Source organism: Hyla sarda, chromosome 8, assembly GCF_029499605.1.
Source record: "Hyla sarda isolate aHylSar1 chromosome 8, aHylSar1.hap1, whole genome shotgun sequence".
NCBI lineage: Eukaryota > Metazoa > Chordata > Amphibia > Anura > Hylidae > Hyla > Hyla sarda.
In genome coordinates, this window is record NC_079196.1 from 224,464,388 (window position 1) to 224,608,566 (window position 144,179).

A 144,179-nucleotide genomic window follows, 5' to 3' on the forward strand; every position below is an offset into this window, starting at 1 on the left:
GGAAGGGGAGATCTGAGTCCTGTAACATGGAGGGATGTGAGTGTTAGCTCCTGGGCCCAGCCTGTTATAGTAAATGGGGGTCATATAGTCGTTTTTCAAGAAAATAACTTTTTTTAAAAATGGCGCATTACACAGTGATTCACAAAGGATGGCGCAAGAGGAAAGGCCTAGAGTTAATGAGAGCGGTGAATGGTCAGTGACTGAAAATCAAAGGTAAACCCATAGCAACCAATCACAGCACAGCCCATAGCAACCAATCACAGCACATCCCATAGCAACCAATCACAGCACAGCCCATAGCAACCAATCACAGCACAGCCCATAGCAACTAATCACAGCACATCCCATAGCAACCAATCACAGCACATCCCATAGCAACTAATCACAGCACATCCCATAGCAACCAATCACAGCACATCCCATAGTAACCAATCACAGCACATCCCATAGCAACCAATCACAGCACATCCCATAGCAACCAATCACAGCACAGCCCATAGCAACCAATCACAGCACAGCCCATAGCAACTAATCACAGCACATCCCATAGCAACCAATCACAGCACATCCCATAGCAACCAATCACAGCACAGCCCATAGCAACCAATCACAGCACATCCCATAGCAACCAATCACAGCACAGCCCATAGCAACCAATCACTGCACATCCCATAGCAACCAATCACAGCACAGCCCATAGCAACTAATCACAGCACATCCCATAGCAACCAATCACAGCACATCCCATTGCAACCAATCACAGCACAGCCCATAGCAACTAATCACAGCACATCCCATAGCAACCAATCACAGCACATCCCATAGCAACCAATCACAGCACAGCCCATAGCAACCAATCACAGCACATCCCATAGTAACCAATCACAGCACAGCCCATAGTAACCAATCACAGCACAACCCATAGTAACCAATCACAGCACAGCCCATAGTAACCAATCACAGCACATCCCATATTAACAATTTATAGCACACCCCATAGGAACCAGTTACAGCACATCCCATAGCAACCAATCACAGCACAGCCCATAGCAACCAATCACAGCACAGCCCATAGTAACCAATCACAGCACATCCCATAGCAACCAATCACAGCACAGCCCATAGTAACCAATCACAGCACAGCCCATAGCAACCAATCACAGCACAGCCCATAGTAACCAATCACAGCACATCCCATTTTAACAATTTATAGCACACCCCATAGGAACCAGTTACAGCACATCCCATAGCAACAGATGATACCACACATCCCATAATAACCCATCACAGCTCCGCCATAGCAACCAGTCACAGAACAACCTATAGCAACCAATCACAGCCCATAGCAACCAATCACAGCCCATAGCAACCAATCACAGCCCATAGCAACCAATCACAGCCCATAGCAACCGATGATACCACAAATCCCATAATAACCCATCAGAGCACAGCCCATAGCAACCAGTCATAGCACAGACCATGGCAACCAGTCACAGCACAGACCATGGCAACCAATCACAGCACCGCCATAGCAACCAGTCACAGAACAACTCCTAGCAACCAGTCACACAGCAACCGAGGATAACACATCCCATAATAATCCATCACAGCACAGGTCATAGGAATTGCTCATAGCACAGCCCATAGCAACCAATCACAGAACAACCTATAGAAACCAATCACAGCACAGCCCATAGCAACCAATCACAGCACAGGCCATAGCAGCCAATCACAGCACAGTCCGTAGGAATCAATCATAGCACAGCCTATAGCAACCAATTACAGCACAGCCCATAGCAACCAAACACAGCACAGCCCACAGCAACCGAGGATAACACATCCCATAATAACCCATCACAGCACAGCCCATAGCAACCAATCATAAGAAAGCCCATTAGCACAGCTCAGTAAACCACAGTATGGCGCATCTTACTATAACGTCTTCTATGTAAACCGTACAGATCACATCTTCAGACGACAAACCGGAACGCTGACTTTCACATTGACATGCAGGACCCATCGGAAGAGGATGAATTTGCGGACAGGCCGGTGTTTAGACAACAGGCGACCTTTCACCTCAGTTGCAAGGTCAACCACCACAACTTTAGAATTTGGGCTCAGAAGAACCATTCGTCCTTGTCAACCACACGAGGGACCCACCCAAAGTAACGTCTACGGCCCAAGGACCCTGTCACTGACCGCTCTTACCTGCACATATTATAGGAATGTGGAAAGATCTGCAGAAAGTATCTACCAGCAGGATGGTCACCAACACCTGAATGAAACCCTGCCGGAACGTTGGATCGGCCGCGCAAAAAACAAGTCACCAATGCCGCGTCGGTCTCCTATGACTGCCCCCCCAGCACAGAACCTGACCGACCGCTTCACTGACATGGTGGAATCCATGTCTGAGGATATGCTGGAGCCCATCTGGACCACCACCAAGACGTCTGCCGTGTCACCAATGGAGATCACAGGGAACATTCGTATTTGGTTGTTTTATGGTAATAACTCAATGTTCTCTCAATATATTTTGCGCCATCCATTCTGAATCGCGCGGTATGACTGTAAAGTGTGAATATGCTCATAGAGAAGGCTGCGCGCCACATACCCGCCCCTCCATGATGGAGACCATCCTCTGAGGAGTGAGCGCAGACCGCTGGGACGGGTCTGACAAACAACCGGACAGAACCTTCTGATGACATCAACACAAGAGAAGGAAGAGTTAGTAGAGGATCGGGTGGATATATATATATATATATATATATATATATATATATATATATATATGACCATGTATGATACGACGCTCGCACTCACGCACAGATCAGCGCTCATCAGGGCGGTGATTTTCAGCTGCATCATAGGGCGGTCGCCTCCAGCCGAGGAGAGGTCCACGCATTTCAGCATTATCTCCTCATTCAGCTCGTACCAACGCTCCCTGCAAAACATACCAGAAGACCCCCAAAGATCACGTATGATCCTGACACAGTGCAGTACCGCCTATGGACTGAAGATGGCAGCATCTAAATCAGTGGTCTTCAAACTGTGGAGCGTATCTTAAAGGAGAAATCCAGTGGTGAACAACACTTATCCCCTATCCTAAGGATAGGGGATAAGGTGCAGATTGCGGGGGGTCCAACCGCTGGGACCCCCCGCGATCTCAAAGGGGATACGTTTTTCACCACTGGACTACCCCTTTAATCGGTGGTCTTCAAACCATAGACATCCAGATGTTGCAAAACTACAACTCCCAGCATGCCCGGACAGCCAACGGCCTTCCGGGCATGCTGGGAGTTGTAGTTTTGCAGCATCTGGAGGTCTACCAATTGGAGAACACTGGTCTAAATCAGTAAGAATATCATCAGTGACATCTGCTGGCAGCAAGCAGTAATGCAACTAAAAATAATATTCCAAATATGTAATTGACAGGGCCCCCCTGTCTTATACTCATATGACCCCGGGCCCATGTGCACCCCCTAAGTTACATCAGCATTTCCACTAGCAAGAACGGCGAATCTGCTATATTCACTGAAGCGAGCTTGAAACGGCTCCCCCTACTGGGCAAGTTATTGTAAAAAAAAAAACAAAATACTGCAAGATATAGTATCGAGGCTCCCTGCTCACCCGCTTTTGCTTTCACCCAGGTCCTCCTCAATAGGCACCGCTAACATGGGCCGAATGCCCAGCCTGGCAAGCCGCTCCATACAGTCCTGTATCTCCGGGAGAGTCTCTCCGGCAACAAACTGGCCGTACACCGAGGCCCTCATGCCCCATTCGAAGAGTCTGCGGCCCAGAAGCCGGTGGGAGAGGGAAAGCAGCTGCGGGGAGAGAGAAAGAGTCATCGATGATCAAACGGGAGCAGGTCAGGAGGGGTTTGGTACAATTTACCCAGTCTAGGAAATCTGACTGAGCTTCAGGCTAATACAATGTATCGGTGTAGTTAGAGTGAATCCAGTCTAGACAATCCTCTGTGAGCTGCATAGATTGAACTCCAGACTAATACAGCATATCAGTATAGCTAGAATGTGTCCAGTCCAGACAATACCCTGTGAGCTGCATAGATTGAACGGCAGACTAATACAGCATATCAGTATAGCTAGAATGTATTCAATCCGGACAATCCTCTGTGAGCTGCATAGATTGAACTCCAGGCTAATACAGCATATCAGTATGGCTAGAATGTATCTAGTCTGGACAATCCTCTGTGAGCTGCATAGATTGAACTCCTGGCTAATACAGCATATCAGTAAAGCTAGAATGTATCTAGTCCGGACAATCCTCTGTGAGCTGAAAGGTGTTAGTCCCAGACTAATACAATGTATTAATGCTCCAATGAATCCTGTCTAGACAATCCCCTGTGAGATGAATAGATTTAACTGCATACTGATACAATATATCAATGTAGATAGAATGTATCCAGTCCATACAATCCTCTGTGAGCTGCATAGATTGAACTCCAGACTAATACAGCATATCAGTATAGCTAGAATGTATCCAGTCCGTACAATCCTCTGTGAGCTGAAATATTTGAACTCCAGACTAATGCAATGCATCAGTGCAGTTAGAATTAATCCAGTCTGGACAATCCCCTGTGAGCTGAAAGGTTGGAACTTCAGACTAATACAACATATTATTGTAACTAGAATTTATCCCGTCTGGACAATCCTCTGTGAACTAAAAGGTTTGAGCGCCAGACTATTAAAATGTATCAATGCAGTTCAAACTCATACAGTCTAGGCAATCCCCTGTGAGCTGAATAGATTGAACTTTATATTGATAAAACATCAGTGTTCTTAATATGCATCCGATCTGAACAATCCTCTGTGAGCTTAAAGGTTTAAGCTCCATACTAATACAATGTATCAGTGCAGTTCAAACCAGTCTAGACAATCCCCTATAAGCTGAATAGATTTAACTCCATAATGATACAACACATATCAGTGTAGATGGAATGCATCCAATCTGGACAATCCTCTGTGAGTTCAAAGGTCTGAACTCCAGACTAAAATAATGTAACAATGCAGTTAGATCATTTCCAGCCTGGACAATCCTCTGTAAGCTTAACCGTTGACCACCAGACTGTTACATTGTATCAATGCAATTGGAACATATTCAGGCTAGACAATCCTGAAAGCTTCAGTCAAATACATTGTATCATTTCAGTTCTAAGATTCCAGTCTAAACAACCCTCTGTATCAAGCTAGAGTTCAAACATTTTAGCTCACAGAGGATTGTACAGACTGGATTTGTTGTAACTGAAATAATAGATTGTATTAGTCTGGAGTTCAAATTGTTCAGCTCACAGATGATTGTCTAGATTGGATACATTGTATCAACTGTTCACACCATTGAGCTCACAGAGGATTATCAAAACTGGATACATTCTAACTGCACTGATACATCGTATTCGACTGAAAGTCAAACCGTTCCGCTCACAGCATTGCCTAGACTGGATATGTTCCAATTCCATTGATAAAATGTAACAGTCTGATGGTCAACCTGTTAGGCTTACAGAGGATTATCTAGGCTGGATACATTTTATCTATCTAGAGTTCAAACCTTTCAGCTTACAATGTATCAGTGCAAACAGAATGTATCCAGTCTGGACAATCCTCTGTGAGCTGAAAGGTTTGAACTCTAGATTGATATAATGTATCAGAGCAGATAGAATGTATCCAGTCTGGAGAATCCCCTGTGAGCGTAAAGGTTTGAGAGCTCTACATTGATACGTTTCAAGTCTGGAAAATCCTCTGTGAGCTGAAAGGTTTGAGTTCTAGATTGATACAATGTATCCGAGCAGATAGAATGTATCCCGTCTGGACAATCCTCTTTGAGCTGAAATGTTTGAGAGCTCTAGAGTGATACAATGTTTCAAGTCTGGACAATCCTCTGCGAGCTGAAAGGTTTGAGCTCTAGATTGATACAATGTTTTAGAGCAGATAGAATGTACCCAGTCTGGACAATCCTCTGTAAGCTGAGCTCTAGCTTGATACAATGTATCCAAGCAGATAGAATGTATACCAGTGGTTTCCAAACTGTGGACACCCAGTTGTTTGCGAAACTACAACTCCCAGCATGCCCGGACAGCCAACGGCTGTCCGGGCATGCTGGGAGTTGTAGTTTCGCAACGACTGTAGGTCCACAAGTTTGGACACCATTGATGTATCCAGTCTAGACAATCCTCCGTGAGCTGAACTCCAGACTGTTACACTATCAACGCAGGTTGTTAACCTTACGGAGGATTGTCTAGACTGGATACATTGCACCAAAACTTCAGCTGTTAGATGAGGAAGAGTTGGATATTCGGCCATTTTTACACCCCACGTTGCCATTTTCTTCACTCACCTTCTCGGAGTTCCTCACCAGACTGGGCACGGAGCACATCCTGAATATGAGGAGACCCCGCACCACCTCCCACCCGCTCTTCAGCCTGAACACCTTCCCATCAGAAAAACTGAGCGCCGATTCCGGCCCGTGTGCAAACGCCCTCTGTACCAGGCCCACAGTCCAGATTGTGGGGGGCGAGAGCGAAGCCCCAGAACGGAGGCAGCGGGTGAAGCTCCACATGTTCAGTGCAGGTCGGTCCTCACAACATCTGACGGAGCAGTGAGCAGAGGTAAAAAGGGGGGGGGGGGGGTCAGCGACCAATGACGGGACATCAGACAGGGAAGGTGTCAGCTGCTGCCTGTGTACATACGCCTGACCTCAGTCATCCATCAAAATCAATAGACAGCAACAGCGCAAGGGGTTAATACACATCTGTATTAACGAAGGGGGGGAAAAAAAGGTGCAATGCTCTGCAGGGACTTGGTAACTCATTGCCGAGCTGTGCGTCCAGGTTTAACATTTGACCAGGCGCCAGGTATGGGGGCAGGGGACACTACATACTGAAGTGCGCCAATGTCCTGGGATGACAGTGCAATGTCCACCACCCACCATCGGGGGCAGCAGAGGTGAAATAATTCTCAAGTACTTTAGTCTATGCACAAAAATCATGTGAATAATCTCATAGCAGGTAATCAGCAAGGTGCAAAACTACAACTCCCAGCATGGCCGGACAACCTTAGGCATTCGCCTCAACTAGCGAAGATTATACCGGCGTCAAAAGGTGCAAATACGCAGCAGTTTTAAGTTGAAAACGGATAATTCCTGTATACACGTGACCCTGTATCATTGCTTATATGAAGTGATTTTCACTTTATATTGTTTGATCGTAGGTCATGTGTAACCTGCGCCAAATTTAACAAAATCTGAGTAAGTTTTAATATGTGCTCTGGAGGGAGGTTGCGGGAAAAATATTTTTTTTCCCAAACAGCATGGATAATGCGCTGTGAAAGCTGGAGAAAAAAAATTATACACACTAATTATATATAATTGGTGTGTATAATTTTTTATTTTAGTATTATAATTTATGTAATACGATATAATTTTTTCAGCTTTTACAGCGCATTATGCATGCTGTCTGGCAATTTTTATTTTATCGTTGTTATATCTTTATTTTTCTATTATATTAATTAAATGATATTTAATTATATAATATATATATTATATAATTAAATATAATTAATATAATTCAATTAATATATAATATAATTTTATTAATATAATATATATGAATATATTTTATCTGATATATATATATTTTATGTATGAAAAATAAAGATATAATAAATAACGATAAAATAAAAAATATAAATAATAATAAAAAAAACTTTGAGACTGCATGCATAATATCCTGTGAAAGCTGAAAAAATTATATATTGTATTATATACATTATAATACAAAAAAATATATATAAAAAAAAAAATTGCTTAATGTTTTAGGCATGTCCCGCCCCCTTGCAAACCGGGGTATGATGGGAGTTGTAGTATTGTAACAGCTGTAGGTTGGGGAATGCTGGGGTACATAGAAGTGCAGTTTTTCACTTTCACCACTAGAGGGCTCTGTCCTATGTGTCATTCTAAGAGCGCTGGTTTAAAATGAACACAATTTGCATAAATTTTAAAGAAGCAGTGAGAAGAAAGTTGATAACTCCCATCATGCACCGGGGTGAAATACTGAGGAATACCAAGGTTTAATGATTCCCTGGGAACCTTCTCATCTGTCCGAGCGGCAGCTGAGACTCTTCTCACACAATCAGTCGCTGACCGCCGCGCTGTACAGAGGTCACATGTGAAGGGGGGCAAATACTTTTATTCTACCCCGTTAGTGCTCACCTGTGCTCTAGGGGGCACCAGCGCAATGCAACCAATGTTTCCCAACCAGCAAGCCTCCAGCTGTTGCAAAACTACAACTCCCAGCATGCCCGGACAGCCATTGGCTGTCCGGGCATACTGGGAGTTGTAGTTTTGCAACAGCTGGAGGCACACCAGTTGGGAAATGCAGCTTTAAGGCAATAAACACACTGGGAGCCACATTCACTCCAATATCTTTATTAAGAGAGACAATGGGGAAAATAACAATAAAAATAAAAGTAAAGGGAGTGGGCGTGGCCTCCGGGATCGGGATGCGATCAGTAGTTGTTCTGGTTCTGCTGGTCTCGCCGGTATCCGCGCCGCATGTAGCCGCCCTCCTTCCTCTGGTAAGAGTCTTTTTGGTCTGGATAATTAGAAAAGTAAATGTCAGAATAGATGGAGGAGCGAGCGCTCAGTATCATCAATACAAAGTCTCCGCCCCAAAGACATTACAGGAAACTCAACTATGTACAGAGTATGGCGCCCCCCCGGAAGAGGAGGTCAGGGGAGAGAAGGATCAGGCAGCTTGGATTTCAACTGACTGATCCTTCAATTCATAGGAAGATATTCTGCTGCCAGTAATGTCTGAAGAGGACGGGGGAAGTGTCTGGAGGGAGGGGAAGGGGAGGAGAGAGAGTCTGGAGGGAGGGGAGGAGCTATCTTTAAAGCGTACCTATCACTAAATAAACTTTTTTAAACTTAAGCTATGTTCCCTAACTACACCTAACACCTTCCCTTAAAAAAGTAAGGAGGAGAGGCAGAGAGGGAGGAGTCTGGAGGGAGGGGAGGCAGAGAGGGAAGAGTCTGGAGGGAGGGGAGGCCGAGAGGAAGGAGTCTGGAGCGAGGGGAGGCAGAGAGGGAAGAGTCTGGAGGGAAAGGAGGCAGAGAGGGAAGAGTCTGGAGGGAAAGGAGGCAGAGAGGGAAGAGTCTGGAGGGAGGGGAGGCAGAGAGGGAAGAGTCAGGAGGGAGGGGAGGCAGAGAGGGAAGAGTCTGGAGGGAGGGGAGGCAGAGAGGAAGGAGTCTGGAGGGAGGGGAGGCAGAGAGGAAGGAGTCTGGAGGGAGGAGAGGCAGAGAGGAAGGAGTCTGGAGGGAGGGGAGGCAGAGAGGGAAGAGTCTGGAGGGAGGGGAGGCCAAGAGGGAAGAGTCTGGAGGGAGGGGAGGCCGAGAGGAAGGAGTCTGGAGGGAGGGGAGGCAGAGAGGGAAGAGTCTGGAGGGAGGGGAGGCCAAGAGGGAAGAGTCTGGAGGGAGGGGAGGCCGAGAGGAAGGAGTCTGGAGGGAAAGGAGGCAGAAAGGGAAGAGTCTGGAGGGAAAGGAGGCAGAGAGGGAAGAGTCTGGAGGGAAAGGAGGCAGAGAGGGAAGAGTCTGGAGGGAAAGGAGGCAGAGGGGGAGGAGTCTGGTGGGAGGGGAGGCAGAGGGGGGGTGAGTCAGGAGGGAGGCGTCTGGAGTGAAGGGAGGCAGAGGGGAAGGAGTCTGGAGTGAAGGGAGGGAGGATTCTGAAAAGCAGAGACAGAGCCGACTATAGAAAAGAGCGCAGAGTCTAATGGACAGAGGGGGGAGCCTGAGGGGGGGGGGGGGGGTAAAGAGTATGAAGCAGGGTCAGGAGGGGACAGAAGAGTCTGGCAATGGTTAATTTCCATCACACCCTTTATAGCACATGCACATTCAGTCAAGCCAAGTGTGCATGTGAATGGGAAGTATTGGCTGTTTCAACCTTAAATAGGGGTATTCTGGGACTTTTTGATTGCCGAGCTGCAGTTACCTAACATCACCAGTATACAATGTGCAGCACAGGGTCTTCTGCCCCATTCACTGTATAGTGGGGGGGGGGGGGCGCCGAAGAGCTGAGCAGTCAGGGTGCCAAGTGTCAGCACCAATCAGTGATTGATGGAAACCTCCTTTAGTTCTTCACCTTCCCCTATAGAGCTGCAAAGCCCAACCCACTTGACCCTTCAACTCCTGACACTTTGTTGCCCTCTTATATAGGTGGGGTGCCCTACAGATTCTTTTGGAAGAAAAGCTCGCTACAGGGACCCCTAGTGTTGGGAAAAGTGCATTACACATACAATACAGTGGGCGGGGGTAGGAGATTTGTCACCCTTATTAAAGCTCCCCCTAAAATGACAATTTACACATCACATGACAGGGTGCGAGCGGCTCCACAATGGATCACGTAAAACAAACAGGAAGTCAGGTGTGCACCGCCTCAATGCTTCCCCCACATCACCAGCAGTGGACGGCTCTCAGGATGATGAGGAGAAGATGTAGAAGATGAGATGTTACATGCAGAGAATCCCTTATACACCAGTCACCGCTGCGCCTCTCCAACTGCTGCACGACTGCTACTACCACCCCTCAGCATGCTCAGACCTGCCGGAGGTAACAGCGCCGCAGCGGGAGGAGAGAGCGCCCCCCAACCTTACGCTACAAGAGTGATGAGAGTGAAAGACGGAAGAGTTGACGTAGATGATGGTAAGAGATGATGAGCGGGAGCCTGAAACACATACAGCTGTCCTCACCGCGATTGAAGTATCCACCATAACTGCCCTGCTTGTGGTCAAATATGCGCTCGTTGTTCTCCACGAGGTTGCCCAGCTTCTCAGCCAGCTGCAGAGCAGTGTTCTGGAGCGAACTGGGCTCCGTCCCGTGCATCACCACTGTCTGTGTCGGCTGGTCTAAGGAAGCCTGCGGGGGAGAGGAGACATTGTTAATAAGGGGGTCATGGGAAACCATCACCAAAGGGGCTCATGGGAAACCACCACCACCAAAAGGGGCTCATGGGAAACCACCACCAAAAGGGGCTCATGGGAAACAGTCACCATAGGGGGGTCATGGGAAACCGTCCCCATAGGGGGGGGGTCGGGAGGGGTCATGGGAAACCGTCCCCATAGGGGGGGGGGTCATGGGAAACCGTCACCATAGGGGGGGGGGGGGTAGGGGTCATGGGAAACCGTCCTCATAGGGGGGGGGGGGGGGGTCATGGGAAACCGTCCCCATAGGGGGGGGGGGTCATGGCAAACCGTCACCATAGGGGGGGGGGGGGGGGTCATGGCAAACCGTCACCATAGGGGGGGGGGGGGGTCATGGCAAACCGTCACCATAGGGGGGGGGGGGTCATGGCAAACCGTCACCATAGGGGGGGGGGGGGGTCATGGCAAACCGTCACCATAGGGGGGGGGGGGGTCATGGCAAACCGTCACCATAGGGGGGGGGTCATGGCAAACCGTCACCATAGGGGGGGGGGGGGGGTCATGGCAAACCGTCACCATAGGGGGGGGTCATGGCAAACCGTCACCATAGGGGGGGTCATGGCAAACTGTCACCATAGGGGGGGGGGGGGGGGTCATGGCAAACTGTCACCATAGGGGGGTCATGGGAAACCGTCAGCAAGCTGGTAGACATAAACCTATATCTGATAAGAGTTTACAGCAGTGTTTTCCAAACAGAGTGCCTGCAGCTGTTGCAAAACTACAACTCCCAGCATGCCCAGAGAGCAGTTGGCTGTCCAGTCATGATGGGAATTGTAGTTTTGCAACAGCAGGAGGCACCCTGGTTGGGAAAACACTGTTCTATGGCAAGGGTGTCCAACCAGCAGCCCTCCAGCTGTTACAAAACTACAACTCCCGCCCGGACAGCCTTCGGCTGTCCGGGCATGCTGGTGAGTTGTAGTTTTGCAACAGCTGGACGCACACCAGTTGGGAAACCCTGGTAAAGACATCTCTTCCCATAATGCATTTCACCAGAGCTCTTGTGCAGACACTGAAGAGGCAGGGGATGCAGAGCGGTGGGCGGACAGCACTCACCATGAGCTCCTCGTTGATGATCATCTTGCTGATGATGCTGTGTACGGTGGGGATCTCCAGCTGGAACATGTCTCCCAGTATGCCCATCCTGAGGGGGAGACACAAAGCAGACCCCAAACATTAGGATGGGGAGCGACAAAGAAGGGAGCCCCCGGCAGTAAATAAAAATATATGGTATCTCCGCGTACGGAAATGTCTGAATTATAAAAATATATCATTAAACCGCACGGTCAATGGCGTACGCGCAAAAAAATTCCAAAGTCCAAAATAGTGCATTTTTGGTCACTTTTTATATCATGAAAAAATGAATAAAGCGCGATCAGTAAGTCCTATCAATGCAAAAATCGCTAAAAACTTCAGATCACGGTGCAAAAAATGAGCGCTCATACCGCCCCATACACGGAAAAATAAAAAAATTATAGGGGTCAGAAGATGACAATTTTAAACGTATAAATTTTCGTGCATGTAGTTATGATTTTTTCCAGAAGTGCGACAAAATCAAACCTATATAAGTAGGGGATCATTTTAACCGTATGGACCTACAGAATAATGATAAGGTGTTATTTTTACCGAAAAATGTACTACGTAGAAACGGAAGCCCCCAAAATTTACAATATGGAGTTTTTTTCTTCAATTTTGTCTCACAATGATTTTTTTTTCCGTTTCACCATAGATTTTTTGCCAAAATGACTGACGTCATTACAAAGTAGAATTGGTGGCGCAAAAAATAAGCCATAATATGGATTTTTAGGTGCAAAATTGAAAGAGTTATGATTTTTTAAAGGGAAGGAGCAAAAAACAAAAATACATAAACAAAAGGGGTTAAGGACGCAGGGTTTTTCTGTTTTTGCATTTTAATTTTTTCCTCATCACCTTCTAAAAATCCTAATGTTTTCAATTTTGCACCTAAAATTCCATATTATGGCTTATTTTTTTGCGCCACCAATTCTACTTTGCAGTGACAGTCATTTTACAAAAATATCCACAGCGACGCAGAAAAAAAAATTAATTGTGCGACAGAATTGAAGAAAAAAAAATGCCATTTAGTAACTTTTGGGGGCTTCCGTTTCTACGAAAATTACACCATATCTTTATTCTGTAGGTCCATACGATTAAAATGATCCCCTAATTATATAGGTTTGATTTTGTCGCACTTCTGGAAAAAATCATAACTACATGCAGGAAAATGTATACGGTTAAAATTCTCATCTTCTGACCCCTATAACTTTTATTTTTCCGCGTACGGGGCGGTATGAGAGCTGAAGTTTTTAGCGGTACCATTTTTGTACTGATCGGACTTTAATCGCTTTTTATTCATTTTTTCATGATATAAAAAGTTACCAAAAATGCACTATTTATACACTTTATAATACACTATAATACACTATTTTGGACATTGGAATTTTTTACGCAATTGACCGTGCGGTTTAATTAACGATATATTTTTATAATTCAAACATTTCTGCACGCGGCGATACAACATGTTTATTTTTATTTACAGTTTTTTTTTTTATGGGAAAAGGGGGGTGATTCTTTTATTAGGAAAGGGGTTAAATGATCTTTATTCACTTTTTTTGCAGTGTTATAGCCCCCTCTAGTGGCTCTTACATTGCACATACCGATCTCATACACAGATCATTGCCGTGAATTGATGCGGCAAAGATCAGCGTTATCGGCGGTCGATTGCTCGAGTCTGGATTTCAGGCTTGGAGCAATCAATTGCCGATCGGACGCGAAGGAGGCAGGTGAGGGGACCTCCGCTCGCATTCTAGCTGATCGAAACATCGCGATTTCACCGCGATGGTCCCAACCAGCCCGACTTAACTGCCGGGAAGCTTTTACTTTCATTTTAGATATGGCGATCAACTTTGAACGCCACATCTACAGGGTTAATAGCGCGCGGCACAACGATCAGTGCCACACGCTTTAAGCTCAGGGTCCAGGCTTTTAATAGCCGCCGGGAAAGACCTGCTATGACGCGGAGTCACAGGGTCATATACAGGGACTGGGCTTAGGGTGTACATGTACGCCCTGCGACCTTAAGAGGTTAAACACTTTTTTGTGGGGAAGATGAGGAAAAAAGGGCAATTGAAATTTTTATTGGGAAAGGGGCTTATTCACTTTTTTAGCCATTTATTTTAATTTTAATTTTTTTTTTATGTCCCTATAGGGGACTATCTATAGTGATCATTAGATTGCAGATACTGATCAGTGCTATGTAAACAGATAGCACTGATCAGTATTATCGGCGATCTTCTCTGGCGACACCATGATAGTGACAGGAGGTAGGCGAGGGGACCTCATCTGCCATCTTGGTTCATCAGATCTCCGCGAGGCACGGCTTTTTTGTGGTCAGTATTGGTCACGGCATCTGAGGGGGGTGGGGGGGGCCCCCAATGTGCTCTGGGGTCTCACCTTATGGAGTCGTAGACGCTGCTGTATGTGAACAGATACGTCCTCAGAGATTCTTCCTGTATCTTTCTGCAAGAGAAGATGAGAAGTGATGATGAAATCGCGGTATAAACGCGTCTATCGAGAGAGGCTCCTCCCACGGCGCGCTCCGTCCTCACCTGACCAGCAGGCTGCGCACACGATCCGCCTCCGGGAACAGGTCCCACACTTTGCCGTTCATCTTCTCGTTGATTATAAAGTTGCGGCAGGTTTTCCAGTCTCCCATCTTCATGGCCTTGGAGGCGGCCACCACGTGTTCCCTCATACTCTCTGGGGGGCCTGCGGAGCAGAGGACAGAAGGGTCAGACTAGACATGTCCTCACTAGGTTTCCCAACCAGGGTGCCTCCAGCTGTGCAAAACTACAACTCCCAGCATGCTGGGAATTGTAGTTTTGCAACAGCTGGAGGGATGAAGGTTGGGCACCTTTGCCATTGAACTGTGCTTTCCAGGCATTCTGGGAGTTGTAGTTTTACAACAGCTGGAGGACCGCAGGTTGGCCACCCTTGTCATAAAACAGTGTTTCCTAACCAGGGTGCGTCCAGATGTGCAAAACTACAACTCCCAGCATGTCTGGAAAGCCAACGGCTGTCCGGAAATGCTGGGAGTTGTAGTTTTGCAACAGTTGGAGGGCTGAAGGTTGGGCACCCTTGCCATAGAACTGTGTTTCCCAACCGGGGTGCTGTCCGGCCATTCTGGGAGTTGTAGTTTTGCAATAGTTGGAGGACCGCAGGTTGGCCACTCTTGTCATAGAAAGGCGTTTCCCAACCAGTGTGCACTCTGCTCTTTCAAAACTATCACTGCCAGCAAGCCTAGACAGCTGTTGGCTGTCCGGGCATTCTGGGAGTTGTAGTTTTGCAACCGCTGGAGGGCTGGAGGTTTGCCACCCTTGCCACAGAACAGTGTGTCCCAACTAGGGTGCCTCCAGCTGTTGCAAAACTACAATTCTCAGCCTTCGGATGTCTGAGCATGCTGGGAGTTGTAGTTTCGCAACAGGTTGGGCACCCTTGCCATACAACAGTGTTTCCCAACCCAGGTGCCTCCAGCTGTTGCAAAAATACAACTAGCATACGGGCAAGCTGGGAGTTGTAGTTTAGCAACAGCTGGAGAAACCCTGGTTGGAAAACTCCGCTATACACGTGGTCCCCACCCGATCTCACCCAGAAGAGGTTGTCGCTCGCCCACGCGCAGCTGGTGGTGAAACTGCTTGCTGATCATCCTCCTGCGGGCGTCGAACTCGTGCGCCGCCATGTATGGGATCTCCAGCAGCATGGCGGACACCAGGTAGACGCACTCCAGCAGCTCCAGGTTGATGTGCATGTGGAACGGGATCTGCCGGCGCTTCTCGATCTTCTCCTGCTCCTGGTTCCTCTCCTGCATGGTCCTCATGAGCAGACCCTGACCCAGCAGCTCCTTGGCCCGACCGCTGGACTGGATGTCTAGGAGAGCGTTGTGGGCGTCACGGATCATCCCCTGGCGGAAGGCGCAGATGCCCAGCTGGACCATGGTGCGGTTATACAGGATCTGGGAGGCAACAACAGGGAGAGCGGGTTATATGGCGGCATTAGCAGGTATGTTATTACAGCCGTAGTGCCCCCATCTTCTCACCTGCACAGGGGGGTCGGCGTGCTGGATGTTGTCCTGAAGGTGAGACATAAGCATGAGATCTCGGGCCTGGAACCAGCGGTTGTGCAGGGCGTGATGGTATATGTGGCACAGGATGGCGCAGGTGCGGATACGGTCCGTCCTGTCCTTGGCGTAGATGTACTTGCAGAGTCTGTCCATGAGGACGGCGCTGTCCTCCGCCTCGTTCTCTGCCTGGTCCTGTTCTGACTGCAACAGAAAAGACAGAACGTCAGAAGGATCATCACAAATTATAGAGGGAGGAACGATTAGATTTTATGGCGTTTACTGTTATATCAGGTCAGTACGCAATGTATCGTTTTTATTGTGTCTGAAGCCTTTTATATAAAAATAAATAAAATAGAGACTGGGGGAGGAAGAAAATTATTTAAATCGCCCTTTTTGATCACCTGCTTTATAAAATTTTATGGAACTCATTTATCAGGACTAATTTGGCTTAAATTGGACTAAAGGGGGCCCCATAAGTCTGCTGGAAGGGGGCGTGCCGTCCCCCGCATGGAGCGCCGGCCGACACGCCCCCTCCATGTATCCCATAGAGATTCATGGGGGGGGGGGGGGGGGGGCGTGTCAGCCAGCGGCTTCCTGTGGGGGTCGGAACAGCCACTTCCCGCAGACTGTCGGGGCCCCGTTCAGGAGATCTCATCGGACCCCCCGTGATCTATAACTTATCCCCTACCTATCCTTTAAATGATTATTCACTGCATTACTCCTTTAATAATCGTTCTACACATGGTGATTTTTTTTACTTTTTCCTAAAGAATAAATAAATAAAAAATAAATAAATAAAAAAAACGTATGAGGGGGCAATTAAAGTTTTTTCTTTGCTATGGAGGAATCAATTTATTTTTTTTATATTTAAGAACTTTTTCGACTTTATCCCCATAAGGGACATCTATAAGCAATCATTTGACTGCTTATCCAGTTCAATGCATTGGATTCCTCTGATCTGCTGAAGTCTGTACTAAGATCTGGCACAGCAGAAGGCCTAGGGCAACCATTAATATGGATTAGCTCCGCGCAATCGCAGAGAGCTGATCCGTCCCACTGACCCACCAATAATGTAGCGAACTTACCCTTTAAATGCCACTGCCATTTTTGACAGCGGCATCTAAACAGTTAAAATAGCTGGCACCAGAGCGGCGCCCCCCCCCCCCCCCAGCTGCTGAAAGCAACCGGGAGCAGCTGGGTATGGATAGGGGTCAAGATGTTTATAATCCCGCACGGTAAACAGCATAAAAAAAAAAAAAAAGGTTAAAAAATATACCAAAAAAAAAAATAATGATTTCTGGTCACATCAGAAATTTTGTTTTATCAGAATGTTATATATGAAGGCTTACATTGAGGGGGCGGAGCATGACGTGACAACGCTCTGGCCCCCGTGATCGCCAGTAAATAGACCCGGAGCGAACATGCTATGGGGACTGATTGTAACGGGGTGCGGCATGCAAGATCAGGCATCCCCTGCGATCAGGCATCTTATCCCTTATGCTTTGGATAGGGGATAAGATGTCTTAGCGCCGGAGTACCCCTTTAAGGGGATAAGATGTCTGATCTCTGCTGCGGCACCCCAGACATCCGGTGCAGAGAGCGAACTACGCTCCGTGCTGGATAACTGGCGATGCGGAGGCTTGTGATGTCACGGTCACGCCCCCTCAATGCAAAATTATGGGAGGGGGTGTGGCAGCCGACGCTGCGCCCGACGCTCTAAACGAAAGCTGGGTGCAGCAGGGAGATCGTGGGGGTCCCCAGCGGCAGGACCCCCACGATCAGACATCTTATCCCCTATGATTTGGATAGGGGATAAGATGTCTAGTGGTGGAGTGCCCCTTTAAGGGGTTAAGTATGGCGGCCATGACAGTGAGGGCTCAACACCCTTGCCCATCCCAAACCCCTCACCTTAGACTCCTGACCGGTGCTGAGCTGCCGCTGATGAGCTTTGTAGTCGAACTTGTAGTAGGTGTGCATGATCCTGCGGAGGTAGACGCGGCAGATCTCCTCCGTGCTGCCCTTCTCTTGCAGATACTTCTGCACCCGCTCGATCACCGCGCACACCTTCGCCTCGTCCTTCAGATTGTCCACGTATTCTGCAACCAGGCGACAAACTTCACTACAGCCCCAACTCCATACTTTCTAATAGATCAGGACAATGTTTTTTTCCAACCAATGCACCTCCATCTGTTACAAAACTACAACTCCCAGCATGCCCGGACAGCCGAAGGCTGTCCGGGCATGCTGGGAGTTGTAGTTTTGCAGCAGCTGGAGGACTGCAAGTTGGCCACCCATTGGCATAGAACAGTGTTTCCCAACCAGGTAGCCTTCTGCTGTTAAACTACAACTCCCAGCATGCCCAGACAGCCAATGGCTGTCCAGGCATGCTGGGTGTTGTAGTTTCTTTTTTAGGTCTTTTTAAGTCAACTGGTGCCAGAAAGTTAAACAGATTTGTAATTTACTTCTATTAAAAAAAATCTTAATCCTTCCAATACTTATTAGCAGCTATATACTACAGAGGAAATTATTTTCTTTTTGGATTTCTTTTCTGTTTGACCACAGTGCTCTCTGCTGACACCTCTGTCCGTGTCAGGAACTGTCCAGAGCAGGAGACAATCCCCATAGCAAACCTCTCCTGCTCTGGACAGTTCCTGAGACGGACAGAGGTGTCAGCAGAGAGCACTGTGGTCAGACAAAGCAAATTAAAAAAAAAAAGAATTTCCTCTGTAGTATACAGCTGCTAAGAACTACTGGAAGGATTAAGATTTTTTAATTGAAGTAATTTACAAATCTGTTAAACTTTCTGGTCCCAGTTCATTTAAAAAAAAAAATAATAATAATAATAATAATAATAATAATAATAATAATAATAATAATAATAATAATAATAATAATAATGTTTTCCACCGGAGTACCCCTTTAAGGGCTGCAGGTTGGCCACCCTTGGCATAAAGCAGTGTTTCCCAACCCTGGTGCCTCCAGCTGTTGCAAAAGTACAACTCCCAGCATGAGGCAAAGCCTATAGATTGTAACAAACCCTCAGCAGTGTAATACATGAGGTCAGGCTGGGTTTCAATCTCTGGATGTAGAAAAATAAAAAAGGGCCACTCAGTTCCTCATCCGCTTGCTGTCAGTGAATGAGAAACATTTTAAATTTTTTTTTTTTTTTTTTTTTTTTTTTTTTACACAGAGACTAAAAAAACCCCATCTCTTCTAAACCTTCTCACGGCTGATTTTTTGTTACAATTGTATCCAGTCTAGACATTCCAACAGGACGACAGACTGACACATTGTGACAAAATGTCAGCGCAGGAGAGGCAAAAAAAAAATAAAAATAAAAAAATCGAGCATATACATTGTAACAAACCCTCAGTTGTGCAATATAAAAGGGCAGGCTATGTCTCAGTTCCCACTGACTTTCAATTCCGCTTGCTGTCAGTGAACGAGACTTTTTTTTTTTTTTTTTTTTTTTTTTAACACAGAGGCTGACAACCTGTCCTAAATCGAGTCCTTCTCGCAGCAGAAGGTTTGCTACACTTGTTTCCAGTCTAGACAATCCAACATATTGAATAAATTAAAACTGCCTGAGCTAATACATTGTAACAAACCCTCAGCTGTGCAACACATTTGGTCAGATTGGGTTTCAGTCTGTGAAGCAGTGTTTCCCAACTAGGGTGCCTCCAGCTGTTGCAGAACTACAACTCCCAGCATGCCCGGACAGCCTTTGGCTGTCCGGGCATGCTGGGGGTTGTAGTTTTGCAACAGCTGGAGGCACCCTAGTTGGGAAACACTGACCTATACTATATACTACTATATAGTCCAACATGCTGGGGGTTGTAATTTTGCAACAGCTGGAGGCACCCCTGGTTGGGAAACACTGACCTATTCTATATACTACTATATAGTCCAACATGCTGGGGGTTGTAGTTTTGCAACAGCTGGAGGCACCCTAGTTGGGAAACACTGACCTATACTATATACTACTATATAGTCCAACATGCTGGGAGTTGTAGTTTTGCAACAGCTGGAGGCACCCTGGTTGGGAAAACACTACTTTGAAGCTTGCCCCTCACTATGTAGAGATCTTGAAAATGACGAGAAAACGGGTGCAGAATTTTTCATTATCTGCAGTGACCTCCCACCAGTTGTAACAGAACTACAACTCCCAGCATTCCTTGACAGCCTGTGGTCCTCCACCAGTGGCTCTCCAGCTGTTGGAAAGCTATAAAGCCCATCATGTTTTTTTGGTTGCCAGGGCATGTTGTAGTTTAGCATCAAGTGAAGATCCCAGGTGGAGGACCACAGCTGGAGGCCATCAGGGCATGCTGGGAGTTGTAGTTAATAAGATCCAGCAAGAGAGTAGCCACCCCCCGCCCCCTGCTGCGGCTCCTCGTACCTTGTGAGTGCGGGTCTGTGTTCTGCATGATCTTGGTGAACTCTTCGTCCATCCTCTCGATCAGGGTGAGGATACAGCCGCGTACACGGAGAGGCTGCAGGGCACAGACAACATGATAAACCGACAGCAAAACACCATATTTAAAGGGGTACTCCGGTGGAAAACTTTGTTTAAATCAACTGGTGCCAGAAAGTTAAACAGATTTGTAAATGACTTCTATTAAAAAAATCTTAATCCTTCCAGTACTTATTTGCTGCTGAATACTACAGAGAAAATTATTTTCTTTTTGGAACACAGTGCTCTCTGCTGACATCTCTGCCCATTTTAGGAACTGTCCAGAGCAGCATATGTTTTCTATGGGGATTTTCTCCTACTCTGGACAGTTTTTAAAATGGACAGAGATGTCAGCAGAGAGCAATGTGTTCCAAAAAGAAAATAATTTTCTCTGTAGTATTCAGCAGCTAATAAGTACTGGAAGGATTAAGATTTTCTAATAGAAGTATTTTACAAATCTGTTTAACTTTCTGGCACCAGTTGAATTAAATAAAGTTTTCCACCGGAGTACCCCTTTAAGAAAGTCTCAGACACCTTGTATGTCATACGGTCTGGTCTGCAGCTGCTGCGACACTACCGCTCCCAGCAAGTCCTGACAGCTAACAGTGAACCTGTCAGAGCATGCTGGAAGCTGTAGTTCTACAGAAGCTAGAGAGGGTCCCCGCAGCTGTACGGGGATTCACCTGGTCGGACACGATGAGGTTCTCGGAGTCCTCGGCGATGTTCTCCCCGATGAACATGTTGGGGTTGGCGAAGAGGATGTCCAGCAGTTCGTTGACGCACTCCAGGCATTTCTTCCACATGTCGGCCTGCAGAGAGGAGGAGAAGGGGTTAAAAGGTCACATGATCACATTTCCGGTGGGTAATCAAACACATCAGATGGGGTACGTCACCTTCATATACGCAGCCAGATTGGGGTTGTAGTCGTACAGAGAGGCCACAATGTTGAACTTGATCTTGACGGAGATTCCCTGCCCCAAGTTGTGCTCCTCGGAGATCCCGGCCAGCAAATGGAGGAGCTCGATCTGTGCCGCCCTGTGAGGAGGGGGACAATGGGGGTGAGAGGAGGGAGAGGGACAATGAGGGGACAACATGGGTGAGAGGGGGGGGACAACAGGGGTGAGAGGAGGGAGAGCGAGAGAGGGGGGGGGGGGACAATGAGGGGACAACATGGGTGAGACTCCCTGGGGAACCAAGACCCTGCCACCCAAATCACCTTCCCCCACTATACCGCTTATCTGTCTCCCCAGCCAGCTCCCCTATCCATGCCCTCACCATAACCATCCAGCCCATCAACATGTCCGTGCCGTCCCCTGCCAACCTATTCATGTACCCGCAATTATGCCCATCCCACTTACCCATCCATGCCCACGCCATCACTGCCATCCCTCGAACCTATCCATTACCCCCCACCACCTTCCAGCCCACATACCTGTTCGTGCCCCCCAACCACTACCCCAGCCGGCTTAACATCCATGCCCCCGCCATCACCCCCAGTCAGCTTCCCTGCCGTACCAAGCTGCCCCCGTCCCACTTGTCTATCCATGTCCCACCATCATAATGCAGCCCACATACCTGTTCATGCACCCCGCCATCACCCCCGTCCCTTTACATGTCTGTCACCCCGTCCCTTTACCTGTCTGTGCCCCCGACCCGTCTGTGCCCCCGACCCTTTACCTGTCTGTGCCCCCGCCATCGCCCCCGTCCCTTTACCTGTCTGTGCCCCCGCCATCGCCCCCGTCCCTTTACCTGTCTGTGCCCCCGCCATCGCCCCCGTCCCTTTACCTGTCTGTGCCCCCGTCCCTTTACCTGTCTGTGCCCCCGTCCCTTTACCTGTCTGTGCCCCCGTCCCTTTACCTGTCTGTGCCCCCGTCCCTTTACCTGTCTGTGCCCTTCTTTCCTCTGGCCTGCAGGATCTCGTTCAGTTTCTTCACCACTATAGGCGGGGTGATCTCTGTGCCTTTAGCGAACATCTTGGGCTTCTCCTGTAGGAAGTGAAAGGAATGAGAACACAGACCCCACAGATATCCAAAGAGAAAAGAATTTCCTCTGTAGCATACAGCTGCTAATAAGTACTGGAAGGATTAAGATTTTTTAATAGAAGTAATTTAGAAATATGTAACTCTCTGGCACCAGTTTATTTTTTCTTAAATCAAGTTTTCCACCAGAGTACCCCTTTAAAGTGACGGGTACATTATAAACGCCTCCGGCTCTCACCTTAACCATTGGAGCGCCCCCTTTGACCTTCTCCCATTCTCCTCCGGCCTCGTTCTCATCCTGTTCGCCTTCCATCGCTTCGTCGGCTTTAGTCTTGTCTTTGCGATGCTGCTTCTTCTTGGCCTTCTCCTCCTTCTTCTTCTCGGTTGCCTGCTGTTCTCCTGAAAGTCCGGTTCTGCAACGCAGCAAAGTGTCTGATCAGTCACATGACAAGAGGCCCCCCCCCCCCCCAATAACACCAAGGGCCCAGGGACTGTCATGGGCCATTGCTCACACCCCCTCCCCAGTCTATGGATGGCAGTGACCCTGCTCTGTCCCCTTCTACTCACTTCTTAAGGAACCTGGCGGCCAGGGTTGTGTATTTGCCTTCATCGTCTTCAGATTCGGAGTCTGAGTCCTCGGAGTCTGATTCCCAGATTTCGTCATCGGAGGATTCTTCATCATCCTCAGCGTCCTGGTGCAGAATACAGAATGAAGCCGACATTATACCAGGTGCCGGATCTGACCGCCTCAGCTGTGGTCTCCTACCCGTGACTCTACATCTGTTGTATAACTACAACTCCCAGCATGTCTTGACAGACTTAAGGCAGGGTTCAGAAGCTTATAGATTTCCAGCTGTTGCAAAACTACAGATCCCAGTGTGCCTTAACCCCTTAAGGACCGGAGGTTTTTCCGTTTTTGCATTTTCGTTTTTTGCTCCTTGCCTTTAAAAAATCATAACTCTTTCAAATTTACACCTAAAAATCCATATGATGGCTTATTTTTTGCGACACCAATTCTACTTTGTAATGACGTCAGTCATTTTGCCCAAAAATCTATGGTGAAGCGGGAAAAAAAATCATTGTGCGACAAAATTGAAAAAAAAAACGCTGTTTTGTAACTTTTGGGGGCTTCCGTTTCTACGTAGTACATTTTTCGGTAAAAATGACACCTGATATGTATTCTGTAGGTCCATACGATTAAAATGATACCCTACTTATATAGGTTTGATTTTGTCGGACTTCTGGAAAAAATCACAACTACATGCAGGAAAATTAATACGTTTAAAATTGTCATATTCTGACCCCTATAACTTTTTTATTTTTCCGTGTATGGGGCGGTATGAGGGCTCATTTTTTGCGCCGTGATCTGAAGTTTTTAACGGTACCATTTTTGCATTGATAGGACTTATTGATCAAAAAGTGACCAAAAATGCACTATTTTGGACTTTGGAATTTTTTTGCGCGCACGCCATTGACCGAGCGGTTTAATTAATGATATATTTTTATAATTCGGACATTTCCGCACGCGGTGATACCACATATGTTTATTTTTATTTACACTGTGTTTTTTTTTTTATTGGAAAAGGGGGGTGATTCAAACTTTTAATAGGGGAGGAGTTAAATGACCTTTATTCACTTTTTTTTTGCAGTGTTATAGGTCCCATAGGGACCTATAACACTGCACACACTGATCTTCTATGTTGATCACTGGTTTCTCATAAGAAACCAGTGATCAACGATTCTGCCGCATGACTGCTCATGCCTGGATCTCAGGCACTGAGCAGTCATTCGGCGATCGGACGGCGAGGAGGCTGTCCTGTCAGCTGTTCGGGATGCCGCGATTAGCCGCGGCTATCCCGAACAGCCCGACTGAGCTAGCCGGGAACTTTCACTTTCACTTTTAGCCGCGCGGCTCAGCTTTGAGCGCGCGGCTAAAGGGTTAATAGCGCGCGGCGCCGCGATCGGCGCTGCGCACTATTAGAGGCGGGTCCCGGCTTCACTATGACGCCGGGCCCGCCATGATATGACGCGGGGTTACCCCGCGTTATATCAGAAGAGCAGGACCAAGGACGTACCGGTACGTCCTTGGTCCTTAAGGGGTTAAGCTAAGTTGTGTATCTAAGCATATCATGTGATACTGACTCCTGAACTGTGTATCTAAACCTCTTGCATCATACTGTGTGCTGACCTATGTATCTAAGCCTTTCCTATGGGATATGGCCTTTTGAGCTGTGTATCTATGCCTCTCATGTGATACTGCCTCCTGAACTGTGTATCTAAGCCTCTTGCATGATACTGTGTGCTGACCTATGTATCTAAGCCCCTCATATGTGATACTGCTTCCTGATCTGTATCAAAACCTCTTGCGTCATACTGTGTGCTGACCTATGTATCTAAGCTTATCCTGTGGGATATGGTCTCTTGAGCAGTGTATCTAAACCTACCATGTGGATACTATCTACTAAGCCTAGTGTTTCCCAACCGGGGTGTCTCAAGCTGTTGCAAAACGACAACTCCCACAATGCCCAGACAGCCGTTGGCTGTCCAGGCATGCTGGGAGTTGTAGTTTTGCAATATTAGAGCAGACTCTGCTACACTCTATCATAGTCTGATGTCCCTTTGGAAGGTCTAGACTGGAAACAGTTGTAACAAACCTTCAGCTGTGAGAAGTAGAGATGAGCGAATTTACAGTAAATTCGATTTGTCACGAACTTCTCGGCTCGGCAGTTGATGACTTATCCTGCATAAATTAGTTCAGCTTTCAGGTGCTCCGATGGGCTGAAAAAGGTGGATACAGTCCTAGGAGACTCTTTCCTAGGAATGTATTCACCTTTTCCAGCCCACCGGAGCACCGGAAAGCTGAACTAATTTATGCAGGATAAGTCATCAACTGCCGAGCCGAGAAGTTCGTGACAAATCGAATTTACTGTAAATTCGCTCATCTCTAGTGAGAAGGATCGGGTCACAACTGGTTTTCAGTCCCCGTGTGACAACTAATGTTCTCATTCACTGACAGCAAGCGGATGTAGAGATTTACTAACAGCAAAGGCAGCTACCCAGAATCCTCCTCACCTCGGCTTTCTTCTGGAACTTGCGGGCATCGGGCGGGGCGGCCTCGACCTTCTTCAGGAACTTGCTGGCGCTGATGCCCTCTTCCTTCTCGTCATCGCTGGACTCAGAGTCTGAAGAGGTGGAAGTGACAGTCAGACCGTGCAAGGCAACAAAGATGGCCGCCAGCACGCCGTTACTCACCGTCAGAGTCGTCTTCATCCTCGTCCTTGTCTTGGTCTTCATCCGCCGACTCCTCGGGATTCTGGGAATATACAATATAAGACAGGGATGAAGCTTCAGCCTCGGTGGAGCGGCGGCCATGTTTGTTTCTTGAGGCTTCAGCCTCGGTGGAGCGGCGGACATGTTGGCTTTCTGCTCCGTCATCTCACCTGCTTGTAGGCAGCAATGGGCGCCTCGAAGTCTCGGTTGTACTTGCGCAGTTTCTGGCGCAGCGTGCTCAGGGCTTTGCCGTTGTTTTTGTTCATCTTCTTCCGGCCTTCCTTATCGTCCCAAAGCTGAAAAAATAAAAACGTATGAAGTGGGGCGAGTATCACAGCGACGTAGGCGATATAGAATCACCTGCGCAATAATGCAACCAATGGTGGCGACGAAAACGTTACGGGTCAGAAAAACATACAAAAAAAGACTACTGAATGCTTAAAGGGGTACTCCGGGGAAAAACTTATTTCATATCAACTGGTTCCAGAAAGTTAAACAGATTTGTAAATTACTATTACAATAAAAAAAAAAAAAAGTCTTAATCCTTCCAGTACTTATCAGCTGCTGAAGTTGAGTTATTTTCTGTCTGACCACAGTGCTCTATGCTGACACCTCTGTCCATGTCAGGAACTGTCCAGAGCAGGAGAGGTTTGCTATAGGGATTTTCTCCTGCTCTGGACAGTTCCTGACATGGACAGAGGTGTCAGCAGAGAGCACTGTGGTCAGACAGAAAAGAACAACTCAACTTTAGCAGCTGATAAGTACTGGATGGATTAAGATTTTTTTTTTTTATACTAATTTAGTAATAGTAATTTACAAATCAGTTTAATTTTCTGGAGCCAGTTGATATGAAAAAAAAAAATAATTGTTTTTCACCGGAGTACCCCTTTAATAAGTGGCGGTAATCTCATTAACAGCAGTGACCAGTGAGCGCCCCCTGCAGGCAGCCTGTTAATATGACAGGCGGAAGCTTTCTGAAGGCCTCTGGTCCCAAGCTAGCAGAGCGCGACATGACTGATCAATGCTATGCAATAGTATAAAACTGATCGATATATGCAATCCAATTTACTTAACCCCTTAATTACCCAGGGTGTACATGTAAGCCCTACGCCCGCTCCCCTTCTAGGACGAGCGCTTAGGAGCTGAGAGCTCATCATAGCGGGGTGATACCGACTGATCTCAGCCGCCGGGACCCATGTCTAATATCGGACATCACCGATCGCGGTGCTGCCTGGCATTAACCCCTTAGACGCCACAATCAAAGTTGTTGCATCTAAAATAAAAATAAAACACACTCCTGGCAGCTCAGCGGAGCTGATCGGTACCATCGCAGTGAAATGGTGATGTCCCAATCAGCTGAGAGGACGGAGGGAGCGCCCTTACCTGCCACCTCGCCGTCCGATCAGGCTGGAGCAGCAGAGCACCGATAACACTGATCAGGGTATGAAATCTAAGGATTGCATGTAATAGTCGTCTATGGGGACTAAAAAATTGTGTAAAAAAAAAAAATTTCAAAAAAATGTGTGTGTATATATATATATATATATATATATATATATATATAATAAAAATCTTAATGTAAATTAACCCCTTCCCTAATAAAAGTTTGAATCACCCCTTTTCCCCCATGTAAGAAAAAAAAAACAACAAAAAAAACGTGGTAACACGGTTTGCATAAGAGTCCGAACAATAAAACTAAAAACATTAAACCACATGCTCAATGGCGTACACAAAAAAAAAAAAAAAAATACCAAAGTTCAGAATTTAGTATTTTTTGGTCTTTTTGTATACCCCATTTAAAAAAAATTAAAAAATAAAAAATGAATAAAAAGCGATCAAAAAGTCCCATCAAAACAAAAAAGGTACTGATAAATACCACAGATCTTGGCTGTCTGGCCATGCTGGGATTTGTAGTTTTGCAACATCTGGAGGGCTGCAGGTTGGGCACCCTTGGCAAGGAACAGTATTTCTCAACCCTGGTGCTTTCTGCTCTGGCAAAACTACAACTCCCATCAAGCCCGGACAGCCAACAAATAGAGATTATGACCTAATAGTAGGTCATGGGACATTATGGGGTTCAAGGGGTATTCCAGGATAAAAAAAAAAATTATATCAACTGGCTTCAAAAAGTTAAAAAGATTTGTAAATTACTTCTATTCAAAAATCTTAATCCTTTTAATAATTATCAGCTGCTGAAGTTGAGTTGTTGTTTTCTGTCTGACAACAGTGCTCTCTACTGACATCTCTGCTTGTCTCGGGAACTGCACAGAGTAGAAGAGGTTTGCAATGGGGATTTGCTTCTACTCTGGACAGTTCCCGAGACAGGTGTCATCAGAGAGCACTTAGACAGAAAAGAACAACTCAACTTCAGCAGCTCATAAGTACTGAAAGGATTAAGACTTTTTAATAGAAGTAATTTACAAATCTGTTTAACTTTCTGGAGTCAGTTGATATATATAAAAAAAAAGGTTTTTCCTGGATAACCCCTTTAAGCAGCCCTGGCAGCGCCCTCACCTCGTTGACGTAGTCCTCCAGGTCGGACAGCAGGCGGATGTAGAATCGGGGGACACCTTCCTTGTCCACTATGTTCTTGGCCTTGATGTACGCCTTCCCCAGCTGCTCGAACTCCTCCAGGCACTTGGTCATGTCGCGGATCTTCATGGCGTTGCGGATGGTCTTGATGATGTTGGTCAGCTCCTCGAACCTGCACCGGGGGCGAATGCAAAAAACGGTTAACAGCACAACACGGGACAACGCAGGACAATACCGGGGGTCCATGTAGAGTCTCATCACCACCCACCTTTTGTCTTTGGCGCTGCGCACCACGCGCTTAGTGTCCTCCTCATCCTCGCTCAAGATAATCTGCCTAAGGAACAAAAGAAGAAATGTTCAGAATGTCCGTGACCCCTGACACCAGGTGACCCTTCGGGACGAGGAGACGGGACTCACTGTTTGCCGTAGGTGCCGCCCACTGGTTTGGGCAGGATCTCATCTCCGGACAGCGACTCCTCCGACTCACTGTCTGAGCCGGTGGCGAAAAAACGAGACATGGTGGCGACTGATGGAGCGCGTCACTGGATACTGGGGAGAGAAGAGAGGAGGCGGCCATTACTAGAGGTCACATGACTTATACCCACATCTAACCCTTTTTTCCCCCAACCTGCACCTCAGTGGTCTCCAATCTGTGACCCCCCCCCCCAGCAGTGGCTAAACTACAACTCCCATCATACCACGGTCTACCACCAACCCGTATGTCAGTATTTCCTAACCAACATGCCTCTAGCTCAGTGGTCTCCAACCTGCAGACCTCCAGATGTTGCAAAACTACAACAACCAGCATGCCCGGACAGCCGTTGGCTGTCCGGGCATGCTGGGAGTTGTAGTTTTGCAACATCTGGAGGCCCGCAGGTTGGAGACCACTGCTCGAGCTGTTACTAAACTACAACTCCCAGCACACCATGGTGTACTACTAATCTGTATGTCAGTGTTTTTCAACCAGGGGGCCTCCAGCTGTTTCTAAACTACAACTTCCATCATACCCCAGTGTCCTACCAGTCTGTATCTGTGTTTACCAACCAGGGGGCCTCCAGCTGTTGCTAAACTACAACTCCCAGCATGCCCTGGTGTCCTACCAACCTGTATCTGTGTTTAACAGCCAGGGCGCCTCCAGCTGTTGCAAAACTACAACTCCCAGCATGCCCAAGTGTTCATCATCCCAACCTTTGGCCCCTCAGAACTACAACCCCCATCCAGTGATCCCCAGCTGTTCCCCTCCTGCCACCATATTGCTCATAGGCGCCTCCCTGCGGCTGCTGCCGGCCTGGCCCTCACACGGCTCCTCCCGCGGGGCCCCCACACCCATTACGGGAGCTGTCCGGACCGGGGCCCCCAGTTTCTCGGCTCCCGGGGCCCTCTCCTCCCGCCCTCACCTCTGGGAGCCGCACACACGCGACAGGCCCTGCTGGTGAAGGCGCAGAAAGGCTGAGCAAGGAGTGCAGTGCGCATGCGCAGACCCGGCAAAACACGCGCCGGAAGTTACCCTCACTTCCTGTCTGCCGCTGGTACTGCGTTCCCCGGCGTCCTCGGCGGCTTCTGACGTTTTGGGCCGTGTTGTTGTAATTCGGGATGAGATGGGATTTACACGTGTAATAGGACCCAATGTGGATAGATTTGGGGGGGGCGGAAAGCGATCACAGAGATGATGTCAAAAGCTGCGGTGACCGCCATTTTATTGGAGACCATTCCGTGAGGCCACGGAAAGATGGCGGCGGTGATGCTGCTGACTGAGCAACTGATTGTTTCTATGGAAACCTTATCAGCAGAACACAGAGCAAGGCGGATCCATAAGGACAGAAGGATGGGGTGTCCAAAAAGCCATACAGAGACCACAGATACTGAGTGTTCCCTTACGTCCTAACCAGTGGCACATATAGGGTATTTCGCCCCCGTGGAACTGGTTAGGACCGGTGGAATTTTAATGACACATACCAAGTAATTACGTTTTTTAGACCCTCCCCCTCCCTCCATATAAGGAGGAGAAACCCAGCCCCAGTTGTGTTTTTTTTCTGTCCTCCTGGACAGTTAGGATCGGTGTTGGGTCCTGTAGGACCCTTCCCCTGCTCTTTTTTTTTTTTTTATCTAGTGGGGGTTATGTGCATACCTTTTCTCTCTTGCGCCGGTGTCCTCCTCTGTGCCCGGCACTTGCGGCGCATTCCGCCGCTCTCCTCTATGGCCGCATCCCCGGCTCTGTTTTCCTGCGCTGCCAGCGCTGTATGCTTGCCGGGGGCGGTTCAGCGGTTTTCCTATCTCCTGGCTAGCCCAGGATACTTATGGGAATTCTTTTTCCCATTATTGTTGCAAACTATAGTTTAGCTCCTGTACCTCCCTCTTGGGGGCGGAGTCTAAGGGTTTTGGCGCCCAGGAGACTGTTTAAACCTGGAGCGGTGCTGCAAGTTTCTTGTTGTCACTTACCTTGAGTCCTTAGTGCTATAGCCTCGCTATTTATATTATAGCAGCTTGTGTGCTATTTTTCCATACTATTGTTCGGTAAAAACCTTTTTTCAGGGAAATTTTTTTTAAAAATATTTTTCCGTTTCTTTCCCCCTCTGTCAACCATTCTTGCTCTTCTTTTCAGAGCATGTCTTCTGCGGACGGGTCTAGGGATGTTTCCTCTAGGAAAACTTCCTCTAAGAGGAAACATCTCCAGTGCCATGACTGCCTGGGGCTTCTGGAGGATGACTATCAATATTCCCGTTGCCCGTCCTGTCATGCTAGAAATCAAGCTCAGCAAGAGCTGACCATGCAGGATATGGTCGTCTGGGTGAAAGACTTTGTCTCATCCAACATGTCTTCCATGGGGGCCTCTATTGAAGAATTGAAACAGCTTCTGTCCTCTAAGCGTGCCAGACCATCGTCTCCACCTAGGTCCATGGAAGTGTCGGGGGAAGCTGCTCGGGAAGACTCCCAGTCTTCATCGTCTGATGAAGAGGATACATTTCAATATATGTTCTTTCCTGAAAAGACCCAGCGGCTACTTAGGTCCATCAAGTCGGGGGACCATGATGTTGACGGGGGTGAAGCCTCTACTTCTGCCTCTAAGGGGCCTAGGGCCTTTAAAGCAGACGATTCCCTCCTGTCTTTGATGAAGACAGAGTGGAAGAAACCAGAGAAAGTTCCCGTTTTAACCAAACGGTTTAAAAGTATGTTTCCCATTCAGGAGGACCAGATGTCTTCCTGGGGACCTATTCCTAAGATGGACTTGGCCATCTCTAAACTATCCAAACGGACCCTGGTACCATCTGATGGTTCGAGTCTCCAGGATCCAATGGACCACAAGGCCGACAGCGCCCTCAGGCACGCTTACTCTACTGCCACATCTGCTGCTTCGGTAGCCATTTCTTCTACTGAGCTAGATTTTTGAGAAACCGTTTTTCTCAAATTCAATCTGACTTGGACCAGGGGGTCTCAAGAGACGACATCCTTGCCTCCTGTAAGACCGCTAGTCTAGCAATTGATTTCCTTTGTGATGCTGCTCCCCAGCAACTAAAGCTTGCTGCCAAATCTATGGCTCTCTCTGTTGTGGGCCGTCGCCCTCTGTGACTTAAGCCTTGGAGGTCTGACACATCCTCTAAGCACACTCTATCTGCTATGACCTATGAGCCTGGCATTCTGTTTGGGACCGAACTCGACCGTATTATGGAAGGCCTGTCTGACAGGAAGGGGCAATCTCTTCCTCAGCAGTCCTTTCGTGGTCGAGGGAAGAGGTTCGGAGCCAGGTCTGGCTCCCAAAACCAAACCCAAAGAGATTGGGGGTCACAAAGACAAAGGGGCGCCAGACGCTCCAAGGGTTCCAAGGGCGGAAAGTCCTCAGCGCACTGACTACGGGCCTCCCCTAGGCTCTTGAATTGTTGCCAGTGCTTCTGTTCTGTCTCAACTCCCTTCCCCTTACATTCCTGTGGGCGGTCACCTTCAGCATTTCCTGTCTTCCTGGGAAGCTCATATTCAGGACCCTTTGGTCCTTCGGATAATTTCAGAAGGGTACAAGGTAGAGTTAGACAGCATTCCCCCAGACAAGTTTGTCAGGACCAGACTGTTACCTTACAACAAACAAGTAGTTTTGGAGGCTTAAATCCTAGAATATCTCCAAAAGGGGGCCCTAGAAGAGGTTCCTCTTCAGGAGCAGGGGCCAGGAATCTATTCTCCTGTGTTCTTGGGGATTTCCTGGCAACCTTGGACCTCAAGGATGCTTACCTTCATATTCCCATCCATCCTGGGTCCAGAAGATTCTTAAGGATCGCTGTCCAAATTCAGGGAGTATTAAAGCACATCAGTTTCTTGCCCTCCCATTTGGAATTTCTTTGGCCCCACACACCTTTACCAAAGTGGTGGTTTCTGTGGTGGCATCTTTAAAACTTCAGGGATTATGTATAGTCCCTTATCTAGACGATTGGCTTCTCAAAGCCTCCTCTCAAGCGATCCTGTCCCAACATATTCAAACGGCTATTTCCTTCCTCCATCAACTAGGATGGATATTCAATTGGAACAAGTCCAATCTTCAACCAGCCACCTCAGTGAGATTCCTGGGGTTCCTGATAGATTCGGTAGCCATGACGATTCATCTAACTCCCGAAAGGAAGCTGCGAGTTCAGGAAACAGCCCAATCTCTCTTAGTTCCCAGGAGGGTAACCCTCCGTTATCTAATGAGAATGTTGGGACTAATGTCGGCAACTGCGGAGGCAGTTCCTTGGGCATTATGGCACCTACGTCCGCTTCAAGTGGAAGTATTAGCCAAGTGGAATCACAGTTCGGAGGGAATAAATTCCGTGCACTCCCTGCCTCACCTAGTCCGGTCCTCTCTGAGATGGTGGAGTCATCTCCAGGACGGCAAATCGCTGATCCAACCCGATTGGATCATACTAACCACAGACGCATCCCTCGTAGGCTGGGGAGCGCACTTGTTGGACAAAACAGTCCAGGGGTCCTGGTCTCCCCAGGAGAAGATGTTGTCTTCAAATCTCCTAGAAATCAGTGCCATCAGGTTAGCCCTATTCCACTTTGCGCCTTACATCCAAGGAAAGGCGGTGAAGGTTCAATATGACAGCTGTTCTCTATATCAACTAGCAGGGAGGCACGAGGTCACAAAGTCTCCTGAGAGACAGAGGTGTGATTTTGGATTGGACAGAAATGAACCACACCCATTTGTTGGCCGTCCACATCCGGGGCACTCACAATGGGATTGCGGATTGCCTGAGCAGAGGTCTCCCTACCGGAGAGTGGTCTCTTCATCCAGACATCTTCAAGGAGATTTCGCTCTGGTGGGGCATGCCAGAGATCGATCTCATGGCAATGAGGTTCAACGCCAAGGTGCAAAGGTTTTGCTTTCTTTACAGGGAGGACAATCCTGTGGCGGTAGATGCACTGTCAATCCCTTGGAGGTTCAGGCTGGCCTACATCTTCCCTCCAATTTCCTTGATTCCGAGGGTATTGATGAAAATCAGGCAAGACCAAATCTCTGTCATAGCCATCATTCCATACTGGCCACAAAGAGCTTGGTTCACCCAGCTCATTCAGATGAGTCGGGGTCAATTCTGGAGGCTTCCCCAAGAGCAAGCACTAGTGTCGGGGGACACTCAAAGCTGCTCCAATCTCCAAATGTTCAACCTGACAGCCTGGAGGTTGGCCAGTCCCTTCCAAATGTAGAAGGGCTTTCAGGGGCTGTCTTGAGGACCTTATCGCACTCTAGATCTGAAGCTACGTCAAGATCCTATGAAAGAATATGGAATATATTCTAATCCTGGTGCCAGCTATGGCAACGGTCTGCCAAGAATTCTGCCACTTTTGCAGTCCTTCAGTTTCTACAAGGCGGACTAGACAAGGGGTTATCTCCTTCCACTCTAAGAGTGCAAGTGTCTGCCATCTCAGCTTTTCTCAACAGGTCTCTTTCTCAAGATCCACTGGTTAGAAAATTCCTCAAAGGAGCTTCTAGAATCAAGCCTACAATAATTCGACCTATCCCTGCATGGGATCTATCAGTTGTGCTCAGGGGGTTATCATCTCCACCCTTTGAGCCTTTGGAGGAGGTGGATCTTAAATATCTCACTTTGAAGGTTACCTTCTTGTTGGGCATTACCTCTGCAAAACGAGTCGGTGAACTCCAAGCTTTCTCAACATTTGAGCCCTACACACAGTTCGTCCCAGACCGGGTTCTTTTGAAGTTTTTGCCATCCTTCATTCCTAAGGTGACAACTTTTACTAATATCAACCAGGTTTTTTCTCTTCCTGTGTTAGCTCCACTCCCCTCCTCGGAAGAAAACAGAGGCCTTCACAACCTCGACCTATCGAGATGTCTTCGGATTTACCTGGTTCAATCCAAGGAGTTCCATAAGGATGAAAACCTTCTTATCCTTTTTTCTAGTAGCCGTAAGGGCCACAAAGCTTGCAAACCAACTATTATTTGCTGGAAGCTATTCAGGAGTCTCATGTTTCTCAGGGTCTGGAACCCCCTGAATTTGTTAAAGCTCGCTCTACTAGAGCAATAGCTACTTCTTTTGCAGAGAGAAGCTCGATTCCGTTGGAACTCATCTGTAAATCAGCTTCTTGGAGTTCTCACTCCACCTTTATCTCTCACTATAGAGTGGATTCCAGAATAGCTAGCTATTCCTCATTTTGGCGGACGGTTTTATCCTCCGCCAGGCATGAGTGCCCTCCCATGGGGGTATCTGCTTGCTAAATCCCCATATGTGCCACTGGTTAGGACGTAAGGGAATTGTTAATTTGTTTTCCCTTAGTCCTAACAGTGGCACAACAATCCCTCCCTATATATATTTTTTGTATGTTTTTTCTGTACTTGCTATAACACAACTGGGGGCTGGGTTTCTCGTCCTTATGTGGAGGGAGGGGGAGGGTCTAAAAAACATAATTACTTGGTATGTGTCATTAAAATTCCACCGGTCCTAACCAGTTCCACGGGGGCGAAATACCCCATATGTGCCACTGTTAGGACTAAGGGAAAACAAATTATCGTTAGAAATTAACGATTATACCTAGGGGAGGGCACAGAGGGTATACTGGGGGAAGTACCGGAGATTATACCAAGGGGAGCACAGAGATTATACTGGGGGGGGTTACAGTGGAGATTATACTGGGGGGGGGGGGGGGAACACCGAAGATTATACCGGGAGGAGGGGGGGGGGTTTACAGTGGAGATTATACTGGGGAGAAACACCGAAGATTATACCGGGAGGAGGTTACAGTGGAGATTATACTGGAGGGGAAACACCAAAGATTATACCGGGAGGAGGGGGGGGGGGTACCGTGGAGATTATACTGGGGGGGGGTTTACAGTGGAGATTATACTGGGGAGAAACACCGAAGATTATACCGGGAGAAGGGGGGGGGGGGTTATACCAAGGAGATTTGGAGATTATACTGGGGGGGGGGGGGTTATACCGAGGAGAGGGGAAACACCGAAGATTATACCGGGAGTAGAGGGGGGTTATACTGGGGGGGGGGGGGGGGGGGAACACCGAAGATTATACCAGGGAAGCACCAGAGATTATACTAGGGGGAAATTCTGGAGATTATGCTGAAGGAACACCAGTGTTAATACTGGAGGAACACTGGAGATTATACCAGGGGGAGAACCAGAGATTATACCAGAGAAACACCAGAGATAATACTGGGGGGCTGGAGATGCTACTGGGATGAGCGCCTAAAATACTACCGGAGAGAGCGGCCTGGGAATCATAGTGTGATGAGCACTGGACATAATACCAGGAGGAGAGCATGAAAATTATACTGGGGGAACTTCGGAGATTATACTGGAGGAACATAGGAGGATTTACTGGGGATCTCCAGAGATTATACAGGAGGAGGAAGCGGGGCACCAGAGATTATACTGAGGAGAAGCACTGGAGATTATACTGAGGACCGTATTGAAGATTATACATACTAAATGGAGCACTGAAGATTATACCGAGGAGAGTACTGGAGATTATATTGAGGAGAGTACTGGAGATTATACCGAGGAGAGCACTGGAGATTATACAGAGGAGAGTACTGGAGATTATACTGAGGAGAGTACTGGAGATTATACTGAGGAGAGTACTTGAGATTATACTGAGGGGAAGCACTGGAGATATTGAGGAGAGTACTGGAGATTATACATACTAAGAGGAGCACCGGAGATTATACTGAGGGGAAGCACTGGATATATTGAGGAGAGTACTGGAGATTATACATACTAAGGGGAGCACCAGAGATTATACCAAGGAGAGTATTGGAGATTATACTGAGGAGAGTACTGGAGATTATACTGAGGAGAGTACTGGGGATTATACATACTAAAGGGAGCACCGGAGATTATACTGAGGAGAGTACTGGAGATTATACTGAGGAGAGTACTGGAGATTATACTGAGGAGAGTACTGGGGATTATACTGAGGAGAGTACTGGGGATTATACATACTAAGGGGAGCACCAGAGATTATATTGAGGAGAGTACTGGAGATTATATAGAGGACAGTACTGAAGATTATACTGAGGAGAGTACTGAAGATTATACTGAGGAGAGTACTGGAGATTATACTGAGGAGAGTACTGGAGATTATACTGAGGAGAGTACTGGAGATTATACGGAGGACAGTACCGAAGATTATACTGAGGACAGTACTGAAGATTATACATACTAAATGAAGCACTGGAGATTATACTGAGAATAATACTGGGGATTATACAGAGGAGAGTACTGAAGATTATACTGAGGAGAGTACTGAAGATTATACATACTAAAGGGAGCACCAGAGATTATACTGAGGAGAGTACTGGAGATTATACATACTAAGGAGAGCACCAGAGATTATACCAAGGAGAGTATTGGAGATTATACTGAGGAGAGTACTGGGGATTATACATACTAAAGGGAGCACCGGAGATTATACTGAGGAGAGTACTGGAGATTATACTGAGGAGAGTACTGGGGATTATACATACTAAGGGGAGCACCAGAGATTATACTGAGGAGAGTACTGGAGATTATACAGAGGACAGTACTGAAGATTATACTGAGGACAGTACTGAAAATTATACATACTAAATGAAGCACTGGAGATTATACTGAAAAGAGTACTGGGGATTATACTGAGGAGAGTTCTGGGGATTATACTGAGGAGAGTACTGGAGATTATACATACTAAGGGGAGCACCGGAGATTATACTGAGGAGAGTACTGGAGATTATACTGAGGACAGTACTGAAGATTATACTGAGGAGAGTACTGGAGATTATACTGAGGAGAGTACTGGAGATTATACGGAGGACAGTACTGAAGATTATACTGAGGACAGTACTGAAGATTGTACATACTAAATGAAGCACTGGAGATTATACTGAGAAGAGTACTGGGGATTATACTGAGGAGAGTACTGAAGATTATACTGAGGAGAGTACTGAAGATTATACATACTAAAGGGAGCACCAGAGATTATACTGAGGAGAGTACTGGAGATTATACATACTAAGGGGAGCACCGGAGATTATACTGAGGAGAGTACTGGGGATTATACATACTAAGGGGAGCACTGGAGATTATACTGAGGAGAGTACAGGAGATTATACTGAGGACAGTATTGAAGATTATACTGAGGACAGTACTGAAGATTATACTGAGGACAGTACTGAAGATTATACTGAGGAGAGTACAGGAGATTATACTGAGGAGAGTACTGGAGATTATACTGAGAGTTCTGGAGATTATACTGAGAATAGTACTGGAGATTATACTGAGGAGAGTACTGGAGATTATACCGTGGAGAGTACTGGAGATTATACATACTAAGGGGAGCACCAGAGATTATACTGAAGGGAAGCACTGAAGACTATATCGAGGAGATTACTGGAGATTATACCGAGGAGATTACTGGAGATTATACTGAGGAGAGTACTGGAGATTATACGGAGGACAGTACTGAAGATTATACTGAGGAGAGTACTGAAGAGTATACATACTAAATGAAGCACTGGAGATTATACTGAGGAGAGTACTGGAGATTATACTGAGGAGAGTACTGGAGATTATACTGAGGAGAGTTCTGGAGATTATACTGAGGAGAGTACTGGAGATTATACTGAGGAGAGTTCTGGAGATTATACTGAGGAGAGTTCTGGAGATTATACTGAGGAGAGTACTGGAGATTATACTGAGGAGAGTTCTGGAGATTATACTGAGGAGAGTTCTGGAGATTATACTGAGGAGAGTTCTGGAGATTATACGGGGGACAGTACTGAAGATTATACTGAGGACAGTACTGAAGATTATACTGAGGAGAGTACTGAAGAGTATACATACTAAATGAAGCACTGGAGATTATACTGAGGAGAGTACTGGAGATTATACATACTAAGGAGAGCACCGGAGATTATACTGAGGAGAGTACTGGAGATTATACTGAGGAGAGTTCTGGAGATTATACTGAGAATAGTACTGAAGATTATACTGAGGAGAGTACTGAAGAGTATACATACTAAATGAAGCACTGGAGATTATACTGAGGAGAGTACTGGAGATTATACTGAGGAGAGTACTGGAGATTATACTGAGGAGAGTTCTGGAGATTATACTGAGAATAGTACTGGAGATTATACTGAGGAGAGTACTGGAGATTATACCGTGAAGAGTACTGGAGATTATACATACTAAGGGGAGCACCAGAGATTATACTGAGGGGAAGCACTGGAGACTATATCGAGGAGATTACACCGAGGAGAGTACTGGAGATTATGCATACTGAGGGGAGCATTGGAAAAGGAATATGTACCAGAGATTATACTGGGGAAGAACCGGAGATACTGGGGAAGGAGCAACAGATTCTATCGGGGGTAATCAGAGGAGATTATACCTGGGGTAGCAAATTATACTGGGGCTTGAAGCATTGAAGATTATACCAGTGGAAGCACCACAGATTATACCAGAAAAGGGGGGACACAGATTATATCTGGGGGATCATCAAAGAATATATTGGAAGGGAGCTGGTGCGGCTGCCCCTTCTCATCCAGCACGATCCCAGACCTGGCCCCAGAAGAGATTTACACCCTTACACCAATTGAATACACCAGAATATGTCGTGTTACTTTCTTTTAATATTTTGAAATCACATGTTTACCCCCAACAAAGAAAATACCCCTGGTTCATAAATTATAAGACAGCACAGCTATAATTCTCCCCAAAACAGTCACAATATTTACATTTGGAACAAGAACAGATTGTTAGAATTGAGCAAAAAGATGGAAAATATTGCAATAAAAGATGTGCAAAGTTTAACAAAAATAACTAATTCAACACTTGTAGTATGAGAATGGAATAAGACAAAATTCTACATATGGCAGAGAGGAGACTCGGTGAGGGTATTGGTATCTATGAGACGTGCAGGGCCGGCTCCACCTATAGGCAAAGTAGGCGGCCCCTAGATTGCCGTCTTGATGGGGGTGCTGTTCTGCCCTCCGCAAGAGAGTCATTTCTCCAGGCCTGACAGCTGCTCAACTGTCACCCCAGTAGTAAGGTGATTACACAGGGAGGAGGTTTGTTACAGTGTGTCACCCCAGTAGTAAGATGATTACATGAGGAGGGGTTATGTTACAGTGTGTCACCCCAGTAGTAAGGTGGGGCGTGTCAAGGGGGGTGGTAAAATTAGCTTTTTTCCTAGGGTGGCAAAAAATTATTGCACCAGTCTTGGAGATGTGACTGATTAATGTGGTACTTTGTACCCCTAGCTGTTGCAAAACTACAACTCACAGCATGCCTGGACAACCAACGGCTGTCCGGGCATGCTGGGAGTTGTATATTTCAACAGCTTGAGGTACACTGGTTGGGAAACACTGCTCTAAGGGCCATACTGCTGCAATACTGAGTGTGGCCTGCAGGAGGTGTGCTCACATTATTTGTATTCCACTAGGTAAGGCCCCTATACTATGGCGGAGTGTCTGCATTTGATTGGGCCTTCCATTGCTTTATGCATGAAACACAGATACAAAGAGCATCACTCGATGTATGGAAGTTGTACTCTGCAAGATCAAGTACATTCAACAGAGTCTGAGAAGTTGTACTGTGCAACATGGTAGTTATTCGGCCCCATCCTTCATGGCATGCCATGCTTTACATTGTAACACAGTTGTTGCGGCTTCGATATGCGAGACTCCATTAGTAGCGTTTGATGAAGATCCTCCATATTGAAACACCCTCTTTTTGGTCAGTACAAGTGCCACATATTTTTTAACCAGCCGTGGCCTTACGAGAGGCCACAGAAGTAGTTGTGAACAGGTATAGCGATGGCTCCAGACAGTGAAATCCCCAAGGTGTCTGAAATGCAGGCGACGGACATGGCGAATTCCTGATCTTCCGGATTACTCTGCGGGTGACGAGAAAAAAACATTTACAACAGGGGACAAAAAAAAACAGCTGCACAAATAGAACGTGGCCCTGCCAGTGGCGGCTGTTACCTCGATGGCGATGTTGTTGAAAGTGTTGACGTAGGCGGCGCCCCCGAGCAAACCCTCAAATACGATAATAAGGAAGATGCCTGGCAGCGTCAGACTCGGGAGGAATAACTCTGCCACCCCCACGAGAAGGAAAGTGGCAATTCCACACTATGGGAGCAAAACAGCAATGTTACTATAGACCCATAGAGGGACTCTGCATGCACCCCCCCCCCCCTCCAGATACATTACCTGAAGTAAAGAGAGAATCCAGATGTGTCTAATCCTGAAGCATCGGACTGAGGATCGAGACAAAAACACACCGGCCTGATACAGCATCTGGAACCTGAGATAGAGAATGGGAGTCAATATCACTTTTGTGATCTAACCCCCCCCCCCCCCCCCAAAACTAACTCAATAGGATAAGGGATAAGTGTCTGATCACCGTGGGTGGCCGACCACTCGGACCCCCTGCCTGACAGATTACTGTCAACATACCCCCCTCTATGCATCTCTTTGGAAGAGCCAGAGATACAGCATTTGTGTATATCCGGCTCTCCCCTATAGATACATGAAGGGAGGTGTTGGCCACCGCTTTGTGCCGTGGTCGACAGTAATCCATGCATGAGAAGAGCCAGGGTGCCAGGCAGGAAATCGCAGGGGTTCCAAAGGTTGGGCACCCCACAATCAGACACTTATCCCCTAACCTGTGGATAGGAGATAAGTTCTTATGTACCGGAGTTTCCCTTTAATCCGAAAAGCTACTAATCTTGGGAATGGTCATCGTCCACCTCTATTAAGGCACCAACTATCCACATATGCAGAATAAGGAAAGGCCTGAAGTTGGACCCCATTACGGTAACAGTAATTATTACATATTAAAGGAAAACGGTCACATGTTTTCTCCCGCACTATCCACAGGGACATGTTGGATACTGCAGGAGATGCTGATTCCTATGATTACTACCTTGCCGGATCCGCCTGGCTGTTCGTCTGCAATTGTAGTTTTATTATATGTTGAAATCTTGCCGTAACTGGCACAGGCGGGGCTTCTGTAGCTTAACTGGCACTGATGTCAGCGCGGCCCAGTCCGCAGCTCCGCCCCCCTTATGAATATTCATCCCCCTCCCTCCAGTTAGGAGCGGCGAAGAGAGGGATAGCTGGAGGGAGGGGGGATGAATATTGATAAGTGGGCTGCACTGACATCAGTGCCAGTTAAGCTACAGAAGCCCTGCCCGTGCCAGTTACAGCAAGATATACACATATAATAAAACTACGATAGCAGGCGAACGTACCTGTGGATAGTGTGGGAGAAAACGTGACAGTTTTCCTTTAAATCTTCAATGAAGGGGGTCAACATTCCACAAGTGTGAAGATGCCTTCAACCAACGGCAGACAATAAAAATAAGACATTATTTACCCATTTCTCCACTACAACCTAATCCAAGACTCCATATTCCTCCTAATGTTTGCTACGTACCATCGGTATTGTGTTGAGTGGCTCATCTTGATATTCGGAAAATAAATCAGCTCGTACTGCAAAGGACAAAAAAAATATCAGAATACAAGTATAAGAAAATCAGAATACTAATATAAGAAAATCAGGATACCAGTATAAGAAAATCAGGATACCAGTATAAGAAAATCAGGATACCAGTATAAGAAAATCAGAATACAAAAGATAAGAAAATCGGGATACCAGTATAAGAAAATCAGGATACCAGTATAAGAAAATCAGGATACCAGTATAAGAAAATCAGGATACCAGTATAAGAAAATCAGGATACCAGTATAAGAAAATCAGGATACCAGTATAAGAAAATCAGGATACCAGTATAAGAAAATCAGGATACCAGTATAAGAAAATCAGGATACCAGTATAAGAAAATTAGGATACCAGTATAAGAAAATCAGGATACCAGTATAAGAAAATCAGGATACCAGTATAAGAAAATCAGAATACTAAAGATAAGAAAATGGGGATACCAACATGAGACCACCCACACCGGCCTGTTCATAATGTTCTATCACAATCTTACTTCTCCACTTACCAAGCCCTGGTTTATGAAGTATTCAGCAAAGTAGACAATGGACAAGGGAAGCATATACTTCAAGAGAGACTGTGGGATATAAAATGACATATATGTAGAATATTGTGTGTAAAAGACAGCATGGTAGATGGTCAGGAACACACAGAAGAGACAGCACAGCAGATGATAGAGAAACACAGGAGACAGCACAGGAGAATACAGAGGAGATGACCAGGATAATACAGAGGAGACATCACAGGAGACATCACAGGAGAATACAGAGGAAACAACACAGGAGATGACCAGGAGAATACAGAGGAGACATCACAGGAGATGACCAGGAGAATACAGAGGAGACAGCACAGGAGAATACAGAGGAAACAACACAGGAGATGACCAGGAGAATACAGAGGAGATATCACAGGAGAAGACCAGGAGAATACAGAGGAGACAGCACAGGAGAATACAGAGGAGACAGCACAGGAGATGACCAGGAGAATACAGAGGAGACAGCACAGGAGATGACCAGGAGAATACAGAGGAGACATCACAGGAGAATACAGAGGAGACATCACAGGAGAATACAGAGGAGACATCACAGGAGAATACAGAGGAGACATCACAGGAGAATACAGAGGAGACATCACAGGAGAATACAGAGGAGACAGCACAGGAGATGACCAGGAGAATACAGAGGAGACATCACAGGAGAATACAGAGGAGACAGCACAGGAGAATACAGAGGAGATGACCAGGATAATACAGAGGAGACATCACAGGAGACATCACAGGAGAATACAGAGGAAACAACACAGGAGATGACCAGGAGAATACAGAGGAGACATCACAGGAGATGACCAGGAGAATACAGAGGAGACAGCACAGGAGAATACAGAGGAGATGACCAGGATAATACAGAGGAGACATCACAGGAGACATCACAGGAGAATACAGAGGAAACAACACAGGAGATGACCAGGAGAATACAGAGGAGACATCACAGGAGATGACCAGGAGAATACAGAGGAGACAGCACAGGAGAATACAGAGGAAACAACACAGGAGATGACCAGGAGAATACAGAGGAGACATCACAGGAGATGACCAGGAGAATACAGAGGAGACAGCACAGGAGAATACAGAGGAGACAGCACAGGAGAATACAGAGGAAACAACACAGGAGATGACCAGGAGAATACAGAGGAGATATCACAGGAGAAGACCAGGAGAATACAGAGGAGACAGCACAGGAGAATACAGAGGAGACAGCACAGGAGATGACCAGGAGAATACAGAGGAGACAGCACAGGAGATGACCAGGAGAATACAGAGGAGACATCACAGGAGAATACAGAGGAGACATGACAGGAGAATACAGAGGAGACATCACAGGAGAATACAGAGGAGACATCACAGGAGAATACAGAGGAGACATCACAGGAGAATACAGAGGAGACAGCACAGGAGATGACCAGGAGAATACAGAGGAGACATCACAGGAGAATACAGAGGAGACAGCACAGGAGAATACAGAGGAGACAGCACAGGAGATGACCAGGAGAATACAGAGGAGACATCACAGGAGAATACAGAGGAGACAGCACAGGAGAATACAGAGGAGACAGCACAGGAGAATACAGAGGAGACAGCACAGGAGAATACAGAGGAGACATCACAGGAGATGACCAGGAGAATACAGAGGAGACAGCACAGGAGAATACAGAGGGAGGAGACAGCACAGGAGAATACAGAGGAGACAGCACAGGAAAATACAGAGGAGACATCACAGGAGAATACAGAGGAAACAACACAGGAGATGACCAGGAGAATACAGAGGAGACAGCACAGGAGAATACAGAGGAGACAGCACAGGAGAATACAGAGGAGACAGCACAGGAGAATACAGAGGAGACAGCACAGGAGAATACAGAGGAGACAGCACAGGAGATGACCAGGAGAATACAGAGGAGACATCACAGGAGAATACAGAGGAGACAGCACAGGAGATGACCAGGAGAATACAGAGGAGACATCACAGGAGAATACAGAGGAGACAGCACAGGAGATGACCAGGAGAATACAGAGAAGGCAAAACGGCTACAGACATGTCTTCCCTGACCTTAATAATCTTCCATTTGTGCGCCATCGTCCGCCGAGACCTCTTCTCTGCATGAAACACATAAAAACAGTGACGTGAGCCCAAGTATACTTCACCATACTCCACACTAGTACCGCTCCCGTACCTGGACCTGCTGCCCCATTACCTGACAGTCGAGGTGAGGGTCCATCTAAAAGGGGTCGCTCGTCAGACGTATCTGCTAAACTGTAACCTGATGGAAACTTCCATTGTGGGAGAGTGGACGGGGGGAGAAGGAGGACAAAATAACTGCAATAGAGAAGAGAAAAAAACCTCTAATAAAGTGGACGAATAAAGTCCATGAATAAAGTCCACGTATTAAACTTCTATAAACCCACTGCAGACATCTCCTCTAAATCAGTGCTCTCCAAACTGTGGACCTCCAGCTTTGGCTAAACTACAACTCACAGCATGCCCTACAGCTACAGCTGGAAGTCCACAGTTTGGAGACCATTGATCTTAATCCTTAGTATTATCCCCCTCCCTCCGACTCACCTTATAAAGAGCAGGGCCGGTATTATAAGCATGACCAGCAGGGAACTCCGGGGAGAAAGTCCAGCCTCAGTGAGACCAAGATAAGAAAGGGCACCCAGGATCCCCGCACCCCCAGTACCAGACGACCAACATGAGACCACATCACTGGAGAAGACATATCAGAAAGGAAGGAGAGAAGAATCAATAAGGCTAGAATATAACTACTATAATACTGCTCCTATATACAAGAATATAACTACTATAATACTGCTCCTATATACAAGAATATAACTACTATAATACTGCTCCTATATACAAGAATATAACTACTATAATACTGCTCCTATATACAAGAATATAACTACTATAATACTGCTCCTATATACAAGAATATAACTACTATAATACTGATCCTATATACAAGAATATAACTACTATAATACTGCTCCTATATACAAGAATATAACTACTATAATACTGCCCCTATATACAAGAATATAACTACTATAATACTGCTCCTATATCCAAGAATATAACTACTATAATACTGCTCCTATATACAAGAATATAACTACTATAATACTGCTCCTATATACAAGAATATAACTACTATAATACTGCCCCTATATACAAGAATATCACTACTATAATACTGCTCCTATATACAAGAATATAACTACTATAATACTGCTCCTATATACAAGAATATAACTACTATAATACTGCTCCTATATACAAGAATATAACTACTATAATACTGCTCCTATATACAAGAATATAACTACTATAATACTGCTCCTATATACAAGAATATAACTACTATAATACTGATCCTATATACAAGAATATAACTACTATAATACTGCTCCTATATACAAGAATATAACTACTATAATACTGCCCCTATATACAAGAATATAACTACTATAATACTGCTCCTATATACAAGAATATAACTACTATAATACTGCTCCTATATACAAGAATATAACTACTATAATACTGCTCCTATATACAAGAATATAACTACTATAATACTGCTCCTATATACAAGAATATAACTACTATAATACTGATCCTATATACAAGAATATAACTACTATAATACTGCTCCTATATACAAGAATATAACTACTATAATACTGCCCCTATATACAAGAATATCACTACTATAATACTGCTCCTATATACAAGAATATAACTACTATAATACTGCTCCTATATACAAGAATATCACTACTATAATACTGCTCCTATATACAAGAATATAACTACTATAATACTGCTCCTATATACAAGAATATAACTACTATAATACTGCTCCTATATACAAGAATATAACTACTATAATACTGCTCCTATATACAAGAATATAACTACTATAATACTGCTCCTATATACAAGAATATAACTACTATAATACTGCCCCTATATACAAGAATATAACTACTATAATACTGCTCCTATATACAAGAATATAACTACTATAATACTGCTCCTATATACAAGAATATAACTACTATAATACTGCCCCTATATACAAGAATATCACTACTATAATACTGCCCCTATATACAAGAATATAACTACTATAATACTGCCCCTATATACAAGAATATCACTACTATAATACTGCTCCTATATACAAGAATATAACTACTATAATACTGCCCCTATATACAAGAATATAACTACTATAATACTGCCTCCTATATACAAGAATATCACTACTATAATACTGCTCCTATATACAAGAATATAACTACTATAATACTGCTCCTATATACAAGAATATAACTACTATAATACTGCTCCTATATACAAGAATATAACTACTATAATACTGCTCCTATATACAAGAATATAACTACTATAATACTGCCCCTATATACAAGAATATAACTACTATAATACTGCCCCTATATACAAGAATATAACTGCTATAATACTGCCCCTATATACAAGAATATAACTGCTATAATACTGCTCCTATATACAAGAATATAACTGCTATAATACTGCCCCTATATACAAGAATATAACTGCTATAATACTGCCCCTATATACAAGAATATAACTACTATAATACTGCCCCTATATACAAGAATATATCTACTATAATACTGCTCCTATATACAAGAATATAACTACTATAATACTGCCTCCTATATACAAGAATATAACTACTATAATACTGCCCCTATATACAAGAATATAACTACTATAATACTGCCCCTATATACAAGAATATATCTACTATAATACTGCTCCTATATACAAGAATATAACTACTATAATACTGCCTCCTATATACAAGAATATAACTACTATAATACTGCTCCTATATACAAGAATATAACTACTATAATACTGCTCCTATATACAAGAATATAACTACTATAATACTGCTCCTATATACAAGAATATAACTACTATAATACTGCTCCTATATACAAGAATATAACTACTATAATACTGCTCCTATATACAAGAATATCACTACTATAATACTGCTCCTATATACAAGAATATAACTACTATAATACTGTCCCCTGTATACAAGAATATAACTACTATAACACTGCCTCCTATATACAAGAATATAACTACTATAATACTGACCCCTATATACAAGAATATAAACTACTATAATACTGCTCCTATATACAAGAATATAACTACTATAATACTGCTCCTATATATAAGAATATAACTACTATAATACTGCCTCCTATATACAAGAATATAACTACTATAATACTGCTCCTATATACAAGAATATAACTACTATAATACTGCCTCCTATATACAAGAATATAACTACTATAATACTGCTCCTATATACAAGAATATAACTACTATAATACTGCCCCTATATACAAGAATATAACTACTATAATACTGCTCCTATATACAAGAATATAACTACTATAATACTGCTCCTATATACAAGAATATAACTACTATAATACTGCTCCTATATACAAGAATATAACTACTATAATACTGCTATATACAAGAATATAACTACTATAATACTGCTCCTATATACAAGAATATAACTACCATAATACTGCTCCTATATACAAGAATATAACTACCATAATACTGCCCCCTATATACAGGAATATAACTGCTATAATACTGCTCCTATATACAAGAATATAACTACTATAATACTGCCTCCTATATACAATAATATAACTACTATAATACTGCCTCCTATATACAAGAATATAACTACTATAATACTGCTCCTATATACAATAATATAACTACTATAATACAGTCTCCACCCCCCAGGATTACAATACAACTCCTGTATACAGTGTTTATTACCTGTAGAAGAATGCGGTGAGGCTGAGGAATGTGATTTCTCCTAGACCGGATGAGATACTGGCAAATACTACCCCTGAGATATAAAGTCATCAATATTATTATTACTATTATTATTGTTAGTATTATTATTGTTTTTATTATGATTATTATTATTACTATTATCATTGTTAGTATTATTATTAATTATTACTATTATTGTTAGTATTATTATTACTATTATTACTATTGTTAGTATTATTATTACTACTAGTATTATTACTATCAGTGATTATACCATCAGATGTTACTCACCCAGCAGACTGACCGCGATGTGTGTAGAGAAGGACACGATAAGGAAGCTGGCAGCGGCTGTGATGATGCAGAGAGACACCCTGTAACTGAGTGATACAGGAGAGAGAGAGACAGCAGATGACTGAGAGACCACAGAGGAGAGAGAGACAGCAGATGACTGAGAGACCACAGAGGAGAGAGAGACAGCAGATGACTGAGAGACCACAGAAGAGACAGCATAGGAGATGACAGAGACCACAGAGGAGAGAGAGACAGCAGATGACAGAGACCACAGAAGAGACAGCACAGGAGATGACTGAGAGACCACAGAAGAGACAGCACAGGAGATGACTGAGAGACCTCAGAGGAGAGAGACATATATATGATGGAAATGACGGTGGGATTAACCCTTACTTGTAGGGGATCTGGTGGATGTAGAAGGGAGCAGTGAACTTTATTATCAGGGTGGGCAGGATATCAGCCAGGAGCACCGCCTGCAACAGAGAGACGGGTTATACCAACAGGAATGGGGGGGGGGGGGGGGGGGTCTCCACTACTACAGTAGATGACCAGATTTGGTTCTGTAGTCTCTGGCTGTGGAGTTCCCCTTTAAGGTGAGTATAGGCTGTGCACTTACAGCGGTGGAGATCTGGTTGCAATCATACCGGCTGGAGTTCGTCACGTTGACCTGGAAACATAATGAGATGTTACAAATGTATCAACTCCCGCGGCGTGGTGCAACAGCTGTGACCTCACAACCCCGCCCACCATGAGGCCCGGTCACTAACACCCCCGCCCACCATGAGGCCCGGTCACTAACACTCCCGCCCACCATGAGGCCCGGTCACTGACACCCCCGCCCACCATGAGGCCCGGTCACTAACACCCCCGCCCACCATGAGGCCCTGTCACTAACACCCCCGCCCAACATGAGGCCCGGTCACTAACACCCCCGCCCACCATGAGGCCCGGTCACTAACACTCCCGCCCACCATGAGGCCCGGTCACTAACACTCCCGCCCACCATGAGGCCCGGTCACTAACACCCCAGCCCACCATGAGGCCCGGTCACTAACACCCCCGCCCACCATGAGGCCCGGTCACTAACACCCTTGCTCACCATGAGGCCCGGTCACTAACACCCCTGCCCACCATGAGGCCCGGTCACTAACACCCCTGCTCACCATGAGGCCCGGTCACTAACACTCCCGCCCACCATGAGGCCCGGTCACTAACACCCCTGCTCACCATGAGGCCCTGTCACTAACACCCCCGCCCACCATGAGGCCCTGTCACTAACACCCCCGCCCACCATGAGGCCCTGTCACTAACACTCCCGTCCACCATGAGGCCCGGTCACCGACATCCCCACTCTCCATGAGACCCGGTCACAGACACCCCCGCCCCCATGAGGCCGGTCACAGACACCCCCATGAGGCCAGTCACAGACACCCCTGCCCCCATGAGGCCGGTCACAGACACCCCCGCCCCCATGAGGCCGGTCACAGACACCCCTGCCCCCATGAGGCCGGTCACAGACACCCCTGCCCCCATGAGGCCGGTCACAGACACCCCCTGCCCCCATGAGGCCGGTCACAGACACCCCCGCCCCCATGAGGCCGGTCAGACACCCCCGCCCCCATGAGGCCGGTCACAGACACCCCCGCCCCCGTGAGGCCCGGTGGCTGGCACCACGCTACACTTGCATTTTCGAAACGCAACAAATCGACTGCATTCACTTCCTCACATTAACCGATGTTGTCTTAAAGTCACGGGAGCTGAATGCACCCTACTATTGCCCAATAAATTTGTGCTCTCTCCTAGTCCTGCAAATGCAGCTGATGGGCTTGTTACAATGTATCAGTGTAGGCTAAGAACTACTGTGGTGTCTATAAGGAGGATAGGTGGAGTAGTCCAACTCACAGCACAATACCCTACGTGCAGAGCGTATGCTGAAGAAACTTTTCATGCCAAACCTAGCCACGCAGCACTAACTCCACCAACTCCAAGATTTGTGTTTGCAGAAGGGTCCTTGCTCAGCTGGTTTCTTACTTCTGACTAGTAGATTCTCTTTCTCAAAGCAGGAAACAGGACACCTGAAGAAAGGGCAGGCTGGTCTGACTTTGGTCAGAGCAGACCTGGAGTCACCCTCACACTGAACTGGTTTGGTTCCCCCCCTCTGGGGTTGGACTTGGTAGACTCCTCCTTCAGCCTTTCCAGAAGCTTCTACATAGAAACTGGCTAGGAGAATCATGTGATCAACGAACCACTCATCTTTTACATAACAATGCACCGTCGGTGGTAGAAGACACTTACAGCTGCGGTCTGATTGGTCTCGGTCTTCAGGATGTCATGTGCGGCGCTCAGCATCACCACGTAGGCGAAGTTATTACACAGACCCAGTAACCTAATAGAGAGAGAGAGTAATAACATCAGATGTGTGGTCGTCGTTTACTCCAGTCACCTCCAGAGCTGCAATTACAAGTAACGTAAGACCAGTCCTTAGGACAGTGTTTTCCAACCAGTGTGCCTCCAGCTGTTGCAAAGCTCCAACTCCCTTTGGCTGTCCGGGCATGCTGGGAGTTGTAGTTTTGCAACAGCTGGAGTCACCCTGGTTAGGAGACACACTGTCTTAGTATATAACACCCCCTCCTTAGAACATACCAGAAGGCGGACAGGTTCCTCCAGTGGGAGCGGTTCTCCTGACGGGGTACAGGGGGCGCTGTGCCATCGTCCACCTCCTCTGTAACACATGACATATACGAGGTAAGATAACTGCTGCTGCTGCAGAACCTCTTCACACATGACATATACGAGGTAAGATAACTGCTGCTGCTGCAGAACCTCTTCACACATGATACTCCGCTTTCCCTCAATTATTAACACTGAGACTTGCAGTCCTGCAGTATGGCGTCTGGAGGATCTAATGGGAGTTGTAGTCCTAAAACTGTACCTGCTGTTATAACAGTCCACATCTAGTAGGGAATGCTGGGACTTGTAGTCACATAGCCTATAGCAGGGAATGCTGGGACTTGTAGTCACATAAAAGCCTATATCAGGGAATGCTGGGACTTGTAGTCACATAACAGTCTATATCAGGGGATGCTGGGACTTGTAGTCACATAACAGTCTATATCAGGGGATGCTGGGACTTGTAGTCACATAACAGCCTATATCGGGGATGCTGGGACTTGTAGTCACATAACAGTCTATATCAGGACATGCTGGGACTTGTAGTCACATAACAGTCTATATCAGGAAATGCTGGGACTTGTAGTCACATAACAGCCTATATCAGGGAATGCTGGGACTTGTAGTCACATAACAGTCTATATCAGGACTTGTAGTCACATAACAGTCTATATCAGGGCATGCTGGGACTTGTAGTCCCCCTCACCTTCCCAGTCGGAGTCGTCCCCGGTGTTGATCCTTCTCCGGTCCATATGTTGCTCCACAGCTTCCTACAACCACAGCACTTCCTGTTCTCTAGCCACGCCCCCATCCTAGTTACTGTAACCAGGGACAGGAAGCCTTAAAGGGGCCATCACCACAAAATAAAGGACTGGGAGAGTTATTATCAGAGTTGTTATTATTATTTTCATAATTATATAAACCGCCATCTCTGTTAAAACCGCCTCAATTTTACAGACAGTATTGTAAATGACTTGTGTGAATATATCCTTATCCACTGCGACAACACCGCAGCTTTACAACCACCATCCAGACCCCTGTACACGTCTCTAGATCAGTGTTCTCCAGCCTGTGGCTATGATGGGAGTTGTAGTTTTGCAATAGCCAAGAGCCACAGGTTGGGGAACACTGATGATGATATACAATGATACTACAGTATGTCCATGGCTGTCAAGGCATGCTGGGAGTTGTGGTGTTACCACCCCAGAGAACCACTGACTACTTTATTAGTGTGTGCGGTCAGAGATGGTACTCTGCAGACCTAAGTTATAACCAGTGGTTATTTGAGTACCTGTTGCCTTTCTGTTATCTCGACCCAGTCTGCCCATTCTCCCCTGACATCAACAAGGCATTTTTCGCCACACAACTGCCTCTTTTCTCTTTTTCGGACCAGTCTCTGTAAACCCTAGAGATAGTTGTGAGTAAAAATCCCAGAAATCCTCAAATCAGCCCATGTGGCACCGACAACCATGCCACATTTACGGTCACTTAAATCCCCTTTGAATTTCAGCGAGTTGTCTTGACCACATCTACATGCCTAAATGTATTGAGTAGCTGCCATGTGATTGGCCGATCGGCTATTTGTGTGACCAAGGAATGGAGCAGGTGTACCCAATAAAGTGGCCAGTGAATGTATACCTTTATCTGTCTATATACACCGCCCCCAGCTGGCCACAATGGGGTGTGCAGACCCCACTCCCATTCCATCACCGTCCCTTCTTCGCTGTCGGCTGCAGTGCATTCTGGGACGGCGTCCTTGCATATTCTGTGCGGTCAGTCTATAAAGGTGACATAAAAGCCACATCCTGTTACCACATCCAATCCCCCCGCCGGTGAAATCATCAACTTTCCGACTACACAAGTCTGTAAACAGACGCCATCTTGTTACCCAGCTTTCCCAGAAACACATAAAAGTAGGCAACACCGCTCGCCATTATCACAGACAGTCCTCTATTCCCGTATATATATAACGCGCCGATAACTGCCTGTGACTCCGCGCACAGGTGCAATTTAAAGGGATGCTCCTTATTTCCGCATGACTTAAAGGGACACTCCAGTGGAAAACTTTTTTTATTTTTATTTTTTTAAATCAACTGGTGCCAGAAAGTGAAACAGATTTGTAAATGACTTCTAATAAAAAAAATCTTAATTCTTCCAGTACTTATTAGCTGCTGAAGACTACAGAGGAAATTATTTTCTTTTTGGAACAAAGAGCTCTCTGCTGACATCATGACCACAGTGCTCTCTGCTGACATCTCTGTCCATTTTAAGAACTGTCCAGAGTAGGAGTAAATCCCCATAGCAAACATATGCTGTTCTGGACAGTTCCTAAAATGGACAGAGATGTCAGCAGAGAGCACTGTGGTCATGATATCAGCAGAGAGCTCTGTGTTCCGAAAAGAAAAGAATGTACTGTGTAGTCTTCAGCAGCTAATAAGTACTGGAATGATTAAGATTTTTTAATAGAAGTAATTTACAAATCTGTTTAACTTTCTGGCACCAGTTGATTAAAGAATATATAGTTTTCCACCGGAGTACCCCTTTAAAGAAGGCGTACCATAAAAAACGAGCTACATATCACCTACACCTACAATCATACGCGTAGAGGTATACGCAAAATTGTGCACGTGACGCCACGAGATGTGACAGCGTTGTCTCTGGCAGTGAAGGGGTTAGCGGGACCAAAGAGGAAGTATATTCTGTATAGGGAGAAATGCGCTAAGTATTAACACATCGCCTGCGGTTTTATGGCCACTTCCCTGCGGTGGAGTCAAAGAGAAGCAGCCGAGTCGGACGAGAGACCGTCCAAAAAAGTGACAGCACCCATGGAGTTCCTGAGGAGACATCTCCCCCGGGTGTACCAGGCCGTGCAGGACGCGCTGGTGAGGATACAATAAGGGGGGACATAGAATAGCGTCGCGCACCTATGTCCATCAGGTGTGGGGGGACGTATCTATGGCGGGGGACGACCCTTTATCTGCCATTAAGAAATGTTTCGTATTGCACTTGCAGGAATATTTAACCAATGTGACGGCGCAAATGTTCGGGGCGCCGCCCGACGTGCCGCAGCCTAGGAATGCCCGGGCCAAGACCCCCCTGAGGTCTGATGAAGCTGCAGCGCCCGCAAAACAGGAAGAGACGAGTGAGACACAGGTGAGTGCAACCTTGTTTACTGACGCCCCAATGTTGTTTTTCAAGCAGCATGTTGCAAAACTACAACTCCCAGCATGCCCGGACAGCCGTTGGCTGTCCGGGCATGCTGGGAGTTGTAGTTTTGCATCAGATAGTCTCTAGCCTTGTGCAAGATCTACGCTTCCCCATTAAAACACGACGCTGGTCAGCCATGACGTGAAACCCGGCGACGGGTGAAAGGGAATAACATGGAGGGTCTGGTGACAATGGCGCCTGTGTGGGGTGGGATCGGGCAGCAGATGACGGGGAAGCGGGAGAATGGGCAAGCGTAAGGATCAGAGACTATGGGGGAGATTTATCAAAACCTGTGTACAGGAAGAGTGAAACAGTTGCCCATAGCAACCAATCAGATCACTACTTTCATTTTTCATAGGCCTTTTTAAAAATGAAAGAAGCGATCTGATTGGTTGCTATGGGCAACTGCACTTCCTGTACACAGGTTTTGATAAATTTTCCAGACCGGTGATGTGTAGACTCCGGGGTCAGAGCCGCCGGTCTTGTGGGGTGTCCCCGGTATGTAGTGGTTGGTGCCGACCAAAAGTGTCCAAGGAAGGACGACCGGGGGACGGGAACATTGGGGCCCATTTTATTGATCATTTGTGGGATGTGCTGGAGAAAAAAGTTCAATATATGGAGGCCGCACCTCACACCTTACAGGATCTGATCCAAAAGGACACGACACAGGGCTAGGGGATCCGGGTCTCGGAGGTCAGATTACAGGGCTTTGGGGTCCGGGTCTCAGGGGTCACACCACAGGGCTATGGGATCCGGGTCTCAGGAGGTCAGATTACAGGGCTTTGGGGTCCGGGTCTCAGGGGTCACATCACAGGGCTATGGGGTCCGGGTCTCAGGGGTCACAGCACAGGGCTATGGGGTCCGGGTCTCAGGAGGTCAGATTACAGGGCTTTGGGGTCTGGGTCTCAGGGGTCACATCACAGTGCTATGGGGTCCGGGTCTCAGCGGTCACATCACAGTGCTATGGGGTCCGGGTCTCAGCGGTCACATCACAGGGCTATGGGATCCGGGTCTCAGGGGTCACACCACAGGGCTATGGGGTCCGAGTCTCAGGGGTCACATCACAGGGCTATGGGGTCCGGGTCTCAGGGGTCACATCACAGGGCTATGGGATCCGGGTCTCAGGAGGTCAGATTACAGGGCTTTGGGGTCCGGGTCTCACGGGTCACATCACAGGGCTATGGGGTCCGGGTCTCAGGGGTCACATCACAGGGCTATGGGGTCCGGGTCTCAGGGGTCACATCACAGGGCTATGGGGTCCGGGTCTCAGGGGTCACATCACAGGGCTATGGGGTCCGGGTCTCAGGGGTCACATCACAGGGCTATGGGGTCCGGGTCTCACGGGTCACATCACAGGGCTATGGGGTCCGGGTCTCAGGGGTCACATCACAGGGCTATGGGGTCCGGGTCTCAGGGGTCACATCACAGGACTATGGGGTCTGGGTCTCAGGGGTCAGATTACAGGGCTATGGGATCCGGGTCTCAGGGGTCACATCTCAGGACTATGGGATCCGGATCTCAGGAGGTCAGAATACAGGGCTTTGAGGTCCGGGTCTCAGGGGTCACATCAAAGGCTTTGGGGTCCGGGTCTCGGGGGTCACATCACACAATAAGGGGTACTCTGATGGAAAACATTTTTTTTTTTTTTTTAAATCAACTGGTGCCAGAAAGTTTAACAGATTTGTAAATTACTTCTATTTAAAAACAAATGTAATCCTTCCAGTACTTATCAGCTGCTGTATGCTCCACAGGAAGTTCTTTTCTTTTGTCTGACCACAGTGCTCTCTGATGACACCTCTGTCCATGTCAGGAACTGTCCAGAACAAGAGAGGTTTGCTATGGTGATTTGCTCCGACTCTGGACAGTTCCTGACATGGACAGAGGTGTCAGCAGAGAGCACTGTGGTCAGACTGGAAAGAACTACACAACTTCCTCTGTAGTATACAACAGCTGGTAAGTACTGGAAGGATTAAAGGGGTACTCCGGTGGAAAACTTTTTATTTTTTATTTTATTTTTTTAAATCAACTGGTGCCAGAAAGTTAAACAGATTTGTAAATTACTTCTATTAAAAAAATCCTTAATCCTTCCAGTACTTATTAGCTGTAGTAGTACTTATTAGCTGCTGAATACTACAGAGGAAATGGTTTTCTTTTTGGATCACAGTGTTCTCTGCTGACATCATGACCACAGTGCTCTCTGCTGACATCCCCAGAGCAAACATATGCTGCTCTGGACAGTTCCTAAAATGGACAGAGATGTCAGCAGAGAGCACTGTGTTCCAAAAAGAAAATAATTTCTTCTGTAGTATTCAGCAGCTGATAAGTACTGGAAGGATTAAGATTTTTTAATAGAAGTAATTTACAAATCTATAGTGCAATAAAAGTAGGAAAAGATATGCTCGGCACTGCTGCTGTACACACTCGGACTATGGATTTAGGGATTACAAGGAGATATCCTCGAAGTTATGGTGGTGCTCTGACTTAAATAACGGTGTCTGAAACAGAGTCTGTTGCCAGACAGTGAATACCCCCCACCGCGATCCCTCTCTTCCCCAGCACTATGTTTTATTTGTGAGTATACATTAAAGAAGCAACCTTGAAAAAGAAGCCTGGTGAGTTTGCCGACTTATTTCTGCATTTTCTACTTTACGAACTAATTTACAAATCTGTAGAACTTTCTGGCATCAGTTGATTAAAAAAAAAAATGTTTTCCTCTGGAGCACCCCTTTAATGTTATGGCTCATTGTTGTATCATTTGCTGCAAATTTAGACATTGTCCACAAGAGGGAGCAGCAGATCAGTACGATACTCAAATAGAGTGGGGACCAGGCATGCTGGGAGTTGTAGTTTTGCAACAAGTGGAGGTACCCTGGTTGGGAAACACTGGTCCAGACGTCTGATTAAACTCGCTGGGCCCGCTTTACATTGACGTACGCCCCCTCCCATAGACCTGCATTGAGGGGGCGGGGCGTGATGTAATGAGGGGCAGGGCTATGATGTAATGAGGGGCGGGGCTATGACATCACGGGCTCCTGACGCCGGCTCTAAGCATTCGGAAAATTTTGTTCCAAACGCTGAGCAGCGAAGTACCCCTTTAAAGCCCATGATAAAAGTAATAAGAGTGTAATTTGCTCCTATTACCTCCGGGTGGCGCTTTGTTCTGTTTTTATGCACAGGACCCACACCCGGAAGTGCAGTAGGGCAAGTTCCAGGTACCTGATGACAATATGTTATAGGTCACATGGTCTTCAGGGGATGTAGCTGTGCTGCAGTGGGTGGATGGCAGGATAGAAGAGATTTACCGAATAAATGCTATAGACCCGCCCACTGCAGCATAGCCACGCCCCCTGGAGACCGGTATCATAGGAGAAGTAATGTATGGAGATTCATCAAAACCTGTCCAGAGGAAAAGTTGACCAGTTGCCATAGCAACCAATCAGATCGCTGCTTTCATTTTTAACAAGGCCTCTGAAAAAGGGAAGAAGTGATTTGATTATTTGCCATGTGACACTGGTCAATTTGTCCTCTGTACAGGTTTTGATAAATATCCCAAAGTGATCTCACCAGCAGAATAGTGAGTGCAGCTCTGGAGTATAATACAGGATATAACTCAGGATCAGTACAGGATAAGTAATGTAATGTATATACACAGTGACCTCACCAGCAGAATAGTGAGTGCAGCTCTGGAGTATAATACAGGATATAACTCAGGATCAGTACAGGATAAGTAATGTAATGTATGTACACAGTGACCTCACCAGCAGAATAGTGAGTACAGCTCTGGAGTATAATACAGGATATAACTCAGGATCAGTACAGGATAAGTAATGTAATGTATATACACAGTGACCCCACCAGCAGAATAGTGAGTACAGCTCTGGAGTATAATACAGGATATAACTCAGGATCAGTACAGGATAAGTAATGTAATGTATGTACACAGTGACCTCAGCAGCAGAATAGTGAGTACAGCTCTGGAGTATAATACAGGATATAACTCAGGATCAGTACAGGATAAGTAATGTAATGTATGTACACAGTGACCTCACCAGCAGAATAGTGAGTACAGCTCTGGAGTATAATACAGGATATAACTCAGGATCAGTACAGGATAAGTAATGTAATGTATATACACAGTGACCCCACCAGCAGAATAGTGAGTACAGCTCTGGAGTATAATACAGGATATAACTCAGGATCAGTACAGGATAAGTAATGTAATGTATGTTCACAGTGACCTCAGCAGCAGAATAGTGAGTACAGCTCTGGAGTATAATACAGGATATAACTCAGGATCAGTACAGGATAAGTAATGTAATGTATGTACACAGTGACCTCACCAGCAGAATAGTGAGTACAGCTCTGGAGTATAATACATGATATAATTTAGGATCAGTACAGGATAAGTAATGTAATGTATGTACACAGTGACCTCGCCAGCAGAATAGTGAGTACAGCTCTGGAGTATAATACAGGATATAACTCAGGATCAGTACAGGATAAGTAATGTAATGTATGTACACAGTGACCTCACCAGAAGAATAGTGAGTACAGCTCTGGAGTATAATACAGAATATAACTCAGGATCAGTATTCCTGTTGCACCTCCAGTCATATAACCACCGTACGCAAGCAGCTGTGGAGAAGAGGAAGTATCTTTATTACATACAGAGAACATGTATGAGTTATAATCCATTGTCCGGGGTGGGGTGGGGGGGGGGGGGGGTGGGGGTTGACGTCAGGAGCTGCAGCGCTCAGGGATCTCACTGTTTCTGCATCTGGGGAAATGTAGATAAGACGAAAGTCAAGGGATCTTCCTCTCACTTTATACAGTGGAGACATTGCTCCTCTCCCTCTACCCCCTAATATTCTTCAGATTGTTAGACCCTCTTTCTAGAGATCTGCAGAATATCGCTCCTCTACCCCCTGATTTATGCATATTCGTATAGTCTGTAGATTATATTAATAACCCTAACCCTTAACTCTGTGCAGATCATTGCACTTCACCTCAGTTTTTCCATTGTTTATATATGACAAATAATACATCTTCCTCTGTACTTCACTCTTTCTCGTACTTTGCTGTTTTACCACTGGTTTCATCTTCGGACAGGGTGCAGATCACATGACTTTAGATGTGTTGTCAGAGGACTCTGCTCTGGAGGCCACCGAGGAGAGTATGAAGACATACGGGATACAGCAAGGTAAACCCTGTCAAGGAAAAAAAATAAAGAGTATAAAAATTATTGTATTTTTGCCCTTTTTCAAACACAATATACTGTATCTGTCTCTGGGAATTCTGGGTAATAACCAAAATGGCTGCCAATATGGCCACCCAGCTTTCTAAATATCTTTATAAATTGTTCTCATGTGTTCTCATCCCCAACCTTAGATGTTGAGAACCGAGCACAGGAGACAGAGGCCAGACATCGGAAGGAGAGCGTAGACAGAAGACTTCATGACCTTCATCATACTATTAGTGACAACATTGAAACCTTTAGTCACCATCAAGTAACAACGGAGAAGCACAAAGACAAAAGCCATAGAAAAGTCCCCACAGATGATCTAAAGCCAAGAAAACCAGAAGGCATAGATGAAATTGCTTGCAGTGTTACGAGGGAAGTCCTTCATGAAGCAGTCAACACGGTCATCAATGAAGAGGTGTCCAAGATGAACCAAGAAGCCCTGGTATATGAAGAATCTACAAGGATCAAGATTGAACAGGAATCTTCCATCTTGAGGCTTGAAGATTTGTTGACCGACCTAGAACCAGAGAAACCTCAAAAACATCAAGTTCCACCTACCAGTAGTCGAGTTCTAAAGAGCAACCTGAATCTAGCAATCCAAGACGTCTCAGAAGAAGCTTCGATATGTTACGTAACAGTAACATCTGAAAACATTGACCAGGAATCTCCAGGAGATCTTCTAGATCCTCCAGTCATCATGGAATTTGACGACTTGGATGTACCAGAAATGAAAAACCAACATAAGAAGTTGGTGACTCCAGCTAGTGAGGCAGACAGGTCTCCTTGTGATCAAGGGGAAGAAGCCAGGAAGACATGGGAACATCTCCAGGAGACAGCTGTCCGTCTAGCCATGCAATGCGATTTAGTCCAAGATGATGATCATGAATGTAAGACCTTTGGATCTGGAGAGAACGCAAAAACCTCCCACATAGATGAGATACATTTAAGCAGACCCGATGAACAAGGACATAGAGGAGAATGTCTAGAAAATAAATCACATGACCCAAAGGAAATTAAAGAACTTCACCCAGAAGAAAATAAACTATCAGATGAGGTTAGTGGTCCTTCAGAAGACAATCGATATGATGAACAAGATCAGAAAGTGGAGAAGATGAGAAAAAGAGTTCGCTTCTCCCCCAGTACAGAAGAACGAGACCAGATGTGTGGACTTACATCAGAACTTATAGGTTATGTAAAGGTTGATGTTGTACAAGAGGGGGTGCTGGAGCCAGCCACTGAATGCAGTGATCATCTACTGAACTTATACACTAGACCAGAACCGAAGGATGAAGAAGACGATGTTGGATTCTTAAGTGGCAACCAAGATATTGAGCCATCAATAACAGATTCAACCACTGAGGAGAACCAGGTGAATCAATTACATGCAAGATGTACTGTATGGTATGACGAGCCCCTCGAAATGACTGCAGAAGAAAAGATGTGTGAATACATAGGAGACATGATCAGCCAGAGCATAGCTTTGGGCTTCGAAGAAACCATCATGGCAATCTCTGATAAGAAGTCACTGGAGGAACTTTCCTCTGATGCTCCTTCTATTGAAAAAATGCAAGACAGTAAAGAGGAATCAACTGGAAACTCAGTGTCCATTTTAGGTGATATCATAGTTCCTTCAAGAATGGACTTTGATGAGGAGTATCATCATGGAGAAGGTACTTGGCCTTTTGAATTTTATAGTTCCTTAGAGAAAAGTCCTGGGGTTGTATCATATGGATCAAATTTTGTAGAGCAAGAAAGAACAGTATCTTTAGAAGTCCTGAGTCAGTCAAGTGAAGCAATGAAGGTGGATCTTGTGCTAAATAAGGACACAGAGTTCCTGAAACAAAAGGTCCTTGGAGAAGATGATGGTGACGATACTGATGGTAAGGAAGAACTGCTTGGACTGGTTCATTACCCATCGAATGAGGAAACTAAAGAGTCAACTGAAGGAGGATTAAAATCAATGACTAATGAAGGACTAAGTGTGACTCAAGCTACAGAGTATACACCAGATGAAAGATACAACCAAACATCTGTCCAAGAGCCGGACACATCAATAACTGAGCTACTACAAGGTGACAGTCATGATCAATCTACTGAAATCATTGATATCGAATCGGAGAGATACCTCTCAAGTAACACATCAAATACTGATATAGTCCAAACAACAGAAGAACTGGCAGCAGAAGTCCACAATAATGGGGCTGTAGGGTCGGACCTTCCCATGACGATTGAAACTCAAGTAGAAGAAGAAGACCTAGCTGGTAAGGAATATGAAGACATAGAAGATTCAACAGAAGCTAAGCATAAAAACTTACAAAAACATGTGAGTGTAAAGGAGGAGCACCACATACAAGAAATAGAGGATTACACATGGTATAGGCAAGATAGTTATCCAAGGGATGGCTTTATAACTTACAGTAATAGCAATGAGAAGCCTGGATCTCAAGAAGATCAGAAGGAATTGTCTAAGCAGTTACCCTACAAGGACTCTGAAAGTGAAGTTATGTTTGAAGATCTGGAAGACTTAGAAGCAAAGGACAGTCATCAAGTTAGAGGCTCAGAAGAAGACTTATCCAAAGTCAGTCATCCATGTATTGTATCTGAGACCAAACCCAGAAACACAAGACTCTCTCCTGATCCAGAAGGTGCCTCAGGTTCAGATAATGAATCAGAAGGTATCTGTTCACATTCAAACACAGGATCTGACGTCTTAACAGAAATCCAGTCTGTGATCAATTCAAGTCTGTCAGAGCAGGACGTCTCTGGAGTGACCGGGAGATTGGAGGTTACACATGGTGCTGTCCCAAGTGGTAACATGGAAATGGAATATATAGAAGACAATTTTGAAGATGAGTTGAACTTCCAGGCGGACAATGTTGTGAGAGATTTCGATCTCCAGTCTACGCTTATACCAGATCACCTAGTGGATAAGATCTTAGGAGATTTAGCAGAAGATGGTCCAACATCTGTTACAATAAATAAAGCATCGGAACATCAATCTCTAGATAGTGGCAAGGAACTGGAGATTCCTTTGGACACTGGATCTTTTGCTGAAGACCACATTGATGCAATGTTGGAGCAAAGTTTTGAAGTTAACAACATCTCTGAACTACAGGGTAAAGGTGATCTCCTATCTGAGCTTCATTCCTGGGTGTCAATGAATCGTCCAGCAGAAGTCACCGAGGCTGAGAAGGAAATTTATTTGAACTTTAACGCTACCTTCGAAGAGACTTTAGAAAATAAGGAGGAAGACAGGAGAGCAGAAGATCAATCTTCCATTACTGTAGATGAATCATTAAGTGAACATTTGGGAGATAAGTCTTTAAATAGTGTAAAAGAATTAGAGATTCCATTAGATCCTGGATCTCCTCCTGAGGACAACACTGAAGAAATCAAAGCAGCCACCTCAGACCTTTATTCTGGAACTCATGAAGGAGCTGGTGATCTCTTACCCAACATGGACTCCTCAGCAAAAGTCACTAAAATTGTGTCTAATTTAGATGTGTCAGATAAAAGGGAGGAAGATGAGGGTCATTTCAGTGATGAAGACATTGTAGATAACTTGTCAGAAACAGTCATTGTAGAACAGCTGGAACACCCTAAAGAGGATGGCCCCAGTGTGAGACTCTCAGTAGAACCTAGATCCATTATAGAGCCTGAGCATACATATGAAGAACACCATAATTCCTCTATTGGTATCATGGACACTCAGGTCGAAGCTGCTGACTTCAAAAAGATTATAATTGATCCTACACGAGAAAATCACTGTGACTTAGACACCAAAGAGGAGAAGTCTTCAGAAAGTAAGGAAGGAGAAGAAAGTCAATCTTCTGATACGCTAGATGATGCATCTAGAAGACAATTTGGAGATCTTAAAATAAATGAGATTGGGATTTCTTTGGAAACTGGATCTCTCATCGAAGACATTGACATTCATTTTCTATCCTCTGTTACTGTAGATGAATCATTAAGTGAAGATTTGGGAGATACATCTTTAAATAGTTTCAGAGAAGTAGAGATTCCATTAGATCTTGGATCTTCTCCTGAAGGTAAAATTGAAGAAATCAAAGCAACCACCTTAGACCTTTATTCTGGAACTCATGAAGGAGCTGGTGATCTCTTACCCAACATGGACTCCTCAACAGAAGTCATTGAAATTGTGTCTACTTTAAATTTAGATGTGTCAGATAAAAGGGATAAAGATGGGGATCATTTCAGTGATGAAGCCATTGTAGGTAATAAGACAGTCTCTGTAAAACAACAGGAACACCCCGAAGAGAATGGTCCCAGTGTGAGACTTTCAGAGAAACCTGGATCCATTATAAAGCCTGAGCATACATATGAAGAACACCATTATTCCTCTCTTGGTATTATGGATAATCAGGTAAAAGTTTCTGACTTCAATAAAGACTTCAAAAAGACAGAAATTCATCCTTCACCAGAAACTCAATGTGACCTAGACACCACAGGGGAGAAGACTTCACAAAGTAAGGAAGAAGATGACGACAAAAGTCAAACTTCTGATGATGCATCTAGAAAACAATTTGGAAATCTTAAAGGCAGTGAGCTTGAAACTCCTTTGGAAACCGGATCTCTTTTTGAAGACATTAATGTAAGTTTGCTCTCCACCTCAGAACTTTTTCAGGGTGACGGTGATCTTCTCTCAGAAATCCACTCAGTCATGACAACAGGTCATCCAACAGACAATATTAACCTTGTCTCTTCTGGTGAAGAACACATATTGGATGCAAGTAAAGCAAGTGAAGTACTGGATGAATCAGCTGTAGATATTCAAGTAGATGTCCTTCAAGATGCTGTTATTCTAGACGAACAGGAGCAGATCATGGATAACTTCACAGTTATCACTTATTCGGAAGAATTTGGATCCAGTCTTATGCCCAGCAAAGAACTTGAGAAAAATCTATTTAGTTCTTCATGTCCAGTTTCCATTGAAGACTCTCCTGTTGTTCTTGATATTGCCAAAACTTCAGAAAAAAATTTGAATGTGCGACTACAAGATCAAGAGGTCCTGTCTGTGATCACTAGAGAATACACGGTGGAGGTCACAACAATTACGTCTACTGTCGAGCTAACTGCATCCGATGGAGCTGCCAGAGAAGACATTGTGCCAAAGGCTATGACAACAAGTGAAAATGAAGGCTCTGAGGAGACCACCCAGGAATTGTGCCCCTCACAACCTAGTGAGAACCAGGAGAAGAAAGTTCATGAGCAAGAGTCCTTCACAGCAATGTTGGCCGCTGGCCCACAAGTCATAGATATCACTGGTTGGGATATCAACAATTTCCCAAAAACAACCGACCATTTTGGTTCATCTGACATGGAGATCAGATACCCTCCAAGTATGGATCATACCAAACAAGAAGTAATGGAAGAACAAGCTCAGGAACAAAACAAGCACGTCATCACAATCCACACCGAAGAACCGTCAACATCACCAGATCAACCAACCCATATGGAATTGAGTGAAGATCAGGGCAAACCTTTAGAAAATCACAAAGCAACACTGAAGGAACCGAGCGTGGAAGAAGATGATGATGTTGACAACAACCTGGTAAGTGCCCGGAGCATTTATCTGCTTTCGCTACATGTTCACAGCATGCTGTAAAGTAAGGATGACATTGTATAGACAGATTCCCAACATGGAGTTCTTTAAATAATGCAGTTGTCTTATATCGTTTTGCCTTTAGCTCCCTCATAACACATTGGACGTCAGCGCCCAGAAGAGCCGTGTACAGCTACGTAGGAAAACCTCCATTCGCCGCAAGCAGGGACAGCGCCAAGTTACACCTGAGAGTGAACCCATGGAACCACCAGAGCCAGTCCCCAGACCACGGCCAATGGGAATGCCAATATTTCCTGGAAAAATTCCAATATTTGCAATGGCTCCCGCCATGATGTCTGAGGCACCACATCCTGAAGAAGAACAGAAGAAAGAGAAGCCTGCTGAGGAGGAGCTTCTTGTGAAGCCCAAGAAGGGGATACCAAGGCATGCTGGGTAAGGAGGCATTATAGATGCTTAGAAAGATCCATTCCAGGGGCCTCATAGATTGCTGTCACATAAGTAGTTCTCCCCCTTTTCTGGGAGGGAACCAAAGTTCATCCAGAGCTTCTGGGTTCATGGATTTAATCCTGGCACAGAACAAGTCCATGATAGACTTCTCTGCCTTTTCACTAAGATCAAGTGTAGTAATTTCCTGTTAGTTGGCGATGTGGAAGACTACCAAGGCAGAATGGGAAACCACACAGCGGGGCAGGTGTACCAGGGATGGCTGTATAGAAGCAGCAGTCATCCCTTATGAGACCTGTACTCTCTGGATCTGGCCCTTAGGTATGGGTAGAGTAAGAGCCGAAGTGCGAAAGTGTCCTGTGTGTGGTGACCCCAGGGTGCCGGAAATCACTTGGGAGTAGCGACCCCACTTGACTGATGGCACGCAGCACGCACTTTTTCTCTCACTCTTCTGGGCACTCACCCGTAGCATCCCGGCCTTCTGACTAGGATTGGGGATTTTTTATAGATCCGGTCGGATGTCTGTGCAGTACCACACTGCGCACATCCAATTATTTATTTTTGTCACTGTATCCATTGTCTTCTTTTGTGTGTCACTAGGATTGGTCAGGGTGCGGTAGCCCTTCTGGGTGTCCCTCCTGCCGGTCTAGGGGAGGTGTGTGGAATTTGTGAGCGGAATTTTCGCTTTTAAATTTCCGCCTGTGTCCATTAGGTTCCTCACCTCCATGCCATGCCCAAAGCACCTTTGCTTCGGCAAGGGCGCCAAACCGATTTTACTGGCTCCTTGGTGACAACTTGGTTTTTGCCCGGTTGTTCGCCAGGAGCACTTAGAGTAGTTCCGGTGAAAGGGGACATTGGGGGATATTTATCAAAACTTGTGTAGAGAGAGAGAGTGGTGCAGTTGCCCATAGCAACCAATCAGATCACTTCTTTCTTTTTTCAAAGGCCTTTTCAAAAATGAAAGAAGTGATCTGGTTGGTTGCTATGGGCAAGTCAGCAACTTTTCCTCTTGACAGGTCTTGATAAATCTCCCCCATCGTACCTGGAGCCTTGCAGGTGCCTTTTGGCCCGGAGGCGAAGGGTTTGGTTTATTCTGGGGCCTCTCTCCTTTCGGAGAAGGTCTTGCGATGGACCGCATACTCGTGCACTTTTTTTGTGTGAACACTTGCACTTTTTACTTGCACTTCAGTGACTAGAGAGCACGTACCTCGGCTCTTAAAGGAGATCTCCAGGATTAAAAAACGTATCCCCTATCCTAAAGATAGGGGATAAGTTTCAGATCGTGCGGGGTCTGACTGCCGGGACCCCCCCCCCCCCCCCCCCGATCTCCCATACGGGGCCCCGGCTCTCCGGCTAGGGAGTACGTGTCGACCACCTCATGAAGCGGTGGCCGACACACCCCCTCAATAAAGCGCTATGGCAGAGCTGGAGATTGTCAAAGGCAGCACTCCGGCTCTGCCATAGAGTTGTATTGAGGGGGCGTGTCAGCCGCCGCTTCATGTGTGTCACGATGCCGGCTGGCAGGAGGTGGATCCTCTGTGCCAGAGAGGGATAGCGAGGACCGTGCTAGTGGACCGGTTCTAAGACACTACAGGTTTTCACCAGAGCCCGCCGCAAAGCGGGATGGTCTTGCTGCGGCGGTAGTGACCAGGTCGTATCCACTAGCAACGGCTCACCTCTCTGGCTGCTGAAGATGCTGAAGATAGGCGCGGTACAAGGGAGTAGGCAGAAGCAAGGTCGGACGTAGCAGAAGGTCGGGGGCAGGCGGCAAGGATCGTAGTCAGGGGCAACGGCAGGAGGTCAGGAACACGGACTAGGAACAGACAAGGGAACGCTTTCACTAGGCACAAGTGCAACAAGATCCGGCAAGGAAGTGCAAGGGAAGTGAGGATATATAGGGAAGTGCACAGGTGGGAGCCAATAAAGCTAATGGGAAGATTGGGCCAGGCACCGTCATTGGTGCACTGGCCCTTTAAATTGCAGAGACCCGGCGCGCGCGCGCCCTAGGGAGCGGGGCCGCGCGCGCCGGGACAGGACCGAGGGAGAGCGAGTCAGGTACGGGGGCCGGGGTGCGCATCGCGAGCGGGCGCTATCCGCATCGCGAATCGCATCCCGGCTGAAGGCGGGACCGCAGCGCACCCGGTCAGTGGATCTGACCGGGGCGCTGCAACAACGAAGATGAGGCGAGCGCTCCGGGGAGGAACGGGGACCCGGAGCGCTCGGCGTAACAGTACCCCCCCCCTTGGGTCTCCCCCTCTTCTTGGGGCCAAAGAACCTGAGGAAAAAAAACTCAATTTTTCCGAGATGAGGTCCGATGCAAATTAGGAGGGGTTCTGTGTGGAAACGTACGAGACAGTCCAATCTTTTATTGTAAAAACAATAGATGTAGAGGGGTCTGGCGAGACTGGTCACAGGAACGTAGAACCTGTTGATGAGAGAGGCCAAAAAAAATTTTCCTGCAGATCCGGAATCCAAGAAGAGCAAAGTAGAGAAGGAGAAGGTAGAGGCAGATATCCGCACAGGCACAGTAAGGCGTGGAGAAGCAGAGTTGACATCAAGAACTGTGTCACCTTTGTGCGGAGTCAGCGTACGTCTTTCCAGGCGGGGAGGACGGATAGGACAATCCTTCAGGAAGTGTTCGGTACCGGCATAGTACAGGCAAAGATTCTCCATGCGGCGTCGTGTCCTCTCTTGAGGTGTCAAGCAAGACCGGTCAACTTGCATAGCCTCCGCGGCGGGAAGCACAGGAACAGATTGCAGAGGACCAGAGGAGAGAGGAGCCGGAGAGAAAAAACGCTTCGTGCGAACAAAGTCCATATCCAGGCGGAGCTCCAGACGCCATCCGGAAGAACGCATGTCAATGCGAGTGGCTAGATGAATGAGTTCATGTAGGTCAGCAGGAGTCTCTCGTGCGGCCAGAACATCTTTAATGTTGCTGGATAGGCCTTTTTTAAAGGTCGCGCAGAGAATCTCACTATTCCAGGACAACTCGTAAGCAAGAGCACGGAACTGAATGGCGTACTCGCCAACGGAAGAAACACCCTGGGCCAGGTTCAGCAGGGCAATCTCGGCTGAAGAAGCTCGGGCAGGTTCCTCAAAGACACTTCGAATTTCCGAGAAGAAGGAGTGTACAGAGGCAGTGACGGGGTCATTGCGGTCCCAGAGCGGTGCGGCCCATGACAGGGCTTTTCCAGACAGAAGGCAGAACACGAAAGCCACCTTAGACCTTTCAGTAGGAAACTGGTCCGACATCATCTCCAAGTGCTGGGAACATTGCGAAAGAAAGCCACGGCAATACTTAGAGTCCCCATTAAATTTGTCCGGCAAGGACAGGCGGAGGCTAGGAGTGGCCACTCGCTGCGGAGGAGGTGCAGGAGCTGGCGGAGGAGAAGATTGCTGGAGAAGTTGCGACTGAAGTTGGTGCGAAATGGTGGACATTTCCGACAGCTGACGGGTTAGAAGGGCGATCTGTCGGGCTTGCTGGGCGGCCACCGTGGTGAGGTCAGCGACAACTGGCAGAGGAACTTCAGCGGGATCCATGGCCGGATCTACTGTCACGATGCCGGCTGGCAGGAGGTGGATCCTCTGTGCCAGAGAGGGATAGCGAGGACCGTGCTAGTGGACCGGTTCTAAGACACTACAGGTTTTCACCAGAGCCCGCCGCAAAGCGGGATGGTCTTGCTGCGGCGGTAGTGACCAGGTCGTATCCACTAGCAACGGCTCACCTCTCTGGCTGCTGAAGATGCTGAAGATAGGCGCGGTACAAGGGAGTAGGCAGAAGCAAGGTCGGACGTAGCAGAAGGTCGGGGGCAGGCGGCAAGGATCGTAGTCAGGGGCAACGGCAGGAGGTCAGGAACACGGACTAGGAACAGACAAGGGAACGCTTTCACTAGGCACAAGTGCAACAAGATCCGGCAAGGAAGTGCAAGGGAAGTGAGGATATATAGGGAAGTGCACAGGTGGGAGCCAATAAAGCTAATGGGAAGATTGGGCCAGGCACCGTCATTGGTGCACTGGCCCTTTAAATTGCAGAGACCCGGCGCGCGCGCGCCCTAGGGAGCGGGGCCGCGCGCGCCGGGACAGGACCGAGGGAGAGCGAGTCAGGTACGGGGGCCGGGGTGCGCATCGCGAGCGGGCGCTATCCGCATCGCGAATCGCATCCCGGCTGAAGGCGGGACCGCAGCGCACCCGGTCAGTGGATCTGACCGGGGCGCTGCAACAACGAAGATGAGGCGAGCGCTCCGGGGAGGAACGGGGACCCGGAGCGCTCGGCGTAACAATGTGGTGGTCAACATGCCCCCTTCCCGCAGGCTGCCGGGGCCCGTACAAGAGATCATGGGGGGTCCCATTTTAAAGTGACCCCTCCCCCCTCAATACTTCTCGGAGGGGGGGGGGGGGTTTGCTAGTCCAGAATGGAGCAAATTACAATTTTACATTTTCCAATGGTCGGTGACAAACAACGAAAACTGTAACTTCTGAAATGACATCTGTAAAATTCCCTGCACGGCTTCCAGCAATGACTATGATCGGGGAAACCCTACTGGGATCTGACTGTGGCATAAACTCCACCATCCCCCCTCCCCTACCCCCCGACCAGTCAGGAGACCCTGTATAGCTTACATCAGTGGTTTCAAACTGTGGCCCTCTAGAAAGGTAAATCATGAAAGGTAAATCAAGGCTTCCCTTTTGCAAAACTTCAACTCCCAGCATGCCCGGACAGCCGTTGGCTGTCCGGGCATGCTGGGAGTTGATGTTTTGCAACATCTGGGAGGGCACACTTTGGGATTACTGGTTTCCATGATGATAAGATAATTGGAGTCATCATTGATAACACTAGATATGTTGTTCCATAACTTCTCACTAACCCTCTGCCCCTCTCGGTACGAACAGGTTCGGGATCCCGCATCCCCAGATGATGCAGGAGCTACAGGCCCGTATGAAGAAGAAGAAACCAAATGAGTGACCAGAGAGGGGGGGGAGGGATCGTATGAACAGACTTAATGTATTGTAAATAAGTGAATAATAAAGTTTGTCTATGAAATGTGAGACAAGATGGCGTCCATCACTGTGCGTGACCGGCAAATACCACATCAGGCAGGAAACACCCATGGGGACACAGTAGAGGGGGTTCTTAATCATACACCATGCTCAGTAACCCCATAACCTTACCAGTCATAGTCAATTGTTTCCTTAACCACAGAGCCCCTATATATATATATATATATATATATATATATATATATATATATATATTCTATATCAGTGCTTCATGCAGTGCCAACCAAAGAGCCTTGATGGCGGACTATCTATAGAGTACCTATAACAGTACCAGCACAAAAACCATGTGCAGTGACAACCACTCAAACACCATATAATACCTGGCCCATATGGATGTTTAACTATAGAGAACCTATATAGAGACCCCATACAAAGCCCCCATAGCAATGCCGGTCCTAGAGACCCCATACAGTGGTAACCATAGTCCCTCATATACTACCAACTACAAAACCCCCATAACAATGCTGGTCCTAGATACCCCATACAGTGCTCAACACTGAGCTCCCATACAACCATAGAACCTAATAGAGAACTAGCTACAAAGCTCCCATATCAGTGACCACCATACTGTGCCCCCCACAGAGCCATCTATATACTATTAACCACCAAACCCCCATATCAAAGGCAGCTCCAGAGACCATATACAGTGCCAACCAAAAGCCCCCATAATAGCGTCAACCAAAGAGTGTGCTCATATAGCACTAGCCACAGAGCCCCCACAATAGTGTCAGTCCCCGAGACCCCTCATATAGCACTGACCACAGAGGTCCCATATTAATGTCAGCTCTAGAGACCCTTAATATAGTGTAAACCACAGAGAGCCCCTATAATAGTGTCAGCCTTAGAGACGCTTAATATAGTGTAAACCAAAGAGCCCCCATAATAATGTCAGCTCCCAGAAACCTCTGATATAGTGCTAACCACAGAGCCCCCATAATAATGTCAGCCCCAGAAACCTCTGATATAGTGCTAACCACAGAGCCCCCATAATAATGTCAGCCTTAGAGACCCCTCATATAGTGCTAACCACAGAGCCCCCATAATAATGTCAGCTCCCAGAAACCTCTGATATAGTGCTAACCACAGAGCCCCCATAAAAGTGTTATCCCCAGAGACCCCTCATATAGTGTAAACCACAGAGCCCCCATAATAATAATGTCAGCTCTAGAGACCCCTCATATAGTGTAAACCACAGAGCCCCCATAATAATGTCAGTTCTAGAGACCCCTCATATAGCTCTGACCACAGAGGCCTCATAATAGTGTCAGCCCCAGAGACCCCTCATATAGTGTTAACCACAGAGCCCCTATAATAATGTCAGCCTCAGAGACCCCTCATATAGTGCTAACCACAGAGTCCCCATAATATTGTCAGCCCCAGAGACCCCTGATATAGTGCTAACCACAGACCCCCAATTTAGTGTCAGTCCTAGAGACTCCTCATATAGTGTTAACTACAGACCCCCATAATAGTGTCAGCCCCATAGACCCCTGATATAGTACTAAGCACTGACTGTACAATGTATATGAGTGTTATATAAGATCAGCCTTTCAAGTGTAAACAAGATGGGAAAGTCCTCAGCAGGACATTTTATTAAAACAACAATAAAATGGACAAGATTACGCGTTTCGGGAGGATCCCTCCCTTCCTCAGATCAGGAACCTGAGCTGAGGAAGGGAGGGATCCTCCCGAAACGCGTAATCTTGTCCATTTTATTGTTTTTTTAATAAAATGTCCTGCTGAGGACTTTCCTATTACCTTTGGCATCTGCCTCATCTGTCTACAAGAGTCTGCAGCGCCATACCTGAGGGTTTTTTCCTGCTCTACTTCTAATATTGACTCCCAGGACGACTTGTTTCCTCCTGCAACCCATCGGCATAGCAGCGACTCGTACTACAGTACCCAGATTATATCGTGGGTGATATGCTTTTTTGCATAGATCTCAAGGTGAGCGGCCATCTATAAGCCCCGTGGGGTTCCCCCCCCACCCACCACCCGATCTATTGAGGGTAAATACACGAGGCGCCGTCCGTCGGTCCTTTCTTTTCTTTTCTCTACAGATTAAACAAGATGGGGGATGGGCAGCTGCTTGTGGATTTCTTTGTTTACTTTCTATATATATATATATATATTTGTTCCTCGTGGGACGCGGTTGCGAGTTGTGTTTCTGGTAAGACGCAGGATTTTCCCTTATTATTCAATGACTCAGAACTACATGGTCTTCTGGGCATCACCAGAGGGATCTTCCGAGTTCTTCTCGCATCCTTCCTTTTAAGGAAAAAGTGATAAGGACCAAGTTTTGGACAATGAGGAACATGATGATGAAGATGTGAAGGTATACGGGGCTACACGTGCCATTAAATGCGGGACTTTCACAAACACTGACGAAACTTCGGGTCTTTTACCTATCAAAAAGTGTCAAAAATTTCCAAATGCAGTATTTTTTATTCAAATTTAAAAAATATAAATATACAAAATAGTAACAAGATGTAACAAAAAAATATAATTTACCATAAATTAAAGCTCACACATTTAGGAACAGAAATACAAGAATCATCTCGAACCATGTGACGGGATGAAACTCTTAGGTTTTGGAAGAAGCCCTCGAAGGAGAGAAAAATTCTGATGTGTAGGCGGCTTTCCCAACAGCGAAACATTTCCACAAAGACTGTGACTTAACGGAATTGTGCAATCGTGTTATTAACCACTTCAGGACTGGATCGGTCGACCAGATGGACTAGACGCCCACATGAGACTGAGTGGGAAACGGGGAAACCAAACGTGAGAAGAAGACAGCTGTGAGGGACTAGGTCATCTCTAGGATGTGTTGGGGGGTCAGTTGTCCAGAACCCAGTCCTCAAGGCCCACCAACATTCCATTTGGACTGTTCTACACTGTTCCAACATTACACATGGACTGTTGGTGGGCCTTGAGGACTGGGTTGGGGACCTCTGGTTCACGTCATGAGCGTGTCAACATATGTCGGCCATGTTTATGAAGAGTTGTTCAACATGAGTGTGTATGTGAAGAGGGTTGTAGACTACAAAGTGAAAGAGAAAGTAGGAGGTAACAGTCCAGAACTAAGACACATTGGTGAAAATTAGTTACCAACGTGTCACCAACCTGATGAGGAGAAGTTGGCCAACTGGGACAACGTCATGAAGGTCATTACAAGATAGATCTAGGACAGTGGTCTCCAAACTGTGGACCTCCAGATGTTGAAAAAATTCCATCTCCCAGCATTCCAGACAGCCGCCAGTGGGTGCAAAGTTTGGAGACTACTGATCTAGGGAAGGGAGAACATGACAGGGCATACAGTTTCCTACAACATAGGAGGACATACCGATAAAAAGTTGGCCAACCAATCCAAGTAACAGTCTGATAAGGGGATCTCAAAATTGTCGACCTCCAGATGTTGCAAAACTACAACTCCCAGCATTCCGGGCAGCCATTGGCAACATCTGGAGGTCCACAGTTTGAGGACCACTTATCTAGATTACGACAGGACATACAGTTGCCTACAATATTCAAAGACATGCTTATAAAGAGTTGGCCAACCAATCCAAGTAACAGTCTGATGAGGGGATAGCCAAACTGTGGACCTCCCAGATGTTGCAAAACTACAACTCCCAGCGTAGGCTGTCCGGAATGCTGAGAGAGTTGTAGTTTTACAACATCTGGAGGCTCCACAGTTTGGAGACCACTGATCTTGGGAAGGGAGAACATGATAGGGCATACAGTTGCCTACAACATTGGAGGACATTCCAATAAAGAGTTGGCCAACCAATCCAAGTAACATTTTGGTGAGGGGTTTTAGAGTCTGTGACATGATATGGAAGGGGGTTATCTACACCTTGGTTGACATTTTGGGTCTCGTTGGTGGGAGTATGGTAGAGTGTTAATAGTTTAGAGTACACTGGTAAAAGGTTAATTTCCAATGTAGACTATAGAAAGAAATGTCTACAAGATGAGTCTGGTGAAAGGTCTTCGAGTTTACGATGTGTTCGGAAAGGGTGTTGCTAAGATTTGTTAGGTCTTGTTGAGTGTTATAGGCCAGAAAATGGTGGAGTAGAGTGTTGAGAGTCTACAGGACATTGATGGTTTGTTTCTATGGGATACCCATGGAGGTGCCTACATGTCCTGTAGGGAATGGTGGGGAAGAGTTTGATCATCGAAGGATCTCTTACCCAATGGTAAAGTGTGCACCAGTCTAGGACAAGGGGCAAGTGGGGAACCCATGATTTCTACTCAAGGGCTGGTCCTGCAGGACTCCTGCTAATGGGAACAGTGTTCCTGCTGTGCAAAAAGTACAGGAACTCTGTTCCCATGACCTTTTGCAGGATTTGAGCCCTGATCTAGGACAATAGTTGAATATTCAGTGAAATGATGAAATTAGAATAATAGTCAGTGTCTTTATCGGCAGCGATTTGCAAAGGTGGACATTTTGGTGGGGCCTGGAGGCTAAGGAGCAAATACTGAGAGTACATTAATACAATAATAAAGTAGTTTTTAAATACAAACATATTAGCTGCCATAAAAGATATAAAAAAAATCTTTAAAAAGTAAGTAAACTTCACAGTTCTGTCCAGGGTCTCCTGTGATGTCTCCAGAGCAGCGATCAGGTATCACATTCAATGAGAAGTAATACGGTAAACGTCACCGCCCAGTACACACCGCAGAAGAACACGGGGGATCGACATGTTTTGTTTGTACATCAGTGCAATATCCAGAATGCAATAAATAATAATTATAATAAATAATCACATGAAATAAAACCATAAATATTGTCAGAGCAGAGAACGGAAATGGTGGAGGACGAGGGGAACGTTCACCAGCTGGGAAAATGGCAAATCGGGTCCCTGACACCAAAAAATTATTAGGGTACAAAGCAATGACACGCTGACACTTGGGGTACAGGATAATAACACTTGGGGTACAGGATGATGACACTTGGGGTACAGGATGATGACACTTGGGGTACAGGATGATAACACTTGGGGTACAGGATGATGACACTTGGGGTACAGGATGATGACACTTGGGGTACAGGATGATAACACTTGGGGTACAGGATGATAACACTTGGGGTACAGGATGATAACAATTGGGGTACAGGATGATAACACTTGGGGTACAGGATGATGACACTTGGGGTACAGGATGATGACACTTGGGGTACAGGATAATAACACTTGGGGTACAGGATAATGACACTTGGGGTACAGGATGATAACACGCGGGGTACAGGATGATAACACTTGGGGTACAGGATGATAACACGCGGGGTACAGGATGATAACACGCGGGGTACAGGATGATAACACTTGGGGTACAGGATGATGACACTTGGGGGTACAGGATGATAACACTCGGGGTACAGGATGATGACACTCGGGGTACAGGATGATGACACTCGGGGTACAGGATAATAACACTCGGGGTACAGGATGATAACACTTGGGGTACAGGATGATGACACTTGGGGTACAGGATAATAACACTTGGGGTACAGGATGATGACACTTGGGGTACAGGATAATAACACTTGGGGTACAGGATAATGACACTTGGGGTACAGGATAATAACACTTGGGGTACAGGATAATAAAACTTGGGGTACAGGATGATAACACTTGGGGTACAGGATAATGACACGCTGACACTAAGGGTAATTGTCCCACTAACACTTGGGGTTATGAGAGTTTTTCACGCTTTTTCCCAGCTGAGTTCCGCCTCCCTCCTTACAGTACAAGGGGTAATAGTGTGATATCAGTCGGCAGTAGTATTTACAGGGGAGGATGTACCCACGTAATATGAGTAACAAACCTCACACCTAATAATTGCCCCCAATTTCAACCATGCAAACGTTGCAAAATGGTGTAATCCCTCACCGCCCGCAGCAGGGTTTGTTCCATGGCACGAAGAACTTGGTACATCTGCAGGCGGGCGCACCAACCAACGGCACTACCCCACGGCAGCTCCTGAGGCGAGACTTTGGTGTGACTGAGTCCAAGTAATGACATCTATAAAAAGACAAAAGTATTGGTACACACTTCTTCATAAGAACAATAGAATAGACCCCCCCATGACTTCACCCATCATGGCCCTCGCCATTGAATGGGGGTCACACTGGTCTAACAATAAGATGGACTCCTAAGTGATATTGACTGTACATAGTCCCTTCTATGGTTGTGGTCACTGACCTGTCTGTGGATATGATGTAGCAGATCTCGGAGGTCTAGACGTACATAGGTGGCCCCTCTTTTGAGAGGCGATCGTGAGCCGTCCATGGCCTCCGCCTTCTCCCATTTCTCTAGTTCCACCAAATACACAGGGTAGACCTGGAGGGCGTCACTGAGGAACCTGAGCCGCTCGCTTGGCTAAAATAAAATGTTAGAGGTTTAGAGATGGTACTAAGGGGTCAAAAAAACACAAGGTGCGGGTGTAGGGTGGCCACCTGGACGGTATTTTACCGGTATTTCGGCCACAATGAAATGCAATGGACGGTATTTATCCAACCGATAAATGTTGCACCATAACATATACCAGTGTCTCCCAACCACAGAGCCTCCAGCTGTTGCAAAACTACAACTCCCAGCATACCCGGACAGCCGTTGGCTGTCCGGGCATGCTGGGAGTTGTAGTTTTGCAACAGCTGGAGGCACCCCTGGTTGGGAAACACTGACTTAAGGGTGGGTTGACGCCACGATTTTGCTATACGGTTTTCTGTGCAACCGTACAGAAAACCGTGCCCATAGACTTCACATTCACAACTGTATGCACCCTAATGTACGCCGTTGTCTCCGTTTTTCAAACCATACGTTTTTTTACTCCTTTTTTTTTTTTTTGCAGACAGAAAACCGTGGCCTACCACGGTTTTTGGTCCTTGTGAAAAACTGTACGTTCACACGGGCAGATTACCTGCGGAATTTCCACAGCATATTTGCTGCGGAAAATCCGCAGAGGATTTTGCTACAAATTGACTTCAGTGGGTCAGCAGAAAATCCGCAATAGAGGCAGATGTGCAGATTTTCTTTCAGACCCATTAAAGTCAATGATAGCCAAATCTGCTGCAGATTTTCCGCACTGCGGAAATTCCACCGGTAATCCGCACGTGTGAAGGGTACGTTCAGACGAGCGGATTTTCGCAGCGGATTTTGCTGCGGATCCGCCGCTGAAGGACCTCCTATATGCTGTCTTTATGGGTGCCCGCTCGGAGAGGCAATACGCCGCTCTGAGCAGACACACTGCGATATGCGAGTCGCTGCGCGCATGTGCAGTATACTCGCACATCGCAGCAGCTCTCGGCCTACCTCATTGAGCAGGGGGAGCGGCTGCGATGTGTGCGAGTATACTGCGCATGCGCGGCGACTCGCACATCGCAGTGTGTCTGCACGTAGCGGCGTATTACCGCTCCGAGCAGGCACGTGTAAAGGCAGCATACAGAGGTCCTTCAGCGGCGGATCTGCAGCGTAAAATACACTGTAAATCCGCTCGTCTGAACGTACCCTAAAACTGTATATATATATATTTTGTTTACATGGGAGTCAATGGGAATTTCAATCAAACAAGTGAAACTTTATTCATAATGGAGTGAGAAGTTAAAAAACGTATACATTTTTTTCTTTAAAAAAAACCGAATGCAACCGGACATCGGTTTTTAACTGTATACAGATAAAAATTTGTACACATGTTTTGATACAGTTTAGTCAGGTTTTGAGGAATCCGTTTTTTTCAAATCAAAAACCTGATACAGGAACAGTATTGCAAAAACGTAGTGTGAACCCGGCCTTATACTACATACTACTATATATTCCAACATGCTGGGAGTTGTAGTTTTCATTTGGGGAAGCTGCTGAGCAACAGGCTGTATCAGGGCATGTTGGGAGTTGTAGTTAGTAACTAACTGCAACTCCTGAATTTGCAAAAAAAAAAGCGATCAAAAAGTCACATTGGAAAAAAAATTATACTGTTAAAAAGTTCATATCGGGGCGCAAAAAATGAGCCCTCATACATCCCTGTATAAGGAGAAATAAAAAAGTTATAGGGGGAGATTTATCAAAACCTGTGAAAAGGAAAAGTTGTCCAGTTGCCCATAGCAACCAATCAGATCGCTTCTTTCACTTTGCAGAGGCCTTGTTTAAAATGAAAGCAGTGATCTGATTGGTTGCTATGGGCAACTGGGAAACTTTTCCTCTGGACAGGTCTTGATAAGTCTCCCCCATAGGGGGAGATTCGTGACGCCAGGACGTGGTTTATTCTTAATACCACCCACATATGTGTATCCTGTGATGTTACGCATATATAATTTAATATGCAAATTAGCATGGGCGGTATTTATTTATTTTTATTTTTTTGCAATAAAGGTGGCAGCCCTATGAGGGTGGAGAACAGCCAAAACTCACCCGCAACTTCAGCCAAGTAGTAACATTGATGGCAACTGAAGTGAGGTTCAGGGGGGTTCCGGAGGTCCCTGCGAAATCCAGGTGGGTCCCGGGCAATTTCCACATCCGCTAAAGACAAAGAGACCATTGTTATTAGGACAAGTATCTGATTCTGGGGAACAGGGAAATATATTCTGTAAAACATTTATACGCAAGAAGATTTTCAGACGAAATTAAGGATTTGTCAGACCCAGATTTTGGGAAATTCACCCATCTCTGTTACGGTTCCAAGTATAAGGATTTGGGGTAAACACCAAGAGGCAGATTTCTCAAAACCTGTAGAGGAAGAGCGGTGCAGTTGCCCATAGCAACCAATCAGATCGCTGCTTTCCTTTTTCAGAGCTCTATTAGAAAATGAAAGTAGCGATCTGATTGGTTGCTATGGGAAACTGCATCACTCTTCCCCCACACAGACTTTAGTGAAGTTAATATTTGAAGTCATAGGTTAATAGGTCAATAGGTTAAAATAGCAACCATGTTAATTAGCATAACTAATTATATATGCGTGACATCACAGGATACACATATGCGGCGGAAATTCTGTCCTATTCTGACCCCTATAATTTTTTATTTCTCCTTATACGACCTGTATGAGGGTCAGTTTTTTTGTGCCCCGATCTGTAGTTTTTAACAGAACCATTTTTGTTTTGATGCGACTTTTTGATCGCTTTTTTTTTTTTTATTGAATTTGGGAGTTGCAGTTAGTTACTAACTACAACTCCCAGCATGCCCTGATACAGCCTGTGACTCAGCAGCTGCCCCAAAAGAAAACTACAACTCCCAGCATGTTGGACTATATAGTAGTATATAGTGTAGGTCAGTGTTTGTCAACCAGGGGGGCCTCCAGCTGTTGCAAAACTACAACTCCCAGCATGTTGGACTATATAGTAGTATATTGAATAGGTCAGTGTTTCCCAGCCATTGGCTGTCCGGGCATGCTGGGAGTTGTAGTTTTGCAACAGCTGGAGGCACCCCTGGTTGGGAAACAATGGTATAGGTTATGGAGCTGGAGGATTGGTTGGATGAATATCGGCCATTGCATTACCGGTACTATTAATATAAAAATACCGGCAGGGTGGCCAAAATACCGTCTGTGCTGGTAAAATACCGGCCGGGGGGCAACCCTACCTGGTCAGTAATATTTTACTTTATAAAGACAATAGTTATGTAGGGTTTTGAGAATCCAGGGTCTTTTGCCCAAAAAGTATATTATGGGAAACAGACCGAACCAAGTCACCGGTGTTTGATCTAATGAAGCCAATAGGCCAGCCGCAGGTACGAAACGCTGACGTGCAAATACCTTTATCTAGGCATATACAGTGATCCCTCAACTTACAATGGCCTCAACATACAATAGTTTCAACATACAATGGTCTATTCTGGTCTTTTCTGGACCATTGTAAATTGAAACCAGACTCAACATACAATGTACGGACAGTCCAGATCTGTGAAACATGTCAATGTCTGGAAGAACCGACCAATCAGAATGGGCATTCACTGGTAAAACCCCTGTATTACTGAAGCGTATGCACTGACTGGTGTCTGGTAGCGCCCCCTACAGTACAGGGAGGTATTACATGTTCTGTACTCTTCACCTGTATTACTGAAGTGTATGCACTGACTGGTGTCTGGTAGCGCCCCCTACAGTACAGGGAGGTATTACATGTTCTGTACTCTTTACCTGTATTACTGAAGTGTATGCACTGACTGGTGTCTGGTAGCGCCCCCTACAGTACAGGGAGGTATTACATGTTCTGTACTCTTTACCTGTATTACTGAAGTGTATGCACTGACTGATGTCTGGTAGCGCCCCCTACAGTACAGGGAGGTATTACATGTTCTGTACTCTTTACCTGTATTACTGAAGTGTATACACTGACTGGTGTCTGGTAGCGCCCCCTACAGTACAGGGAGGTATTACATGTTCTGTACTCTTTACCTGTATTACTGAAGTGCATGCACTGACTGGTGTCTGGTAGCGCCCCTACAGTACAGGGAGGTATTACATGTTCTGTACTCTTTACCTGTATTACTGAAGTGTATACACTGACTGGTGTCTGGTAGCACCCCCTACAGTACAGGGAGGTATTACATGTTCTGTACTCTATACCTGTATTACTGAAGTGTATGCACTGACTGGTGTCTGGTAGCACCCCCTACAGTACAGGGAGGTATTACATGTTCTGTACACTTAACCTGTATCACTGAAGTGTATGCACTGACTGATGTCTGGTAGCGCCCCCTACAGTACAGGGAGGTATTACATGTTCTGTACACTTTACCTGTATTACTGAAGTGTATGCACTGACTGGGGTCTGGTAGCGCCCCCTACAGTACAGGGAGGTATTACATGTTCTGTACTCTTTACCTGTATTACTGAAGTGTATGCACTGACTGGTGTCTGGTAGCGCCCCCTACAGTACAGGGAGGTATTACATGTTCTGTACACTTAACCTGTATCACTGAAGTGTATGCACTGCTGACTGATGTCTGGTAGCGCCCCCTACAGTACAGGGAGGTATTACATGTTCTGTACACTTTACCTGTATTACTGAAGTGTATGCACTGACTGGTGTCTGGTAGCGCCCCCTACAGTACAGGGAGGTATTACATGTTCTGTACTCTTTACCTGTATTACTGAAGTGTATACACTGACTGGTGTCTGGTAGCGCCCCCTACAGTACAGGGAGGTATTACATGTTCTGTACTCTTTAGCTGTATTACTGAAGTGCATGCACTGACTGGTGTCTGGTAGCGCCCCTACAGTACAGGGAGGTATTACATGTTCTGTACTCTTTACCTGTATTACTGAAGTGTATACACTGACTGGTGTCTGGTAGCGCCCCCTACAGTACAGGGAGGTATTACATGTTCTGTACTCTATACCTGTATTACTGAAGTGTATGCACTGACTGGTGTCTGGTAGCGCCCCCTACAGTACAGGGAGGTATTACATGTTCTGTACACTTAACCTGTATCACTGAAGTGTATGCACTGACTGATGTCTGGTAGTGCCCCCTACAGTACAGGGAGGTATTACATGTTCTGTACACTTTACCTGTATTACTGAAGTGTATGCACTGACTGGGGTTTGGTAGCGCCCCCTACAGTACAGGGAGGTATTACATGTTCTGTACTCTTTACCTGTATTACTGAAGTGTATGCACTGACTGGTGTCTGGTAGCGCCCCCTACAGTACAGGGAGGTATTACATGTTCTGTACACTTAACCTGTATCACTGAAGTGTATGCACTGACTGATGTCTGGTAGCGCCCCCTACAGTACAGGGAGGTATTACATGTTCTGTACACTTTACCTGTATTACTGAAGTGTATGCACTGACTGGGGTCTGGTAGCGCCCCCTACAGTACAGGGAGGTATTACATGTTCTGTACTCTTTACCTGTACCAGGGTTAGCTGCTCCATTGGACACCAGGTGAGGGCGACTCCATGTTACTTTTTTAGGACATTGCGTGTACTGTACAGGACCCCGAAGAAGCTTCTGTCCTCTACATAGACCAGTGTTTCCCAAGTAGGGTGCCCCCAGCTGTTGCAAAACTACAAGTCCCAGGATGCCCGGACAGCCTTCGGCTGTCCGGGCATGCTGGGAGTTGTAGTTTTGCAACAGCTGGAGGCTCCCTGCTTGGGAAACACGGACATACAGTGATTACAGCTCCCAGCAGATCTTTCTTTTATATGTAAGGATTTGTATGTAAGGACGCCTTTTATTACGGAGAGTTGGAATTCTAGTCTGGATTAAAAGGGTACTCCAGCGAAAAACTGCTGCTTGGGTTATAGGGGTATTCCAGTAAAAAAACATTATTTATTTGTTTTCATATTAACTGGAAAGTTAAACAGATTTGTAAATTATTTTCTATAAAAAAAAAAAAAAATCTTAATCTTTCCAGTACTTATGAGCTGCTGAAGTTGAGTTGTTCTTTTCTGTCTGACCCCAGTGCTCTCTGCTGACACCTCTGTCTGTCTAAGGAGCTGTCCAAAGCAGGAGAAAATCCCCATAGCAAACCTATCCTGCTTTGGACAGTTCCTGAGACAGACAGAGGTGTCAGCAGAGAGCACTGTGGACAGACAGAAAAGAAAAACTCAGCTTCAGCAGCTGATAAGTACTGGAAGGATTAAGATTTTTTTTTTTTATAGAAGTCATTTACAAATCTGTTTAACTTTTTAGAGCCAGTTAATATGAAAAAAAAAGGGAATAATCCCTTTAACCCAAGCAGCAGTAAAATCCATAGATGGCCACAACTTTCAACAAGCACCATATGACCCTGCCAGCAAGACCCATGTGGTCAATTTTACTCAATAGAGGAAAGACAAGTGTGGTATGGGGTGTGATGCAGGGCAGATGGAATTACCCTAGGTGCAGATGGCATTAACCCCTTAAGGACCGGGGGTTTTTCCGTTTTTGCATTTTCGTTTTTTGCTCCTTGCCTTTAAAAAATCATAACTCTTTCAATTTTGCACCTAAAAATCCATATGATGGCTTATTTTTTGCGCCACCAATTCCATTTTGTAATGACGTCAGTCATTTTCCACAAAAATCTACGGTGAAACGAAAAAAAAAATCATTGTGAGACAAAATTGAAAAAAAAAAAAACGCCATTTTGTATCTTTTGGGGGCTTCCGTTTCTACGTAGTAAATTTTTCGGTAAAAATGACACCTTCTCTTTATTCTGTAGGTCAATACGATTAAAATGATACCCTACTTATATAGGTTTGATTTTGTCGCACTTCTGGAAAAAATCATAACTTCATGCAGGAAAATTTATATGTTTAAAATTGTCATCTTCTGACCCCTATAACTTTTTTATTTTTCCATGTTTGGGGCGGTATAAGGGCTCATTTTTTGTGCCGTGATCTGAAGTTTTTAACGGTACCATTTTTGTATTGATCAGACTTATTGATCATTTTTTCATGATATAAAAAGTGACCAAAAATGCACTATTTTGGACTTTGGAATTTTTTTGCGTGCACGCCATTGACCGTGCGGTTTAATTAACGATATATTTTTATAATTCGGACATTTCCGCACGCGGCGATACCATATATGTTTATTTTTATTTTTATTTACACTGTGTTTTTTTTTTTATGGGAAAAGGGGGGTGATTCAAACTTTTAATAGGGAAGGGGTTAAATGATCTTTATTCACTTTTTCCCCCCACTTTTTTTTGCAGTGTTATAGCTCCCATAGGAGACTAACACTGCACACATTGATCTCTTATACTGATCATTGTTATCCCATAGGGACCTATAACACTGCACACACTGATCATTGTTATCCCATAGGGACCTATAACACTGCACACACTGATCTCTTATACTGATCATTGTTATCCCATAGGGACCTATAACACTGCACACACTGATCTCTTATACTGATCATTGTTATCCCATAGGGACCTATAACACTGCACACACTGATCTCTTACACTGATCATTGTTATCCCATAGGGACCTATAACACTGCACACACTGATCTCTTATACTGATCATTGTTATCCCATAGGGACCTATAACACTGCACACACTGATCTCTTACACTGATCATTGTTATCCCATAGGGACCTATAACACTGCACACACTGATCTTTATCATTGATCACTGGTTTCTCATAAGAAACCACTGATCGATGATTCTGCCGGTTGACTGCTCATGTCTGGATCTCAGGCACTGAGCAGTCATTCGGCGATCGGACAGCGAGGAGGCAGGTAGGGGCCCTCCCGCTGTCCTGTAAGCTGTTCGGGATGCCGCGATTTCGCCGCGGCTATCCCGAACAGCCCACTGAGCTAGCCGGCATGCTTTCGGTTTCACTTTAGGCGCGGCGTTCAACTTTGAACGCCGCGTCTAAAGGGTTAATAGCGCGCGGCACAGCGATCAATGCCGCACGCTATTAGCCACGGGTCCTGGCCGTTGTTAGAGGCCGGGCCCGACCCGCTATGACGCGGGGCCACGCCATGGCCCCGCGTTATAGATCGGGAGTGGACACATGACATTCCAGTATGTCATGTGTCCTTAAGGGGTTGGGGTACTCCGGTGAAAAACTAGTTTTTTTTTTTAAATCAATTGGTGGCAGAAAGTTAAAAAGATTTGTAAATTACTTCTATTAAAAAATATTAATCCTTCCTGTACTTATTAGCTGCTGAATACTACAGTGGAAATTCTTTTCCGTTTGAAACACAGAGCTCTCTGCTGACATCACGAGCACAGTGCTCTCTGCTGACATCTCTGTCCATTTTAGGAACTGCCAGAGTAAAAGGAAATCCCCATAGAAAACATATGCTGTTCTGGGCAGTTCCTAAAATGGACAGAGATATCAGCAGAGAGCTCTGTGTTTCCAAAAGAAAAGAATTTCCATTGTAGTATTCAGCAGCTAATTAGTACTGGAAGGATTAAGATTTTTTAATAGAAGTAATTTACAAATCTGTTTAACTTTCTGGCACCAGTTGATTTAAAAAAAAATAAATAATACACGGGGGGCAATAATGACTCTGACACCAAGTTACGGAGGGTAGACAGGTGGAAAAGTCTGTACAGTTCAGCCAGGCCCACTGAGGTGACCAGTGACTGCAGAGACCTTAAGGGCTTGGTGGGACTTGCAGTAGAGGTGGACAATTCAGTGCAGGCCACGTTGACTAGACAGATGACTTTGACTTGACTGACTTGTGACTGACAAGACTGTGACTTGAGGCCTCCTATGACTCTGGACACTCTCTTGGACTCGACTTGACCTCAGCAAAGACTAAGAGAGCAGAGGCTCCGCCCAGGGCTTATATGGGGGAGGCTCTGGTGGGGTCCCATTGGTCACCCCTAAGTTACCTGGTTACTGATACCTCCTGGGTAACAATCACATGACAAATCACATGGTAAACAGTCTTAAAGATATAACACTCTTACATATATAATATAGGGATTATATACAATTACAATAAACAGATGCCGGGGGGGGGGGGGGGGGGGGGGGCACTGCAGGAGGCTACCTGACAGGACAGCAAGAGCATGGGGTAACACCTCCCGTACTGGACCACCACACAAGGGGCGGCCCAGATCCGACAATGCCTTACATGAAAACATCTTGTTTGAAATCTTGTGATTTATCGTATAGACACAAGAGAACCGAAATATGGAGAAGTTGAGCTAAAAGTCATAAATCCAAATGCATTCATGTACCCCATTGCCACCATGACATGAGGCCGGGTGGTCACTTACATAGTGATGGGTTAGCAGTCTGCTCTCCCGTAACAGCTTCCTGGACAACTTTAACGTCTTGCTGAAGTCGTCGCCAAGGTTGGTGGTCTTCGATGTGGCGGTGTTATTTACATGGGCCCCTTCCACGTCCCACCCCAAGACCACGCTGGACAATATTATGGGCAACCAAAATCCACCTGTATACATACAACAAGGTATCAGTGATAGGACGCAGCAATCTTCTCATACATAGAATAGACCTTCCTGCCCTCTCATTGGATTTACCCTAATTCTTTCCCATCTCGCTCACCTCACAGTCCTCTTTCCACCTCATGTCTATGTCTTCTCCTAACAGCTTCTGTCTCGTAGACAGTCACCACTCCCTCCTTTCTAAGTGGATGTCTCTCAAGTTACTTTCTTCACTCCCTTCCCCTTCTCAGAGTTGTCTCATCTCCTTCCACATTTGTAGAAATTTGACAATTTCCTTCCTTTTGAGTAATAGACCCTTGATCCCCCAGAGTCACCTCGCCTGTCTGTCTGCTGAGTTTATATATATGTTGAATATATAGGTTGGTAAAAATGGGACTTTATAGAAAAGAAGAGGGTGCGGCACCGCACGGTCTGTAGTGCGTCCTGTGAGCTGGAGAGACTGAGGCTTAAAGGGGTACTCTGGTGAATACCTTTTCTCTTTTAAATCAACTGGCTCCGGAAAGTTAAACAGATTTGTAAATTACTTCTATTAAAAAATCTTAATCCTTCCTGTACTTATTAGCTGCTGAATACTACAGAGGAAATTCTTTTCTTTTTGGAATGCTCTCTGATGACATCACGAGCACAGTGTTCTCTGCTGACGTTATTATAATAATAATAAGTCTTTATTTATTTATTGTTGTCCTTAGTGGGATTTGAACCCAAGGCCCCAGCACTGCAAGGCAGCAGTGCTAACCACTGAGCCACCATGCTGCCCTTAACAGACATCTGCTATGCACGGTTGCTAAAATGGACAGAGATGTCAGCAGAGAGCACTGTGCTCGTGATGTCATCAGTGTTCCAAAAAGAAAGGAATTGCCTCTGTAGCATTCAGCAGCAAAATAAGTACTGGAAGGATTAAGATTTTTTTAATAGAAGTCATTTACAAATATGTTTAACTTTCTGGCACCAGTTGATTTAAAAGAAAAAAGGTTTTCACCGGAGTGCCCCTTTAATTGGTGGGATCGTTCCCGGGGGGGGGGGGGGGGGGGGGGGGGGGGGGGTTATTCTGGTAAGTCTTTCAGCAATGGCACATCAAGAAGAAATATAAAGAATGCACTCACCCCGATAGAGTAACTTGCTTGAACTTTATTCTAAAAAGCAGTAAGCATACAACGGGTTTGGATCAGGGAGCACCACGTGGCAACAGTCTGTTTCCTGTGTCCAAGTGCACTTCTTCGGGGCCGCTAGGGTACAATGGGTAGGATCAGGGAGCACCTAGTGGGCAACAGACTGTTTCCTGCGTCCAAGCGCACTTCATCAGGCCACTAGCGTACAACGGGTAGGATCCGGGAGCACCACGCGGCAACAGACTGTTTCCTGCGTCCAAGCGCACTTCCTCGGGTCACTAGCGTACAGCAGGTAGGATCCGGGAGCACCACGCGGCAACAGACTGTTTCCTGCGTCCAAGCGCACTTCCTCGGGTCACTAGCGTACAGCAGGTAGGATCCGGGAGCACCACGCGGCAACAGACTGTTTCCTGCGTCCAAGCGCACTTCCTCGGGTCACTAGCGTACAGCAGGTAGGATCCGGGAGCACCACGCGGACCACGCGGCAACAGACTGTTTCCTGCGTCCAAGCGCACTTCCTCGGGCCAGCGGCCCGAGGAAGTGCGCTTGGGCGCAGGAAACAGTCTGTTGCCGTGAGGTGCTCCCTGATCCTACCTGCTGTACACTTACTGCTTTTTAGAATAAAGTTCTTCAAGCAAGTTACTCTATCGGGTGAGTGCATTCTTAATATTTCTTCTTGATGTGCCACTGCTGAAAAATTGGACTTTGTTGGCAAAGTTTATCTCAATGGTTCTCATCTTGTGTGGTTCCCTGTGATCTGCCCCTCCCCCCCCCCCCCCCCCAACCTTAGAACAAGAAAGCTACCAGTCATCCCAATCTTCTATGGTGTATATTAATGAAGTGTGGTAGATGTGTCCAGCAATGATCTCCATGACTGGTATCCAGCTAGGATGTTGCCTATTCAGACAGTTCTTGGTAGAGCCCCCTGTGGTCCTCACGCACTGCGTGAGCCTCCTACCTGCTATCATGGCAGTCATGGTGATCGTAGAACCGTGTCCCAGGATCTACTCCTTGAGTGTCTCTGCTCTAGAGTCTCCATCTCTGGTATTTTATACCCTGTCACTTTCATTTTCGGAACCCGTAGAGATACTCCGGCCTGATAAGTCTCATTATACCAAAAAGACCTTTGGTGGAGATTCCCTCCTTCTCCATTTCCCACACACGGGGTTTCCTAAATATACTATTAGGTCATGATAAGACTACACAATATTAGGGAACTTAAAGACGAAGTCTCTAGTTTGTACATAATTTGGAGTCATTTCCCTCCCTTCCCTCCACCAGGAAGTCAGTAACCTCAGCCGCTCCATGTGATGGTGTTCTATGGCGGTAGACAGACCAGACGGAATTGCGGTACATTTTCTGTAATGACAGGCCATATTATAAGAGGCCGACACAAACAACTAAGGGCTCCTGGGCAAAAACAGCATATGGGCCTCTTTTACCAGAATCTTCTCTTAAAATAAAGAATCAAACACTTTTGCCGATATATTGCTGATATATTTATGGGAGAAAGCAGAAAAACTCATTTTTGAAAGAATTTTTTTTAGCATTGGTTTGTGTCACCCTGTAGAACTTTAGACCAACATACTTTTAGAACTGCTGTGGCCGGGACAGTCGACGGGGCAGACGATAGAAGGGTAATTGGGTATTGAGGGAAGAATAATGGGGGAGAAGAGGCATCAGTGCATGACAGTGCTACTGCAGGGATGAGTGAAGGGAGGAGTGCAGAGAGGAGTGGAGGGAGAAGTGCAGAAGAGGAGTGGAGGGAGAAGTGCAGAGAGGAGTGAAGGGAGCAGTGCAGAGAGGAGTGAAGGGAGAAGTGCAGAGAGGAGTGAAGGGAGCAGTGCAGAGAGGAGTGAAGGGAGAAGTGCAGGGAGGAGTGAAGGGAGAAGTGCAGACAGGAGTGAAGGGAGAAGTGCAGAGAGGAGTGGAGGGAGAAGTGCAGAGAGGAGTGGAGGGAGAAGTGCAGAGAGGAGTGGAGGGAGAAGTGCAAGGAGGAGTGAAGGGAGAAGTGCAGGGAGGAGTGAAGGGAGAAGGGCAGAGAGGAGTGAAGGGAGAAGTGCAGAGAGGAGTGAAGGGAGAAGTGCAGGGAGGAGTGAAGGGAGAAGTGCAGAGAGGAGTGAAGGGAGAAGTGCAGAGAGGAGTGGAGGGAGAAGTGCAGAGAGGAGTGGAGGGAGAAGTGCAAGGAGGAGTGAAGGGAGAAGTGCAGGGAGGAGTGAAGGGAGAAGGGCAGAGAGGAGTGAAGGGAGAAGTGCAGAGAGGAGTGAAGGGAGAAGTGCAGAGAGGAGTGAAGGGAGAAGTGCAAGGAGGAGTGAAGGGAGGAGTGCAGAGAGGAGTGAAGGGAGGAGTGCAGAGAGGAGTGAAGGGAGGATTGCAGGGAGGAGTGAAGGGAGGAGTGAAGGAGGAGTGAAGGGAGGAGTGCAGGGAGGAGTGCAGGGAGAAGTGAAGGGAGGAGTGCAGGGAGAAGTGAAGGGAGGAGTGCAGGGAGAAGTGAAGGGAGGAGTGCAGGGAGGAGTGCAGAGAGGAGTGAAGGGAGAAGTGCAGAGAGGAGTGAAGGGAGGATTGCAGGGAGGAGTGAAGGGAGGAGTGAAGGCAGAAGTGAAGGGAGGAGTGCAGGGAGAAGTGAAGGAGGAGTGCAGGGAGAAGTGAAGGGGAGGAGTGCAGGGAGGAGTGCAGGGAGAAGTGAAGGGAGGAGTGCAGGGAGAAGTGAAGGGAGGAGTGCAGGGAGGAGTGCAGAGAGGAGTGAAGGGAGAAGTGCAGAGAGGAGTGAAGGGAGAAGTGCAGAGAGGAGTGAAGGGAGGATTGCAGGGAGGAGTGAAGGGAGGAGTGCAGGGAGGAGTGAAGGCAGAAGTGAAGGGAGGAGTGCAGGGAGAAGTGAAGGGAGGAGTGCAGGGAGAAGTGAAGGGAGGAGTGCAGGGAGAAGTGAAGGGAGGAGTGCAGGGAGGAGTGCAGGGAGGAGTGAAGGGAGGAGTGCAGGGAGGAGTGAAGGGAGGAGTGCAGGGAGGAGTGAAGGGAGGAGTGCAGGGAGAAGTGCAGGGAGGAGTGCAGGGAGAAGTGCAGGGAGGAGTGCAGGGAGAAGTGCAGGGAGGAGTGCAGGGAGAAGTGAAGCGAGAAGTGAAGGGAGGGGTGCAGGGAGGAGTGAAGGGAGGTGTGCAGGGAGAAGTGAAAGGAGGAGTGAAGGGAGGAGTACAGGGAGAAGTGAAGGGAGGAGTGCGGGGAGAATTCCAGGGAGAAGTGAATGGAGGAATGCAGGGAGGAGTGAAGGAGGGAGTGCAGGGAGGAGTGAAAGGAGGAGTGCAGGGAGGAGTGAAAGGAGGAGTGCAGGGAGAAGTGAAGGGAGGAGTGCAGGGAGGAGTGAAGGGAGGAGTGCAGGGAGGAGTGAAGGGAGGAGTGCAGGGAGGAGTGAAAGGAGGAGTGCAGGGAGGAGTGAAGGGAGGAGTGCAGGGAGGAGTGAAGGGAGGAGTGCAGGGAGGAGTGAAAGGAGGAGTGCAAGGAGGAGTGCAGGGAGAAGTGAAGCGAGAAGTGCGGGGAGAATTCCTGGGAGGAGTGAATGGAGGAGTGCAGAGAGGAGTGCGGGGAGAATTCCAGGGAAGAATGAATGGAGGTGTGCAGGGAGGAGTGCAGGGAGAAGTGAAGGGAGGAGTGCAGGGAGGAGTGAAGGGAGGATTGCAGTGAGGAGTGAAGGGAGAAGTGAAGAGAGGAGTGAAAGGAGTAGTGCAGGGAGGAGTCAAGTGAGGAGTGCAGGGAGGAGTGAAGGGAGGAATGCGGGGAGAATTCCTGGGAGGAGTGAATGGAGGAGTGCAGAAAGGAGTGCGGGGAGAATTACAGGGAAGAATGAATGGAGGTGTGCAGGGAGGAGTGCAGGGAGAAGTGAAGGGAGGAGTGCAGGGAGGAGTGAAGGGAGGAGTGCAGTGAGGAGTGAAGGGAGAAGTGAAGGGAGGAGTGCAGGGAGAATTCCAGGGAGGAGTGAATGGAGGGGTGCAGGGAGGAGTGCAGGGAGAAGTGAAGGGAGGAGTGCAGGGAGGAGTGCAGGGAGGAGTGAAGGGAGGAGTGAAGGGAGGAGTGCAGGGAGGAGTGCAGGGAGGAGTGCAGGGAGAAGTGAAGGAAGAAGTGCAGGGAGGAGTGCAGGGAGGAGTGAAGGGAGGAGTGCAGGGAGGAGTGCAGGGAGAAGTGAAGGGAGAAGTGCAGGGAGAAGTGAAGGGAGAAGTGCAGGGAGAACTGAAGGAAGAAGTGAAGGGAGAAGTGAAGGGAGAAGTGAAGGGAGAAGTGCAGGGAGAAGTGAAGGGAGAAGTGCAGGGAGAAGTGCAGGGAGAACTGAAGGAAGAAGTGAAGGGAGAAGTGAAGGGAGAAGTGAAGGGAGAAGTGCAGGGAGAACTGAAGGAAGAAGTGAAGGGAGAAGTGCAGGGAGAACTGAAGGGAGAAGTGAAGGGAGAAGTGAAGGGAGAAGTGCAGGGAGAAGTGCAGGGAGAAGTGAAGGGAGAAGTGCAGGGAGAAGTGCAGGGAGAAGTGCAGGGAGAAGTGAAGGGAGAAGTGAAGGGAGAAATGCAGGGAGAAGTGCAGGGAGAACTGAAGGAAGAAGTGAAGGGAGAAGTGCAGGGAGAACTGAAGGAAGAAGTGAAGGGAGAAGTGAAGGGAGGAGTGCAGGGAGAAGTGCAGGGAGAAGTGCAGGGAGAAATGCAGGGAGAAGTGCAGGGAAAAGTGCAGGGAGAAGTGCAGGGAGAAGTGCAGGGAGAAGTGCAGGGAGAACTGAAGGAAGAAGTGAAGGGAGAACTGAAGGAAGAAGTGAAGGGAGAAGTGCAGGGAGAAGTGCAGGGAGAACTGAAGGAAGAAGTGAAGGGAGAAGTGCAGGGAGAAGTGCAGGGAGAAGTGCAGGGAGAAGTGAAGGGAGAAGTGAAGGGAGAAATGCAGGGAGAAGTGCAGGGAGAACTGAAGGAAGAAGTGAAGGGAGAAGTGCAGGGAGAACTGAAGGAAGAAGTGAAGGGAGAAGTGAAGGGAGGAGTGCAGGGAGAAGTGCAGGGAGAAGTGCAGGGAGAAATGCAGGGAGAAGTGCAGGTAGAAGTGCAGGGAGAAATGCAGGGAGAAGTGCAGGGGGAAGTGCAGGGAGAAGTGCAGGGAGAACTGAAGGAAGAAGTGAAGGGAGAACTGAAGGAAGAAGTGAAGGGAGAAGTGCAGGGAGAAGTGAAGGGAGAAGTGAAGGGAGAAGTGAAGGGAGAAGTGCAGGGAGAACTGAAGGAAGAAGTGCAGGGAGAACTGAAGGAAGAAGTGCAGGGAGAAGTGGAGGGAGAAGTGAAGGGAGAAGTGCAGGGAGAACTGAAGGAAGAAGTGCAGGGAGAACTGAAGGAAGAAGTGCAGGGAGAACTGAAGGAAGAAGTGCAGGGAGAACTGAAGGAAGAAGTGCAGGGAGAAGTGGAGGGAGAAGTGAAGGGAGAAGTGCAGGGAGAAGTGCAGGGAGAAGTGCAGGGAGAAGTGAAGGGAGAAGTGCAGGGAGAAGTGCAGGGAGAAGTGAAGGGAGAAGTGCAGGGAGAAGTGCAGGGAGAAGTGCAGGGAGAAGTGAAGGGAGAAGTGCAGGGAGAAGTGCAGGGAGAAGTGCAGGGAGAAGTGAAGGGAGAAGTGCAGGGAGAAGTGCCAGGGACCCACCGCTAATTAAAAAAACAACAGGTAAATAGTTACATCCCTAGTGGTCATGGGAAGAGAAAGGGTAAAAAGTAAGATCCCTGGTGGTCTAGAGAAGAGAAAGGGTAATTAGAAACATCTCTGGCAGGCTACGGAAGAGAACTGGTAAGTAATAATATCCCTATGGGTCTAAAAATGAGAAAGGGTAAAAAGTAACATCCCTGGTGGTCTAGAGTAGTGAAGTAATTAAATAGTAACATCCATGGGGGTCTAGGAAAGAGAAAGAGTAAAAAGTAACATCCCTGGTGGCCAAGGGAAGAGATATAACACTACCAATACTAAAGACTGAATAATTCATATGTGTGGGACAGGTAAGTGGTGTATAGGACTCTGCCACTGTCCCCATCCATATTATAGAGAATAACATCGTCTATATACCTGTCCCAGCCTCATCTATTACAGACGCCCTCTGACCCTGGGAGTCACATCATTTATGTGCATCTCTATATATGTAGCAAATTATATTACATTTTTCACCCAACCAGGTCTCCAGTTGTCCAAGTATTGGGGGCTTCCTTATACACAAGGAGGGCAACATGGTTCTTCGCTCCTAATGGCTGCCTGTAGCCATCACTAGGGTGATCGGACTGGGGGACAGTTTTGGGGTTGTGCCAATCCTTGGAGGGAAACCAAATATTACCCGTAACAATTAGTCAGTAGTTAAACTTTTTATAACTCCTGGGCATTCACACTTATATAATAGTGGGATTCAGAAAGAGGAACCCCGAATCAAGAAGCCTGAAGAATAAGAGTTATACAGAAGCAAAACTTAAAAAAGAAAGTGGGATGTGAGGAGCGGAGGTTCCTGTGCACGTGTGGTGCTTTCTACTAATATGTGATATTTACGATATATATGACTAATATGTGAAATGTAGAGATTACTGCCCCCCCCCCCCCCCCCCCACACACACACACACTCTCTGTAACATGCTGCGTCAGGATTCTCTGGGGCAACTACAGGACAGTGGAGGGGGGTTAGAGAGGGTCATGTCAGGGAATTGGGGGTCTCTACTAAAATAATGATATTCTTGTATATAGGAGCAGTATTATAGTAGTTCTATTCTTGTATATAGGAGCAGTATTATAGTAGTTATATTCTTGTATATAGGAGCAGTATTATAGTAGTTATATTCTTGTATATAGGGTGCAGTATTATAGTAGTTATATTCTTGTATATAGGAGCAGTATTATAGTAGTTATATTCTTGTATATAGGGTGCAGTATTATAGTAGTTATATTCTTGTATATAGGGTGCAGTATTATAGTAGTTATATTCTTGTATATAGGGGGCAGTATTATAGTAGTTATATTCTTGTATATAGGAGCAGTATTATAGTAATTATATTCTTGTATATAGGAGCAGTATTATAGTAGTTATATTCTTGTATATAGGGGGCAGTATTATAGTAGTTATATTCTTGTATATAGGAGCAGTATTATAGTAGTTATATTCTTGTATATAGGAGCACTATTATAGTAATTATATTCTTGTATATAGGAGGCAGTATTATATTAGTTATATTCTTGTATATAGGAGGCAGTATTATAGTAGTTATATTCTTGTATATAGGAGCAGTATTATAGTAGTTATATTCTTGTATATAGGAGCAGGATTATAGTAGTTATATTCTTGTATATAGGAGCAGTATTATAGTAGATATATTCTTGTATATAGGAGCAGTATTATAGTAGATATATTCTTGTATATAGGAGGCAGTATTATAGTAGTTATATTCTTGTATATAGTAGCAGTATTATAGTAGATATATTCTTGTATATAGTAGCAGTATAATAGTAGTTATATTCTTGTATATAGAGCAGTATTATAGTAGTTATATTCTTGTATATAGGAGCAGTATTATAGTAGATATATTCTTGTATATAGTAGCAGTATTATAGTAGTTATATTCTTGTATATAGGAGCAGTATTATAGTAGATATATTCTTGTATATAGAAGAAGTATTATAGTAGTTGTATTCTTGTATATAAGAGCAGTATTATAGTAGTTATATTCTTGTATATAGGAGCAGTATTATAGTAGTTATATTCTTGTATATAGAAGCAGTATTATAGTAGTTATAGTCTTGTATATAGGAGCAGTATTATAGTAGTTATATTCTTGTATATAGGAGCAGTATTATAGTGGTTATATTCTTGTATATAGGAGCAGTATTATAGTAGTTATAGTCTTGTATATAGGAGCAGTATTATAGTAGATATATTCTTGTATATAGGAGCAGTATTATAGTAGATATATTCTTGTATAAAGGAGCAGTATTATACTAGTTATATTCTTGTATATAGGAGCACTATTATAGTAGTTATATTCTTGTATATAGGAGGCAGTATTATAGTAGTTATATTCTTGTAAATAGGAGCAGTATTATAGTAGTTATATTCTTGTATATAGGAAGCAGTATTATAGTAGTTATATTCTTGTACATAGGAGCTGTATTATAGTAGTTATATTCTTGTATATAGTAGTTATATTCTTGTATATAGGAGCAGTATTATAGTAGTTATATTCTTGTATATAGGAGCAGTATTATAGTAGTTATAGTCTTGTATATAGGAGCAATATTATAGTAGTTATATTCTTGTATATAGGAGCAGTATTATAGTGGTTATATTCTTGTATATAGGAGCAGTATTATAGTAGTTATAGTCTTGTATATAGGAGCAGTATTATAGTAGTTATATTCTTGTATATAGGAGCAGTATTATAGTAGATATATTCTTGTATAAAGGAGCAGTATTATACTAGTTATATTCTTGTATATAGGAGCACTATTATAGTAGTTATATTCTTGTATATAGGAGGCAGTATTATAGTAGTTATATTCTTGTATATAGGAGCAGTATTATAGTAGTTATATTCTTGTATATAGGAAGCAGTATTATAGTAGTTATATTCTTGTACATAGGAGCTGTATTATAGTAGTTATATTCTTGTATATAGGAGCAGTATTATAGTAGTTACATTCTTGTATATAGGAGCAGTATTATAGTAGTTATATTCTTGTATATAGGAGGCAGTATTATAGTAGTTATATTCTTGTATATAGGAGCAGTATTATAGTAGTTATATTCTTGTATATAGGAGCAGTATTATAGTAGTTATATTCTTGTATATAGGAGGCAGTATTATAGTAGTTATATTCTTGTATATAGGAGCAGTATTATAGTAGTTATATTCTTGTACATAGGAGCTGTATTATAGTAGTTATATTCTTGTATATAGGAGCAGTATTATAGTAGTTACATTCTTGTATATAGGAGCAGTATTATAGTAGTTATATTCTTGTATATAGGAGGCAGTATTATAGTAGTTATATTCTTGTATATAGGAGCAGTATTATAGTAGTTATATTCTTGTACATAGGAGCAGTATTATAGTAGTTATATTCTTGTACATAGGAGCTGTATTATAGTAGTTACAGTGGGGATCAAAAGTTTGAGCACCATGGTTAAAAATTTGTATTAATGTGCATAAAGAAGCCAAGGAAAGATGGAAATATCTCCAAAAGGCATCAAATTACAGATTAGACATTCTTAGAATATGTCAACAAATGTTCGATTTTATTTCCGTCATTTACACTTTCAAAATAACAGAAAACTAAAAAAATTCCATCTACAAAAGTTTGGGCACCCTGCAGAGTTAATATCTTGTACTGCCCCCTTTGGCAAGTATCACAGCTTGTAAATGCTTTTTGTAGCCAGCCAAGAGTCTTTCAATTCTTGTTTGAGGTATCTTTGCCCATTTTTCCTTACAAAAGTCTTCCAGTTCTTTGAGATTTCTGGGCTGTCTGTCACGCTCTGCTCTTTTAAGGTCTATCCATAGATTTTCAATTATGTTGAGGTCAGGAGATTGTGAAGGCCATGGCAAGACCTTCAGTTTACGCCTCTTGATTCAATCCCCCATGGATTTTGAGGTGTGTTTATTCATTTGTAGAAGCTATCCTCTTTTTAACCTCTTCAGGACACAGGGCGTATGGATACGCCCTGCATTCCGAGTCCTTAAGGACCGAGGGCATATCCATACGCCCTTGGGAAATCCGGTCCCCACCGCTAGCAGGTTGGGGACCGGAGCCGGATGCCTGCTGAAATCATTCAGCAGGCACCCCGGCACATCGCCCAGTGGGGTCCTGAGACACCCCCCCCCCCCCCCCACATGTCGGCGATCGGAGAAAATTGCATGTCAATTCAGATATGCGATTTTCTCCAATTCCGGGCTGATCGGGTCTCTGGTGACCCGATCACCCGGAAAATAGGGCTGATCGGAGTTGTCAGCAACAGTCCCGATCAGCCTAAGGGGTAGGAGTGAGGTCGCAAAGCTGCAATCTCCTCCTATCCCCTGCCATTAGTCAGAACGGAGTTCTGACCAATGGCAGCGCAGGACAGGGGGTTCTGACCAATGGCAGCGCCCCTGGATGTCGAGGGGATCTGGGAAGAAGATGGAGGCCGTACCTGCAGAAGAAGATGCCTGGGGACCCGGGATCTTCGCTGGAGCCTGCTGGATCCTTGCTCAGGTAGGGAATCGACGGTGGGGGGGGGGGGGGGGAGAATTGAAAGTGAAAGTAAAACGATCTTTACTGTGGCAACCACTAGGAAGGCCAAACTGCAACTCCCAGCATGCCCAGACAGCCAAAGGCTGTTACAGTGGTGCCCAAATGGTAGCCCTCCAGATGTTGCCAAACTACAACTCTCAGCATGCCTCGACTGCCCAGGCATGCTGGGAGTTGTAGTTCTGTAACATCTGTCCCTTCAGATTTAGCAATTTTCATGACATTTTTGAAAATTGCTGCTCTACTTTGAAGCCCTCTAATTTTTTCAAAAAGCAAAAGTATGTCCATTTTATGATGCCAACATAAAGTGAACATATTGTATTTGTGAAGAAAAATTAAATTTATTTGGAATATCCATTTTCCTTACAAATAGAGAGCTTCAAAGTTAGAAAAATGCAACATTTTCAAAATTTTCATGAAATTTTGGGATTTTTCACCAAAAAAGGATGCAATTAACGCCGAAAATTTACCACCAACATAAAGTCGAATATGTCACGAAAAAACAATCTCAGAATCAGAATATTCGGTGAAAGCGTTTTCGCGTTATTAATTCGTAAAATGACGGTGGTCAGAATTGCGAAAAAGGGCTCAGTCCTTAAGGTGAAAAAGGGCTGCGTCCTTAAAGGGTTAACTTCAGCTTTTTCACAGATGGCATCAAGTTAGCATCCAAAATTTGCTGAAATTTTATTGAATCCATTTTTCCTTCTACTCGTGAGATGTTCCCTGTGCCACTGGCCGAAATACAACCCCAAAGCATGATTGATCCACCCCCATGCTTAACAGTTGGACAGAGGTTCTTTTCATTAAATTCTGTTCCCCTTCTCCAAACGTACCTTTGCTCATTCCGGCCAAAAAGTTCAATTTTAACCTCATCAGTCCACAGAACTTGTTTCCAAAATGCATCAGGCTTGTCTATGTGTCCATGAAGACCATATTTGTACAAGTATCTCTTTATAGTGGAATAATGTACCACCTTTCTGTAGGGATTGTGCACTTATAGTAGTTATATTCTTATATATAGGAGCAGTATTACAGGTGGTTTAGGGTATTTCAGGTAAATCCTAGCATCCCTAGTGACCTAGAGTAGTGCAGAAGTTAATTTTGGAATCCCAAAGTGACCTATATTAGAGATTATTGCCAGAATCCTGAGTGCTCTACAGTAGTGAAGGACACCTCTGGTGGATAAAGTAGTCTAGATGTTTAAAGAGGCACTGTCATTGTTAAAAGCTTTTCATATATTGCAGGAGTCATTATAATATGACATTTCACAATATACACCTGTTAAATTTTTTTTTAATTTTCACCTGAAATTCAAGCTCAAAATAGCCACCACTAGGGGTCGCCTGTCTTTTAGCCAGACAGACTAGTCTAGATTTTACAGCATACTGGATACCAGCCATAAAGCATACCGGTATCCAGTGTAGGAGATTTCTATTGTGTATGCAAAACTACAGATAAAGGATGTGTGGACATGCTGGGAGCTGTAGTTTTACAACAGCTGGAGGCAACACTGCTCTAACACAGTTATTTACAAACATTGCAGCTTCAGTTGTTACTAAACTACAACTCCCAGCATGCTGAAATAGTCAAAGCTTTCTCGGACTCCTGAATGACCAAGAAGTTGATCAGACATTCAGAAGTCTGTGAAAGATGAATGACACACATAGTGACAGCTATGCTGATTAGCATCCAGCTTTACTAGGAGAAGATAAAACAGATAGAACATGTATTCATAAAAATGCTGTACTTTTATCTAAAAAATCCTTGCACTAATTTTATAAAGATCTATTCTTATATTTATACATTTATCCTGTTATGAATTCACCATAATGTCTTCTGATTACTGCAGGCAAGCTCCAAGCATCTTCCTCTGTGTAACATGACACAGCATAAAACCAGAGAGGAAAGGGTTACAGAGTAGAGAGCACTGATTGGCTGACTGCCCAGGCTTGCTCCTGTGAGGGAGACAGACTGACACGCCCCCTCCAGCCTGCACAATGAAAAAGTAACTCACCAGCAGATAAATGCTTATATCTCTGGATATATAGGTCCGAGACACATAATAATTATATGCACATGATCAGGATTGGGTCCTGAGTAACATATCACTTTTTTTTATTTTTTTTGCACTATGACAGGTACACTTTAAGGTTCGGATATCTGGTGGTCTAGGATATTGAAAAGGACATTGACAGCATCCACAGTGGTCTACAGTAGTGAATGGACTACTGCCAGAATACCTGGTGGCCTAGGATCTAGTCAGAGAAACCCCTGGGAGGACACTGTGCTTATATTAGTGGAACCCATCAATCTTTAGGGGAATAAAAAATAGAGAGTAATTACAGTAAATTGGGTTCATCATTGTTACGGTTATACATTTCGCCTCTGCTGCACATTATATATATATATATATACACATATATGCACATGGGGGAGCTTTATCAAAACCTGTGCTGAGGAAAAGTTGCTGAGTTGCCCATAGCAACCAACCAGATCGCTCTTTTCATTTTGCAGAGGCCTTTTAAAAAATGAAAGCAGCGATCTGATTGGTTGCTATGGGCAACTCAGCAACTTTTCCTCTGGACAGGTTTTGATAAATCTCCCCCTTAATCACATGGTAGAGATGTATATATTATATACAGATGGTCACATGGTAGAGATATATATATTATATACAGATGGTCACATGGCAGAGATATATATATTATATACAGATGGTCACATGGTAGAGATATATATATTATATACAGATGGTCACATGGTAGAGATATATATATATTATATACAGATGGTCACATGGTAGAGATATATATATTATATACAGATGGTCACATGGTAGAGATATATATATATATATATTATATACAGATGGTCACATGGTAGAGATATATATATATTATATACAGATGGTCACATGGTAGAGATATATATATATTATATACAGATGGTCACATGGTAGAGATATATATATATATATATATATATATATTATATACAGATGGTCACATGGTAGAGATATATATATATATATATTATATACAGATGGTCACATGGTAGAGATATATATATATTATATACAGATGGTCACATGGTAGAGATATATATATATTATATACAGATGGTCACATGGTAGAGATATATATATATTATATACAGATGGTCACATGGTAGAGATATATATATTATATACAGATGGTCACATGGTAGAGATATATATATATTATATACAGATGGTCACATGGCAGAGATATATATATTATATACAGATGGTCACATGGTAGAGATATATATATTATATACAGATGGTCACATGGTAGAGATATATATATATTATATACAGATGGTCACATGGTAGAGATATATATATTATATACAGATGGTCACATGGTAGAGATATATATATATATATATATTATATACAGATGGTCACATGGTAGAGATATATATATATTATATACAGATGGTCACATGGTAGAGATATATATATATTATATACAGATGGTCACATGGTAGAGATATATATATTATATATATATATTATATACAGATGGTCACATGGTAGAGATATATATATATTATATACAGATGGTCACATGGTAGAGATATATATATATTATATACAGATGGTCACATGGTAGAGATATATATATATATATATATTATATACAGATGGTCACATGGTAGAGATATATATATATATTATATACAGATGGTCACATGGTAGAGATATATATATATTATATACAGATGGTCACATGGTAGAGATATATATATTATATACAGATGGTCACATGGTAGAGATATATATATTATATACAGATGGTCACATGGTAGAGATATATATATTATATACAGATGGTCACATGGTAGAGATATATATATATTATATACAGATGGTCACATGGTAGAGATATATATATATTATATACAGATGGTCACATGGTAGAGATATATATATATTATATACAGATGGTCACATGGTAGAGATATATATATATTATATACAGATGGTCACGTGGTAGAGATATATATATATTATATACAGATGGTCACATGGTAGAGAGATATATATATTATATACAGATGGTCACATGGTAGAGATATATATATATTATATACAGATGGTCACATGGTAGAGATATATATATATATATATATTATATACAGATGGTCACATGGTAGAGATATATATATATTATATACAGATGGTCACATGGTAGAGATATATATATATTATATACAGATGGTCACATGGTAGAGATATATATATATTATATACAGATGGTCACATGGTAGAGATATATATATATTATATACAGATGGTCACATGGTAGAGATATATATATATTATATACAGATGGTCACATGGTAGAGATATATATATATTATATACAGATGGTCACATGGTAGAGATATATATATATTATATACAGATGGTCACATGGTAGAGATATATATATATTATATACAGATGGTCACGTGGTAGAGATATATATATTATATACAGATGGTCACATGGTAGAGAGATATATATATATATATTATATACAGATGGTCACATGGTAGAGATATATATATATTATATACAGATGGTCACATGGTAGAGATATATATATATATATATTATATACAGATGGTCACATGGTAGAAATATAACGTATATGAATTTATCATCAGAAATGACCGGCCCAAAAGAGAACTTCACTATTTCCAGTTTCTCTTTCTTCGAATTAATAAAATGCAACATTACAAAAATATACCCCCCCCCCCCCATACATATACCGAACTATTACATCACTATCTACAGTGAGTTCAGAAAGTCTTCATACCCGGCCATTTCCCTCACATTTTGTTCTGTCCATCATTCTGCCCCCAATCCCCCATAATGACAAAGTGATCACAGAATGTTACTAATCTTTACCAATTTATTGAAAAGGAAAAACTTCAAAATTGCAGTGACGTAAGTATTCATACCCTTTACTATAACATGTGACATAGGTATCATAACATCTGACACTTTGGCAGTGATCTTGTTACGCCGAGCGCTCCAGGTCCCTGCTCCTCCCCGGAGAGCTCTCTGCAGCGCCCCGGTCAGACCCGCTGACCGGGAGCGCTGCACTGACACTGCCGGCGGGGATGCGATTCGCATAGCGGGACGCGCCCGCTCGCGAATCGCATCCCAGGTGACTCACCTGTCCTGGTCCCCGGCTGTCACGTCCTGGCGCCCGCGGCTCCACTCCTTAGGGCGCGCGTGCGCCAGCTCTCTAAGGTTTAAAGGGCCAGTGCACCAATGATTGGTGCCTGGCCCAATCAGTCTAATTAGCTTCCACCTGCTCCCTGTCCATATAACCTCACTTCCCCTTGCACTTCCTTGCCGGATCTTGTTGCCTTGTGCCAGAGAAAGCGTTTAGTGTTGTCCAAAGCCTGTGTTCCAGATCTTCTGCCGTTGCCCTTGACTACGAACCATTGCCGCCTGCCCCGACCTTCTGCTACGTCTGACCTTGCCTCTGCCTTGTCCTTCTGTTCCACGCCTTCTCAGCAGTCAGCGAGGTTGAGCCGTTGCCGGTGGATACGACCTGGTTGCTACCGCCGCAGCAAGACCATCCCACTTGGCCATACCAGTAGCCTCTTAGAACCGGTCCACCGGCACGGTCCACACCAATCCCTCTCTGACACAGAGGATCCACCTCCAGCCTGCCGAATCATAACAGATCTCAGCCTCCAGTCTTCTTAGGGATGAGGCCACAAGGTTTACTCACCTGGATTTGGGCATTTTCTGTCATTCTTCTCTGCAGGTCCTCTCAGCTCTGTCATTTTGGATGTAGACCGTTAGTTGAAGAAAATGAATATTAAATATTAATGATATAGAGTACATACATATATAAATAATACTTATAAAGGGTAGGGTCACACGTTCAAATTTTGCTGTATATTTGCTGCTGCGTATTTTCCTACCCAACAGTCAATGAAAAGTAAAATAAGCTGCAGAAAATACGCAACAAAATACAGCACATTTGACTATAGGTGTAAGAACCTGGAAGCCCCCCCATAAAATCAGACGGGGGGACAGATAATGGGGGTCCATTCGACCCAAGGGGCATCTGATGACCGCTGCAGCCGATGCTTTGAGCTGTATGTGCACGCGCACACAGTGCAAAGCAGGTCGTGACCTCTGTCCCAACACAGGCGCCGATAACATCACTTATCGGCGCCTACACTGTGGGGAAGAGAGGACGCGGCCGGCAGTTTTGGAGATCATTGTGAGGGATGAGGTAGGTATCTTTTTTTTTTTACCTGAGGGTGAAGGAAAGGTGAGGGGATGAGAGTGGAGGGGGGTGGAGGAGGCCCTACCTGCCTGTCCAGCTTACCTGCCTAGCTTTATACCTACCTAGCTACCTACCTTGTTGGCTATCTATCTACCTAGCTAACTACCTACCCGGTTATCTGCCCAACTACCTACCTGGCTAGCAACCTGGCTACCAACATCACTGATTTTCTATCAACTAGCTACCTACATATCTGGCTATCTACCTGGCTAGTAACCTATCTAGCTACCTAGACACTAACCTACCTGGCTATCTAGCTACCTAGCTATCTAACTAACTATCTGGCCACCCTAATAGCAATCTACCTAGCTAACAACTAACCTAGCTACCGATCTACCTTATAGACACTGCTCTAGATAGGGACTTTCCATCCGATAAAATTTAATTCAAATAAAATATCGACTTACACTACAAAATATACAAGACGCCGGCGGTCACCTGTGGTTTAGCACACATTTATCATATTGCAGAAAGTCCATATAAAGTACAGAAAATATGTAAAAATAATGTATAAAAAAACACACAAAATAAAGACACAATTCCAACAGCAGGTATGGCGCAGATTTATCTTGTAGTTTGTGATCACCATCGCAAAGGTTTTTTTTTTGGTTTTATGACATAAATTCCCTTACGCATCAATATGCTCTAATTTCTGCCACCGTTCACATCCATTTATGCAGGTCATTCGTTGTATCTGACTACATTCATTCTGTGGTTGGTAACTAACATTATTCCTCCATGCCGCTGTTCACACAGTTACATTCTCCTTAGTCACTGTGGTTAGTCCGATCACAGTCACATGTTAGTTACCATAAAAGACAATTGATAAATGCTGGAATATCAGACTAACCACAGAGACTAAAGAGAGTGTAACTGTGGAACAGCGGCACGGAGGAATAATGTTACAGTGATCCCTCAACATATGATGGTAATCCGTTCCAAATGGACCATCGTTTGTTGAAACCATCGCATGTTGAGGGATCCGTGCAATGTAAAGTATAGGACACTGTTAGACGAAGTTGTACTCACCTGTCCCCGCCGCTCCAGACCGTCACCGCTCGTCATCGCTGCCCTGGATGTCGCCGTCCATCACTGTCGCCGCGTCCCCGAAGTGTCTCCGACGCTCCGGCAAGGCCTCTGCTTCCCCGGCATCCTCGCTCTCCGTCGCCGCCATCACGTCGCTACGCACGCCGCTCCTATAGGATGACGGGACGGAGTGCGCAGCGATGTGATGACGTCGATGGAGAGCGCCGCTGATGCAGGGGATCCCGAAGAGGACGCGCCCGGAGCCCCGAGGACAGGTAAGAGACATCACCGGAGCTAACGGGGCACCGTAAACGGCTATCCGGTGGATGCTGAAGCAGTCTGTGCTGCCGGATAGCCGTTTATGCGATGGCCCCGACATACAAAAGCATCGTATGTTGATGCTGCCTTCACCATGCGATGGACTCTGAGAGTGATCGTATGCTGAAATGATCGTATGTCGGGGCCATCGTAGGTCGAGGGGTCACTGTAGTTATAATGACCTGTATGAACATCCTTACATGTCTGGTGAGGCTGTGATGAGGGCAGATGGAATAACCCTAGGGGCAGATGGCATTAACCCCTTGTGTTCATGACGCCAGGGCGTGGTTTATACTCTACCCCACCCAAAGGTATACCACTGGATCCCAGGATAGGCACGGGGGGCAAATAATGACTCCAATGCCAAGTTAGGGAAAAACGGCAGCTTTACTGAGTCAGACAGATGTAACAGTCTATACAGCTTGGCTAGGCCCACAGAGGTGACCAGTGACTTCAGAGACCACAGGGCTTGCTGGGACTTATAGTGGACTTGGACAACTTGATGCAGGGCCACGTTGACTTGAGACAGACTTGACTTGGACTGACTTGACTGAGACTGACTATGACAGACTTCACCCCGTCCGTAGCTTACCAGGCTTTGTCTTGGACCCAGGGGGAAGTGGACTTGTGGATCCGTGGCTGTGTGGTAGACTTTAGGCCTTCTTAGGACACCAGACACTCTCTCCAGACTTGACCTTGCTGCACTCAGTAGAGAAGAGCATAAGAGCATGAGGAAGCTCCACCCAGGGCTTATATGGGGGACACTCAGGAGGGACCCCATAGGTCACCCTGTAGTTCACATATTACTCGTACCTTCCTTGGTTCCAACGCAGTACTTAAAGGTATAACACATTTTATGTACAATTCACTGAATAACAGAGGCACTTAAGGGAATATACATGAGACAGATGAAGGGGGGGGGGGCCAGGGGTCACAGGATGGAGTCTGCTGGACAGAGCAGCTAGGATATAGGGGTGCAACTCCTGTACTGGGCCACCACAAACTCCCCCTCTTAATAACAGCCGTCCTCGGCGCCCAATCCTGGAGGGTGGGCGACAGACAGTGGCCACTGAGGCCTAGAGAAAACATGAACAGTTCCTGGTTCATTTTATGAATGTCCTTCTCAGGGCTGATGAACAAATAAACTGGCGAAGAGTCCATGTGGCATTGCGCTTAAGGTCCATACATGATCAGTTTTAGTATGGGTAAAATAGTTAGACATTAGATATGACATTGGATGACTGATGTGGATTGGGAATATAAACTGGTTAGTTACAGTCCTAGGTAGACATGACATCTGACTAGTTTAGATACGCACAATGCTATGTACAACAGAATTAGTTATTTTATACTGACTATGAGTATACTATGGACAAATAACTTTTGTACAAAGGCACTATTATTCTCTGTACCTGGCTGGTAACTGTCCCTGTGCTGATCTTTGGGATCTGTGAAGCACCACCTCTGGAGAATCAGGAACCCTCGGAGATTCTGGAGCTTCAGCGGGCTCTTCTTCAGAGAATTCTGGAACTGGAATTGGTTCAGAACTTGCTAGACTCAGGATCGCTGGCATTTGTACCAGAGACATTGTTGGCACTCTGGAGACAGGTGTATAAGCCAAAGCCAATGGTGATAGAGCAGGGACTGGCGTGTTGAATAACATTGGTTGGCTTAATCCAGGGGTTGGAGACATATAGAAGAATGCTGGATGATTTGGAGAAAACATGGGGAAATCCATGGATGCGTGGATCCCCTCTCCAGGACCCTTGCAGGTCGGACATCCGGGGAGGCAGTGATGGAAATACTGGTAAATCTTCTAAAGGACAGACTTTGATACGATTTCAATGAACGACTTGTGGCTCATACCCAGGCTTCTGTAGTTCGTACACATCGGACTCGGGATAGGGTATAGCCGTCACCGTATAGGGTTCTGTAGCCAGACTTTAACACCCCCCTGGAGTAGTTTGGCAGAGGCATGGCGGCTGTAGTCTTCTTACTGTCTTTGTTGGGCCTCGCCCATTTTCTTACTGACAATTTCTTTGGCCTCTTCAATCCTCCAGGGATGCTTGTGGTGAATTGTTGATCAGGGCTTGCAACCTAAACATCTGGTCTTTCGGCAGCTGCCCATGTCGTCACATCATCAAGAAGAAGGGGGTATATCCGGTGGAGCAGTGCACTGTATTGTTGTAAATTTCCAACAACTCAGGTAGTAAAAGGGGCCATTCTTCTTGCCTTGACACAGAGGCTGCTTGCAGCATATGGATGAAGACTTGGTTGATACGTTCACAGAGCTTGTTCCCCTGGAAGTGGTCCGGAGCTTCTTGCAGTCGTGGAATTGACATAGTTCTTGGAAGAGTTGGGCCTCAAAGGCCATTCCACGGTCATTTAAGACAGGACACCCAAGGGTCTGCACCCATTTGGAGTAGAACATCTGGGCCACTGTCTTGGCTGTGAGATCATTGACAGGTACAACGACAACCCATTTAGAGTAACGATCCACCATGGTGAGAGCATAGGTATACCCGGTTGGGGTAGGAAACAATTTCACATGGTCTAGCAGCACATTCACTGCACCATTTCTCAATGTCGCTCTGCATTCCGATCCAATAGAATCTTCCCCTGACAGTGGCTTTGGTCTTGTGGACTTTGAAGTGTCCCGACTGGTCATGATATGCATTGAGGACCATCGCCAGGTCTCTTCGGGGAACCAGAATCTTATGAAGTCGATCCAAAGAATTTCGGTACAATAGTCCTTTGTGCACAAACAGTCGCTTCCTTTATCACCACAGACGTTTCAACTCATAGTCACACTGGGCCCGGCGTAGATGGGTTTGTACCTTTTTCAACAGAAGGAAGTCCCAACAGATTCCCCATAACTCGACTTTCATCTTGAAGGGTCTTCCAGGTATACAGGTCTTCTTTAACCAGGGCTCACCATCCATGAGGGCGGTCACAACATTCTGGTTCACAAACCATTGATAAAATGGGGGCATCTCCACGTCTTCCCACACGTCTTCGACAAGTGGTTCTTCGTTGGGGGTCATCCAAGACAGTACATCAGCATTGACATTTGACTTGCCGCTCCAGTACTTGATGGTGAAACTGTAATTAGCTAATCTTGAAGCCCATCGCTGTTCAATGGCACCCAACTTGGCAGTGTTCAGGTGGGCCAACGGGTTATTATCCATGTAGACAGTAAATGGTGTAGCAGCCAAATAATCCTTGAATTTTTCTGTCACGGCCCATACCAGGACGAGAAGTTCCAATCTGAATGAGCTGTAATTGGCATTGTTCTTCTCTGCTCCTCGCAGGTTACGACTGGCATAGGCAATCACCCTCTCTCGTCCTTCCTGGACTTGGGACAGAACAGCTCCCAGACCTTCAAAACTGGCATCAGTATAAAGCCGGAACGGCTGACTGTAGTCTGGATACCCTAAGATGGGTGGTTTGCTCTGCAGACGTTTAAGAGCTCGGAACGCTGTCTCTTGCTCTTCGGCCCCATTCAATAGGTAATCTTCCATTGTAATTCTCCTTCGCCATACCCCGTAGGAGAGCTGTGAGGGGCTTGGAAATTTGGGCGAAATGTGGGATGAATCAGTGGTAGTAGCCGGCGAATCCCAGGAAGCTCCTCACATCTTTCCCTGTGCATAGAGTAGGCTAGTTCTTGACAGCATCTACCTTTTCAGGATATGGCTGGACTCCCTCTGCACTGACAACATGTCACAAGTAATGGACTTGAGGTTTGAGCAAGTGACACTTGGATGGTTTGATCTTCAACCCATGCTTGATCAAGACTTGAAAGACATCTGACAAATGACTGAGGTGTTCCTGGTAAGACTTGGAATACACAATGGCATCGTCAAGGTACAACAAGACACTTTGGAAATTCAAATGGCCCAGGCACCTTTCCATCAAATGCTGGAACATAGTAGGGGCATTGCACAGCCCAAACGGCATACATTTAAACTTGAACAACCCCATGGGTGTAACAAAGGTGGTCTTCTCCCAATCCTCCACGGCCATGGGCACTTACCAGTGTCCGCTGGTCAAATCCAGGGTGGAGAAGTAAGCAGCAGACCCAAGGGCTGTAAGCGTGTCCTTAATCCTTGGCAAAGGATAAGCGCCCTTATGTGTGACATTGTTCAGTTTCCTGTAGCCGACACAGAAGCGGATGGTTCCGTCTTTCTTCTTGACCAGGACAAGCGGTGGCGCCCAGGGACTCTGACTTTCTTGTATCACGTCCGCCTCCTTCATGTCGGCCAGCATCTTCTTGACAGTCTGATACATACCCGGCACGACCGGACGGTGCCTCTCCTTCATGGGAGGGCTGTCGCCTGTGAGGATACGGTACTGGATCATTGAAGTCTTCCCGAAGTCTGTGGGATGTTTGCTGAAAGCTTCATGATACCTTTTGGCGACACTGATGACTCCATCAGGCCTGGTCCCTTGGGATAGTGTCGTCCCTAACCTGGAGCTGTGCCCATCAAGGCTCTGGGGGGGGGGTTAGCACTGGATCCATCGGTAACTTGAGCTGCACGCTGTCGGGCCACTAGACGTTCTGTCACAATGTCTTTCGGTTCTAGGATGTACAGCTGAGCCACTGGAGTGTATTTAGGTAAAACAGTAGCAGAATCAGACAGGTTTACTAACCGCACCGGGATTCTCACATTGGTGACATTGACAAGACTTCTCGCAGCTCGGACAAGAGGATGATCTTCTAATTGCAGAGGCTCCAGCAAGGCTTGATAGTCCCTATTCTTGACTCCAGGATGTGCACAACACCAGATGATGGTCTCCATGTTAGGTTGTAAGGTCACTGACCTGATATCTTGAACTCGTACTCAGATTTCACCTTGCTTATTGGCAAACTTCTCCGACTGTAGAACTTTTAAAGGAAAACTGTCAGATATTTTCTCCCACACTATCCACAGGTACTGGTGGATAGTGCGGGAGACACTGATTAAAACAAGCCCTACCCTGCCCGTATCCGCCGTTCGCCCGCAATTGTAGTTTTATTCTATGTGTATATCTTGCTGTAACTGGCACGGGCGGGGCTTCAGCAGGTTAACTGGCACTGACGTCAACGCCGCCTATGAATATTCATCCCCCTCCCCCAGTTAGGAGCGGCGAAGAGAGGGAGAACTGGAGGGAGGGGGGATGAAGATTCATAAGCGGCGCTGACGTCAGTGCCAGTTAAGCTGCAGAAGCCCCCCACCCCCCCTCCCCCGTGCCAGTTACAGCAAGATATACACATAGAATAAAACTACAATTGCGTGCAAACGGCCACGGGGATCCGGGCAAGGTAGGGCTCATTTTAATCAGCGTCTCCCGCACTATCCACCAATACCTGGGAATGTCCCCTATTCAGGGGGTGCATATGTGTTATGTTATGGGACCCTGCGAGGGAAATAAAATACACTATATAAATAACACTGTCATACAGTACATATATAATACTGCTATACACTACATAAGTAACACTGTCATACAGTACTTATATAATACTGCTATACACTACATAAATAACACTGTCATACAGTACGTATATTGGTTCAAATGGTTTTTATAGAATTTTTCAAGAATTTTTACAATGCAATACAGTTCGTATATAATACTACATAAATATCACTGTCACACAGTATGTATATAATACTGCTATACACTACATAAATAACACTGTCATACAGTATGTATATAATACTGCTATACACTACATAAATAACACTGTCATACTGTAATTATATAATACTGCTATACACTACATAAATAATACTGTCATACAGTACATATATAATACTGCTATACACTACATAAATAACACTGTCATACAGTACTTATATATTACTGCTATACACTACATAAATAACACTGTCATACAGTACATATATATAATACTGCTATACACTACATAAATAACACTGTCATACAGTACATATAGAATACTGCTATACACTACATAAATAACACTGTCATACAGTATGTATATAATACTGCTATACACTACATAAATAACACTGTCATACAGTATGTATATAATACTGCTATACACTACATAAATAACACTGTCATACAGTACATATAGAATACTGCTATACACTACATAAATAACACTGTCATACAGTACATATATAATACTGCTATACACTACATAAATAACACTGTCATACAGTACATATATAATACTGCTATACACTACATAAATAACACTGTCATACAGTACATATATATACTGCTATACACTACATAAATAACACTGTCATACAGTACATATATATACTGCTATACACTACATAAATAACACTGTCATACAGTACTTATATAATACTGCTATACACTACATAAATAACACTGTCATACAGTACGTATATTGGTTCAAATGGTTTTTGTAGAATTTTTCAAGAATTTTTACAATGCAATACAGTTCGTATATAATACTACATAAATATCACTGTCACACAGTATGTATATAATACTACTATACACTACATAAATAACACTGTTATACAGTATGTATATAATACTGCTATACACTACATAAATAACACTGTCATACAGTACATATATAATACTGCAATACACTACATAAATAACACTGTCATACAGTACATATATATACTGCTATACACTACATAAATAACACTGTCATACAGTACGTATATAATACTGCTATACACTACATAAATAACACTGTCATACAGTACGTATATAGGTTCAAATGGTTTTTATAGAATTTTTCAAGAATTTTTACAATGCAATGCAGTACGTATATAATACTACATAAATATCACTGTCACACAGTATGTATATAATACTACTATACACTACATAAATAACACTGTCATACAGTATGTATATAATACTGATATACACTACATAAATAACACTGTCATACAGTATGTATATAATACTGCTATACACTACATGAATAACACTGTCATACAGTATGTATATAATACTGATATACACTACATAAATAACACTGTCATACAGTATGTATATAATACTGCTATACACTACATGAATAACACTGTCATACAGTATGTATATAATACTGCTATACACTACATAAATAATACTGTCATACAGTACTTATATATACTGCTATACACTACATAAAGAACACTGTCATACAGTACATAAATAATACTGCTATACACTACATAAATAATACTGTCATACAGTACGTATGTAATACTGCTATACACTACATAAATAACCCTGTCATACAGCACTTATATAATATTGCTATACACTACATAAATAACACTGTCATACGGCACTTATATAATACTGCTATACACTACATAAATAACACTGTCATACAGTACATATAGAATACTGCTATACACTACATAAATAACACTGTCATACAGTACATATATAACACTGCTATACACTACATAAATAACACTGTCATACAGTACGTATAGAATACTGCTATACACTACATAAATAACACTGCCATACAGTACATATATAATACTGATATACACTACATAAATAACACTGTCATACAGTACGTATATATAATACTGCAATACACTACATAAATAACACTGTCATACAGTACGTATATAATACTGCTATACACTACATAAATAATACTGTCATACAGTACATATATAATACTGCTATACACTTCATAAATAATACTGTCATACAGCACTTATATAATACTGCAATACACTACATAAATAACACTGTCATACAGTACATATATAATACTGCTATACACTACATAAATAACACTGTCATACTGTAATTATATAATACTGATATACACTACATAAATAACACTGTCATACAGTACGTATATAATACTACTATACACTACATAAATAACACTGTCATACAGTACATATATAATACTACTATACACTACATAAATAATACTGTCATACAGTACATATATATACTGCCATACACTACATAAATAACACTGTCATACAGTACATATATAATACTGCTATACACTACATAAATAACACTGTCATACTGTAATTATATAATACTGATATACACTACATAAATAACACTGTCATACAGTACTTATATAATACTGCTATACACTACATAAATAACACTGTCATACAGTACATATATAATACTGCAATACACTACATAAATAACACTGTCATACAGTACATATATAATACTGCTATACACTACATAAATAACACTGTCATACAGTAGGTATATATAATACTGCTATACACTACATAAATAACACTGTCATACAGTACTTATATAATACTGCTATACACTACATAAATAACACTGTCATACTGTACATATATAATACTGCTATACACTACATAAATAACACTGTCATACAGTACGTATATATAATACTGCAATACACTACATAAATAACACTGTCATACAGTACGTATATATAATACTGCAATACACTACATAAATAACACTGTCATACAGTACATATATAATACTGCTATACACTACATAAATAACACTGTCATACTGTAATTATATATTACTGCAATACACTACATAAATAACACTGTCATACAGTACATATATAATACTGCTATACACTACATAAATAACACTGTCATACAGTACGTATATATAATACTGCTATACACTACATAAATAACACTGTCATACAGTATGTATATAATACTGCAATACACTACATAAATAACACTGTCATACAGTACTTATATAATACTATCATACTACAATGTCAAATAATATGTGACACTGAAAAGTCTCAGAACTCTGGTCAGACTTGGGAAAACATTGCTGTTTCTGTCAGGTATTAGTCACGGTAAACACATTTATTATTTAATTTTTTTTAAAGAAACCATCCGCCCCCTGCGACCACGGGAATCCTGTCATATAGGGAACTACCAAATAACAAGGGAATCGGAATAACAATGAAACTCTCCTCGTGCTGGACTCCGCTTTCTCATGTAGGAAAAAAAAAAAGAGAAGTAATATATATATATATATATATATATATATATATATATATATATACACACATATTATATATCAGAGTATACTGTATATGGCGCCTCTATCCCTGTAGGGACTATATTTGCATATAATGTTTGTTCTTATTTTTACTTTTTTTTTTGTGTATTTTTTTTCTTTTCTTTTTTTGGCATTAATATTACCGTATTTTTCGTCCTATAGGACGCACCGGCGTATAGGACGCACCCTATTTATAGGTGCAAAGTCTAAAAAAAAAATAAAGATTTTGAACCCAATAGTGGTCTTCAACCTGCGGACCTCCAGATGTTGCAAAACTACAACTCCCAGTATGCCCGGACAGCCAACGGCTGTCCGGGCATGCTGGGAGTTGTAGTTTTGCAACATCTGGAGGTCCACAGATTGAAGACCACTGCATAGGAGGTAATACTCACGTGTCCCCGCCGCTCCGGACCCGTCACCGCTGCCCTGGATGTCGCTCCATCACTGTCGCCGTGTCCCCCGTCGCTCCGGGACGTCTCTGCTGCCGGCCGGGTATCCTCGCTCTCCGTCGCCGCCATCACGTCGTTACGCACGCCGACGCACGTACGCGACGACGAGGAAGGAGAGCGCCGGCCATACAGGGGATCCCTGAACGGAGAAGACACCGAGGAGGCAGGTAAGGTCCCTCCCGGTGTCCTGTAAGCACTAACCTGGCTATTCAGTCGGGCTGTTCGGGACGCCGCGGTGAAATCGCTGAACAGCCGGGTTAGTGTCACTTTCCCTTCAGACGCGGCGGTCAGCTTTGATCGCCGCGTCTGAAGGGTTAATACAGGGCATCACCGCGATCGGTGATGTCCTGTATTAGCCGCGGGTCCCGGCCGTTGATGGCCGCAGGGACCGCCGCGATAGGGGTGTATTCGCCGTATAAGACGCACTGTATAAAACGCACCGACAGTTTTGGGGAAGAAAAAGTGCGTCTTATACGGCGAAAAATACGGTAATAATGTATTTGCTGAGTGATTCATTTTAATTGTACTTCAGTTATATATTTACTGACAATGTTTTATATGAGAAAGATGTTATGTCACTTTATATTCAATTTATATTCTTTAAAGGGACACAAATAAAATAAAATAAAAAACTAAATAAGATTTCAAAAATGTTGTCATATAAATCAGGATGAAAAAAATGAAACAAATTACGATGATTACATAAAAGAATCCAATGAAAATTCATGCAAAATCAATTGACTTCAGTAATTTTCATAAACAAAATAATTTCCTAATTAACCAAACAAAAATCCAAATATATATTTATATACATGTATTATTTATTTATTTATTTCCTATATATTTTATATTTTTTTGTATGTCTTTTTTTGGAGCATGTTATGTTACTTTTTGTAAATTTTGTTCAGTTCTGTAGGTACACCTATTTAGACATTTTGTTTTATTATTTTATTTATTTCCTTTTTAAAATTCTTTTTTTAATTTTTTAATTTTTTTATATTTAAATCCACAAGAAAGAAGAAACGTTTCCTTGAAACTCTGTGGTCTTAGGTCGTCCCGTAGAAACTGCTTACGGTGCGAGTGTTATATTTGAGGTATTGATATCTATATATATATTTTTTTTTCTATTGCACAATGTGTAAACCAGTGTTTCCCAACCAGTATGCCTTCAGCTATTGCAAAACTACAACCCCCAGCATACCCGGACAGGAGGCATAGTGGTTGGAAACCATTGGTATAGAGAGACTGCGGATGTGAAGGTCTGAGGAACCCTGGACACCCTCTTTTCCTATGGTGGTTCCTATGGTGATGCCACACTAGAGGAGCTAAGTACAATGATGGACTCTGGAGGACAATCGGTATTGGTTACAATGGGCACCCTACAGCTTTCTCTGTAGAAGTCAATGGAAAACGTGAAGGTCCAAAGAACCCTGGACTACCCCTTTTCCTATGGTGTTTCCTATGGTGATGGAGGCCTCTACAGTGATGGACTCTGCAGGTCAATCGGTATTGGTGATAATGGGCACCCTGCAGCTTCCTCTGTAGAAGTCAATGAAGAACGTGAAGGTCTAAAGAACTCTGAACTACTCCTTTTCCTATCAAGGATTCCCTTGGTGAAGTCATCTTGGAGAAGGTCAGTACAATGATGGACTCTGGCGGACAATAAGTATTGGTTACAATGGGCACCCTACAGCTTCCTCTGTATAGGTCAATGGAAAATGTGAAGGTCTCGGAATACCCTGGACACCCCCTTTTTTTCAATGATGGCTCTTATGTTGATGCCACTTTGGGGGAGGCCAGTACAATGATGGACTCTGGCGGACAATAAGTATTAGTTCCAATGGGCAACCTACAGCTTCCTCTGTAGAAGTCAATGAAGAATGTGAAGGTCTGAAGAACCCTGAACTACAACTTTTCCTATGATGGTTCCTAAAGAGATGCCACAGTGGAGGAGGCCAGCACAATGATGGACTTTGGAGGACAATCCATATTAGTTCCAATGGGCACCCTACAGCTTCCTCTTTAGAAGTCAATAAAGAACGTGAAGGTCTGAAGAACCCTGGACTTCCTCTTTTCCTGTGTTGGTTCCTATGGTGATGCCACATTGGAGGAGTCCACTACAATGATGGACTCTGGAGGACAATCGGTATTGGATTCAATGGGAACCCCACAGCTTCCTCTGTAGTAGTCAATGAAGAACGTGAAGGTCTGAAGAACCCTGAACTACAACTGGTTCCCATAGTGATGCCACATTGGAGGAGTCATAAGCAAAACCCTTTGGAGGGCTAACCCCCCTCAGGGACAAAAACCCTGTACTAGGGTCTCACTAAAATCAACCTTTATTGGTATACATTAAAATATCTGAGTGTGATAAGAAATGAAACTAATGGTGATTTAAAACTGACAGAGATCACTCTTGTTAGCTAGCGTGTGGAGTAATATATGGCTGGTCAGTTGAGTCCCTCAAAGACTGTAATTTAAAGGGGTACTCAGGCCCTAAGACATCTTATCCCCTATCCAAAGGATCTTTCATGCAGCATCCGCTATCATCAGCCTCTGGTGTGAACATTGCTCCGGGCCTGATGAATCACGATCATGGGGATAGAGTATCGTGACATCATGGCTCCGCCCCCGTGTGACATCATGGCTCTGCCCCCTCAATGCAAGCCTATGCAAGCGCGTTCTCAGCCTCTAGCAGGCGCACAGAGGAGGCAGGCGGCGGGAACAAGCGCTTGCCAGGATAGCACGCTGTGGCACGCACGGGGTATAAGCTAAGATGCGCATGCGCTGGGACCTGTGGGTCAATCACACAGCGGATTTCAAGTTGTATTACACAGGACTGGATTGGAGAGCCGGTTTTTCCTTTGGAGGAAAGGTTTCCCTTGTATCTCACCGAACTATGGCAGCTACGTCCAGAGCACCTGGTCCATCCGATCTTGAAGTTATGCTGTGTGGAGGGGTGGGCAGACTTTGTTTCCATTTCCATGATTGTGTTCCTAAAGTGATGCCACAGTGGAGGAGGCCAGTACAATGATGGACACTGGAGAGACAATCCGTATTGGATTCAATGGGAACCCTACAGCTTTCTCTGTAGAAGTCAATGGAAAACATGAAGGTCTGAAGAACCCTGGGCTTCCCCCTTTCCTATGGTGATGCCACATTGGATGAGGCTACTACAATGATGGACTCTTGAGAGCAAACAGTATCAGTTTTAATGGGCACCCTACAGCTTCCTCTGTAGAAGTCAAAGGAAAACGTGAAGGTCCGAGAAACCCTGGACACCCCCTTTTCCTATGGTGATGCCACATTGGAGGAGGCCAGTACAATGATGGACTCTGGCAGACAATAAGTTTTGGTTTCAATGGGCACCCTACAGCTTCCTCTGTAGAAGTCAATAAAGAACATGAAGGTCTGTAGAACCCTGGATTACCCCTTTTTCTATGGTGGCTCCTATGGTGATGCCACATTGGAGGAGGCCACTCTGGACTCTGGGGGACAATTAGTATAAACTTCATTGAACGTTCTCCTTGGTTTTCCCAGTGGAAGGTTCCTGCCATGGGAGAAAATAGACAGTAGGAACAGATTCCACCTTGCTGTGATATTGGGCCTATAGAGGGGCAATTGTGCGGCTCTGTGTATGTTTATGGTGCTCCTGTATTGTATACACTCCGTCACTCCCTCCGGTCGGCCATGATTGGCTTTTTTTGGAGTTGTGGGTCCAGATTGCAGCTGTGTCATCTGTAAACACAAGGTTATGTGAACATATAATGCACAATACTCAAGGAGACCGGAGCATTGATCCTTGTAATAGACAGAAAATCCTCAACACAGAAGACCTCAGAGAAGAAGAATGCTTATATACTGCCTGCTACACGCTGGATGAGACATCCCTGGAGAAGATTTCTTATATACTGTATATGAGACATCCCTGGAGAAGACTTCTTATATACTGTATATGAGACATCCCTGGAGAATGCTTCTTATATACTGTATATGAGACATCCCTGGAGAAGACTTCTTATATACTGTATATGAGACATCCCTGGGGAAGACTTCTTATATACGGTATATGAGACATCCCTGGAGAAGACTTCTTATATACTGTATATGAGACATCTCTGGAGAAGACTTCTTATATACTGTATATGAGACATCTCTGGAGAAGATTTCTTATATACTGTATATGAGACATCCCTGGGGAAGACTTCTTATATACGGTATATGAGACATCCCTGGAGAAGGCTTCTTATATACGGTATATGAGACATCCCTGGAGAAGACTTCTTATATACTGTATATGAGACATCTCTGGAGAAGACTTCTTATATACTGTATATGAGACATCCCTGGAGAAGATTTCTTATATACTGTATATGAGACATCCCTGGGGAAGACTTCTTATATACGGTATATGAGACATCCCTGGAGAAGGCTTCTTATATACTGTATATGAGACATCCCTGGAGAAGACTTCTTATATACTGTATATGAGACATCCCTGGGGAAGACTTCTTATATACTGTATATGAGACATCTCTGGAGAAGACTTCTTATATGCTGTATATGAGACATCCCTGGAGAAGACTTCTTATATATGGTATATGAGACATCCCTGGAGAAGACTTCTTATATACTGTTTATGAGACATCCTTGGAGAAGACTTATCATGTCCAGGAACCCTGCAATACACTGCATGTCAGACATCACCGGAGACCTCTAATATAGTATATACTGCCTGCAATAATCTACATATAACCCATCTCTGAAGTCCATATCGTGATACCCTGCACTCCTCCGATCGGCACTGCTGCTCAAACATGGGGAGAATCCTTAGAATGTGGGTGCTGAGCTCAGCCCTGGTGGAAACGCTCTTATTTTCGGGGTGTCTTCTTGGCTGGAGTTCCCTGAGCCCCATCCTGATGGATGTGGGGGTGCTGTCTCTGGATTGTCACTCAGGTCTGTATCCGGTGGGGTCTCCTTTGGCTTCACTCTCTGCTGTTCTCCGGTCATACAAATGTCTCTTTTCTTATGGTGTCTCATAGGACTGGAGCAGTCAGAAGCGGGGAGTAATGATAGCGCCCTTGAAGCTCGGCGTATGGGTGAGTGACTGTGATAAAGTGTATAGACCAGTGGTCTCAAACTGTGGCCCTTCAGATGTTTTAGAACTCCAACTCCCAGCAAGCCTGGACAGCCAACTGCTGTTCGGGCATGCTGGGAGTTGAAGTTCTAAATCATCTGGAGGGCCACAGTTTGAGACCACTGGTATAGACATTATATTGGTAAAATCTTGATACCTGGTCACTTCCCTCACATTTTGTTCTGTCCCTCCTTTTATCCCCATTCTGTCCCTCCTTTTATCCCCATTCTGTCCCTCCTTGTATCCCCATTCGGTCCCTCCTTGTGTCCCCATTCTGTCCCTCCTTTTATCCCCATTCTGTCCCTCCTTGTATCCCCATTTGGTCCCTCCTTGTGTCCCCATTCTGTCCCTCCTTGTATCCCCATTCTGTCCCCCCTTGTATCTGCATTCTGTCCCTCCTTTTATCCCCCTTCTGTCCCTCCTTGTATCCCCCTTCTGTCCCTCCTTTTGTCCCCATTCTGTCCCTCCTTGTGTCCCCATTCTGTCCCTCCTTGTGTCCCCATTCTGTCCCTCCTTGTATCCCCATTCTGTCCCTCCTTGTGTCCCCATTCTGTCCCTCCTTGTATCCCCATTCTGTCCCCCCTTGTATCCCCATTCTGTCCCCCCTTGTGTCTGCATTCTGTCCCCCCTTGTATCCCCATTCTGTCCCTCCTTGTATCCCCATCCTGTCCCCCCTTGTATCTGCATTCTGTCCCTCCTTGTGTCCCCATTCTGTCCCCCCTTGTATCCCCATTCTGTCCCCCCTTGTGTCCCCATTCTGTCCCTCCTTGTGTCCCCATTCTGTCCCTCCTTGTGTCCCCATTCTGTCCCTCCTTGTGTCCCCATCCTGTCCCTCCTTGTGTCCCCATCCTGTCCTTCCTTGTATCCCCATCCTGTCCCTCCTTGTGTCCCCATCCTGTCCCCCCTTGTATCCCCATTCTGTCCCCCCTTGTGTCCCCATTCTGTCCCCCCTTGTGTCCCCATTCTGTCCCTCCTTGTGTCCCCATTCTGTCCCCCCTTGTGTCCCCATTCTGTCCCCCCTTGTGTCCCCATTCTGTCCCTCCTTGTGTCCCCATTCTGTCCCTCCTTGTGTCCCCATTCTGTCCCTCCTTGTGTCCCCATCCTGTCCCTCCTTGTGTCCCCATCCTGTCCCTCCTTGTGTCTCCACCCTGTCCCTCCTTGTATCCCCATCCTGTCCCTCCTTGTGTCCCCATCCTGTCCCCCCTTGTGTCCCCATTCTGTCCCCCCTTGTGTCCCCATTCTGTCCCTCCTTGTGTCCCCATCCTGTCCCTCCTTGTGTCCCCATTCTGTCCCTCCTTGTATCCCCATCCTGTCCCTCCTTGTGTCCCCATTCTGTCCCTCCTTGTGTCCCCATTCTGTCCCTCCTTGTATCCCCATCCTGTCCCTCCTTGTGTCCCCATCCTGTCCCCCCTTGTGTCCCCATTCTGTCCCCCCTTGTGTCCCCATTCTGTCCCTCCTTGTGTCCCCATTCTGTCCCCCCTTGTGTCCCCATTCTGTCCCCCCTTGTGTCCCCATTCTGTCCCTCCTTGTGTCCCCATTCTGTCCCTCCTTGTGTCCCCATTCTGTCCCTCCTTGTGTCCCCATCCTGTCCCTCCTTGTGTCCCCATCCTGTCCCTCCTTGTGTCTCCATCCTGTCCCTCCTTGTGTCCCCATTCTGTCCCTCCTTGTGTCCCCATTCTGTCCCTCCTTGTGTCCCCATTCTGTCCCTCCTTGTGTCCCCATCCTGTCCCTCCTTGTGTCCCCATTGTGTCCCTCCTTGTGTCCCCATTCTATCCCTCCTTGTGTCCCCATTCTGTCCCTCCTTGTGTCCCCATTCTGTCCCCCCTTGTGTCCCCATTCTGTCCCTCCTTGTGTCCCCATTCTGTCCCCCCTTGTGTCCCCATTCTGTCCCCCCTTGTGTCCCCATTCTGTCCCTCCTTGTGTCCCCATTCTGTCCCTCCTTGTGTCCCCATTCTGTCCCTCCTTGTGTCCCCATCCTGTCCCTCCTTGTGTCCCCATCCTGTCCCTCCTTGTGTCTCCATCCTGTCCCTCCTTGTGTCCCCATCCTGTCCCTCCTTGTGTCCCCATTCTGTCCCTCCTTGTGTCCCCATTCTGTCCCTCCTTGTGTCCCCATCCTGTCCCTCCTTGTGTCCCCATTGTGTCCCTCCTTGTGTCCCCATTCTATCCCTCCTTGTGTCCCCATTCTGTCCCTCCTTGTGTCCCCATTCTGTCCCTCCTTGTGTCTCCATTCTGTCCCTCCTTGTGTCCCCATCATTCTGCCCCAAATCCCCCATAATGAAAAAGTGATCACAGAATGTTACAAATCTTTACTGATTTATAGAAAAGGAAAAACTATAATCCTGCAGTGACTTAAGTATTCATACCCTCTACTTTAACATGTGACATAAGTATTCATACCCTCTACTTTAACATGTGACATAAGTATTCATACCCTTTACTCAGCACATAGTTGAAGCCCCATTTGGCAGTGATCTCAGCCTCCAGTCTTCTTAGGCACCACAAGGGTTACACACCTGGATTTGGGGATTTTCGGCCATTCTTCTCTGCAGATCCTCTCAGCTCTGTCAGGTTGGATGGGACCATCGGTGGAAGACATTTTCAGGTCTCTCCAGAGATGTTCCATTGGGTTCGGGCTCTGGCTGGGCCACTCAAGGACAGTCACAGAGTTCTCCCTAAGCTGCTCCTGTGTTATCTCGGCCGTGTGCTTAGGGTCATTGGGGGAGATTTATCATAACCTGTGTAGAGGAGAGAGGTGCAGTTACCCATAGAAACCAATTGGATAAATTATTTCATTTTTAAAGAGGCCTGTCCAAAATGAAAGCAGTGCTCTGATTGGTTGCTATGGGCAACTGCACCACTCTGCTTTACTCAGGTTTTGTTAAATATCCTCCATCGTCTTATTGTAAGTTAAATCTTCAGTCCAATCCGAGGCCCAGAGCGCTGGATCAAGTTTACATGAAGAATATCTCTGTACTTTTCTCCATACAGCTTTCCCTCAACCCTGATCAGTCCCTGTTCCCCCAGACATGATGCTGCCCCACCATGATCACTGTAGGGATGGTATTGGTAGGTAATGGGCAGTGCCTGGTAGGTAATGGGCAGTGCCTGGTTTCCTCCAGACATGATGCTGCCCCCACCATGATCACTGTAGGGATGGTATTGGGCAGGTGATGGGCAGTGCCTGGTTTCCCCCAGAAATGATGCTGCCCCCACCATGATCACTGTAGGGATGGTATTGGGCCGGTGATGGGCAGTACCTGGTTTCCCCCAGACATGATGCTGCCCCCACCATGATCACTGTAGGGATGGTATTGGGCAGGTGATGGGCAGTGCCTGGTTTCCCCCAGACATGATGCTGCCCTCACCATGATCACTGTAGGGATGGTATTGGGCAGGTGATGGGCAGTGCCTGGTTTCCTCCAGACATGATGCTGCCCCCACCATGATCAATGTAGGGATGGTATTGGGCAGGTGATGGGCAGTGCCTGGTTTCCCCCAGACATGATGCTGCCCCACCATGATCACTGTAGGGATGGTATTGGGCAGGTGATGTAGAGTGCCTGGTTTCCTCCAGACATGATGCTGCCCCCACCATGATCACTGTAGGGATGGTATTGGGCAGGTGATGGGCACTGCCTGGTTTCCTCCAGACATGATGCTGCCCCCACCATGATCACTGTAGGGATGGTATTGGGCAGGTGATGGGCAGTACCTGGTTTCCCCCAGACATGATGCTGTCCCCACCATGATCACTGTAGGGATGGTATTGGGCAGGTGATGGGCAGTACCTGGTTTCCTCCAGACATGATGCTGCCCCCACCATGATCACTGTAGGGATGGTATTGGGCAGGTGATGGGCAGTGCCTGGTTTCCTCCAAACATTATGCTGCCCCCACCATGATCACTGTTGGGATGTATTGGGCAGGTGATGGGCAGTGCCTGGTTTCCTCCAGACAAGATGCTACCCCCACCATGATCACTGTAGGGATGGTATTGGGCAGGTGATGGGCAGTACCTGGTTTCCCCCAGACATGATGCTGCCCCCACCATGATCACTGTAGGGATGGTATTGGGCAGGTGATGGGCAGTACCTGGTTTCCCCCAGACATGATGCTGCCCCCACCATGATCACTGTAGGGATGGTATTGGGCAGGTGATGGGCAGTGCCAGGTTTCCTCCAGACATAATGCTGCTCCCACCATGATCGCTGTAGGGATGGTATTGGGCAGGTGATGGGCAGTGCCTGGTTTCCTCCAGACATGATGCTGCCCCCACTATGATCACTGTAGGGATGGTATTGGGCAGGTGATGGGCAGTGCCTGGTTTCCTCCAGACATGATGCTGCCCCCACCATGATCACTGTAGGGATGGTATTGGGCAGGTGATGGGCAGTACCTGGTTTCCCCCAGACATGATGCTGCCCCCACCATGATCACTGTAGGGATGGTATTGGGCAGGTGATGGGCAGTGCCTGGTTTCCCGCAGACATGATGCTGCCCCCACCATGATCACTGTAGGGATGGTATTGAGCAGGTGATGGACAGTGCCTGGTTTCCCCCAGACATGATGCTGCCCCCACCATGATCACTGTAGGGATGGTATTGGGCAGGTGATGGGCAGTGCCTGGTTTCCTCCAGACATGATGCCGCCCCCACCATGATCACTGTAGGGATGGTATTGGGCAGGTGATGGGCAGTGCCTGGTTTCCCCCAGACATGATGTTGCCCCCACCATGATCACTGTAGGGATGGTATTGGGCAGGTGATGAGCATTGCCTGGTTTCCCCCAGACATGATGTTGCCCCCACCATGATCACTGTAGGGATGGTATTGGGCAGGTGATGGCCAGTGCCTGGTTTCCTCCAGACATGATGCTGCCCCCACCATGATCACTGTAGGGATGGTATTGGGCAGGTGGTGGGCAGTGCCTGGTTTCCTCCAGACATGATGCTGCCCCCACCATGATCACTGTAGGGATGGTATTGGGCCGGTGATGGGCAGTGCCTGGTTTCCCCCAGACATGATGCTGCCCCCAGCATGATCACTGTAGGGATGGTATTGGGCCGGTGATGGGCAGTGCCTGGTTTCCTCCAGACATGATTCTGCCCCCACCATGATCACTGTAGGGATGGTATTGGGCAGGTGATGGGCAGTGCCTGGTTTCCTCCAGACATGATGCTGCCCCCACCATGATCACTGTAGGGATGGTATTGGGCAGGTGATGGGCAGTGCCTGTTTTCACCCAGACATGATGTTGCCCCCACCATGATCACTGTAGGGATGGTATTGGGCAGGTGATGGGCAGTGTCTGGTTTCCCCCAGACATGATGCTGTCCCCACCATGATCACTGTAGGGATGGTATTGGGCAGGTGATGGGCAGTGCCTGGTTTCCTCCAGACATGATGCTGCCCCCACCATGATCACTGTAGGGATGGTATTGGGCAGGTGGTGGGCAGTGCCTGGTTTCCTCCAGACATGATGCTGCCCCCACCATGATCACTGTAGGGATGGTATTGGGCCGGTGATGGGCAGTGCCTGGTTTCCTCCAGACATGATGCTGCCCCCACCATGATCACTGTAGGGATGGTATTGGTAGGTAATGGGCAGTGCCTGGTTTCCCCCAGACATGATGCTGCCCCCACCATGATCACTGTAGAGATGGTGTTGGGCAGGTGATGGGCAGTACCTGGTTTCCTCTAGACATGATGCTGCCCCCACCATGATCACTGTAGGGATGGTATTGGGCAGGTGATGGGCAGTGCCTGGTTTCCTCCAGACATGATGCTGCCACCACCATGATCACTGTAGGGATGGTATTGGGCAGGTGATGGGCAGTGCCTGGTCTCCTCCAGACATGATGCTGCCCCCACCATGATCACTGTAGGGATGGTATTGGGCAGGGGATGGGCAGTGCCTGGTTTCTTCCAGACATGATGCTGCCCCCACCATGATCACTGTAGGGATGGTATTGGGCAGGTGATGGGCAGTACCTGGTCTCCTCCAGACATGACGCTGCCCCCACCATGATCACTGTAGGGATGGTATTGGGCAGGTGATGGGCAGTGCCTGGTTTCCCCCAGACATGATGCTGCCCCCACCATGATCACTGTAGGGATGGTATTGGGAAGGTGATGGGCAGTGCCTGGTTTCCTCCAGACATGATGCTGCCCCCACCATGATCACTGTAGGGATGGTATTGGGCAGGTGATGGGCAGTACCTGGTTTCCTCCAGACATGATGCTGCCCCCACCATGATCACTGTAGGGATGGTATTGGGCAGGTGGTGGGCAGTGCCTGGTCTCCCCCAGACATGATGCTGCCCCCACCATGATCACTGTAGGGATGGTATTGGGCAGGTAGTGGGCAGTGCCTGGTCTTCCCCAGACATGATGCTGCCCCCACCATGATCACTGTAGGGATGGTATTGGGCAGGTGGTGGGCAGTGCCTGGTCTCCCCCAGACATGATGCTGCCCCCACCATGATCACTGTAGGGATGGTATTGGGCAGGTGGTTGGCAGTACCTGGTTTCCTCCAGACATGATGCTGCCCCCACCATGATCACTGTAGAGATGGTGTTGGGCAGGTGATGGGCAGTACCTGGTTTCCTCTAGACATGATGCTGCCCCCACCATGATCACTGTAGGGATGGTATTGGGCAGGTGATGGGCAGTGCCTGGTTTCCTCCAGACATGATGCTGCCACCACCATGATCACTGTAGGGATGGTATTGGGCAGGTGATGGGCAGTACCTGGTCTCCTCCAGACAATGCTGCCCCCACCATGATCACTGTAGGGATGGTATTGGGCAGGGGATGGGCAGTGCCTGGTTTCTTCCAGACATGATGCTGCCCCCACCATGATCACTGTAGGGATGGTATTGGGCGGGTGATGGGCAGTACCTGGTTTCCTCCAGACATGATGCTGCCCCCACCATGATCACTGTAGGTATGGTATTGGGCAGGTGGTGGGCAGTGCCTGGTCTCCCCCAGACATGATGATGCCCCCACCATGATCACTGTAGGGATGGTATTGGGCAGGTGATGGGCAGTACCTGGTTTCCTCCAGACATGATGCTGCCCCCACCATGATCACTGTAGGGATGGTATTGGGCAGGTGATGGGCAGTACCTGGTTTCCTCCAGACATGATGCTGCCCCCACCATGATCACTGTAGAGATGGTATTGGGCAGGTGATGGGCAGTACCTGGTTTCCTCCAGACATGATGCTGCCCCCACCATGATCACTGTAGGGATGGTATTGGGCAGGTGGTGGGCAGTGCCTGGTCTCCCCCAGACATGATGCTGTCCCCACCATGATCACTGTAGGGATGGTATTGGGCAGGTGGTGGGCAGTGCCTGGTTTCCCCCAGACATGATGCTGCCCCCACCATGATCACTGTAGGGATGGTATTGGGCAGGTGGTGGGCAGTGCCTGGTCTCCCCCAGACATGATGCTGTCCCCACCATGATCACTGTAGGGATGGTATTGGGCAGGTGGTGGGCAGTGCCTGGTTTCCCCAATACATGTTTTGATGCAATGGAACTTTACAGAAGAAGGCAGTATAACAGTCTTTACAATTAGCCAACTTCCACAGAGGTGACCGGGACACAGAGAACCTTTCAGGCTTGGACTTGTAGTAGTAATAATGATGATGGAGGCCACTGTACTACTGTAATGACTTTGGTAGGGACAGTAGAGACTTGTAGACATAGAAGACTTACAGATTAGATGTGGCTGCAGGTTTGTAGGCTTTGGACTAGCTGGACTGGACTTGTACAGGACTGGTGCTTTACTGTCCATGAACTAAAGACCTAGTGTGGAGACTACAGCCCTTTATATATCAGGGGGCGGGACTAAAGCCCATTGGTCGCTGGTTGCCTGTGGTTACCTGTGTCTCTGGAACTCTGGGGATCAGGTGATCACATATCACATGACCATATCACATGACCTTAGGAAGGTCCTATACAGTTTACTAATAACTAGGGTTGTAAGAAAAAATCGATTCGCGCTATTATCGCGATTTTTTGTTCCGCGATACTGAAGCGATTTTAAAATTCTGAGAATCGATTTTTTTTTAAATAAATTATTATAATTAACATTTACTGTATTTCACTCACTGAGTCACAGTCCTTTTTGTCTGTCTTATTTTTTTTATAACACTTAAACTCCTGACCACTAGTTGGCAGTGTACCTGTTATCAGCTCTGTCCCACTCGCAGGCTGCTACCGCGAGACTACAGACTCAGAACAAACAGGAAGGAGAACGTACGCACTCACAGGACAACTCTCGCGGGATCTTGTTCTTTCTCAGCTAGAATAAGTTTTCCCAAGCTTTTAATAGGGAATATCGCGATATATCGAATCGCCACCCTGGTATCGCGATTCAAATCGAATCGCCAAATTATTGGCGATTCACACCCCTACTAATAACCTTTACACATAGTTTATATTCACTGTACAATACCTATAATAGATGTACATGATTAATGTACATTATAAATTATAATAATGACCTAGGGGGACCCTGCAGGAGAGCCCTGTGGACTTGAGGGACTCTACCTGAGGGGACTTTAGGACTGTACAAAACCACGTTCTGTACCGGGACACCACAAATGTCACATGTCGTAGTAAAGGGTATGAATACTAATGTCCATGTGAAATTATAGTTTTTCAAGGCCACAGGATAGCAATATACTGAATGGATTGGTGAGTACAGACAGACGGATGATCACGTTATATACATCCAATCCAGTGTTTCCCAACCAGGGTGCCTCCAGATGTTGCAAAACTACAACTCCCAGCATGCCCAGACAGCCGAAGGCAGGGCCCCAGTATACAGCACTGCAGGACCCCGGTATACATCACTGCAGGACCCCGGTATATATCACTGCAGGACCCCGGTATACATCACTGCAGGACCCCGGTATACATCACTGCAGGACCCCGGTATACAGCACTGCAGGACCCCGGTATACAGCACTGCAGGGCCCCGGTATACAGCACTGCAGGGCCCCGGTATACATCACTGCAGGACCCCGGTATACATCACTGCAGGACCCCGGTATACATCACTGCAGGACCCCGGTATACAGCACTGCAGGACCCCGGTATACAGCACTGCAGGACCCCGGTATACATCACTGCAGGACCCCGGTATACAGCACTGCAGGACCCCGGTATACATCACTGCAGGACCCCGGTATACAGCACTGCAGGACCCCGGTATACAGCACTGCAGGACCCCGGTATACAGCACTGCAGGACACCGTTATACATCACTGCAGGACCCCGGTATACAGCACTGCAGGACCCCGGTATACAGCACTGCAGGACCCCGGTATACAGCACTGCAGGACCCCGGTATTCAGCACTGCAGGACCCCGGTATTCAGCACTGCAGGACCCCGGTATACAGCACTGCAGGACCCCAGTATACAGCAATGCAGGACCCCAGTATACATCACTGCAGGACCCCAGTATACAGCACTGCAGGACCCCGGTATACAGCACTGCAGGACCCCGGTATACAGCACTGCAGGACCCCAGTATTCAGCACTGCAGGACCACAGTATTCAGCACTGCAGGACCACTGTATACAGCACTGCAGGACCCCGGTATACAGCACTGCAGGACCCCGGTATACAACACTGCAGGACCCCGGTATACAGCACTGCAGGACCACAGTATACAGCACTGCAGGACCCCGGTATACAGCACTGCAGGACCCCGGTATACAGCACTGCAGGACCCCGGTATACATCACTGCAGGACCCCGGTATACAGCACTGCAGGACACCGGTATACATCACTGCAGGTCCCCGGTATACATCACTGCAGGACCCCGGTATACAGCACTGCAGGACCCCGGTATACATCACTGCAGGACCCCGGTATACATCACTGCAGGACCCCGGTATACAGCACTGCAGGACCCCGGTATACAGCACTGCAGGACCCAGGTATACAGCACTGCAGGACCCCGGTATACATCACTGCAGGACCCCGGTATACAGCACTGCAGGACACCGGTATACATCACTGCAGGACCCCGGTATACATCACTGCAGGACCCCGGTATACAGCACTGCAGGACCCCGGTATACAGCACTGCAGGACCCCAGTATACAGCACTGCAGGACCCCGGTATTCAGCACTGCAGGACCCCGGTATACAGCACTGCAGGACCCCGGTATACAGCACTGCAGGACCCCGGTATACAGCACTGCAGGACCCCAGTATACATCACTGCAGGACCCCAGTATACAGCACTGCAGGACCCCAGTATACATCACTGCAGGACCCCGGTATACAGCACTGCAGGACCCCAGTATTCAGCACTGCAGGACCACAGTATTCAGCACTGCAGGACCACCGTATACAGCACTGCAGGACCCCAGTATACAGCACTGCAGGACCCCGGTATACAACAATGCAGGACCCCGGTATACAGCACTGCAGGACCACAGTATACAGCACTGCAGGACCCCAGTATACAGCTCCCCCCGCAGGAATCTATGGTGCAGCCTGTTTTCTCACTGATTCTTCTCTTCTTTTAGAGGTGGTCTCATCCCTACCTGGGATAATATTGGGGTCCAAGCCAAGAGAACCCCATGATTCCTGCACAGTTCAAGAGCGATACCTGAACTTGGCCTTCACGGTGGGGACGTTCTTCGCCTGGGGGGCCTTCCTGCCCCTGCAGCTGCTTTTAGGATATGCCCACATCAGATCACTGCGCCAGATTGGAGGGTGAGAAATATACAACCCATTCTGTGTCACTTACAATAACCGCAATATTGTCTACCGCCTGTCATCACCCACCATCTCTTCACCCTGTCCCCCCACAGAGCCCTGGTGTCCATCTCCTACCTGATGCTGATGTACTGCTTTACTAACCCACAAAGTAAGTACATCCATAGGGGGCAGTATTATCGTAGTTATATTCTTGTATATAGGGGCAGTATTATCGTAGTTATATTCTTGTATATAGGGGCAGTATTTTAGTAGTTATATTCTTGTATATATGTGGCAGTAGTATAGTAGTTATATTCTTGTATATAGGAGCAGTATTACAGTAGTTATATTCCTGTATATAGGAGACAGTATTATAGTAGTTATATTCTTGTATATAGGAGCAGTATTATCGTAGTTATATTCTTGTATATAGGGGCAGTATTTTAGTAGTTATATTCTTGTATATATGTGGCAGTAGTATAGTAGTTATATTCTTGTATATAGGAGCAGTATTACAGTAGTTATATTCCTGTATATAGGAGACAGTATTATAGTAGTTATATTCTTGTATATAGGAGCAGTATTATAGTAGTTATATTCTTGTATATAGGAGCAGTATTATAGTAGTTATATTCTCGTATATAGGAGCAGTATTATAGTAGTTATATTCTTGTATATATGTGGCAGTATTATAGTAGTTATATTCTTGTATATAGGAGGCAATATTATAGTAGTTATATTCTTGTATATAGGAGCAGTATTATAGTAGTTATATTCTTGTATATAGGAGCAGTATTATAGTAGTTAAATTCCTGTATAAAGGAGCAGTATTATAATAGTTATATTCTTGTATATAGGAGCAGTATTATAGTAGTTATATTCTTGTATATAGGGGCAGTATTATAGTAGTTATATTCTTGTATATAGGAGCAGTATTATAGTGGTTATATTCTTGCATATAGGAGCAGTATTATAATGGTTATATTCTTGTATATAGGAGCAGTATTATAGTAGTTATATTCTTGTACATAAGAGCAGTATTATAGTAGTTATATTCTTGTATATAGGAGCAGTATTATAGAAGTTATATTCTTGTATATAGGAACAGTATTATAGTAGTTATATTCTTGTATATAGGAGTATTATAGTAGTTATATTCTTGTATATAGGAGCAGTATTATAGTAGTTATATTCTTGTATATAGGAGCAGTATTATAGTAGTTATATTCTTGTATATAGGAGCAGTATTATAGTAGTTATATTCTTGTATATAGGAGGCTGTATTATAGTAGTTATATTCTTGTATATAGGAGCAGTATTATAGTAGTTATATTCTTGTATATAGGAACAGTATTATAGTAGTTATATTCTTGTATATAGGAGCAGTATTATAGTAGTTATATTCATGTATATAGGAACAGTATTATAGTAGTTATATTCTTGTATATAGGAGCAGTATTATAGTAGTTATATTCTTGTATATAGGAGCAGTATTATAGTAGATACATTCTTGTATATAGGAGCAGTATTATAGTAGTTATATTCTTGTATATAGGAGCAGTATTATAGTAGTTATATTCTTGTATATAGGAACAGTATTATAGTAGTTATATTCTTGTATATAGGAGCAGTATTATAGTAGTTATATTCATGTATATAGGAGCAGTATTATTGTAGTTATATTCTTGTATATAGGGGCAGTATTATAGTAGTTATATTCTTGTATATAGGAGCAGTATTATAGTAGTTATATTCTTGTATATAGGAGCAGGATTATAGTAGTTATATTCTTGTATATAGGAGCAGTATTATAGTAGTTATATTCTTGTATATAGGAGGCTGTATTATAGTAGTTATATTCTTGTATATAGGAGCAGTATTATAGTAGTTATATTCTTGTATATAGGAACAGTATTATAGTAGTTATATTCTTGTATATAGGAGCAGTATTATAGTAGTTATATTCATGTATATAGGAACAGTATTATAGTAGTTATATTCTTGTATATAGGGGAAGTATTATAGTAGTTATATTCTTGTATATAGGAGCAGTATTATAGTAGTTATATTCTTGTATATAGGAACAGTATTATAGTAGTTATATTCTTGTATATAGGAGCAGTATTATAGTAGTTATATTCTTGTATATAGGAGCAGTATTATAGTAGATACATTCTTGTATATAGGAGCAGTATTATAGTAGTTATATTCTTGTATATAGGAGGCAGTATTATAGTAGTTATATTCTTGTATATAGGAGCAGTATTATAGTAGTTATATTCTTGTACATAGGAAACAGTATTATAGTAGTTATATTCTTGTATATAGGGGCAGTATTATAGTAGTTATATTCTTGTATATAGGGGCAGTATTATAGTAGTTATATTCTTGTATATAGGAGCAGTATTATAGTAGTTATATTCTTGTATATAGGAGGCAGTATTATAGTAGTTATATTCTTGTATATAGGAGCAGTATTATAGTATATTCTTGTATTTTGGAGCAGTATTATAGTAGTTATATACTTGTATATAGGAGCAGTATTATAGTAGTTATATTCTTGTATATAGGAGCAGTATTATAGTAGTTATATTCTTGTATATAGGAGGCAGTATTATAGTAGTTATATTCTTGTATATAGGAGCAGTATTATAGTAGTTATATTCTTGTATATAGGAGCAGTATTATAGTAGTTATATTCTTGTATATAGGAGGCAGTATTATAGTAGTTATATTCTTGTATATAGGGGGCAGTATTATAGCAGTTATATTCTTGTATATAGGAGCAGTATTATAGTAGTTATATTCTTGTATATAGGAGGCAGTATTATAGTAGTTATATTCTTGTATATAGGAGCAGTATTATAGTAGTTATATTCTTGTATATAGGAGCAGTATTATAGTAGTTATATTCTTGTACATAGGAAACAGTATTATAGTAGTTATATTGTTGTATATAGGAGCAGTATTATAGTAGTTATATTCTTGTATATAGGAGCAGTATTATAGTAGTTATATTCTTGTATATAGGAGAAGTATTATAGTAGTTATATTCTTGTATATAGGAGCAGTATTATAGTAGTTATATTCTTGTATATAGGAGCAGTATTATAGTAGATATATTCTTGTATATAGGGGCAGTATTATAGTAGTTATATTCTTGTATATAGGAGCAGTATTATAGTAGTTATATTCTTGTATATAGGAGCAGTATTATAGTAGTTATATTCTTGTATATAGGAGGCAGTATATTATAGTAGTTATATTTGTTGTATATAGGAGCAGTATTATAGCAGTTATATTCTTGTATATAGGAGCAGTATTATAGTAGTTATATTCTTGTATATAGGAGCAGTATTATAGTATTATCGTTATACATATGCCGTTTCTCTCGTCCCTCAGATCTGTCCCTGTTTTTGCCCTTTGCGTTGATCGCTCAGGGTCTCGGGGGAAGCTGTGTCCTCTTCTCTTCTCTCCTGGTAAGGACGGGATCTTATCACTGTGAGAGATTTACCTTTATGGCGGATACAAATCATCTTATCAGTGAGCGATTTATTATGTTTTTATGTGAACTGTTTGTGACGTCACATGTGTCGCCTATAAACAATCTGAGCGTTTACACAACAGATCCCGGATCACACCCAAGATCCCTGACCTCACAGAGAGCCCACTGACTGCAGGATACAGTAGAAGACAGTGTTTCCCAACCAGTGCGCCTCCAGCTGTTGCAAAACTGTAGTTTCATAAGATATATACCAATGTGTGCTGAGCCACTGTATCTAAGCCTATTGTGAGATACAGTGGCTCGGCAGACTGTATCTAAGCCTATTGTGAGATACGGTCTGCTGAGCCACTGTATCTAAACCTATTGTAAGATACAACCTGCTGAGCCACTGTATCTAAGCCTATTGTGAGATACGGTCTGCTGAGCCACTGTATCTAAACTTATTGTAAGATACAACCTGCTGAGCCACTGTATCTAAGCCTATTGTGAGATACAACCTGCTGAGCCACTGTATCTAAGCCTATTGTGAGATAAAACCTGCTGAGACACTGTATATAAACCTATTGTGAGATACAGACTGCTGATCCAGTGTATCTAAGTCTATCCTGTGTAACAATGTTTACTGATCTGCTGTATCTAAGCCTATGATGTGTGCTTCTGTCAGCTGAACACCTGTCTCTACATGTATCATACATCTGCTAGGCTTCTGTATCTAAGCTGATCATGTTTGATACTGTCTGCGGAGCCTATGTATCTAAGCCAGTGTTTCTCAACCAGTGTGCCTCCAGCTGTTGTGAAACTGCAACTCCCAGCATACCCGGACAGCCAAAGGCTGTCCGGGCATGCTGGGAGTTGTAGTTTTGCAACAGCTGGAGGCACCCTGGTTGGGAAACACTGCTCTAAGCATTTGGTGTGATACAGTACAGATTGACATGTTGCTAGTTTATAGCTGCGGTTATGTGTATATTATCTTGTCTCCTCCAGCTCCCGCAGATCCTGCAGAACGTTGGATCTCTCTTCCCCTCTCTGGTCATTGCGAGTTTCTCCGCCTCAGCGACCATCTTCACCATCATCAAGGTAAAACATTATAAGGGCATTCAGCGTTCCCTCACCAGTTATGGATATATACAGGGCTAAGTCCCAAATAATTCAATAGTCCCAAATTCAATGGTAAATAAGGTGCTCAGTCCCATATAATTCACTGGTATATATAGGACTCAGCCCCAAATAATTCACTGGTATATATAGGGCTCAGTCCCAAATAATTCACTGGTATATATAGGACTCAGCCCCAAATAATTAACTGGTATATATAGAGCTCAGCCCCAAATAATTCACTGATATATATAGAGCTCAGCCCCAAATAATTCACTGGTATATATAGGGCTCAGTCCCAAATAATTCACTGGTATATATAGGACTCAGTCCCAAATAATTCACTGGTATATATAGGGCTCAGCCCCAAATAATTCACTGATATATATAGAGCTCAGCCCCAAATAATTCACTGGTATATATAGGGCTCAGCCCCAAATAATTCACTGGTATATATAGAGCTCAGCCCCAAATAATTAACTGGTATATATAGGACTCAGTCCCAAATAATTCACTGGTATATATAGAGCTCAGTCCTAGGTGACTTATACAATCATTGACAAAAAAAACCTCCCCCAGGATAGAAATGTCGGATCGCTGTAATACTCCTCATGCAGATATGTAATGGTTACACACTGGGTCCTGCCACAAGATGGCGTAAAAGTGCTTCTTCCATAGCGCTATAAAAAGGTTCTCAGAGGCTACTTTTGGGTAGTGTACCTCTTGCTGAGAGATCACTGACTGGTAGAAATGTCTCTGTGAGGCACTCAAAGACATTGGGGAAGATTTATCAAAACCTGTCCAGAGGAAAAGTGGCCCAGTTGCCCATAGCAACCAATCAGATCGCTACTTTCATTTTTAACAAGGCCTCTGCAAAATGAAAGAAACGATCTGATTGGTTGCTATGGGCAACTCAGCAACTTTTCCTTTGACAGGTTTTGATAAATCTCCCCCATTATGTCCAGTTAAAAGACTTTGAGAGGAGACAGCACTAGACTGAGAACAGCAGGATTGGTCATTTTGATGTATTGCCCCCATCCAAGCCATTCTGACCAAACTATTAGGTGTTGGGGGCAGTAGTTATGTGAGGGCACATGTGGGGAACATGCTCCAGACAGATCATCGGTACTGCCCCCTCTCTCTTCTCCCCTGTCTTTTAATTACAATCTCCTGTCTCTTCACTACACCCCGTTTCTTCATTACACCCCCCTTCTCTTCATTTCACTCCTCTGTCTCTTCATTACACCCTCCTCTTCATTACACTCCTCTGTCTCTTCATTACACTCCTCTGTCTCTTCATTACACCCCCTTCTCTTCATTACACCTCCTTCTCTTCATTACACTCCTCGGTCTCTTCATTACACCTCCTTCTCTTCATTACACTCCTTCTCTTCATTACACTCCATCTCTTCATTACACCCCCTGTCTCTTCATTACACACCCGTCTCTTCATTACACACCCGTCTCTTCATTACACTCCCGTCTCTTCATTACACTCCCGTCTCTTCATTACACCCCCTTCTCTTCATTACACCCTCTTCTCTTCATTACACACCCGTCTCTTCATTACACACCCCTGTCTCTTCATTACTCCCCCTTCTCTTCATTACACCCCCTTCTCTTCATTACACCCCTGTCTCTTCATTACACCCCCTTCTCTTCATTACACCCCCTTCTCTTCATTACACCCCTGTCTCTTCATTATACCCCCCGTCTCTTCATTACACTCCTGTCTCTTCATTACACTCCTTTGTCTCTTTATTACACTGCCTTTTCTTTTCACTACACTGTTTCTTCATTACATTCCTGTCTCTAAATTACATTCCTGTCTCTAAATTACATTCCCCATCTCTTCATTACACTCTATTATCTCTACATTATACCCCCTGTCTCTTCATCACACTTATCTGTCTCTTCATTACATTAGTCTTTACATTACACTCCCCATCTCTTTATTACACTCTCCTACCTCTACATTACATTCCCCATCTCAACATTACACCCCGTATCTTCGTTACATTAGTCTTTACATTACATTCCCCATCTACATTATATACCCCTGCCTCTTCATCACACTTCTCTGTCTCTTCATTACATTCCCCCATCTACATTATATACCCCTGCCTCTTCATCACACTTCTCTGTCTCTTCATTACATTCCCCCATCTACATTATATACCCCTGCCTCTTCATCACACTTCTCTGTCTCTTCATTACATTCCCCCATCTACATTATATACCCCTGCCTCTTCATCACACTTCTCTGTCTCTTCATTACATTCCCCCATCTACATTATATACCCCCTGCCTCTTCATTACACTTCCCTGCCTCTTCATTACACTGAACTCTATTAGTCCCTAGGGACCTATTAGTATATATAATAGTGTTAGTCATTTGGGAATTCAGTATAATAATAATAATAGCGTTTTGGTTCCTGTCTTCCTTCAGGTCATTTATTATTCGGGGGCCCCTATTGTCCCCATAATTTTAGGATACGGGGCCATGTCCTGTGTGGTGTTGGTGAACAGCACCCTCTGCTGGAGCCTGAACCCTGCTGGGAAGGAGGAGGACAATATATACAGGTAAGGAGATGGGGCTCCGGTGAGTGTAGCCCAAGGGTCTGCATCATAGCTGTAGTTCTGACACATCTACTCATTGTATCGGTAGATGTTGAGAGTTGTAGTGACTGGGGCAGACGCTGTAGCCCAGTGTTTCCCAACCAGGGGGCCTCCAGCTGTTGCAAAACTACAACTCCCAGCATGCCCGGACAGCCTTTGGCTGTCTGGGCATGCTGGGAGTTGTACTTTTGCAACATCTGGAGGCACCCTGGTTGGGAAACTGGGAGTCCGGGCATGCTGGGAGTTGTAGTTTTGCAACAGCTGAAGGCACCTTAGTTGGGAAACACTGCTGTAGCCTCTTGTGTTTCCTCAGTGTCAGTCTGCGGCTGAACTGCTACGAGGCCATGAAGAAGAAGAAGAAACCACAGGAGGAAAACTGGTGCCAGAAATCTCTGAAACTCAAGTTCCAGGAATCTCTGAGGGACCGAGAAAGAATTCTGAGCCAGAGAAGGACGCTGAGCTTTAAGAGGCCAAATGGTGAGAGTCCTTATGGGTCATCCTCAGGCCGGGGCCAGGACACTTCATCTGGGACCAAGACGCCAGCTATGGCCGACCAGGTCCTGACCCAAGGATGAGGTCCACCAGAAGTAACGCCATTAGGATCTGGGCCTTTGATGTTCGGTCCTATTTGGTTTTATTCACCTTGTAACGTATCAGGCGGAGGCAGGGACCTTCTCAGGACTGTTCTTTTTCTCTTTTATCCAGTTCTGGCCCCGTCACCTGTGATGGACAGTCTGACCAGCCCCACGTTCATCCTTCACCTGCTGTCAGACTCCACGCTGCTCACCTGGGTCTACTTCTATGTCTCCTCCATCAACGCACATCTTCAGATCCAGGCAGAGGATCAGGAGGGTCAGTCAGGTGAGCGCTCAGGCCCTGGTGAGCTAGTGGTATATACATAGTGCTCAGGCCCTGGTGAGCCAGTGGTATATACATAGTGCTCAGGCCCTGGTGAGCCAGTGGTATATACATAGTGCTCAGGCCCTGGTGAGCCAGTGGTATATATAAATATATATATAGTGCTCAGTCCCTGGTGATCCAGTGGTATATACATAGTACTTAGTCCCTGGTAATCCAGTGGTATATAAATTGTTTAGTCCCTGGTGATCCAGTGGTATATATAGTGCTTAGTCCCTGGTGATCCAGTGGTGTATATATAGTGCTTAGTCCCTGGTGATCCAGTGGTGTATAGTGCTTAGTCCCCAGTGATCCAGTGGTGTATATATAGTGCTTAGTCCCTGGTTATCCAGTGGTATATGTAGTGCTTAGTCCCTGGTGATCCAGTGGTATATAAATTGTTTAGTCCCTGGTGATCCAGTGGTATATAGTGCTTAGTCCCTGGTGATCCAGTGGTATATAAAGTGCTTAGTCCCTGGTGATCCAGTGGTATATAGTGCTTAGTCCCCAGTGATCCAGTGGTGTATATATAGTGCTTAGTCCCTGGTTATCCAGTGGTATATATAGTGCTTAGTCCCTGGTGATCCAGTGGTATATAAATTGTTTAGCCCCTGGTGATCCAGTGGTATACATAGTGTTTAGACCCTGGTGATCCAGTGGTATATAAAGTGCTAAGTCCCTGGTGATCCAGTGGTATATATAGTGCTTAGTCCCTGGTGATCCAGTGGTATATAAAGTGCTAAGTCCCTGGTGATCCAGTGGTATATAAAGTGCTTAGTCCCTGGTGATCCAGTGGTATATAAAGTGCTAAGTCCCTGGTGATCCAGTGGTATATATAGTGCTTAGTCCCTGGTGATCCAGTGGTATATAAAGTGCTAAGTCCCTGGTGATCCAGTGGTATATATAGTGCTTAGTCCCTGGTGATCCAGTGGTATATATAGTGCTTAGTCCCTGGTGATCCAGTGGTATATATAGTGCTTAGTCCCTGGTGATCCAGTGGTATATATAGTGCTTAGTCCCTGGTGATCCAGTGGTCTCTATATATAACAGCGTCCTATCTTCCTAGATATCTACTCCTCGGTGTTCGGGGCTTTGCAGATGCTCGGCCTATTTGCTGCGCCGCTGATCTCTATCTTACTCTACAACCATCGGATCCGAAAAAGACCCATAATGAGGATCCAGACCACGACAAGGTTCTCCCATATTATCTGACAGTGGTCTCCAGACCATGGACCTCCAGCTGTTGTAAAAATATAACTCCCAACATGCATGCTGGGAGTTGTAGTTTTGCAACAGCTGGAGGGTCACTGTTCTGTCACCTCCACGTTGTATGGACGATGCCTAATGACAAGATTGTGTTCTGCAGGAATTCCCACAAAAGCGCATGCGGCATCAAGAGACTGTCGGCCGTGTACGCCCTCAGGGGTCTCGTCATCGTCGGATTTGGGATAAGTTGTCTTATACCTTCCCTGCAGGTCCAGGTAAATGGTCTAGACTCTAGAGCAGTGGTCTTCAACCTGCGGACCTCCAGATGTTGCAAAACTACAACTCCCAGCATGCCCGGACAGCCAACGGCTGTCCGGGCATGCTGGGAGTTGTAGTTTTGCAACATCAGGAGGTCTGCAGGTTGAAGACCACTGCTCTAAAGCTTGATCTTTTTGAGTGCAGTGCCACCTCCTGGCCAGCAGATGGAGTGGCACCAATTCCACGCACACTGGATGCCGCTGCCTCTGCTGGCTGTGACTGTTACTACATGTAAATGATCGACAGAATGAGACCTAACTTGTTGCCTTCCTCTTTACCCCCGAGGTTGTTGGCTTTATCCTCCATGTGGTTATGAGAACGTCCATGTTTTTGGTCAGCTCCACCCTTTATCTCTGCGTGTGAGTATAACAGGTCACATGATCAGAAGTCAGGGTGGAATCGGGCGTCACAACATCTCTTCTGTCCTTTTAGGTTCCCCGGCCACCATTATGGAGCTCTGCTGGGAATCGGCACCTTCATCTCCTCAATCCTGTCCCTTCTCCAACACCCGCTCTTCATGCTGTTCACCGGGCCCCTGCAGAGGAACCCATTCTGGGTAAGTGGGAATCCGATCCTGATAATATACATATTATACTGCAGAGCTGTACTCACTATTCTGCTGGTGGGGTCACTGTGTACATACATTACATTACTTATCCTGTACTGATCCTGAGTTATATCCTGTATTATACTCCAGAGCTGTACTCACTATTCTGCTGGTGAGATCACTGTGTACATACATTACTTATCCTGTACTGATCCTGAGTTATATCCTATATTATACTCCAGAGCTGTACTCACTATTCTGCTGGTGAGGTCACTGTGTACATACATTACATTACTTATCCTGTACTGATCCTGAGTTATATCCTGTATTATACTCCAGAGCTGTACTCACTATTCTGCTGGTGAGGTCACTGTGTACATACATTACATTACTTATCCTGTACTGATCCTGAGTTATAGCCTGTATTATACTCCAGAGCTGTACTCACTATTCTGCTGGTGGGGTCACTGTGTACATACATTACATTACTTATCCTGTACTGATCCTGAGTAATATCCTGTATTATACTCCAGAGCTGTACTCACTATTCTGCTGGTGAGGTCATTATGTACATATATTACATTACTTATCCTGTACTGATCCTGAGTTATAGGCTGTATTATACTCCAGAGCTGTACTCACTATTCTGCTGGTGGGGTCACTGTGTATATACATTACATTACTTATCCTGTACTGATCCTGAGTTATATCCTGTATTATACCCCAGAGCTGTACTCACTATTCTGCTGGTGAGGTCACTGTGTACATACATTACATTACTTATCCTGTACTGATCCTGAGTTATATCCTGTTTTATACTCTAGAGCTGTACTCACTATTCTGCTGGTGGGGTCACTGTGTATATACATTACATTACTTATCCTGTACTGATCCTGAGTTATATCCTGTATTATACTCCAGAGCTGTACTCACTATTCTGCTGGTGAGGTCACTGTGTACATACATTACATTACTTATCCTGTACTGATCCTGAGTTATATCCTGTATTATACTCCAGAGCTGTACTCAATATTCTGCTGGTAAGGTCACTGTGTACATACATTACATTACTTATCCTGTACTGATCCTGGGTTATATCCTGTATTATACTCCAGAGCTGTACTCACTATTCTGCTGGTGAGGTCACTGTGTACATACATTACATTACTTATCCTGTACTGATCCTGAGTTATATCCTGTATTATACTCCAGAGCTGCACTCACTATTCTGCAGACATGTTATCCTGTGCACTGGTATGAAGACACTCCCCAGAAGGATCAGTGATTCCGGCTCTGGATCAGTATAATTCTGCACATAATGATATAATTCTCCGGTCTCGTTGTAGATACACGTCATGTTTCTGGCTCTTTCTCTGGGATCCTTCGCTCTACCCCTTCACCTCATCATCAAAAATAAGGGTCGGCCCCATCACCCGCTCTCTCGCCCCATTCACCTCCACCCCGTGACCCCTCCGAGTAAGACCTGACCCCTTTTCTTCTACACGAAGAGATGACCATGGACGGAATTGAAGATATTTTCTCTTTTTTCTATTTTTATTTCCATAAATGCGGTCACATGATACCATAGAAAAAAAAAAACAAAGTTACTAAAGCCCCTCCCACAATAGGCATGTACAGCCCCGCCCACCACCCCGGTGAACATCTCTCCTGGTCCCTCCGCGGCTCACCACATCTGGCCCCTACGTAAAGTGAGTGGCCCCGTACTGCTCCCCATTGGCCTCTCTTCTACCGGGGAGCACCAGAGAAGGCGGAACCAAGACCCCCCACCCCTAAATGGAACGATCCATGAGGAGAAGAAATGGCACCATCAACCCCCTTACATTTGGATGGTGAAGCACCCCTTAACCCCTGTGCTGCTGGAGAACAGTGATTGTAGAAGCACCAGATGCCTTTATAATAAATCTTTTTTTTTGCATATTTTCGACTCTTTGTAGGTAAAAGATGACGGTCTGTAAAAACGGGAGGCGGGCGGGCGTATTTACCACCTCTGAGTGTCCGTTACCGGCAAGGAAGGGTTAACTCTGCTGGAGGGCAGTCTAGTCCAGTGGCAGTGAAGGGGTTAACGTAGCCTAGAAATGACCTGGACAGCTGATAGGGCATTGGATGATGGGGGAAAAAATAATAATAATAAAAATGTTTTTTTTATAAGAGGCCGAAGAGTCAAAAAGATCAAAAGGAACAGGATCCGCAGGGGAGGGGTCAGCGGCTCTTCCCCCTTTCATGACACCTTGACACGCCCCCTACACAGTTCAGCCAATGAGAGGACGACGGTCCAGACTCTGTATGAGAGGAATCTAGAAGTAATGAGAGGTGCAATAAATAATTCTAACCTGTATATGGCGACATTTCTAACCCCCCTGCTGGTCAATGCTGGTAGTGCACTGCAGCACAGGTTTAACCCCTTATTCATACCTGTTCAATGCTCGGACCCCAGGCCTTTATTCATCTTTGGCAGTCATCCCTCTGACCGTTCCTTTCTGCCTCATCTGGGGGGGGGGAAAGAAATAAGAAGATTCATGAA

The 144,179-nt window shown here is 45.3% G+C and overlaps 6 protein-coding genes and 1 long non-coding RNA gene across 14 annotated transcripts in view; 3 read left to right on the forward strand and 4 right to left on the reverse strand.

The window, feature by feature from the left end:
- The window catches only part of LOC130285154 (uncharacterized), a 32,129-nt gene extending 25,534 nt beyond the window's left edge, over positions 1–6,595 (reverse strand). Inside the window, exons 1-5 of the mRNA XM_056536422.1 lie at positions 6,349–6,595; positions 3,628–3,821; positions 2,821–2,941; positions 2,612–2,695; positions 1–19 (exon numbers count right to left, since the gene is read on the reverse strand). The exon at positions 1–19 is cut by the window's left edge and continues 62 nt beyond it. Coding sequence (XP_056392397.1) covers positions 1–19; positions 2,612–2,695; positions 2,821–2,941; positions 3,628–3,821; positions 6,349–6,570 — 640 coding nt within the window. The 5' untranslated portion in view covers positions 6,571–6,595. The remainder of the gene's footprint in view (positions 20–2,611; positions 2,696–2,820; positions 2,942–3,627; positions 3,822–6,348) is intronic.
- Positions 6,596–8,420: 1,825 nt separating this feature from the next.
- Positions 8,421–29,977, reverse strand: LOC130285153 (eukaryotic translation initiation factor 3 subunit C). 4 transcript variants are annotated; one of them, XM_056536420.1, is made up of 21 exons: positions 29,864–29,977; positions 28,768–28,899; positions 28,619–28,684; positions 28,333–28,522; positions 25,989–26,114; positions 25,801–25,861; positions 25,621–25,730; positions 23,116–23,240; positions 22,787–22,961; positions 22,451–22,554; positions 21,463–21,604; positions 21,253–21,378; positions 20,516–20,609; positions 18,028–18,215; positions 16,096–16,320; positions 15,648–16,011; positions 14,609–14,768; positions 14,454–14,519; positions 12,039–12,126; positions 10,743–10,920; positions 8,421–8,602 (listed from the first exon to the last, which is right to left on the reverse strand). In XM_056536420.1, exons 2-21 carry the CDS (start codon positions 28,866–28,868, stop codon positions 8,517–8,519), a joined length of 2,775 nt encoding a protein of 924 aa, XP_056392395.1. In that variant the 5' UTR covers positions 28,869–28,899; positions 29,864–29,977; the 3' UTR covers positions 8,421–8,516. The 4 variants fall into 4 exon arrangements, with proteins under 4 accessions (XP_056392395.1, XP_056392394.1, XP_056392396.1 ...); XM_056536419.1 differs by having other exon boundaries at positions 29,858–29,879; XM_056536421.1 differs by having other exon boundaries at positions 10,755–10,920; positions 29,748–29,869.
- A 9,036-nt stretch (positions 29,978–39,013) lies between these two features.
- Positions 39,014–58,198, reverse strand: CLN3 (CLN3 lysosomal/endosomal transmembrane protein, battenin). Of its 2 annotated transcripts, XM_056533280.1 has the most exons (16): positions 58,150–58,198; positions 52,433–52,566; positions 51,700–51,778; positions 51,352–51,442; positions 49,673–49,723; positions 49,450–49,529; positions 49,057–49,142; positions 48,766–48,838; positions 45,448–45,591; positions 45,080–45,201; positions 44,935–44,981; positions 42,837–42,905; positions 42,266–42,321; positions 41,038–41,131; positions 40,810–40,956; positions 39,014–40,718 (listed from the first exon to the last, which is right to left on the reverse strand). In XM_056533280.1, exons 2-16 carry the CDS (start codon positions 52,476–52,478, stop codon positions 40,599–40,601), a joined length of 1,305 nt encoding a protein of 434 aa, XP_056389255.1. In that variant the 5' UTR covers positions 52,479–52,566; positions 58,150–58,198; the 3' UTR covers positions 39,014–40,598. The 2 variants fall into 2 exon arrangements, with proteins under 2 accessions (XP_056389255.1, XP_056389254.1); XM_056533279.1 differs by lacking the exon at positions 58,150–58,198 and having other exon boundaries at positions 52,433–53,803.
- LOC130283793 (uncharacterized) lies at positions 54,251–71,211 on the forward strand. Of its 4 annotated transcripts, XM_056533274.1 has the most exons (6): positions 54,251–54,608; positions 54,739–54,879; positions 60,043–60,133; positions 60,322–65,747; positions 65,884–66,191; positions 71,094–71,211. In XM_056533274.1, exons 1-6 carry the CDS (start codon positions 54,474–54,476, stop codon positions 71,164–71,166), a joined length of 6,174 nt encoding a protein of 2,057 aa, XP_056389249.1. In that variant the 5' UTR covers positions 54,251–54,473; the 3' UTR covers positions 71,167–71,211. The 4 variants fall into 4 exon arrangements, with proteins under 4 accessions (XP_056389249.1, XP_056389250.1, XP_056389251.1 ...); XM_056533275.1 differs by lacking the exons at positions 54,251–54,608; positions 54,739–54,879 and adding an exon at positions 55,345–55,431; XM_056533276.1 differs by lacking the exons at positions 54,251–54,608; positions 54,739–54,879 and adding an exon at positions 58,406–58,507.
- Positions 71,212–79,628: 8,417 nt separating this feature from the next.
- Positions 79,629–100,776, forward strand: LOC130283807 (uncharacterized). The gene is made up of 3 exons (XR_008846851.1): positions 79,629–79,747; positions 86,964–87,121; positions 100,603–100,776. It is a non-coding gene; the product is annotated as an uncharacterized LOC130283807 (long non-coding RNA).
- Positions 100,777–120,114: 19,338 nt separating this feature from the next.
- LOC130283795 (large neutral amino acids transporter small subunit 4-like) lies at positions 120,115–143,124 on the forward strand. Its single transcript, XM_056533278.1, has 14 exons — positions 120,115–120,539; positions 120,626–120,682; positions 131,276–131,465; positions 131,564–131,619; positions 134,853–134,929; positions 135,940–136,032; positions 138,500–138,633; positions 138,983–139,146; positions 139,375–139,530; positions 140,633–140,759; positions 140,933–141,047; positions 141,376–141,449; positions 141,523–141,646; positions 142,984–143,124. The coding sequence occupies exons 1-14, from the start codon at positions 120,401–120,403 to the stop codon at positions 143,122–143,124; spliced, it is 1,647 nt and encodes a 548-aa protein (XP_056389253.1). The 5' UTR covers positions 120,115–120,400.
- An 87-nt stretch (positions 143,125–143,211) lies between these two features.
- Positions 143,212–144,179, reverse strand: part of LOC130285347 (phosphatidylinositol transfer protein beta isoform-like) — a gene marked incomplete at its 5' end in the record, with an annotated part of 16,697 nt that continues 15,729 nt past the window's right edge. The window contains 2 exons of the mRNA XM_056536706.1: positions 143,212–143,952; positions 144,071–144,144. Of these exons, the coding sequence (XP_056392681.1) occupies positions 144,097–144,144 (48 nt within the window). The remainder of the gene's footprint in view (positions 143,953–144,070; positions 144,145–144,179) is intronic.

Coding starts and splice junctions, on each gene's coding strand:
- LOC130285153 (XM_056536420.1), bottom strand. CDS start 28,868: ATGTCTCGTTTTTTCGCCACCGGCTCAGACAGTGAGTCGGAGGAGTCG. Junction 25,862..25,988: donor CCATTGCTGCCTACAAGCAG/GTGAGATGACGG, acceptor GTATATTCCCAG/AATCCCGAGGAGTCGGCGGA. Junction 23,241..25,620: donor AGTTCCAGAAGAAAGCCGAG/GTGAGGAGGATT, acceptor ATTCTGCACCAG/GACGCTGAGGATGATGAAGA.
- CLN3 (XM_056533280.1), bottom strand. CDS start 52,478: ATGGACCGGAGAAGGATCAACACCGGGGACGACTCCGACTGGGAAG. Junction 49,530..49,672: donor GCAACCAGATCTCCACCGCT/GTAAGTGCACAG, acceptor TCTCTGTTGCAG/GCGGTGCTCCTGGCTGATAT. Junction 41,132..42,265: donor CACTCAACACAATACCGATG/GTACGTAGCAAA, acceptor TCTCTATCTCAG/GTTCCAGATGCTGTATCAGG.
- LOC130283793 (XM_056533274.1), top strand. CDS start 54,474: ATGGCCACTTCCCTGCGGTGGAGTCAAAGAGAAGCAGCCGAGTCGGAC. Junction 65,748..65,883: donor ATGATGTTGACAACAACCTG/GTAAGTGCCCGG, acceptor TTTTGCCTTTAG/CTCCCTCATAACACATTGGA. Junction 66,192..71,093: donor GGGATACCAAGGCATGCTGG/GTAAGGAGGCAT, acceptor CGGTACGAACAG/GTTCGGGATCCCGCATCCCC.
- LOC130283795 (XM_056533278.1), top strand. CDS start 120,401: ATGGGGAGAATCCTTAGAATGTGGGTGCTGAGCTCAGCCCTGGTGGAA. Junction 134,930..135,939: donor TCCTCTTCTCTTCTCTCCTG/GTAAGGACGGGA, acceptor TGTCTCCTCCAG/CTCCCGCAGATCCTGCAGAA. Junction 141,450..141,522: donor TCCACCCTTTATCTCTGCGT/GTGAGTATAACA, acceptor CTGTCCTTTTAG/GTTCCCCGGCCACCATTATG.